Genomic DNA, 139,797 nt, shown 5'->3' on the forward strand with positions numbered 1-139,797 from the left:
ACTTAGAAGTAAAATGTGTTTTTTTTTTGTTTTTCTTTACACTAATTGCAAAAACAAGATACAACGAGGACTAAAACTTAAGCCTTGAGGAAATGGTATTTGGATTCAACGTAGCTCTCTGCATCCCATAAGAAAGACCCAAAAGTCACAGCTTCCAAAACCAACATCGCAAGTCCAGAGAAACTCAAAGACAGAACCTCATCGTTTGACGTGTCGAGCTTACCATCCTCGAGTATCCTTATGTCCGGTCTCCCAAAGAGCGCCTGAGTCTGTTTCTCGATCAGAGACATGGCTTCTTTAGACCGTATCGTGGCGTATCTCTGTAGCGTATCTGAGTCCAGGTACGTAACGTATGATCTCAATCCATAAGAAGACGACTCGTTTTCATCTCTTTCTATTGCGTAGCCATCTGGATCATATTCCTCTGGTTGGATACGGATCAGTGAATCCGGATCCCATAAAGGGTAAGGAGGCGAGGGTTCTTCGTATCGTTCTCTGGTTTTCTCAGGCCGTTTCGGGAGTGTGTTCATGGTTCTCTCAAGTTGGTATCTTTGGTCTATTCTTCTGAGGAAATAGCCATACATCACAGAAGCAGCGTAGAGTTTTCCGAGTTTGATTTTGCTTATCTGAACTATTGAGCTTAAAGGACCTACTGCTGTTCTGTCTCCAAGAACCGAAGACAAGTGGCTCTGTATCATCTCGAATGCTTCCGCAGAGTGAATGACTTCGAGCTTCTCTTCTTGGTTTGGCCATAAGTCTACACGTCCTGCTGGGTCTGAAGTTGGTTTAATCTGAGGGATCATAGAGATTCCCTTTTCCACAAATCTTTGTACCACTAAACAGTAAATAATTTCCGCTAACGTTTTGCGTCTTTCCTTTTCTCTAACTTCAGATATCCTCCTGCAAATCCAGCACGCAGCGATATCTTGTAAGCGAAAGAAACATTCTGAAACTGCTAATGTAGCCTATATATTACATAGACTCGACCAAGACAGGATTCTAAGCCTAGGTTCTCTGCTTAAGCATTGGAAGAGAGTTTAAGCACGCATATTAGAGAAAGAAGCGATCTGAAATTGCTAATGTAGCTTATACATAGACTCAGACCAACACAGTATTCTAAGCTTAGGTTCTCTGCTTAATCATTGGAAGAGAGTTATTGCCAAATTCCATCGCATATTTGAAAAAGAAACGATCTGAAACTGCTCATACTAGTGAATGAAATGGAATGTAGCCTACACGTAGACTCAACCAATACAGTATTCTAAGCCTAGGTTCTCTACTTAAGCATTGCAAGAGAGTTATTGCCAAATTTCAGTAAGTTTTATGCATCATAAGAGTAATTTGGTGACTTAGTCTAACTCAAAACCAGTGTATTTGTTAAAGCAAAAAAGAGAAGCTATAGAGAGAAGATAAAGAATTACTTAGAGAGAAGGTCTTGCGATGAAGACGATTCGGCTTTGAGAGACTCGTTTTCGGCTGCGAATTTCTCGAGCTGCTGATCGACTGTGATGGGTAAGAGATGAGGATGAGTTCTAAGGATCTGCTCCAAAAGCTGTCCCACAGGAGATTCCAACTCAACAGGAGCAAGAGGAGCAAAGCTTTCGTTAGAGTCTTCTTCTCCTCCTGAGGCTCTCACTGTCACACCTCTTCCTCTGCCATTCTCACTGCTGCTGCTACTTCCAAGCTTTGGGATACAGAACGAATGGAATCTCTGCAAATAAGAACGAAGCAATACCGAGAACTGGATTTCAGATCAAATACAAGAGATTCAAGAGATTTTTTTTCATCACCAGAAACATGTAGTTCCGATTTGATATAGTTATACATCAATTTCTAGACTCATCGTCTTTCAAAATCGACTCTATACTTAAGTGAACGAGTAGATTTGACCCAATGAAGAAGGTTGAAGTAGAAATTTCAAATCCAGGGAAGGAAGTTAGTAAAATTCCACCAAATTTCGCAGCGATTTTCTCGGGAAAACGAGGATTTTACCTGAGGGAGAAGCGAGGGAGAAGAAGAAGAAGAAGGAGAGAGGAACTTGGAGAGAGAGTGACAGTGCTTGAAGCAGAGGAAGCCATGACTGCCGATTGCTTGCATTTTTATCGATTGCTTTTGATTTTGAGTTTGATTTTTCCCAAAATTATCTCAGAGATGAGAGACTACGAAATTCGTGGCTCATGATGTTACAGACATTACATAAACATAATATAATAATGATAAAAGTATGTTTTTAATACACATAAGCAGGAAAATAGACCATTCAGAACAGGCCACATCATTTTAATTGTTGGGCCACAATAAAGCTCTACTACAATATGATTTTAAAGCCCAAATTGTTTCCTGAGAAGAAGGTTTGGATAGAAAAACGAAAACCGGACCTAAATATCCAAACCGAAATAGAGGTACTGAACAGGACACAACAAAACCTATAAAAATATCTTATGGATACTAAACTTTTTTTTGAATTTTAGATATACAAGTTTTAGATTTTCAGATATATTTTTGGGTTTTTGGGTTAAAATAAACTGAACCAATATCTTTTGAATTTTGGATACTTATCAGTTCTCAAAATTAAAAACCAAACCAATCTAAAACTGATTGGATCCAAACCAAAACTACCAATCAAAACCAAAACTGAACAAAAAAATTAACGGATCCTAAATAATGTAGGTCTAAATAAATCTGGAACCGAACCGATATCTTGTCCAAGCCTAATGAAAACAAAAAGTTTCCAAATTTTAAATTAAAATGGGAAGATTCACGTCAGAAAAATAAAATAGAAGATTCATCATTTAACCGTCTCAAAAACTAGAAAGAAAAAAAATTAAGTGACATATTTGGTATACATACTTGGCTCTCTCGATCAAGCCACGAAAATACTAACCCTAACCCTAATCTAGTTACTTTATATAAGGAAAATACTAGTCTCAATCTATCTATCTATTATATTAAAACAGAAGCATTTTTAGTGTTTGTTTCCAAACACTCCCAAAGTTTTTTTTAAAATATATTTATATATAGATAAATTTAATTTCGAAAATTAGATATTAATTTAGATAACTAAAATTTTCTTAAATATAGGTTATATCTATAGTCTATAGATATTAATTTAAATTGACTTCCTTAAATATAGGTTCGATTTAATTTAATATTTGAAATTTAAATAAGATTTTCAGAATAACACATATGATTAACAAATATCTTATTATATTTTTAAAATCATATTCTATCAGATTAAAATTTCACATATTGAAAATAGATAAATATTAATATTATATAATAATTTGATGGCACAAGTTAAGTTTTTTTTTTTTATAATTATGGTCTTATGCGGGTTAGGTTATCAAAACATGCAAGATATTAGAAGAAAATTATTTCAAAATTAGTAAATATTTATATTATAAAGTAATATAAATTGGCGGGTTAGAATTATGGTTTCATAATCATGGTCTTTTTTGGATTAATAAAATGAGCGAGTTAAAAATATATTTTTATAATAATGGTCACTTTTTGATTAATAAAATAACCGGGTTAAAATTATGTTTTTATGATCATGGTGGTCATAATAATACTGAAAAAAATTATATCTAAATACAATTTTTTTTATATCACTTATTAAAAAAATATATTTATTAAAAAAACATAAATTAGATTACAAATTTTGATTAAAAAAGAATTAATTTACTATTTAAAATTTAATAAAATTTCAAATTAAAATTAAATTTAGTATTTACAAAAAAACCCTAAAGATCTAAATCTAAATCTAAACCTATATCGTCGATGCCGTCATCGGCCTGCTCTCCATCGTCTTCGACGTGTTCTTTGTCGGGTCTTCGGTTAGAGGCTTCCGGCGCCTGATCTCCGGCTCTAGGAGGCTCAACCCCGAAAGATCGGAACATCTCCTCGTCCGTCTGCACCGGTGGTTGCCTCCTATTAGATGACCCGACAGACGATCCAACAACCCCATCAGCCCGCAGCCTGTCCAACTGCGCCATAAGCACCGGGTTGTGGGCTCCCATGATCTCGAAGAGACCATACAGCTGGTCGATCCTCGTCTCGTAACGGGTCCGCATCTGATCGATCTCCTGGCGGATAACCGGATCCGGGACCCGGACGTGACCAGTCGTCGTAGCTCTTGGGGTATCACAGATGGATCCCATCCCTAATACCCGCCCCTTTTTCTTTGGGGCAACCTAAAAATATTTAAAAACATTATGGTTAGAAATTCAATTTAAAATTAAAATTACATTAATTAAATATATTAATTGAATTTACCTCTTCGAATATTTGTTCCATCTCCGCCACCGTCAGCGCCGGGGTCGATTGGACCGAGCTACCTCAGGGAGACGTTGGACGCGCCTGCTGAGTCAGTTGCGTATGCCACTCCTCGATCGCTGCACAGGCGGCATTGTAGATCTCCTCCGCCCGAGGATCCGTGAATTCGCCGTTCCGCTTCTTATGCGTCTCGGCGAAAACCTTCGTCATCGGAGGAAGTTCTCCTCCGTTTTCATCGACCTACAAAAATGAAAAAATTTATAAGACAAATAAGGGTTAATTATTTAAAAACAAAAAAAATAGTTTTAATTTACTTACCATCATAAAGCGTCTTCCGGCAAAAGGAATCTGGCCAGAAGTGTGCGGAACGTTCTTCCGATTTCCCGCACCGCCTGTAGCGTTTCTGAAAAATATTTTCATTAGAATATATTATAAGAAGAAAAACAGATAGTGTAATTATTAAGGGAATTAACTTACCTAGATCTGGAACACTTGGCGGCAGTACTCTGGTTGTGCGGATCCAACCAGTACTGGACAAGACCCCGCCAGACGGAATTGGCCATAGGCGCCGGCTTGGCCTTGTCGCCGTCAACCTCCCACTTCCGTTTCCAGTCGGAAACGGTGTTGTTGAGGCAGAATTTGACCTTCTCCTTGAAGGCCGTCTCCACACGTCCGTGTGCGGATGTTTCTCAATGCCAGTTTTGCTAAGAAAAAATCAAAAAAGTTAGTAATTATTGTAAATAGTAAAAAATAATAATTAAAATTAAACAAAATTGTAAATTAGTTACCGCAAAACACTTGAACCAAGTGTCAAGTGTGGCCTGATCCAGCTTCTTCCAGTTGATATGGGGTTGTACGAAAAACCCCTTGATGATATCCGCAACGTTACGACCGACTGCATTGTCGGTCGTAAACCTAGTCAAATACAAAGAGAAAGTAAATTAATTTCAAAAAATGATAAATATTAATTCTTTTAAAAATATTTTAAAAAAAAATTCGTACCAATATGTTCCCGGGGCTCGATCCGGGTCGAGTTTGTTCATACTCTCACGACCCGGCTGTGCCAGAAGATCCTGTATCGTAAACTGGGCATACGGTACAGGCTGGATCGGATCAGCTGCAGGATCGGCCGGTGCGGGACCGCTGGTTTGGCTGGTGGTGGTGGAGGCGGTGCCGGCTGCGGTACAACGACCGATTGGGAAACCGTCCGTTGTGTTTCCGAGGACTCCGGGATGACTGATCCGGTCGCCGAGGTAGACAGGGCCGTACCGTCAGAATCTACCAGCTGTCGGTAGTGAAACCTCTTAGCCCGAGGAGCCATAGCAACGTTATCTACAAAATTAAAAAACATTTGTTACTAATTTATCAAATATTTAGTTATAAAATCCGAGCCTATCTAAATTCCAAAACCTAAATCTAAATCCCTAAACCTTAAATCTAAATTCCGAACCTAAATCTAAAAGAATCTGTAATGAAATTATTTTAAAAAAAAACTTACAAGTATTTGGCTGGGAGAGTAGGGAGTGAGGGAGAGGTTTAGGAGAGTAGGGAGTTAGAGAGAGAAAGCTTTTAGAGAGAGAGAGGAGTAGAGAGGAATGAGCGACGATGGGGGAAAACTCGCGTCCTTTATATAGATTTTGTGATCGTCGTAAAATCGTCGTAACGTTACGACGATTTTACGACGATTTGGTTGTAAAACAGTCGGTCCACTGCATGACATGACATGTGTCATGATGAGAGCGTTTGACCGTTACGACGGTTTTATACGACGATTTTACCCAAAATCGTCGTAAATCGGTCGTAACGTCTAAACATTTATAACCTCGTACCTCGGATCAAGAGCCTATCCGGTGCAAACGTTACGACGGTTCAACAACGGTTTTAGAGAACTTAGTCGTAAAACCGTCGTAAAGTTACGATTATATTACGATGGTTTTACGATGGTTTTTTAAAAAGTTATTAAACCCTAAATCTTAAGAAATGGATATTGCATAAAGAACAATGCAAAGGTTATTGTATCCTAACATATAACAAAAGGTTTACAACTTTGCATGTATGATGGATTTATGACATGAGATAGTAAATATTGAAATTCCGTAATCTAATATATAACCTTTCACTTAACATTTACGAAAAGATGCATGAACTTGTAAATATGTATGTTTTTTTAAAAAATTTTGATTTTGATCAGATTGATAGCATTTCATATAAAATAAGATAACCAATCAAAAACATTTGTGAAATACCTTACAACCAATAAGATATAAAAGATTCAAATTCTTAGATTTCAACATTACGACGATTTTACGACGAAATAGTGTACTCGTCGTAAAATCGTCGTAATATTACGACGATATTACGACTGATCGTCGTAAAGACGTCGTAATGCTTAAACCCTATTCATTCAGGGCTTAAAACCTAGACTTAGGGTTTAGAGTTTATAAAAATCGTCGTAAAATCAAATTTTTTTCTATTTAAAAAATTCAAACAAACAAAGTTACAAATTACATAATAACAAACATTCACTAAATACAATGCATGAAACTCAATCAGATTCATCTTCCTCTATTACTTCATCACCATCACCGTCGTCTTCCACGAAATCGTCATCATCGGTTTCAGCAAACTCATCATCACCTTCTTCTTCTGTATCATCTGGAAGATCTTCAACTTGCCTGTTCCGAGGGTCTATTAAGAAAATCTCCTCATCAACATCTGGTTCAGACAGATCTACGAAAGTGTCCTGTTGAAGTGGAACATCCTCAACCCCTACAATCTTGCCCCTCGGAGCCACTTTAACTACAGCTAAGCATGAAATTCCTGTTGATCAAACTCGAGGGTATGGCAGAAACGTTACCTGTTCTGCTTGAGAAGCTAATATAAATGGCTCAAACCTGTTGTACCGTCGTGATTTGTTCACGTCAACAACTCCAAACTTGATTAGACAATAAAGGAGCTGGTCTCTTGTGTCACGTCTAGCCACGTGAATGGATTAAATTAACCTTATAATATTATTACTTTTTTTTTCAAAGTAAATAACTCATAATTCGGGTTTCCAGCAATGGACAACCCAATATATAAGGATTTACAACACTATACTAAAATTTAAGAGACCCACATCTCCAAGATGATGATGCTCTTATGTTTGAATGATGATGTGTTGTGATTGAAAGAAGGAATGAAGATCTATTTATAGGAAAATTTTGGGCTTTACAACGCTTTTACGACGACATTTTACGACGAATTTACATTCAACAATAATATTACGACGATTTTACGACGATTATACGATAAAATCTTTCATCTACAATTGTTAGGTAAACATGTTTTAAATGTTCTTCGCCTAACTTCTTCGTCGACGTAAAATCGTCGTAATATGTACATCGAAATGCAGTCGTCGTATATTCGTCGTAATTTTGCATCTAATTTACGACGATTTTATATTTACTAGCAAATCTCTCGTTATCGATGTATATTCGTCGTAAATTGTACGTCGAGTTTACGACGATTTTTTTATACGACGGTTTTACGACGGTTTTTAAATTTGACGTAACATCGTCGTAAAATCGTTGTAAGTTTGCGACGATTTTAAAACCATCGTAATGGACCGTTGGAAAACAATTGTTTTCTTGTAGTGATATCTCATATTCATAGTTTCTTTTTTAGTTTTTGATTTCTAATTCTGGTGTTCTTTATTCCTCTTTGTAGTTCTTTGGATGTTTTATATTCAACAACTGTAGCAAATAAAAAAAAACAAAACAGGTTTATGACTATTCTTTTCTTCTATCAGTTTAATATTTGTTTATTTTTCTTCATGTTGCAGGTTGAACAAGCAATGGAAATATACTCATTTTTCTCAACTTAATTCTTCAGAAAAAAGAATGGAAAATAAGAACTCCATTAATTTCAGAAGACATAATAAGGACATATAACTCCTCGGCCAACAACAAAGGTGGATCTTTCGTTTTTTAGATTTGATTGTCAAAACTTTCATCAAATTGGAAGTTTGCACTTGGCTCAAAGGACTTTAATTTTTCCAGGTAACTTTTGAAACTATTAACTTCTTACATCTATACTATTATTTGCGAAGTCAAAAATCTTATCTGTCGTCTCCGGAGCAATTCGCTTATGTGTCATTATTAAAATCTATATATGTGTCGTTTTAATTTATTTTGATAGGATGCTCATTAATCCTACGTGTCAATATGTGTAACATGACTTTTTTATCGAGTTTGTTAATGGGCCAACAGATTTATTCTCGGTCATAGCCACTAATTAGTTAAATAGACCACCAACAAAGAAACCCTAAACACTAAAACATCCGTCCTACACTATATATACCCGTATCGTCTACATATGTTTTCACTTACAACAATCGTCACTGTTTTTTGAGGTCATGTTCTTCTTCTTTATTGTTCCTAAACGTCTTTTATATTTTTTTGTTCGTAAGGAGATGTTAATTTTGTATAGATAGCTTATTTTCTTAAATTAACTTGCATTTCTTTGTATAGATAGCCTATTTTCTTATATTCGATTTTTCTATAGATAGCTTAGTTTATTAAATTAACCTTAGCGTCTTTGTATAGATAACTTATTTTATTATATTTGTGTTCGTAAGTATAAATTAACCTGAGCTTCTTTATTATTTTTTCTTAAACCTAGAGTTCATCCCGTAAACTATAACTGATTGGCTCAAATTTTTGGAATCTTATCTTCCCATGGATCTAACAGGTGACTATATATAATAATTGTTGTTATTTATTTTTTTACAAATTTAAAGTGTTCAAAAATATTTTACTTGTTATCCTATCCTACTCATAAATTCTCTCTAATTTATTATTTTGATCTTTTGGACAGGGAAACACGTTTTACCTTACCATTTTGGTAACAAAAAATAAGAAAGACAATACGTATACATAAGATCTATTTTAAATTTGTAAAAAACTAATTAACAATAATTATTATTTATAATTACCTGTTAGATCCACTGGAAGATATGATTTCAAAAAAGTTTGAGCCAATCAGCTATAGTTGCGGGATGAACTCTAGATTTAAGGAATAACAATAAAGAAGCTCAGATCAATTTATATTTACGAACAATAACTGATTACTCCTAACATTGATGAACACAAATATATAAAAAGACGTTTACAAACAATAAAGAAGAGGAACACAATACAGGAATAAGAATGATATGAAGAAGGAGAATGAAGAGATGGCCAAGATGGTTGAAAGTAAACTAAGAGAACAAAATAGGAAATAAGAATGACGACTAATTTATTTCTGAACTTCTACAGCTTTGTTGCAACTTTTGATCATTTTATTATTATTTTACATGTGAAAACGGACGTAATGATCTAATTTCCAATGAGACATCGTTTTTGAAAAGTTGTGTATTGTAAAAGTGTTTCATCTGAATTTGATTTTGATTGAATGAAAAAAGCTTTATGAAACCTCCGTTTGAGGTAGCATAAACAGAGGAAAACAACGATGAAAAAAACATGTTAGCCCACAAATCTTACGTTCTCTTTTTTTTATTATTGCACAAAAATTATTATACTACCTTTAAGGAAATTGATTCTGTACAAACAATGCAACTATCAGTTATAATTCATATTGAAAATAAGAGAAAAAAAAAACTACAGAAGAAATTGAAAGATACAAAAGAAGAAGAAACAGAAAAAGAAAACGAACAGACGACGAAGAAGTAAAAAAAGACAAAGATAAAGTCATATCAATTAAATCCGATAAGAAAAATAAAAAGGCGGATAACCCAAACTAATGAATAAGCACAAGGATAACAAGATGGGGAAGTTGAAGAAGAAGAAGAAGAAAAAGAATCAGACAATGGAGAAGTTAGCGAAAAATAAAAAATGAGAAAACAAAGTAGTAGAAGAATAAGAGGAAGAAGAGGGAGAGTACGAAAATGGAAAAAAGAAGAAGTTGAGATTATGATTATTATGAAAAATAAGTCAAAGAAAATAAGAAAAAGAAGAACAATAATACAATGAGGAAAATCAGAAGAGGAAGCAAAGGAAGTCAAATCAGAAGAGGAAGAAGAAAAAGACGAGATAAGTAAGAATATAGATTAAAGAAAAATCAAAAGAAATAAGACGAAGAAAAAACAAGAGTAAAAGAAGAAGCAGATGTTGGAGAAGACAAAGAGGATAAAGAAGTAGAAGTCAAAGTTGAAGAGGATGAAGATGAAAAAGGAAACGAGGAAGATGAGATCAAAAAAAGAGGAGGAGAAGAAGAGAGAGCCGACTAACAAAAACTTCGAAAATCAGAGGACATATATGTTCTAGATAAGGAAGAAAACCGGAAGTTGAAGATGACAAAGTATGAGAAGGTGAAGATGGGGAAGGAAGCTAAGAAAATATAGAACAAAAAATCAAGTAATACAAAGAAGAAAAATGTGATGAATTATAAGAAGGAAGAAGAACAAGAACAAGATGGATAAAAATAAAAGAAAACAAGAAGAAGAAGTCAACAGATTATAAAAAAGAAGAAGCTCAAGATAATTAAGAAATTAAGGAAAATACTATGAAAAAGAGAAAATTAATAATATAGAGAAGAGGAAGAAAAAGAAGAAGATAGAGATAAAGAAGTAGAAGATGAAGAAAAACCTAAAGAATAATAAGTTAGAGAAGACGAAAACAATAAAAAAGAATAATCTGAGGAGAAAGACTAACAAACCAAAAGAGAATGGAGAAGAACAACTGTTGAAAAACAAAATATGATAAAGAATAAGCCACAGTAAAAAAGGATTAAGAAGAAGAAGAAACATAAATCAAATAAGTTAAGAAAGAAGAAAAGAAACATGTGGAAGAACCGATTAGAATGACAAACACTTGCAAGAAAATAGAGATAATTTTCTGGCGAGGGAGAGAAAAAAGGAATTACAGAAAAAGAAACTTCTGCAATTAATGTTTTAGTAAATGGAACAATATAGTCATTATGGTTATTAGATTTTTTTTGTTGATCGAATGTGTAACATTGTTATTATATTTGTGTTTGGTTTTTTATTTGTAATAAAGTTAATAGTTTAAAGATGTGATCACCCAGTTATATCTTGTGTTAAATCTTCTAACATTATATATTTTACCGAATTCAAAACACATCAACTATTCTATCTTGGAGTTTTGGAATATTGGATCGGTGCTCTCTTTGCCTTTGTTGTTGTTTTTTTTTAAGTGTGATGAGTTACAAGTTTTTTGTGTTTCACGTTCGATAGTATTATGTAAATTATTCACAGTATTATTATTTTCATCTGTTTAAGTTAAACATCTAAATGTGATCTCTTTACGCATTATTAACTGTTCAAAATTATAAAAATTATAGTATGTGATCATCACTCATTCATTCTCGAGACAAATAATAAAACTTTCATTTTTAACACATTTCCGCCCGCACATGGTGCGGACTACCACCTAGTTTACATTGTTTATGGATTACTACATTAAATATCCCATTGTTAATTTCAGTTATATATAATTGTGAATATTTCATGTTTAATTTTTCACCCATTTATTCTTCAATATTTTTTTCCCGTACGGGTCCTAATACTAGTAATCATATAAATTATAGAGTAGGTAATTAAGGCTCTGAAGTTTTTGATTCCTGCTCGAGCGTTTTACATGTCGCCGTCTCCAGTTAACCATTCAACCGCCACAAGCTTCACCAAGGAGCCGTCGTCGTCACCACTGGATCTGCCATATCTCCCTGATGAGTTACTATTGAATTGCTTTGCTCGGGTCTCCAGATTTCTCTACCCAACTCTTTCCTTAGTCTCCAAGAGATTCCGCTCTCTCCTCGCTTCACTTGAGCTTTACAACACCCGAAAGCTTTTAAGCCGCACAGAGAGTTGTCTCTATGTGTGCTTATGGTTTGGTGAACCATATTGGTTCACTCTTTACCGGAGATCAACTCACCTAAACCCTAACTCTAACCCTAAATCACAATGGTCTACTCCATGTTTTAAACAATTTAGAAACATCATGTCAAGTGACAATCTTTTAGTCTCAGTGCCAACTCGCAATCTTCCTCCTCACTTTTTTGGGGCTCTTACCACAATTGGTTCTAATATCTACATGATTTGCGGAGACACTAATGGTGAACCCTCGCCTAAGGTATTCTTCATGGACTGTCTCTCTCACACCTGGCACGAAGCTCCAAACATGCTGACAGCTGGGAAGTGGCCTCAGGTAAGTGTTCTTGATGGTAAAATATACGTAGTAAAAGGCGGCAAAATATGCAGTTCCTCGAGTTTGATCGAGGTTTTCGATCCTAAAACCGAAACATGGGAGCATGTGCCAAGCCCTGGACCAGAGATACACGGGACATACATAAAAGATAGTTTGGTCATCAACGGAAATCTCTATCTGCTTGGGGACAAGAATGTGGTTTACAAGCCCAAAGAAAATAGATGGTATGCATTAGGATATCAGAGGTGTGATGCACTTGCAGGGTCGGATATGTGTTGGGCTGCGATTAACGGTTCTTCTTGCGAGATAGATGAAGTAACGTACTGTCATAGATCTATTAGAAAAGTGCTTGAGTGGTACGACAATGAGGAAAGATCCTGGAAAGTTTTGAAGGGTTTAGAAGGACTGCCTAAATTATGGATCGGTTTTAGATTTAGATTGGTGAATTATGGTGGGAAGATTGCGGTTTTGTGGGAGGAGAATGAGGGTGGTATTAGTTTTAAGAAGATGATTTGGTTAGCTGTGATTGCGCTTGAAAGACGTGGCAAACATGAGATTTATGGGAAGATTGAGTGGTGCGATGTTGTGCTTACAGTCCCCAAGACATGTTCTTTCAAAAAAATGATTGCTGTTACTGTTTGATGAGTGAACACACATGAGAAATTACTTGAACATGGTAATAGCATTATGTTTTCAACACGTTTAAGGATTGTTTTTGTTTAATTAATTAGCATTGTAACATATTGCTTCACTTGTAATTTTTAGGCTTTTTCTAGATTATTTTCTCAATTATGCTTCAATTAATTGCCTTTACAATATATCAAAATATTCAACTAAGAGCGATTAAATTACATTATACTGTACCATCACAAACACAATATAATGCAATCGTTCATAGCGATCGTTTTTTTTATATAAAGCAGGAAGCTCTTCATATTTTTAATGACTACCAAACATAAAACAGGAAGCTCTCATATCGTTCTTGATGTATAAAGCAGGAAGCTCTTCATATCGTTCTTGATGTATCAAAGATTTAGTCTGAATAATTTTAGAAAATACTCGTCCAATTAATACAAGGTAGTTTGATTATTATATTGGTTTTTACTCCCGAGGGTTTTCTTCTAACATGTCACCCTCTTCAACTAACCTGAATTCAACCGCCACAAACTGCAAATAGTCTTCTTCGTCACCACTTAATCTGCCATATCTACTACCAAAAAGTTCTGGTTATTTTAGGTTGGTGAATTATGGTGGTAAGAATTGTGGTTTATGGCATAAGAATATGCCTAGTATTGATTTTAAGAAGACGATTTGGTGTGCTGCAATTGCACTTGAAAGACGCAACAAACATGCGATTTATGGCAAAGTTGGAATGGTGTGATGCTGTATTTACAGTCCCCTACTCATTTTTTCTCTACAAGAAAATAATTGCTGCTACTGTTTAGAGAAAGTGGTAATATCATTTGTTTTCAATATGCTTAAGGATTATTTATTTTTGAGTGAAATTATGATGAAGGGTTTTCCCATTGCTTAAAGTAAAATGCTATGTTTTGCCCTCTCTTCTCTTCTCGGTGATACTCTCTTTTTTCTTTGTTCTTCGTTGCTGATTTCATCTTTTCTACTAAAACTCACTTTTCTTTCCAAGCTTTATTCAATCGATAACTACTTTTACTAGAAATCAATTTAATTTAATTTTCAAATTTAAATTTGGTCATTGTTTCACTTGTAATGTTTTTTTTTTTAATTTAGACTTTTCCTAGGGTGTATTATTTTATGTAGTCTTTTGATTCTAGATTATTTTCTAAAATTCACAAGAAAAATATAATATATTCTAGAAAGAATTGCTTTTATAATGTCAATTGAATTAACATTTATCCCCTTAAATATTTTCTATTTTTTGTCATTTTTTGACATAATTGCTCTTTAAATATCAGTTAAGACAGTTATAATTAAAACAAATTTGAAACTATATTTTCAAAATTTCGAAAATACCTAAAAGGAATTAAAAAAAATTTAGGATATCATTTATGGAAAATTTTTTTTTTTAAATATTTTTAAAATTCGTTCTACACTTGGTAGAATGCATGTTTTATGTTCTATGTCCATGTAGAATCTCATTTCTATAGTTCTTCACATATTCTACCAGCCTGTAGAAGTCGTTTTCTATAGGTCTTTATATATTTTACCAATTGGTAAATTACAAGTTCTACTTGATAGACTATATTCTACATGTTGGTAGAATACATCGTCTACCTGTTAGACTAGGTTTTACGTTATTGTAGAATGGTTATTCTACCTATTGACTTCATTCTACATTAACATAAACTACATCTTCAACCAAAATCTGAGAAAATCTAGGAAAATTAGTTAACTCCCAGATATAGAATATATATATTTTATTTTTTTCATGTTTTTTATCAGTTTTTGACGTTTTTTTTTTCTTTTGTTGGCTGTCATCGTTCTCTTATTCTTCTTTCACATTGATCAAGCAGATTTTTTCTATGTTTACATATTTTTTGCTTCAAACATGCTACATATCTATGTGACTTGTGGTTCATGGAGAATTTGTAAACCCTAGAATCGAAATTGAATGAAAATACTGAAAGAAAAAGTGAAGAATACGACCAGACAGAGAAGGAGGAAAAACAAAGAATTTTTTACTTACCGGAAATTGCTTTTCCGATAACTGTAATTGGAGAAGAAGATGGAGATACAGTGAAAAAAAAAGTATCGGGTTTAGGATGTTTAGTAGAAAATCTTTTCTACTTGTTTTTTATTAATAAAACATTATTAAAAAATTAATTAATTTATTAATTTATAGTTAAAGGGTATAATTGAATTAAATTTAAATGAAACATTAAAAAGACAAATTTTATTTAAAAAACATTAAGGGGACAAATGCTAATTCAATTAACATTATAAAAGTAATTCTCTCTATATTCTACTGAGAAGGATTACATAAGACAGTAGCATCACAAACACACAACAATAACATGACCCGTAACATTTCTATTTTGGGTTTAGAAAGATGAACATTGGTGTTTGCGTTTTTGTAACCGACCCAAACGCAGTTGCTAAATTCAATGCATTTAGGACCGACTGGTTTAAATGCAGCGGTTACCGTTGCAAGTGCGAGAGTTTGCGGAAGCGGACATTATTAAGCGGTTTGCACAACTAGTTAAATTAACTTTTTAAAACGAATCCGTTTGCGAGACATTTTTGACTGGCAAACCAGCAGATGTTTTAGCGGTCAAACATAAAATTACTAAAATAAATATCATTTATAATTATAAAAAACATAAAAACTATATTATTATGTTAAATATCAAAATTGCTAATTCAAAATAATTAATAATAAAAAATTATAAATAAATACTAAATAATTATTTAAAAAATAATAAATTTTATAATAACATGTTTTATTTCAATTGTTGGAAACATCACCCAAAATTGTGTGTAGTAATGTAATAAACTATAAAAAAATTGCTCCTATTCATAGATCTTCTGGATTAGTCTTTTGCATGGTGTAAAATTTCTTCAATTGATCTAATCAATTTTTTTGCATGACTCCAACTTAAATCAACTTAAAATTGCTTAGTAATATTTTTCAAAATACGTTCTTTCTGGAGTACACTAAAAAATCTAGGTTCTTTATCTTCAGTTTAGTTTTCCACAATGATCTGTTGAAGTAATGCACATGTCATCTCGTTTGACTATGTAACATTCTGAAGAACAAAAAAAAGAATTATAAGAAACTATTTTTGTAATTAATTGAATTTAATGTGATTTTCATTTTTAAAACGTATATATTTTTTACCTAACCGCTCAGCCTGCAACCGCAAACGCTGGCGAAAAGCATTTTTTTGGATTTCAGTGGTATAAAACGATACATAGTAGTTTGCAGCGATTTTTATGATTGTTATGAAACGCCACTAATCGCTAACAACCGCAAACGCAGTGTTTGCGGGTGATAGCGGATAAATTAGTCAACACCTTAGAGACCGTTTCTATCGACAAAAAAAAAATCCATATTCTAAAACAAAAAAAAATGTTTTCTCCAACTTGAACGCACACTTAAGCTTAAAGTTAAACACTAAGGCATTGATTGGTAAATCTTTTAGAAAAACATTATGTTTAAGCAGTATAAGCAGTGTGATGTTAAAGATATATGCTCTTATTAATGTACACATTTTAAGTGATTGGTAGAGCTGTGAGTAATTCGATATAATTTTTTAAAAAAAAATATTTAATATATTTATTCATATGCGGTATATTATATTTATAATAAATTTTTTAGAATTTTTTATATTTTATCATATTTTTTAAATTATCACTTAATTATAGTAATATTTATAAATTATTAAAATATAAATATATATTTTAATATAAATTTAATTTTTGATGTTATTTCAATAAAATAAATTAATTATATAAAATTATTTTAAATTATTTAAAACATAATGCTTTGGAAAAACTCTATGTGAAAGCATAGAAGAAAAAGCATTTAGAAGAGCATTTGCATCTTCTAAATACTCTCCTAAATGCTCTATTAACAAAAATTGATTGTATGATTTTAAAGCATAATGCTTTTCTAAAAGCTCTACCAATCAAGACCTAAAACAAACTTTAGTTCCTAAAATTACATATGTTCCTAAATAACAATAATTTTAACCTAACCCAAAATAATCTTGTCTAAAACCAGAAAAAAAAAAAAATTTACTGTTAAAAAAGTCAAGTCCGATCCAAATATAGATTCAACATTAGGTGTTTCAATTGAAATTTGTTTTTATTTTATTTTATAAAAACTACACATTTAGTATATATCTGGCTCGATGCTATCACTAAAAGATTTAGTCTAATCCTGATGCTAATCTACTTTAATCAGGAAAACTATTCGTCAAAAAGTAGATTTAGGAAATACTCGTCCGTTGAACAAAAAAAAAAAGAAATACTCGTCCAATATAAATAAAGTAATAATATTTCAATGTCTTTGGAGTTTGATCAGCATCGGTTATTTTCTTTTAACATGTCGCCCTCTTCAACTAACCTTTCAACCGCCACAAACTGCAAAGAATCTTCTTTGTCACCACTTAATCTGCCATATCTCCCTGATGATTTACTGTTGAACTGCTTTGCCCGCATCTCAAGATTGTACTACCCGGCTCTCTCCTTAGTCTCCAAGAGATTCCGCTCTCTACTTACTTCACTTGAGCTTCACAAGACCCGAACGCTTTTAAGCCGCTCTGAGAGTTGTCTCTATGTGTGCTTACCGTTAGGTCTCTGACTATGACTTTTATTGGTTGACTCTTTGCAAGAGGCCAACTCGAGTCTCTAACCCTAACCCTAACACTAACCCTAAAACAAATTGGTTCACTTCATGTTTTAGACCATTTAGGAATAAAGAGAGGAAGCCAAGTGAGTATCTTTTGGTATCAGTCGCAACTTCCAAAAGTTCTCTTTATTCTCCGTCTCTTACCACAGTTGGTCATTATATCTACATGATTGGCATTGACATCAATGGTAACCCCTCGCGCAAGGTATTCTTCCTGGACTGTCGATGTCACACGTGGTATGAAGCTCCAATCATGCGGATAGCCAAGGAGCAGCCTCACACGAGTGTTCTTGATGGAAAATATATGTAGTGGACAAAGACTGCTTTTCGGTCGAGGTTTTCGATCCTAAAACTCAGATATGGGAGTATTTTCCAAGCCCTAGCGTGACAATAGTAAATAAGATCTTAGCCATCAAGGGAAACCTCTATGTGCTTGGAGACAAGCATGTGGTTTATATGCCCAAGGAAAACAGATGGTACTATACGATAGAGGGGGATACGCGTTTCATATATGAAATGTCTCTGGTTGGGTTTTTGGAATCTTATTGCGAGATAGATAACGTAATCCACAGTTACAGGTTTGGAAAAGTGCTGGAATGGTACGACTACGAGGAACAATCCTGGAAAGTTTTGAAGGGTTTGAAAAAACTTTATAAATTATCAAGGATTTACGGTTCTGTTAGGTTGGTGAATTATGGTGGGAAGATAATGGTTTCATGGATTAAGAATGTGCATGGTATTAGTGATGAGAAGATGATTCGGTGTGCTGAGATTGCGCTTGAAAGACGCAGCAAACATAAGATTTATGGGAAGGTTGAGTGGTGTGATGTTTTGCTTTCAGTCCCCGACTCATTTCTTTATCATGGGAAGGTGTTTGCTGCTACTGTTTGATTAGCGAACATGGTCATATCATTTTGTTTTCAATATGTTTTAATGACTGTTTTATTATGATGAAGGAAGGATTTTTCCATTGCTTAAAAGTAGAATGCATCTAACGTTAATCTCTTTTAAAGATGCTATGTTTTTGCAATAACATTATTCGTTGCTTTATTTCATCTTTGTTACTAACTAAAAACACTTTTCATTTCAAGCTTTATTCAACCGATGGTTACTGTTCTTGTCCTGTATTTTTCAGCTTTAGTAGATTAGTAAATGGCTATGATGATGATTTCAAGCTTGTCCTGTACTAACTAAAAACACTTTTCATTTCAAGCTTTATTCAACCGATGGTTACTGTTCTTGTCCTGTATTTTTCAGCTTTAGTAGATTAGTAAATGGCTATGATGATGATTTTGTCTTGCAAATTTCTATTCGGTATTGTTGTAATGTATTCTTTTTATGTAGACTTTATTTCTAGATTATAAGACAGTAGCAACACAAATACACCACAATAACATGATCAACCGTAACATTTCTAAAAAGGGTATATAAAAGATGAACATTAGTGTTTGCGTGTTTGTAATCGACCCAAACGCAAACGCTAAACTCAATGCAATTTAGAGTCCATTTCTATCGACAAAGCCCAAATTATGAACAAACAGAAAAAACAAAATATACACAATTTGTTAAAGAAGAGAGCATTCTCTCCAACTTAAACGCACCATTAAGCTTAAACACTAAAAACAAACTCTGGTTCCTAAAATTACATGAAACTGTTAGCTGTTGTCAGGCTGAGTTTGTTCAAGGAACCACCATTGGTCTATGCAACATCCTGACGTTTGCTTGTCTCTGTTTCTTGCTCGTTCTTGTCCAAGTTTACTCCTTCGAGTAGTGACGGGGCTGACGAAAATCGATTCTGCAACAAGAACGAGAAAGAGAGAAAAACAGGAGCTCTCAATCTACTTTCAAGCAAATCATGGATCTTGCAGAAGAAAAGATTTTCTTGTGTGATTTACCTTGAGAGAGCTGTTTTCAGCAAGAAGCTCTTCATATTGGCTTTTAAGCTTGTTTATTTCTGCTCTAAGACTTGTGTTTTCTCCATTCAACACATCTGCTCTTTGTGCCAGCTCATCACATTCCGCCTGAAACACACACACACACACAAAGCTTTTGATCATTTATATCTCTTGGCTTTGATGGGTTTAAAAATTTGTTTATGCATATACCTGTTTACGCAACCTGGATCTACGAGCAGACTCTCTATTGGATTGCTTTCGTCTCTGTCGCTTAAGCTCTCTCTCGTCCTAATATCCACAACAATCAAACACGCATCTTAAAAAAACAATGGACAAAGTAAAGCAGAGGACACAGTCACACAAACCTGTAACCATGGTTGTGATTGGGAACCATCTACTACAACTCCAGGAACGGCTGAAGAAACATTCCCATGGCTGCTCCAATAATCCATTCCGATGTTTAGATTTGTCGGTGGGCCAGGAACACCTGTAGCTGACACTGGCATGATGGGGACGATCTGGTTCACCGGTAGATTACTTCCATTACGAGGTGGTCCATGAGCAGAATCTGAAGCTGTTTCACCTGAAAGTAAGAGCACCTCCCTGAATAAGTACATTTCAACATTGTAGGTCTATACACACATCATAAGAGATGAGTTATAAGAAAGCTAGATCAACAAACCATCCTTCCCGTTGTGTCTAGATCCCGAGTCCTACAAAATTTTGCAAAAGCAATTCAGTAACATGATCATATCCATAGATGCTCTTTTGTTCTCCTTAAACTGTAATGGTTCAGTGAATTGCTAAAAACTTACATTTTGAGAATTTGCATCACTTCCTTCACTTGAACCATCAGAGGCGCTCTCAGCACTGTAAAACCAGAAAAGAAAAAAAAATCTGCCAGTTTCAGCTAGTCTATAATATAATGACATTATCATAAGGCGAGAAGGTTTTAGTAATGCCAACAAGATTTCGATTTTTCATACAATCATGAAGTCACATGCCTTTTAGAGCAAGCTCCATTAGCAGATGCTCCTGAGCTTTTTCCAGTCTCGCTGTTCTTTCCTATAATCATATTCAAACTTCCCAAGCTTCCTTTTGATCTTTTGATTGGCAATTTTTCCTTCACTTCAGATTGTTTAGCCTCACCGTCAATACCGCTTCCAGTATTTCCCTGAATCCAAAACATTTCTCAAATCAAGATCCCAAAAAAACTAATGAAATAAAAAAGAGGAGAAAATGAAACACTTACAGTAGCTTCAGCCATTCCATTAGGAGAAGGCATTGCATAGGGACTGTATGGATAAGATCCCTGATTTTGCAGCATGGAACAAGTTAACAGAAATGACCTAAACATTCACTATTTTTGAATACATAACCAAAGATCCAACATGTAGCATTACCGGAGCTATTGAAGGATGAGCGTACATGCCACCTGGTGGATACATTGCAACATAAGGATGAGGCGGTGTTCCATAAGGAGGCATCATATGCTATACAAAAAGAGAAAAAAATCAAACAAATTTTTCTTCAGTTGATGTTACATTCAATAACCAGCAGCACAATGGTTCTGGGGAGCCTAACGAACTATTCCCAAGGGCCCAAGATAATATTTCCCAAGTAAACCCATGAAGCTCCAAGCCTCCAAATATAAGAATATTCTAATATCAATCGAAAGAAAAGGGATTAGTTACCTGAACACCCCACATATAAGGGTGAGGCTGAGGACTTGACGCCACGTAACCATGAGGCGGCATAGGAGAATAAGCCTGTTTAAGCCAGAAACAAAAAAAAAAAAAAAACTATGAGCCACTTAATACCTAAAAACGCAAACAAAGAAACAACGACAAAGGAACTCCTTTTACACCTGAAAACCAGACCAATCTGGAGTAGCCATTCCAGCACTCACAGCAGCAGAAGAAGAAGGTTCCTGCAAACACAAGAAACAAAAAAACATCAATCATCAAAGCATGACACTAAAAAAAGACTTTTCTGGATCAATTTCACAACAATGCAGACCTGTGAAGTAACAGGAGCAGGAGCAGGAGCAGGAGCAGAAGAAGACGAATGTGGTGGAGTCTTGGGTTCGTTCTCTTTACCCGATTTCTCCATCTCGCTGCTACCCATTACCACATTCACCAGCTTCTAAACAACCAAGTAGAAGAAGAAGCTTCACACTAGAGCAGAACGAGTTCTGCTTATAAGTTAAAACAAATCCAAAAATCAGGTGTGACAGAGTTGGGTAAGGATTTTCTCCAAATGAACATTGACCCAATACAGTTCGTAAGCATTTTCAACTGTTAAACCCAGAAGCTTAAAAGGTCACATTTTTTGTTTATCTCGAGATGCAAACAAAATTAAAAAACCTAGCTTTTAGCTACCAATGCTGGAGGAGCCAATAAAAGACGATAACACAAATTCCAACAAATCTACTAAATAGGAGTGTTTTAAAGAGACCCTAGAGGAATTACACCGAATTCAAGGGTTGAAATTCAGAATCTAATCGGGGAAGCAATGTGTGAAAAAAAAAAAAAACTAAATATGTCTTGAATTTTTGTTCAAACTGGGATCGGCAGAACAAATACCTCAAGATCGTTAATGTTTGAGCAAACCCAGAGATGCGAAGGAATTAAAAAGCTTTAGTTTTGCAGAAATTGGAGTGAGATTGGGAGAATGAATGAAGTTTTTTTAAGCTTTGGTGATTGGTCGTGTCGTGTTTCTGACGGGGAAGAGGAGGAGGAAGATGCGTGGGCATGACAGAGAGAATATTTACTTAAGTCCAAATCTTTATCATATTTGTGAAATTAACCCCATAAAATCTTTATCATAGTTTTTTACTACAGATAATCTTATATATAAATATCATCATTTTTAATTGATATGGAAAATAACATGTGTCACTTTTTATAATTTAAACATATTTAAAAAAAAAATAACAAAATAATAAATTTTAATATCAAATTTTAAACCACTCAAAAGAATAAACAATTTTCATTAATTAATTGATATTAATTAATATTTATTATATTTTTATATAATTCTCAATTTTTTATGATATTATATTTTAAATAAATTTTTAAGATTTTTTTAAATAAATATTTTAATTTTATTTATAATAACATACTAACATACATAAAAAATAATTATTATTTTTGTTTTTTATATAAGATTTGAAATAGTTAAAAAGACAAACATGTATATTACGTGCAGATATTCACCTAGTTTATGTAAAATTTCTGTGAATAAAAATAAAAAGGCATGATTTTGGACTTTCAGTGAATGAAATTAAAAATTTGATATATTGAACACAGATGTTTATGGGATTTTCAGTCTTATGTTGGGGTCAAGTCTCCTGCAAAACAGAAAAGACGTCAAAAGCCCAAAAAATATGATGTGGGTGTATTTTTCGAGAGCATTCCGACGTTCAAGTCAGAAAACAGCTCAAAAACACCACAAAATAACTATTCGGAGACTGGAAAGAAGTCGGAAAACTCTAAGAAAGAAAATGGACCGAGAATCCATAAGAAAGGTAGGATCTATTCAGGCCTAGGAGTGAGAATGGACTTTTTGCAGTGAAAATAGAGAAAAAGAAGAGTTTGAAGGTAACAAAGCTCCACGGTTTACGGTTTAGGAACCGCCGTGGAGGAGAATGAGATGAGATAACCAGAAAGTTAGTCGAAATTGTGTGAAATGACTGAGCCCAAGAACCATAAGTATTTAGAGAGATATTGTGAGACTTGAGATGGATAAAAGAGTGAACATCTTCCTGTAGGGAAGTATAATGTATTTATACGAAATTACATGAGTCATTTGTGTTACAGTGAGGATAAAAGAAGATGAATCTAATGAAAGAGTTTAAAGAAAACAATATTTGTTACCATGTATCCGAAATAGTATTATACAATATATGACCTATGAAACTGAATCAACTGAATCTAAAATTAGCCTCGTAAAAAAACTCATGTTATAAGAACTAAAAAATTTACATTATCCTCAATTTTTATTCGAACTAAGAAAAAGAAAACTGATCGGGGAAAAAACAAGGCCCAAGATTACAGTTTTAAAATTTTATTCATAGTTTATTAAAATATCAACTAATACTATTAGTCTATTCTTGGTGTGATTCAAGTTTATTCACCCAAAAAGAAATGCCAATGAGAGAGCCTGAGGACAAAAATTTCGAAACCATCAAGATCATAACTGCACAATACAAACAATTCCCACAAAAAAAAAATCTTTGATTTTAGAGGTTTTATTAACTAATCCTGAAAAGGATTGACCCAAAAAAATGTGATCCTTGTACTCAATCAAAGATCATTTCTCTTGTAGAAAACAGCAAAAACACAAAGGAGCTAAAGATACAGAGCAAACCTAGAACGAAGAACACATCATTCAGCTCTTTTGATGTGACAAATCCAATTAAACCAATTTAAAAGCTTCAATAAGCTTTCCAGTCAAATCAACTCCAATGATTCCAGCTAATGTCCCAATAATATTCGAAATACCCATAATTAGGGCCGAATTAAACATAAAATTGATCATGTGTCATATAATAAATTTGGACTCTTATTTTAAAAGATTTTTTTCTTTTTGAAAAAATTGGGTTATAAAATTAAAGAAAAATTTTGAAAAAAAAGTTTGCCATAAGGTTTTGCTCCTCCTTGCACACCAACATATCATATACGAATTTCAAAAATATAAAACACTAAAATTATGTAAATTATATTTCAAATTAAATATGTTGGACCTATGTAGTAGGCGAAATGGACTAGATGAACAATTTGTGCCAATGTCAGCAATGTTTCTTTGCCGCAATATGTATCCAGACAAGTATGAAGAAATATAATCTAAAGTTACGGGCACTAGTGGTCACTGTTGCTTTGCTGACAGTCTACTCAATGGACTGAAGTATGCCAAAAGACATGTTGTAGTTGGAGAAAAACCTAGAGATGAGGTGTTTAATTACAAAGTGTCAAAGAAATTTGTTGAGCAATTATACAAAATCGAGAAAATCTTAACTACAAAACCCTAGAGCCAGCTTCGGTGCATGATTACTTTGCTTTGAGAATTGGAATTTTCTTTGGCAAGGTACTGATGAGATGTCCATTTACAATGACCCGAAAGAGAGGGAAAAATACAAATCTGAACACGGTGTAATAATCTTTGATTTAGAGTGATTAAAGACACAAAATGTGCAATTTGTAAAAATAGCAATGGAGAGTGTGGCCAATCGCAGAATCATAGCTGTGAATGTAGAAGTCATGCTAATAATGGTTGGTGATACAAGAAGAAAATCTAATAAGTTTCTATGGTGTGAGAAGAATCTGACACATCTTCTATAGAATTTCTATTGAATTGACGTTAGACTGGATAAAAACAACTAGTCATGGTCCAATATAATTAGTAATCAGAGGCTTGAAAAATGCAAAATGCAGAGTTTGTGCATTTTTGAAAAATACATCATATCCAAAAAGTAACATTTTTTGAAAAATAACATCATTTTCGTTTTTTTCATAAATTGTTAAAAAATAATTCTCTTTGCAGAATGGAACAAATGGAGCTGTTAACCGAGCCTCGAAAAGCAGGAGACATTTCCAAAGCCGTTAATTTTCTAGATGCTACCCTTGTCTCTCTGGTACCTCCTTTTTTACATTTAACATATTTGAATCACTGATTAATGCGAAATCTATAGTATTAGTATGTTTGTTCTTATGTAGTATATTTTTTTTTGTTTATAAAGAAAAGTCTAACTCCTTGGCTAACTTTGAGAGCAAATCTGGAAAAGATAATAATGCTGCATCAGTGGGAATTATGACAGAGGATTCATACACCAAAAGTGAGTAGTTATGATCTTCGTAGTGGGAAGAAACTTCTATTTTTGTAGCAGTTTCTTTTGGTTTCTCTAGAATGGTTTATTAAGGAGTTACATATATTTGGTGTATGAATTTCCAAGATATAGTCTACAGTTAGTAAAATATTGCTCCTCTAGGTTAAATAATATAGATACTCGAACTTCTAATTTTTACATTTTCTGTCTTGCTCTTGGAACGATCGATGCTTTTCTCTTTCTAGATTCGTGCAGCTAATTCTCTGCAGAAATATGTACCCGTTCTTGTGGATATTGCAGATGTTGCTTTTGACCTTCCTTGCGAATCTCAGCAAGAAATTCACAGACTGTTGCTATATCTTCAAATCAAGAGGAATCATCATCAAATTTTGCAAAGAGTCCCCGACTAAATTGTATAATTTCTGAACTTTGATTCTGACCCAAGCATCCTGTATCCTCCTCCTTCTCCAACAATATTATCAGCTAGACTAACAATTTTAAGCTTTTTTGGTATAACTTGTGAACTCAGAATCTGACCCTCAAGACTAAAGGATCCGGTATCCTCATCAAACCTTCTTCTAATTATAGCTACGCGATCAACATTATCATTTTGACCAAGGCAAGCCCTGAGCAAGTCCTTGAACTTGATGTAGAAAGTGACATTCTTGGCATAGAGTCCCTCCCATCTACGGCTACCACGTTGTCCACAATCTGCAGATCCTCATAGTCCTTAGGTTCTTTCCTACCGTACCCATCAGCTGTAGCAACAGCAAGTTCCAAATATAGATGAATCCAGTCCTTCTCTATCTCTTGCAGCTCTAATTCACTCACCTGACCAGTGACCATATATATTCATCACTACTTTGTTGTTAATGATAAACCTCAAAGCAAAGCAGCAAACTTTGGTTACCTAGTATGTTACCAAGTCGGAAAGAGAAAAAAATTATACACTAAGATCATCCATCCAAAGAACTCATTGGCTTAATAAAAATCGACAAGTTTATTGTAGCCACAAGTGTTAACAGTAATCAACATGGGATCATAATCTGTAAATAAAAACCTGAACGTTTTATTTAATAAAATGATTAAACAATCAAGTGGATCTTGGTCTATTGATTTTTTTTTGAAAAAATAGTTTTTAGTGAATTATGTTTATTGTTGGTTTGCCTTCGGATTTCCAAAGGGTTTAAGCCGGTTTAGTGAAATCAGTTATACCGCGGTTAAAGAGGATTGGTTAGTTTTTCGCAAGAGGTGAAACCAAAAGCAAACACTCTAGACGACGCAGAAGGTTTCTTTAAAAGCAGAGACATGCTTTTGAACAACCAAGATCAAGTCGTTAGCGACAGAGTATAGCAAAAGAAGAAAGGCGGGAAGACTTGGCGACAAAGGAGAGATTAATCAGATGACTTGCAGGTTTGCAGGCGGCTAAGGCGTTTCCTCATTCACGTGATTGTCTCAGACTCTTTGGACCGACTCGGAAAAGCATCGAGTAAGAGTCTTATCCTCAAGAGTGTATAAACATCTCTTTATCAGTCTGAGACAAATTGGAGAGAGAACTAAGAACGTGAGAGAGAGCCAAAGTCTAGGTCTTTGTAAGCTAAACACATTGATTCTAGTGGATTTCCGGAAACCTTTTCCGGCGAGACGTAGCGTCCCTAGTTTAAGGGCGTGAACTCGTAAATCGGTTGTGTGCTCCTCTTATTCTGTTTTCTGTTGTCTGCTCTCTTTTGTCTCAAGAAAAAACCATCGCAAACAAGCTTCTAAGTATCATCAACTTACCCAAATCCTAACAGACTGGTATCAGAGCCAGGTTCTACGGTCGTCAGCCCTGTAGAAGATGACTACAGGACGAGTGGAGTTGGAGAAGTTCGATGGAAGAGGAGACTATACTCTCTGGAAAGAAAAGATCTTGGCTCACCTTGAGATCCTCGGTATTCTTGAGGGTATAAAGGACGAAGATGAACTGGTGGAGAAGACTAGAAGAGCAGGAATTGTAGTGGAACAAGGAGACCAAACACCAACTCCAGGCCCGGATCCATCAAAGGAGGAAGCTTTGAAGGACCTGCAGTTGGAAGAGAAGAAAAGAAAGTCCAGATCTACCATCATTCTCAGTGTTGGGGATCATGTCCTTAAGGAAAATCATCAAAGAGAAGACAGCGGCTGGTATGTTGAAACTCTTGGACCAGAAACTCTAAAGCTCTCCCGAACAGAATCTATATGAAGCAGAAACTCTACAACTTCAAAATCTCAGAGTCTACTTCAGTTGAAGAAGGAACCGACGAGTTACTCAAGCTCATAGCTGATTTAGAGCATGTAAAGGTCACAATACCAGATGAAGACCAAGCCATCATCTTGCTCATGTCCTTACCGAGCGCATTTGATCATCTCAAAAGATACCTTAAAGTACAGCAAAGACACGCTTTCGCTTGATGATGTCATAGGCGCCATACACTAAAAACAACTGGATTTTGGACAGAGTGTTAAGAAGAACAAGAATGTTGCAGAAGCCTTGTACGTGAAGGAGACACGAGGAAGAACTGAGAAAAGGTCCAAACCTGAAGAAGGAAACAAGCAGAAAAGCAGGTCCAAGTCAAGGGGGAAAGGGAAAAAAGAGTGTTGGATCTGTGGTAAAGAGGGACACTTCAAGAAACAGTGTTCGATCTGGAAAGAGAGAAACAGAAAAGACTCCTCATTTCATGGTGGAGAATCATCAAATGTCATGGACCAGCCAAACGATGTGGCGGCTCTCATGGTTTCAGAGGCTCTTTTCTCTTTCTCCGGGAATTTCTCAGAAGTTTGGGTTATGGACACCGGTTGCGCCTTTCACATGACGCCAAGAAGAGATTGGTTCACTAAACTTGATGAGTCAAACTGTGGAAACGTACGAATGGCAAATGACACCTACTCAGAGGTTAAAGGTGTTGGCAACATAAGGATCAAGAATGAAGACGGCTCAATGGTTCTTCTCACGAATGTAGGATACGTTCCATCTATGTCAAAGAACTTGATCTCTCTGGGAACTTTAGAGGATCAAGGATGTTGGTTCCAGTCAAAAGATGGTACCCTGAGAGTAACTAAGGGATGTCTAACTCTTCTCAAAGGCAAAAACACCAATACTTTGTATGTCTTATGCGGAACAGTTATAGCAGGGGAAGTAAACATCTCTGAAGAGCAGAAAGATGAAACCAAGCTATGGCACAGACGTCTCTGACACATGAGTTAGAAGGGTCTGCAGGCATTACTCAGAAAGGGTTACCTCGACAAAAATAAGGTCTCTGACATGGAGTTCTGTGAAGACTGTGTCTACGGGAAGGCACAGAGTGAGCTTCGGAGCTTCAAAGCTCAACACCAGAAACAAGTTAGACTACATACATTCAGACCTTTGGGGATCACCAAACATTCGCTTATCACTCGGTAAATGTAAGTACTATATCTCTTTCATAGATGATTTCTCAAGAAAAACATGGATATATTTTCTAAAGAAAAAGGATGAGGCCTTTGGAAAATTTGTTGAGTGGAAAAGAATGGTTGAGAATCAGGAAGGGAAGAAGATAAACACTCTAAGAACCGACAATTGTCTTGAATACTGCACCAAGGAGTTCGAAGACTTTTGCAAGGAAGAAGGGGTTGTGAGACACAAGACTTGCGCTTACACTCCTCAGTAGAATGGAGTTGCAGAGAGGATGAATCAGACCATAAATGGAGAAAGTCATAAGTATCTTAAGCGAGTCCGGTCTTCCTAAGAGCTTTTGGGCTGAAGCTGCAAGCACTGCAGTTTATCAGACAAACCATTCACCATCTTCGGCGTTAGGATTTGAGATTCCAGAAGAGATGTGGATGGGATCAAGACCCAAGTATGAAGACATGAGAGTGCTTGGACCAGTCTCATACATTCACTGTGACCAAGGCAAGTTAAACCCGAGAGCAAATAAGGCTATCTTCATTGGATATCCTCCAGGGGTGAAGGGTTACAAGTTTTGGGTCCTTGAAGACAAAAAATGCATGATAAGCCGAGATGTTGTATTTCATGAAGAACAGATGTATAAACATCTAAAAGAAAGTCCAGAAGAGAGTTCAGGAGAAGAAGACATGGCAATATTCGACTTATCAGGCAACGATGATAGGCTAGATCACTATGATCTAGGTGGAAGCAAAACAGGCGAGCAACACCAACCACAAAGGAGTCCAGGGATTCAAAGCAAAGATCATGAAGCCGAAAATGACAGCTCTGAATCAGAAGAAGAAGAAACTTATTTTAATCCTTTGGAGAACTATCTACTTGCAAGAGATAGACCTCGGAGAACCATCAGACCTCCTCCAAAGTATGATGACTCGAACATTGTTGGTTTTGCTCTAATGGTTACAAAAGATGGTGGACACCTGGAACCAAGCTGCTATCAAGAGGCTAAAAAGGATCGAGATTGGGCAAAGTGGGATTCTGCAATGAATGAGGAAATGCTGTCCCAGATCAAGAACAAAACCTTTTAGCTGGTAAAGAGGCCAAAAGAAAAGAGAGTGATCGGCTGTAAATGGGTCTACAAAAGAAAACCAGGGATTGAAGGCATTGAAGAGCCAAGGTTTAAAGCTAGATTGGTCGCAAAATGGTATTCACAGAGGGAAGGCATTGACTATCAGGAAATATTTTCTCCTGTAGTCAAACATGTGTCAATCAGGTTGATTCTATCATATGTGGTTGAACACGACATGGAACTGGAGCAGATGGACGTCAAGACAGCCTTCCTTCACGGAGACTTAGAAGAACACATCCTCATGGAACAACCGGAGGGATTCGAGACAGAGAATGGGTCTGATGTGGTGTGTCTCTTAAAGAAGTCTTTATATGGTTTGAAGCAATCTCCCAGGCAGTGGAATCAAAAGTTTGATTCATTCATGCTCAACGCAGGGTACTTGAGAAGCAAATACGACTACTGCATCTACTATCAGAAGCTTGAAGACGGATAATACATCTATTTATTGCTGTATGTAGATGATGTCCTTATTGCTTGCAAGAAGAAAGGAGAAGATAAACTCTTTATAGGAGCTTCTGAAGTCTGAATTTGAGATGAAGGACATGGGAGAAGCAAAAAGAATTTTGGGTATGGAAATCAGAAGAGATAGACAGAAAGGGGTTCTCGAGTTGTCTCAAGAACAATATCTTGACAAGGTTCTGAAATCGTTCAACATGGATCAAGCAAAAGGGGTTACCACACCATTAGGAGTACATTTCAAGCTCAAGGCTGCAACGAATGAGGAACTAGAGGATCAAGCTGAACAGATGAGAAATGTTCCGTATGCAAGTGATGTGGGCCCTATTATGTACTCAATGATTGGTACGCGAGCAGACTTGGCATATCCTGTTGGTGTAATTAGCAGATACATGGGAAAGCCGACTAGAGATCATTGGTTGGCCGTCAAGTGGGTTCTCAGGTATATCAAGAAGTCAAAAGGCAAGAGGCTGTGTTTCAGAAAGCAAAACAAATTTGAAATCAAGGGATTTTGTGACTCAGATTACGCTGCAGACATGGATAAACGAAGATCAATCACCGGGTATGCATTTACTGCAGGTGGAACTGTCATTAGCTGGAAATCCGGTTTGCAGAAAGTTGTTACATTGTCCACCATCGAAGCTGAATACATGGCGCTTACAGAGGCTGTGAAAGAGGGTATATGTCTGAGCGGTTTGAGTGCAGGGTTGGGAATGAGACAGGAAACAATGGAGGTTCATTGTGACTCTCAAAGCGCCATCTCTCTGGCCAAGAACTCAGTACATCATGAGAGGACCAAGCATATAGACGTAAGACTGCATTTCATAAGAGATATGATTGCAGAAGGGAAGATCAAATTGGTGAAGATTGGTACAGCCCACAATCCAGCTGACATTCTTACCAAGACGGTTCCAGTGAGCAAATTTGAAGAAGCATCAAGTTTGCTCGGCTTTGTCTCAAGGTGAGAGGCATCAAGATCCGGAAAAGGGAAGTCCAAAAACTAGAATCAGGAGGTTGAAGATTACTAAGGCAAGGTGGAGTTTGTTGGTTTGCCTTCGAATCTCCAAAGGGTTTAAGCCGGTTTAGTGAAATCAGTTATACCGCAGTTAAAGAGGATTGGTTAGTTTTTTGCAAGAGGTGAAACCAAAAGCAAAGACTCTAGACGACGCAGAAGGTTTCTTTAAAAGCAGAGACATGCTTTTGAACAACCAAGATCAAGTCGTTAGAGACAGAGTATAGCAAAAGAAGAAAGGCAGGAAGATTTGGCGACAAAGGGGAGCTTAATCAGCTGACTTGCAGGTTTGCAGGCGGCTAAGGCGTTTCCTCATTCACGTAATTGTCTCAGACTCTTTGGACCGACTCGGAAAAGCATCGATCAAGAGTCTTATCCTCAAGAGTGTATAAAACATCTTTTTATCAGTCTGAGACAAATTGGAGAAAGAACTAAGAACGTGAGAGAGAGCCAAAGTCTAGGTCTTTGTAAGCTAAACACATTGATTCTAGTGGATTTCCGGAAATTTTTTCCGGCGAGACGTAGCGTCCCTGTCCCTAGTTTAAGGGCGTGAACTCGTAAATCGGTTGTGTGCTCCTCTTATTCTGTTTTCTGTTGTCTGCTCTCTTTTCTCTCAAGCAAAAACCATCGCAAACAAGCTTCTAAGTATCATCAACTTACCCAAATCCTAACATTTTTTTTTAGAAATCAGGATAGAAGTTTACAGGGAAGGGACATAAACAGATAATCTGGGTATTAAGAACATTATCCAAAATGTTCTTGACAAAATAACAAGACAAAAAATTGGATAACAAGATGGCTTTAGAAAACTTAGTAACTAAAATCATTTCCCAAACTTTCAAAGATTTGGGTATGGTTCAACTTAATGTGTAATTCAAACAATTTCAAGAAATTTTCGCTATATCTATACAAAAGCTCACATACATGGTCATTGGTCAATCATGTCATATGATGAGGAATGTGATGAACCAAGTTAAGGAAAAAAAAAACATTTTGATCCCTCATATTCCTTTTGATCTCCCACAATCATTTTTTTTTAATTTTTTTGTTGGCTACAGATACCATTACAGCCCAATAGGCTACATACAAGATGCACAATTATTTTAAACCCAATAGCAAATAAGGTTCAAATAACAAAAACAAAATAAAATACACGTGTATACACACATGTAATTTTATCAAAACTGAGTAAACATGTGGCACATGTTGAACCCATCTGCGTATCAATGCTGTTCCCGTCACCGATCTTCACCGCCGGCAACTACGAACACCATTGCTTGCAAACTGAAAATCACCTCCGGCGGCTTCAATCTCCACAACCATAACTAATCTTGCACCTCAAGGTTTTTCTTTTGTCGATCTCCAAATCCGGTTGATAATTGTCGAAATAACCAGGACGAAATCACAAGAGAAACACTTCTAAGCTTTTTCCAGATCTCTCTCCTCAAAGAAGCTCCGCTGCTGTTCATATACTCAATTGATCTGAGCGGTATTCATTGCTCCAATATCAAGTGAGAAAAATGAAAAAACAGCAAAGAAATTACTCCAAGAATGAAGAAAACCCTGAAATTAAACTTAGAAGAAACATCAGTAATTCCGACGATAGAAAACACGTGCCACAGGCTGAACCCATCTCGTTGAGAGATCACGGCTGGTTGAGAGATCAAAAAAGATGAGAACAACGGAAAAAGCCGGATTAAATACGAACAAATGTCGAAAATTATTATCCGAAAACCAGAAAAGAAATCCGAACAAAGTCGGAAGTATATACAAACAAAACTAGAACAATTCGGTAATATTTTCGGCTTCATAATGAAACCGAAATCATATATCAATCTCTGAATGCTAGGTGTGCGAGAAGAGAGAGAGTTTTGTTGGAATATAGATTCCCAAAACAGAATAAGAAAGAAGAAACAGAGTAAGAGATAAAAATTATCTCTTCTCTTCTAAAGAAGAACATACATGAAATATAAATTTTTATTGAATCTGATACTTGTTGATTACAACAAGACAAAATTGGTTTATATACAAAACGAACAGATGTTAACACAAAGAGTTGTGTCTCTTCATACTCGTGACTCTTAAAATATAACTGTCTAGATATAAGTCATGTTTTCACACACACCATTTGACTTAACATACTAAACTAAATTATCAAATAATATTTAGACCAAACTCAATTATAAATCAACACTCCTCCTTAATTGAGTTTTGGTCTTATTCCAAGCGTTCTCCCTAGTTCTCCAATGGATCAACATTTAAGTCAATCGCATCAACCATTTGCTCCATCTTTCCTTGTGAAACTGCGGCTGCTTCTTCACTCGCTAGTAAGGCACTTGCGTCTAAGTTACTCTATCTGAGTGGAGAACTCTTATGCTTCATCTTAGGGGGTGTTATTCAATCACGGTTTTTAATAGAATTTAAATCCAACCACAATCCACTATTATTCAACTAATGATTCTAAATAATGTTTTAAAATCAAGTGTTATTGGTTCTTTTGATTGTAAATCATATTTAAGAGGTTTTAAAGTTTGGTGTTATTCAATAAAGATTTCAAATCTTTCATTAAAATCCAGTGTTATTCAAAACTAAATAATTTTTAAAATCTTTGTACATTAAGTCATTTCAAATCAATTTTAATAGAGTTTTATGAGTAAATTATTAGAATCAAAATCCAGTGTATATTGCAGAGATTTTAGAATCTAAACAAATGAATCCATCAAACTGATATCAATTTTTAAATCTAGAAGATTATAAAACATAGAAAATTCATTTAAAATTCATGATTGAATAACACCCCCTTAATGTTCAGAATGCTTCTCCTTTGAGGATCATTGATGAAACATCTTTGGTCTCCATTTTTTTTATGAGGTAAGCATCCTCCTTTCTTGGTGTCTTCCTTTGATCACCATCATAACATCTTCATGACGTCTTATGAGTGAATACTCTCCACGTCTTTTATGTTTTGTGCTTCTTCGGACAAAGTTTCAGAATTCTCCTTCCAAACTCCATGTTCACATCCATTGTCTCCATTTCCTTATGAGAAGATTTCATATCTCCTTTATCCTTTTGGAGCCTTCTTCTTGAAGTTATGGCATGTGAATGTGCTTGTGCAGATGGATGGTGCTTTCTCTTATCACCATCTCCTCTTTTTTTTTTTGGTTTCTCATCTCCATCTTTCTCTTCTTCTCGCAGCGGATTTCTTCTTATTCTTATTGTGCTTGAACAGGCTCCAAGACCGATATATGCTCTGATACCTTGTTGGAATATATATTCCCAAAACAGAAAGAAAGAAGAAACAGAGTAAGAGATAAAAATTATCTCTTCTCTTCTAAAGATGAACATACATGAAATAGAAACTTTTATTGAATCTGATACTTGTTGATTACAAAAAGACAAAATTGGTTTATATACAAAACGAACAGATGTTAACACAAAGAGTTGTGTCTCTTCATACTCGTGACTCTTAAAATATAACTGCCTAGATATAAGTCATGTTTTCACACACACCATTTGACTTAACATACTAAACTCAATTATCAAATAATATTTAGACCAAACTCAATTATAAATCAACAATTTTTTCCTATTATCCCACAATCAATCTAACTGATTCAATTGTGATGAAAGAAGAAGTAAATGAACTTCTCCATTGATTATGCGAAATCAAAAGAGTTTTTTTTTTTTTTACTAATCATCAGTCTACTAAAAGGCTTTAACAGATATTAATTTTATTGCAAAAATAAAAAACCGGAGCTCCGAAATTGACAAACCCAATTCTAGACTTCTCCAAATTTTGGTTTTGAAGGAAGATACACTACCAAATACATTTACTTAATCAATCAAAAGTCTTGTGTTTTTGGTTCAACCTATTGCATTTTCACATGATTTGGGGGAAACTAACGTTTTAAAATTTAACATTTTACCACCAAAAAAAAAAAACACTAACGTTTTGAGGCTTTTGACTATAGAGTTTGACTTTCTTAATACACACCCCCACGAAGTCAAGAGTTCAATGCTTTTGCGGAGTTTCGATGACGTGGCAAGATCTTAACTGTTAATCTTTCTTTCAATCGAGACCGTTAACTTTTCCCATTAGGAGCGATCCCAATTTCTACCTTTCTTTCTTCCTTCCTCCTCTCGCACCTCCTCTCGACAAGTCGAAGGATCAGTATTCGAGATTATCTCTGTTGATTCGTTTTCTGGAAACGGAGGAGAAATGGGTTTCGAGGATGATCCGTAAGTTGTTCTCCTTCTTCTTCATTTATCTTAGCTGTTCTGTAAATTCTCAGCCCCTTCCTCCTATGATTAAAATCTAGGGTTCGAGCTTTTTGATTTTCCAAAATTTCGATTCTCCGATACAAAAAAGTGTATTTCGTTTCATGGGCAGACGAAAGACCTTAATTTTGCTCTTCTGTTGATTTTAAATCCATCTGGGTTTCAGATTCATAGTTTACTTTTTTCGTGTTCGATTTATCTGATCGTTTTTATCCTTTTTTTTTTCAGGTACCGTGATGTAGATGGGGAGCCATTGATGGACTTTGATGACTTCGGAAACGATCGTGAGCCATCTTCAGAGCCAGTCCAGGACTTTGAAGATAACTTGGCCGATGATATCGGTGAATGGGATGGTGAAGGGTCACAAACGCCTGTTTATGATAACGACAAAGTCAAACCTAGGAAGAGGTTGGTGAAGAAAGGGTCTAGTGGAAAGGAGAGTATCGATGTTCCTGAATTGATTGATGAGGACATAGAGGATGCGGAGTTTGATGAGTTCATGGGAGGAGGAGGAGGTGGTCGTACAGATTATGATGATGATAAGGTTGGTAGGAAGAGGAAGAAGGAGAAAGATCGAAGTGGTAGTGGCAGTGGGAAGGAGAAGAGGAATAAGTTCCCAAGCCGCGGTGAGAGGAAGTCGGAGGAGATTGATGAGATGTGGAAATCTATTGCACATAACCCAGAGGTGCATCACATTGGTTTTTTCCCTTTGAGATGAGAAAGATTTCGTTTTTTTTTTTCACCTCATGAAAGTTATCTCTGTTATAGAACGATGAAGAAGGTATTAGGACTATGGATGACGATAATTTCATTGACGATACTGGTTTGGATCCCTCTGAGAGGTATGGAGGTGACGCTGGAGACCGCTCTCCAACTCATTTTCCTCAGGTATGAGTAGTGTATCTTCTGTTTCCCATCTCTGAGTATAGCTTTTCTTTGATGGTACATGATGATTTTGTTACGAACAAACAGGCAGAGGAGGATGATGATGATGAGGTAAATAACCTTTTCAAAATGGGGAAGAAGAAGAAAAAGACTGAAAGAAACCCTGCCGAAATCGCGCTTTTGGTTGAGAATGTGATGGCTGAGCTTGAGATCACTGCTGAGGAAGACGCAGAACTTAATAGACAGGGGAAGCCTGCTATTAACAAGCTTAAGAAACTTTCCCTTCTTACCGATGTACTGGGAAAGTAAGTAGCTGACTTACAATTGTCCTATACTGTTTCTTTATAGTTATCTGTTTTGTAATATCGCATGTTCGACTTTGTCCAGGAAGCAGCTTCAGACAGAATTCCTGGACCATGGAGTTCTAACTCTGTTGAAGAATTGGCTTGAGCCTCTTCCAGATGGAAGCTTGCCAAATATAAACATCCGTGCAGCTATTCTACGGGTTCTCACTGATGTATGCTCCTGTTTCCGTAAAGAGAAATTTTGCCTCATTGACCAATTATAGCTCCTTTATCAATTCTCTGAGTTTGTCTTGCAGTTTCCAATTGATTTGGACCAGTATGATCGTAGGGAGCAATTGAAAAAAAGTGGACTTGGAAAGGTTAGGATACACCACCTAATGCAAATTGACAAGTCGTTATGTAGGAATTAAACCCATGAACACTTAAATTTGTTCTGGCTTTTGGCAGGTCATTATGTTCTTATCAAAGTCCGATGAGGAAACTACTTCAAACAGACGACTAGCTAAGGATTTGGTTGATAAATGGGTAAACAGCTTTTTTTCGACAGCTCTAGTCTGTTGAATCAAATTCCACCCATTTGCTTACTAGTGTATGCTTGATGTTGCAGTCTCGTCCAATTTTCAACAAGAGTACTAGGTTCGAGGACATGAGAAATCTTGATGAAGATAGGGTTCCTTATAGAAGACCAGCAGTAAAGAAGTACATCCCAAACCTTTTCACTTTTTAACTTTGTATTCACATTCATAAACTGATGCATAGCTTTTCTTCACATAGACCTACCAACAAAGCTTCGACGATGGAGTCCAGAGATAGTGACTTTGACTTAGATATTCGGTAAGGAAGAACCCTTCTGGATTTGGATATTTAAACTTCGTATAAAGTTATTTTTTCTTATAATACTCAGTGTATGTTGATAAATATACAGGCAACGTAAATCTGGCCTGACTTCGGGTCAGAGTTCAAGGGGAGATTCGTCCAGGAATATGACCATGAGACCAGAAGCAACCCCATTGGACTTTGTGATTCGTCCTCAATCCAAGATTGACCCAGATGAGGTCAGAGCCCGTGCTAAACAGGTTTCTCAGGACCAGCGTAGACTGAAGGTAAAACACTCTTACCATTTACTTATACCCGGAAAAACACCATCTAGTTACCAATTTGGTCTGAAAAACATATAGACTCAAGCACCTTGCTCATGTACAAGATGGAAATTAAAATCTGAGAGCTTTGTGCTGGCTCACAATCTCAGAGCTTAAAGTCACAGTTTATCAAGAAAAACTTTTTGTTGCTCTTTCTTTCCTCTGAATCCTTCCTTAAGCTGGCTCCTTTGTGTTGAAATTGCAGATGAACAAGAAACTGCAGCAGCTAAAAGGAACAAAGAAGAAGCGGTTGCAAGCCACAAAGGTCAGCGTGGAAGGTCGGGGTATGATCAAGTACCTGTAGAGAGGTTGCAACCAGGCCATCGAGCCACGTTGGAACTGGGCTCTTCTATCTACTTGTAATCTTCACCTTTGCTTGGATCAGTGTTTAAAGGTCTTCGAGATGAAGTCAGAGACTTGAGGCATGGGGTTTTATACTTACATGTACTCTACTAGATAATGATTTGCTTTGAGTCTCTAATGTAATGGGAAGTGAAAGAAACACTGTTCGTCACCTTCCTCTTGAGATCAGAAAATATTCTTAAATTTATTTATGGTAATCATTGTCCGTTACACAATAAAGATCCGACTTATATTGAATTTTTCCCTAAGTCAGCTGAGCCATCTTTTTCTGTTTCATATCTTGTTAAAAAATTTATTTCTTTTTCAAAAAAAAAAATCATGAGTCATGAGAATAAGAAACAACAAAATCCCTAAATTTACTTCCTAATTCTCTCATCTACTTACTCCGGATCTTGAAGCTGCAAAAACATATGAACCGACAACGCATACAAGAACAGCAAGAACCAGAGAGAAGAGCTGAAAATTAGCCAGAAACTCTCCAGAGACTTCGGAATCGACTGATCTGCAAACGACAGAGTTTTCTTTAAGACTGCAGCCTTGAGGCATCATAGGACCATAGAGAGTGAAAGCTGTCTGATAAAACCAGAGGCCTTGAAGAGTCATTGCAATGCCATTGCATAGGTCTATTGGGAAGCTTGTAGGGCATATTGCTCCTGCGATTGAGGAGATGACGCAAAGACCGATGAGAAAAACGAGGAGGAGATGGTAATAACCTTCAAGACCTTTGTGGCTTGTGGAGTGGAAGAAGAAGAGAAGACATTCTGCTGTAAAAGCTGTTGCAGCAATTAGACACAGAGCTTCATGCGGCAGAGGAAGTAACCTATGACAAGTAAGAAAGCATCATGGTGAATCTGTCGATTCATATAGATCCATTTCTCTACGGTTGTTTTCCATCAAAAATGAAGTCAAGAATCACTAGTTAACCATTTTTGAGTTCTCAAAATTACCAAAGATCCAACCCAACTTCGAAAGCTAAATATGATTATACGAATCTTGATGAATTTATAAATAACCGAATCATATTGCCAATGAATCAAGATCCATTTCTAAAGTTGTTTTCATCGAAAACCAAGTATAGAATCACTAATAAACCACTTCTGAGTTCCCAAAATTACCTAAGATCCAAACTAACTTCAAAGAAACGCATTATCAACAACCTAGAACCATTACTAGGAATGCTTTCATCGAAACTCAAGTCAAATAATCATTGAGAAAAACCACTTTTGACTTCTCAAATCACCAATGATCCAACCTGCAACTAGCATTCCCCGTAAATGGGTATCAAGAAACAACACACTTATAAAACACCTGGTTTTCTCGGAGAGCAAAGCGGTGAATCCGAGGATGAAGAACATGAGAAGCATCCCGGAGTGCTCGAAATCGTTCATGTGGGAAGGGTTCAAGACACCATTGACAAAGAATTTGAGGTGAGTTGAGTACAGAAACTCAATGCACAAGTCAATGAATGAGCCAATGGTGACAACGTAAAGCTCCAAGTACTTGATCCTATCGTTGAAACCAGGAACAGGGTGCCAAACTCGAACCCGGAATGATTTAGGGTTCGATATGAATCCAACCACTGAGCTCCAAATGTGCCATACTCCAACCACAAAGAACAATGTACCTGGCAAAGCATGACCCTTGAAAGAGCCCATCTTTCTTTTGTTTCTTTGTTTTTTTTTTTTTTTTGTTTATCTTTCAATTCCTGATGAAGAGAAATGCAATTATATCAGTTCCTCACTGTAATCTGGAAAAAGCTTCAGATTCTATACCCACAATCGAAAATCTTAAAATTCATTGATTATCCAAGAGCTAGGGTTTTTTTTTAATTTTGATTTATCAATACAGATTCAAAGAGAGTATACCCTGTAAGAAATCGGAGATCTTCTTCTTCTTCTGTGGATTTCGATCAAAGATAATCCCAACTTGTGAAGTCAGATTCTTCGATGAAAACGAGAGAGAGAGAAGAGGAAGAAAACAAATTCGGTCAACGTTTGAAACTATTGAGAGTAGCTAGAAACTTCACACGGTAGAAGAAGAAAAAAAATGTGAATTTTAATTTCCGTGGAAGAGTGAAATTGGCTTTTATGGGGAAAGCGTGAAGAAGCTGAGAAACAGAACAAAATCCAAAAAACAAATATACAAACTTTGGATAAGAAGAACCTGGAAAAATATGAACTTTACCACAGAATAATAAAGTTTGGATCAAAGTGGAAGAAAACAAAAATCAAGGGTGAAATAAATAAAGGACCTTTACATTATTCGGAGATGAAGAAGTGGAAAAGGTGAGTAATAATATGACAATCATAGAAGAAAATATCACATGGGAGGACCGGAGGAGCATATGAAAATCGGATCTTCTCTTCAAAATTTAATGATTTCATTTTTCATTTCATTATTACTCCAACAAATTCAATGAGGAAGATTATATATAATTTTTTTTTCTTCATTTGGATAAATTGACATTTACTTTTATTTTTTCTTCTTTTTCTGTCGTACTTTTAATTTTAATCAAAACAAATGAGCAAATAAGATTTGAAAACGACAGTAAATATGGGTATATATATCTGAACTAAATTGCCACGTGTATAATATAATATAGCTACTCGGACCTATCTGAGAGACGGTGAAAATTATTTTTCCGATAATTCATTTAGCGTGTATGGCAGCAGAATTGTGTTTTGTAAATCGTGATGTAAATATGTAATAGTTCGTTCACTGAGGATTCAGCCCATCAATTTGGCCCAATATCTTAGGCAAAACCAATTTAAAATGAATGAAAGAAGAGAAAAAATCAGCGGAGCTCTCTTTAGCCAAGGGCTTGACGAACCCGTCTTGTAAGAATACGTGTTAAGTGCTGGTTGGTTAAAATTTTTGCCCTGATTTTTCGAAACCCTCTGCTCTAATTAGTGTCTCTCACACTTAATGAGTTTTCGGATTTGGTCGCGACCAAAACAAAATTTGCCCGATATAAACTAGGGTTTGCGAGAGAATTGGCAATTTTGTTGGAGAGAAATTTCGGAGTGGGTATTTGCGATTGGAGTGAGGATTTGCAACAGAAGGTTAACCAATCTTGTCGCCCTTCTTATCCGGTTAGTGAATCCTTCCTCATTTAAGAATTCGTTGTCCTGAGTTTACCCAAATTTTGTCAATTTCGAGTTTGAAAAATTAAGGGGTTAATCGAAGTTGTTTATGTCTTCTTCTTCTATCTCTTTTGATGTGTTTCAGTCTTTATTGAATCGTGATTTGCATGGTGGATCGTTGGCAAGTTAGAAACCCTAAAAATATGCGAATTGAAATTTGGGGCTTTTTTGTTTTTGTTTAATATTTGGATTAGGTTCCTTGTTCATTGAGTTGTGGTCTGTCTTATCTGGTTTATGAGACCATGTGGTGCAGTGTTGATGTTGTAGTATCGTTTGCCAAGTTTGAATTTGGGGAATTTGGGGATTATTGATGCAGTTGTTGTTGTTCATGATTGAGTTGGCATCTGTGTGTTCTGGTTGATGAATCGTCATATTGTTGCATTACCGGTGCTAATTAGTTCCCATTTTAACCGGCGTTTTGAAGGTTTTTTTTTTCAGAACAATGTTGTTTTCATTATCTATGTTTATGTCATCCGTGTTCTTTGTTTCTTCTGTTTATCTCTTCCTGTCGCTCTTGTAGTTTATGTCGAATTGTTGTAGTTTTCTTCTTTAAGCATTGAGTATTTTTTTTTTGAAGATAATGCCGATAAGCTATTCCGAGTCATTATCAGAAGCACTAGAGGAAGACTTGGTTTGGGCGTACGGTGATGCAAACTGGGGGGTACCTGAGAAATGTTTCTGTGGACGCCAGTAGAGACTTGAAGATACAAGGAGTCCTGGCCGCAAGTACTTTGTATGTCCTGACTGGGTTGACGAGGTGAGATGATATCGTTATTTCCATTGTTGCTTTGTTTTCGCTTTTGCTTACTTAATGCTTTCTACGCAGTCAACCTACCAGCATATCTTCAAATGGTGGGACGAGGCAGTGACAGAACAACTCGGAATTGTGGGGAGAAAGGTGGACGCGCAAAGACAGGACGTGATGAGGGGTCAGGCGTATGATCCGACCATTGAAGAAGTCAAGGCAGAAGTGAGGGTGCTTGTAGGAGAAGTAGCAAGATTGAAGGACCAAATTGCATCACAAGGTGAAAGCTATTTGTTGCTTTGTTCTCTTTGTGTCTTTGCTGCCATTTCTTACATGTTTAAGTAGAAGAAATGTGTTGCATCTGTTCTTATCGTTTTCGGCTGAAGATCTTGTAGTCAGACTTTAATGTTAAATCTTTGTAATGGTCGTTTATGTTATGTCTACCATTTGAACTTATTATGTATTCTATGTTTTCTATTAAGGGTTTAGCTAACAATTAAATTTATTTGGCCAATATTATTTGTATACTACACGTCTACTTTGGGATACTTTTGCAGGATATGCATTGATAGTGGCTGGTATACTCAGGCTGATATGAGGTGAGTCTTTAAAATTTATTTCCTTGCTGTATTTTATTGATGAGTGATCGGCTTGAATGATGTTTTGTTTTGAACTTGCAGGCTAATATCGGGTGGAGCATTAAATAAGCGTAAACATTAGCTGTTCGCTTATTTAATGCTTCGCCTAGTTGCTACGTGACCAGATCAGAACTACGAAGGGGTGGCGACATCACAGCTTTTCTCGTCTAAGGTTAGTCTACACTACTTGTTCTGGTTTAGTAATCGTTCTGGTTTAATACTAAGTTGATTTAGGGTTGATTGTAATGGTTGGTTAGGGTTGTGATAAATGCTGTCTAGTTTATGGTTAGGATTTGACTTGTTATGAATACTTGGTAGATAAGACTTGACTCGTACTCACTGCTGCAACATTAACTTAAACTCTTTAACAGCTACATAGTAAAACAATTTATACACGTAAACACCTACGAACTACAAACTGTATATACTTAAAACACTTAAAAGCCTTTTCACTATACCAAATAACTAAAACACTTAAAAAATCAATACAAACTGCAAAATGGAACCTCCTAACCCTTTTTTTCCACTTCCCAAGGGTTTGTGAACCTCTTTACAACGAGGGTTATTCACAAACCATAGACCTTAGATCCTCTGAACTTCCTGTGTGTAGCAGCCAATGTAACGAGGATCCAAGTGTTGGGGTTGAGGATCGGAAAGAAAGGCGTAAATGGTCTCCGAAGGAGGATATTAGCTTGATCTCTGCTTGGTTGAATACCAGCAAAGATCCAGTTGTGGGTAACAAGCAAAAGGCGGCTGCTTTCTGGAAGAGAATTCAGATCTACTACAACGCAAGTCATCAGCTAGTTGGCATGCATCCGAGAGAGGCGGATCAGTGCAAGCAGCGGTGGGGAAGGATCAACGATCAAGTCTGCAAATTTATAGGCTGCTACGAGGCTGCTCTGCAGGAACAAAGAAGCAGCCAAAACGAGGACGATGTGATGAAAGCTGCACACGACATATTCTTCAGTGATCACGGCATAAAGTTCTCTTTGGACCACGCATGGAGAGAGTTTCGGTATGACAAGAAGTGGTCAACCACGGTGAATGCTAAAGACGGTGGCAAAGAGAAACGAAGGAAAGTAGACGATGGTGCAGGGCAAGCGGCAAACTCCCTAGAAGAGGAAGTTGCACAAAGAAGACCGCCTGGTGTTAAGGCCGCTAAGGCTGGAAAATGTAAAAGGAGTGGGCTGAAGACAACCGGAGGAAAAGAATCTGCCGACCACTTGGCTAAGTTGGAAACCATGTGTGATATTAAGAAGATGGATTTGGAACTGAAAAAAGAGATTTTGAACAAGAGATTGTTTGAGTTTTTCCTTGCTAAACCCGAGCCACTTTCTGAAAATGAAATGGCTCTTAAAAATAAACTAATTAATGAGTTGTTGTAATGTGTTTTAAGTATTTATTGTGTAATAGTATTAGTTATGTGTTTTAAATGTGTTTTATGTTTCTTCCTTAGTCATGAGTTGTATGAGATGTTGAACTGGATTATGGATTTATGTTTCTTCTTTGATCATGGTTTTATGTTAAATTCGTTAGCATGGGTACATATTTGTTCTTATCGTTTTGGTATATTATATGATGTCTACCAACATGTCATATCAACGAGTAGCTGAAATCATACAAAAGAGGTCAAGGACAAAAGAGGTCAAGGCCAAACGAAGGTCACGAATTGTATGCTTGTCCTTATGTTCCACTTGTGTCACAGATAATGTTGTTTGTCCTTATGTTCCACTTGTGTCACGAGTATAGATGTTCATGATTGTAAACCACATGTTCTTGTATTTTTCATGTGTAACTCTTTAAGCCACATGATATTTTCATTTTTAAACACCACATGTTATTGTAAAGATATCATTCATAGTTGTCTATTTATATCTAAGAATATCGTTCTAATTTTTCACAAGCAACAAGCTTCTCTTCTTCTTCTCTTGTATTTTACAAACATCAGTTCTTCTCCTCTTCTTCTCTTTCTCCAATATTCTAAACAAACGTCTCTTCTTCTTTTTCTTCTTCCTCTTCTCTTGACATCTCACTTTCTCCAACTGTTCAATATTCTCGTTTCCAAACTCGTTTGCAATATTCTAAACCAAACTCGTTTGCAATATGGCATCATCATCATACAATGCTTTAGATGATGAATTTGATGATACTTTTGATGAAGTCTTCAATCAACAATTCGATGAGACGCTCAACGCTGTTTTTAATGAGCAAGCAGCAAGAAGGCAAAAGAAAAAACGTGCATACATTGAAAGAGAATGCGAGCAAGGCCACAATCGCTTGTGGAATGATTATTTTTCTGAAGATGCAACATATCCGTCAAATCTATTTAGACTTCGGTTCAGAATGAACAAGGACTTGTTCTTGCGGATTGTTCATCGCCTCTCCAATGAAGTTCCGTACTTTAAACAAAGAAGAAATGGTCACGGGAGGTTTGGTCTATCTGGATTACAAAAATGTACGTCAGCATTCGTATGATGGCTTACGGTTGTGCAGCAGACGCGGTGGACGAATACCTCCGTCTAGGTGCAAGTACTGCACTTTTATGCTTGGATAAATTCACAGAAGGAATAATCCAATTGTTTGGAGATGAGTACCTGAGAAGACCCACACCAGAAGATCTTCAACGCTTGCTAGATGTTGGAGAGATAAGAGGGTTTCCTGGGATGATAGGAAGCATCGATTGTATGCACTGGAAGTGAAAGAATTGTCCAACCGCTTGGAGAGGGCAATATACACGTGGTTCTGAGAAACCGATTATTGTCTTAGAAGTAGTAGCTTCACATGATCTCTGGATTTGGCACGCATTTTTTGGACCTCCAGGTACTTTAAATGATATTAATGTTCTTGAACGTTCACCGGTTTTTGACGACGTATTACAAGGTCGGGCACCGAAAGTGCACTACTGGGTTAATGGGTATGAGTATGATTTGACATATTATCTAACAGACGGTATTTATCCAAAATGGACAACTTTTGTACAATCTATTCGGCTTCCGCAAGAAGAAAAACAATCATTATTTGCTATAACTCAAGAATCAGTCCGAAAAGATGTGGAGCGGGCTTTTGGATTTCTACAAGCTCGATTTGCAATTATCAAGAATCCAGCTCTTTTCTGGGATAAGGTTAAAATTGGCAAGATAATGCGAGCGGCTATCATATTGCACAATATGATAGTAGAAGACGAACGATATTCCCGCACTCTCTATGATACATCAGAATTCGGAGAAGGAGATTCAAGCATATCTTCACACGTGGATATGACATACTCTAGTGATATGTCTACAAATATCAGCAACCTGATGGGCATTCGTACCAAAGTCGGTAATCAAAAAATACATGATCGTTTGAAAAAGGATTTAGTTGAGCACATATAGAACAAATTTGGTACTTCACATGATTAAATCAAAAAAATGTATCAATTTCAGTTTTTATAGTTTGTATGTTTTCAATTTCTTGTAATATATGTTGAATATTTCTTCTATAATCTTGAATGTTTAATTTAAATAACACATTTTCAAAATTAAAAAAAAAATTTTAAAACTAATATTTTATTCTTATGAACTTCTAATAGGATTCACTAACTAATGGAAGTCATTAACTAGAAGAGGTTTGTTACTGTTCATAAATCAATAAAATATTATTATTAAAAATTTAAAAACCCCTTAGAGGGGATCAACAATAGATCCAGTATTTTTTTCAAAATAAATCACTTTGATCAATTTTGATTCTACAGCATTACTTGGATGTTGGGCTCAGGGTTTAATGATGGGCTTAATATACAGTAAAAACCCCAACAGTAACCTATTAAATATTAAAAGTCCAACTATATTATATTAGTCCCACTTCAGGTCAGTGATTATTGTCTTGGCTAATTGGTAGTGGCAAGTGACAAACATCTAAGAGATGCAGATCATAAAGTTCTATTACTTAATTAACTTCCAAGCTCCAACTACTTTTGTTGAATTTTGTTCTTTTACTTTCTTTCAACACCTTTTTGGTATAAGTTAAAAAGTCCTAAGATTTGACGTTTAACAACTGAATTTACATTGTTAAGTTCGAACATACTTTCGAGAAGATTAAAAAGTTAAAAAGTCCTAAGATTATATACTTTTCTTTTATTTATGTATCTAAAATTAACTTAATAAATTGTCTAACCCTTTTTAACAAAAATAAATTTTTATACGTAAACTTAAACTTATTCGTTTTAAACAAATCAATTACCAACATCCATGGTCTTTGTCTTTATATCCAGATCAAGAAGTAAATTTGCAGAATCAAAATATCCGGATCAAGGAGGAGTTACTACCTATACAAATACTTTTTTTTAGTTAAAGACCTATACAAATACACAGAGCGTGCCCAGAGTTTGGGAGTCCGTAAGCTGTATTTTAAAAAAACACCCCTATTAATCTATATATTATCGTCCTTAATCTATAACAAATAAATTTAATTCATATAAAACAAACAATAATCATTAATTTTCCAAGTTCAAATAAAACTAATAATACATATAAATAATATAACATTATTATTTTTAAATTTCATAAAACTATAATACATATCTACAATTTTAAACATATTCCAATCTAAAATCTAAAATCTAAATCATATATTTTTGAAGTTGATAAATTAACCAATTATTTGAATTTTTCTTTAAATTTAGTATAAATCATAAATCAAACTAAATTTAAATTAGATAAAACAAAATTGTAATAAAAATATATTTAGCAATTAGAACATATTAATTGATTATTTTGTTATTGTGAAAAGAATAAGTGAGTTGCATAAGATTTCAATTAAGAAGAAAACAATAAATTTTTAATTTTCTAATTGTTTAAATTACTATATGTGTTGACTTAATATTTTTATTGTGTTGTTAAAATATTTTTTAAAAAGTTATCTATTTTTTACATAATCATTAATTTTCTACAAAGAAATTTTTTCTACTATTAACAATATTAATATATTTAATTAGAAAATTGGACACTTTATTTTTGAAAAAACAAATAGATCCGTAGGCAAGTGTTTCTTTTTCTACTTCATAGGCACGCCCTTGCAAATACATGTTTGTGAAATAATTGTTCACTACAGTTAATTTACTGAAAATCTTAGGAAATTATCAAAAGATAACATTACGAAAAATATCAAAATTCTGGAATAAAATATTTGGTTAAACACCAAGACGCAGTAAAAATTCTTATAACAATAAAGAAAAAAATATTACGAATGTTGGAATAATCAGCTAAAAAGTCAGTTCACCAAAATCAACTGACTAATCTGGCGGAGACATGCAGAATAGAGTTAACTTTCAAACTTCTTTCATTACTTAAAGTCAAGGTCAAAAGATATATACAATTGTTTTTTTTAATCAAACAAAAACAAAAAAAAAGTCACCGATTAATCGGCGTGTAGGTCTATATCAAACATCCAACTAATCTATAGCGGTATCTTGAATATTGGGCGAAACACTGAAACTGTAAGCAATATTTTGTTATTTCCATATCACCATATTACACAAATTTCAACTATGATTACAAAAACTAATTTAAAATGTTCAGAACACAAAATCTTCACACGTGGCACCTAACTCAACCAATCATGGTGCTTTCACCAACCCCATTCTTTTGACAACCAAACCCGATCCTCTTTTTTTTTCCATATCATTCTTATCTTACTTTAATTATTTTTTTTGTGATTTACTTTTAATTTTAAAACGGCTGCATAAAATAATTTGTAGTCCATATATCACGCCGCTTAGAAAAAGTTTTTCTCATTCACATTTTCATTTGGTTTTGAACTATCTGACACTTTATTACATATCTGACCGGAAATTTGTAAATGGTGTTATATCGAACTGACCGAAACTTGTAGTATAGTAGTCTACATTGATCGATGATTATTCTGATTTTTATATGAATTTTGATATGGTGATATGGAAATAAGAATATTCTTAAAATATTTTGGTGAAGTATCATGATAAATAAGAATATTCTTAAAATATGAACGTTAAATTTATTGAAACGGGTTAACATGATAAGAACTCCACTTGTTCTCACTCGCGATTGTTATAGATATTGTTTTTTTTTTTTTTTTTTGCGAAAACCTATAAATCGCAAACACAATGGAAGAAAAGAAATCCGTTTGCATCTGCCGTTTGAGTTTACATTTACAAACAAAAACAAAAATACAAAAAGATGCATATGTTCGATTTACTAATAACCTAGGCCTAAATAATTTATTATCAGAGGATCAGCCAAATCTTAACTAAGATCAATATGAATAAGTAAACTACGTACTTAATTAAGAAAAAAAATTTCCTTTTCAATGTGATGAATGTTGAGAATAGGTGAGCTATCAAGTATCAACTATATGTTCTTGCCATAGATAATACAAGACCAGTAGTTAGAAGGTTAAATCTGAAGAAATTGTGTAAAACAAGAATGAAACTGAAAAAACTTCGATGACATATGTTAGTCTTAATCATGCAATATAGTTGAATATGGGACTCATAACTCATAAGAGTGCGCCGTGTGGGTCATAAGACTCATACCATCGACACTACAACGCTTTTTTTTTTCTTTTTGATAAAAAAAAAGACACAGAATTTCAGTGCATGCTACAAAGAATTTTAAACATAAAAAGTTTTTATTTATTTATTTAAGAGCATTTAATTTGGAGGTTTACAAAACTTATACACCCTTGGATGGGTTTCTTTCTGACCATTGAAATTAACTTTAGAAATCATGACATGTAATGAGTTGGATACATATACAGATTCGAAACAAATGATGCAAATGAATGTTTGTAAAAATGTATGCATGCATTGATATTTAAACTAATGTTGTAATTAGTTCTGTGCAAAAGAGGAAAGAGTAAGAGGGGTTCTGTTTTTCCTTATAAGCAATTCAATGTCGGATTGCTTACTTTAGAGGCGTATCTTCTCCTACTGAATGATTTATCTATCATCTATGTATTCTTTGCCAAAAAAAAAAAAAAAAACACGAAGGCATACATAGGTTCTGAGCCTCTGAATATAAATATTATTGATTACGTCAAATTATTAGAGACTTAGCCACTTAGGCCTCCAATGGATTAGATATTGTTTACTAATTGTGGATTAAATAAGTCATTAATACATCAGCAAAAGGGTATATTTTGTTTACCTAATAATTCATTTCCAAAAATCAGCTGAAAAATAGAAAGTGTATTAATTAGTTATATATACACGTATTTTCTTCTATAGGCATCATATCAAATCTCGATAGCTTTACTTACAATGCATACAATAATCCATTAGGTGTACACACACATGTACATATACATAGATATGTACATGTTTCGACTCATATATATATACACAAGCAAATGAGACACTACTACCAAACACATAAGATCAAGAGAGAGAAAAGGAATGGGAGAGATCAAAAGCGGCGAGAAAACGCGCGTTTTGGTGGTGGGAGCGACGGGTTACATAGGCAAGAGGATCGTAACGGCATGTTTGGCTGAAGGTCATGAGACTTACGTTTTGCAACGACCGGAGATTGGTCTCGATATCGAGAAAGTCCAACTCCTTCTCTCCTTCAAGAAACTCGGTGCACGTGTCGTCGAAGCTTCTTTCTCCGACCACCGGAGCCTCGTTTCCGCCGTGAAACTCGTCGACGTCGTTGTCTCCGCCATGTCCGGCGTTCACTTCCGTAGCCATAACATCCTTGTCCAGCTCAAGCTTGTTGAAGCCATCAAAGAAGCTGGTAACGTCAAGGTAATAAAGTAAAGGTTAAGATTTGTGCGTTTAGAAACTTGTGGGCTCAATCTGTAAACCTTTAAAAGAAAAGTAACACACGATGGGGAGAAAACTAAAATTACTTTTTACATTTCCCTTTTTGTATATGGAAAAAAAGTTCAAGGTACTAATATAACATGCATGTATATTAAAATTAACCTAATATTTAAAACAAAACAAAGGGGTTTTAATGAAATATTATTTTTAGTACTTTGGGATGGTTATCTATCATTTATTTTTTGGTCATAGGTTATCTATATATTATTTAAAGTGATGATAATATTCTATAAAATTAATTGTATTAGCGATTCTTACCATCTGAATTTGGTATGGATCCACCACGTATGAGACATGCATTACCACCGGGAAGAGAAACATTCGACCAAAAAATGGAAGTACGTCAAGCTATTGAAGCTGCCGGAATACCTTACACTTATGTTGTTGGCGCTTGCTTTGCCGCCTATTTCGCCGGAAACTTATCTCAGATGGAAACTTTACTCCCTCCCAAAAAAAGAGTTAATATTTATGGAGATGGAAACATAAAAGGTAAATAATTCTCTCACACACTAAATATTTATGTTGTTGACAAAACTCTTGGACAAACTTTTTATTCTTTCCTTCTCATTGTGGTTCTTTACTTGAGAAGATTTTAGAGTTTCATCTAATAATTTTAAAACAGTCAATTTTAACGGTTTTATCTTTGTAGTGGTGTTTGCGGATGAAGATGATATTGCAAAATACACAGCAAAGACTCTACACGATCCGCGAACATTGAACAAAACTGTGTATGTCAGACCTGCCGACAATGTTCTCACGCATATTGAATTGGTTCATATATGGGAAAAGCTAACCGGAAATGAATTGGAGAAAACCAATATTACTGCAAAAGACTTCCTTACCAACATTGAACGTAAGTCCAATAAAAGTGTAACATACATAGTTCTAATTCTATCTGCAATAGATACCTAATGGGCCAGACTTTAGGCATATTGAATACATGAAGCCCAAAAACGTTATTTGATTTTTCCATGTATAATAAATGTAGAAATGGAGATTCCACACCAAGCGGGGATAGGACATTTTTATCATATATTCTACGAAGGATGTCTCACTGATCACGAAGTCGGAGAAGACGAAGAAGCTTCTTGTCTCTATCCAGACGTCAAGTACAAGCGAATGGACGATTACTTAAAAATGTTCCTCTAATTACTTTTGTCAAATCGTGTCCATCATAAATATGCATATCATAAGTTTGAAGTTTTATATTCGTGTTTTGTCTTGTTATATAAAATTAAAAACATATTCATTTTGCAAAAAAAATATGATATATTTGCTTTTATTATTAACAATCATACAAGAACAACAATAAAAATAATGGTGTCTACTTTCACTTCCCTAAAGAGAGATGGTTCAATAGAGCCTTAGCCTTTATAAATTTTAAAAGTTCTAAACAATCACAAATGCACGGTTAGGCCAATGTAGTACTCTTTCATCAATGTCATTACAAAATTAGAGCATAAATACAAGCACGCTTTCTTATTCTGAAATCGAAAGAGCTCTAGAAGTTCATGTTGGTTCCCAAAAAGAACTCTCCTTGCTGGCTCCATGTATGCTATAGTTCCTGAGAGTGTGAGTTTGGCTCGCCTTGATAACGAGAAAGGTAAAAGAGAGAGGAGGTTACCAAATTCCAAATATAGGAACAATCTCCTCTTCTATTTTGGGTTTTCTTCGGCCTTTAAACGTACACCCGAGCATTTGCCTAAGACTCACCGAATGCATGATGGTTCATTTGGGATGCAAGAGATGAGAGTGACAGAGGGATTTTGGGTACGGAGGAAGTTGTTAAAAATGAGAGACCAGAACAACATGCAAATCTTAGTTAAGATCAATATGATGAATAAGTAAACATAATTTAGATGAATTATGATAAATGTTGAGAGTAGGTGAACTATCAAAACCATCCATCAGAGTTCATGGCCTAATTTTTAAGACAAAATGTATTAAAAAAAATAATAAAAAGGCAGGTGTTCATCGTTCAGGTTCTTCTCGATGAGTTTGAAGAGACAATCTCTTCCACACATGTTACATCCTGATTGGTCGAAAAGAATAATTTTAAATTAGAAAAAAAAAAACAAAAAAAATAAAAAAAATATTATTATATTTTGGTGAACTGATGATAAAAGAGGGATTCACTGATGTATGCTCTCACCTGTTATTTTATTGCCAAAGATAAATACAAAACCAGTAATTAAAAAGTTGAATCCGAAGAAATTATGTAAAAATGATAAAACTGAAAAATAAAAAATTTGGATGACAATTGTGAGGCTGAATAGGACTCGAAAGAATGCACCGTGTGGGTCATATCTACGGACAAAAATACCTGATTAAATTAATCTTAACTATATATTAATATATATATATATATATATATATTTATGTACGACTCAACTCTATACTATTATAGTCGAAATCGAGATGTTGTGTTACTTATTGTTGATTACGTAACATTAGTTCCTTTTTTTTCAGTGACTAAGAGGTTAGAATCAAATGGTGTCTATTATTCATTTAAAAGATAATTAATTATCTGAAAAGTTTAACAATAAATGATAAATGTATAATTAAAAAAAACTAGGAATTAATTTGCCGAGTAATGTTTTTTTCAAATTATCTTTAAATTTAATTTTACTTCTTTTGTTAAATTAAAAATAGTGATAAAAATTTCTTTAACAAAAATATAAATAAATAAAATTGGTGATAATTAGATAACAATATATATATATATATATATATATATATATAAATATCATACAACCAATATTTACTTGTATATATATATCCATTGAATATGACTTTGACATAGTTTTGTTATGCGGTTTAATTATTAATAGTTTTCAAATGTGAAAATGATATGATGTATATATATATATATATATTTTCTCATTATCCAACTAATACATCACATTTAGCTAGTCGGAGGAGTGATCCGTATGCCATCCTCGACCGGCTCGTTATGATTGATTTGGAAGAACATACTTCTTTTAGCTCGAGCTATTTTTACAAGACTATCCGCACAGACATTTAAAGTTCTCGGGATATATGATAAGGTTTACTCGGCAAAGCTCTCTCTAAGGATCTGGAAGGCTTCCAACTCTGTCAGACGGCCAATCTGCTCGAGATTCAGTCATTCGCACCAAGTCTGAGCAATCAGTCTGGAAATGCACCGAAATTATCTGCCTGTCTCTCAAGCACGACATAGTCCAAAGGAGGCAATCCATCTCTGCATGAAGAGCCGAGAGGTTTCTGCGACATCCTTGTAGGCCAGAAATCTCCATTCCCCTACCATCCTCTAACCACCACTCGAGGCCGCTGACCGGTCTGTAATCGATCCAAAAAGCATCAATCCGGCATATCGAGAATAGCGGGTCCTCGGTTGGGGTTATCGGAGGAGGAGAGGAGATTATCGTCCCTGCGATACGGTCGACGGAAAGATATTCGCAATTCTCCAACTTTCTGCTTCCACCTTGGCGTGAACCCAAGTATCCTCAGGGGAAGTATCTTTCCCCTTGAAGATTTTGTCGTTCCTTAGTTTTCAGATAAACCATAGGATCCAAGGATATACATCCTTCTGGGGATTTGTCATGCCAAACTCCTTTGTATTCCAAAAGAGAAAGCTCATATTTTGATAAATAGAGGTACTCGGAAAGAAGCGCAGAAGAGACGAAAAGTTCGATAACGCCCAAACTTGTAAGGCCGGGGGACATAAAGATTCCTCAGGATCTCCACATTGGGGGCAGCGCTTATCAGACCCCATATGCCAGTAGGTGAGGTTCTGGCAGGTAGCGACACACCGTGATAAAGATTACCACATAAAGTGTTTCATCTTTTCTGGTGTGTGGACTTTCCATACATAGCTTTGGAGGACTGTGATACTCGGTCTGCTCCTTGCACCAGCGTCTTGGTCTAACTTAGTCCTTCTAATAGGGTCTATCCGACTTAACCGTGTAAAGTCCTGATTTGGAGTGGTTCCAAGCATATCCATCCAAGATCCAGGTACGGCTAGGTCTCAACCCAAGGATGAAGGAGACATCCTCGGGTTGGAAAAATTCTCTCAAAAGGGGGAAATCCCATTGTTTCGTATCTTGTCGAATAAAAGAATATACCAATAATCCCGGATCTTGATATCCTATCTGCGGGGCGGCACTTTTTGGTCGAGCCCTAAGATCTAGAATCTACAGTTCACTTCAAACTATCATGTTTAGATCCGAGCCAAGTGTCTACCTCAGGCCCATCTTAAGGAACGGTTTTGTGGCCATGATACTCCGTTCCTCTAAGGGGTCAGATTGTCTATAATTCCTGTCTCTCAGAACCCGAGCTAAGAGAGCTGAAGGGTACTGAATAAGTCACCATAGCTGTTTAGCTAGAAGGGCTAAATTAAAAATTTTTAAATCTCTAAATCCAAGTCCGCCCATATCCTGGGGAATGAAAATCTTATTCCAGACAATCCAGTGTATTCCGATGCTATTCTGCTTGGAACTCCACCAAAAATTAGCAATGGCGCTTCGCAGTTTATCAGTCACTCCTTGTGGTAAGAGAAAGCATGACATGACATACGTAGGAATGGCCTGAGCGACCGATTTGGTTTGAATTTCTTTTCCATCCTTGAAAAAAAGTCTTGCAGACCAATTATTGACATGGTTACTCAGCCGATCCTGGACATATTAGAAAAATTTCCTTTTTAATCCACAGATCTGTTTTGGGAGGCCCAGGTACATGCCCATGCCGCCCTGTGAAGTTATTCCAACGGCATCTTTGATATCAATCTTTAGGTTCTGGTCCACTTTATTCCCAAACATGATGGATGATTTGCCTAAGTTTAGTTGTTGTCCTGAGGCTGATCCATATGTATTAATAATCCCGAAGATCTCAGAACCTTGTTGGACTTCCGCTTTATAGAAGAACAGGCTATCATAGGCGAAAAGCAAATGTGAGACTGAAGGACTTGCTTGGGCTACTTTTAACGTATTTCCTCCTCTGCCCTATTAAGGATGGAGATAAGAACCTCATTACACAAGATAAATAGGAATGGGGATATAAGGTCGCATTGCTGTAGTCCTCGCGTCGGGATGTTTTTTTTTTTTGGTTCTCCATTAATCAGGATTTGGTACAAGACTGAGGAAATGCAGAACATTAATAATCTCACTCATCTCTCGGAAAAACCTAGTTTAATCATAAGGGCTTCCAGGAAGTCCCATTCAACCCGATCGTATGCCTTGCTCATGTATGTCTTGATGGCCATAAAGTTTTCTCTACAGATGGAATTTGTGCGAAGGGCGTGAAAATTTTTTTGTGCCAGGAGAATATTGTCTCTAATCAGACGTCTAGCCACAAAGGCCGATTGGGTTTTCGAGATCAGGTTTGGTAAAGTCCTTTTTAGTATTTTGCAGAGCAGCTTAGAGATAATCTTGTAGCATACAGTGTAGAGACTAGTCGGGGGAAATTCCATCATTGCTCTTGGTTTTTTCTTCTTTGGGATAAGGCATATGTTTGTCTGGTTAAGTCTAGGATCAAAAGATCCCGAAGTAAAAAAGTCTTTCACCAATTTAACTATGTCATGGCGGAACTCTGCAAGATTTTTTGAAAAAATTTACTCGTCATCCCATCCGGGCCAGAGGCTTTATCTGGATTAATATCAAAGAGGGCTTCTTTAATTTATGCTTCTGATGGATCCTTCACAATACTCGGTAATATACCGGAGTGCGTTTTCAGGATCTGTGGGCAGTGACGAAGTAAACAGGTCCTAAAAATATTGTGAAGCCACCTTTTCAATGCCTTTTACGTTCTCCACCCAGTTTCCATTATTATCTTTTAAGGCGATGATACGGTTCCAGCTTCTCCTTTGTTTAGTAATGGCATGGAAAAATTTTGTGTTTTAATCACCTTCCTTGTGCCATTTTTCACGGCTCTTTTGTTGCCAGTAGATTTCTTTTTCCCGCAGCGCTGCATATAATTTCCTTCTGATCTCTTCTATTTCTTCTGTTGTTGTGTTCTCATCATCCTGAGCTTCATCTAGTTGGGTTTTTAGATCCTCGATCATCTTCTCCGAATTAATTGGGAGAGATTTCTTCCACCAGGAGATACTTTTCCGACAGTCAGCTATTTTTGATGGAAAACTCGACGTGAGCTTCCATCAAAAGAGTCCCATACGGAAATAACTGCTTTCTTTCCTAGCCATCTTTTATCGAACCTAAAAGATTTTTTTAGCCGTTGATTATCCACTCTTATCATAGCTAGAACCGGTCGGTGATCCGAACCCCATAATTTTAGGTACTCCATAGTCATGTGGGAAAATCTAGACTGCCATTCTTGATTCCCAAGGACTTTATAGAGTCGGCATTTGACTTTACCCGACCGTCTCTTTCCAACCCATGAGAATGAATTTCTTTTGAATGGGAATTCTAGCATGCCACAATTATCCAACATAATTCGAAAAGGGATGAATGAATATTTAGGTCTTTTTCATCCTCCTCGTTTTTCATGGTTCCTTGTAATTTCATTAAAATCCCCAATCATAAATCAAGTCTCTTAACGAGAAAGGCTCATCCGGGTGAGGCGTTTCCAAACAATTTTGCGATTTTTACAATCAGATCTCCGTTGACGAAAGTCGTAAAATTTTTCTGCCCGTCTAGAGTTGTTTTTATATCAATCAAATGTTCATCCGAATAAGAAATAGAAACCGTAAGTTCATCCATATATAGAAGGGCTAGACCGCCGCTTTGACCTCACGGTTCAACGGTACAAACATGGTCATAGCCAAAATACACTTGCATATCTTGCTGAAAAACCGATTGTTCTTAGTTTCCGATTGTTCTTCTAGACGTTCCTTCGTCAGGTCGGCATCCGCACCCTGACAGCTCCATCTGATCACTTTCATTTTGAACGGTAGAGTTGGACATAAAATCCGAAACCAAAGTATTAAACCGAACCCGACCAAAACATTTGGTTCGGTTCGGGTTTGGTTCTGGTGAAATATCCGAATGGTTATTGTAGCTGGGCAATTTTCGGTTATCGGTTCGGATCGGTTATTAACCAATAACCAAAATAAACCAAACTAATTAAAACCTACCCATTTTTTCCTTTTCTCCTTTGGGCTTCTCTCCATTGAGCTTCTCTCCATTTGGACTTTTCCTTTTTTTCCCTTCTTATCTTCTGATCCTGGGCCTGAGCTTGCCTTTTTCGCTTCCCCTTTGCTTTTGGCGAGATTCAGCCCAAAGCAAAATTCCTGCATTTTAGAGACACGCCAAGGGTCGCCGGCGATCTAGGTACTTTTTTTCCGATGAGCCGACCTTGTTTCCCGGGAGGTTGGACCGGCTGAGAGATCTCATCCATCTTCTCCGGTGATCTCCACCAAGAGGCTCTAGGTTTGAGGTGGCCTTCAACTTCGGGAGCATTTGGATTTTTCGCGTCGAGAACCATGTCTTCTGATACCAAGTCTTCTCCTAGCAGGTCGTCGCCTTTAAGCAGCTCCTCTAATTGCTTCTCGTCATACAAGTCGGAATCGTCTAGCCATTCATCATCATCTTCAATTCCTTCAATTTTCTTAGATGTCACCATGAAATCAGGATCAGTTTAAGCATCCTCATCCTCCATCAGAGCTGCTTCCACAATTTTCAGATTTTTTCCCAACTCGGAGTCCGTTTCCGCATTACCCAGAATCACAGAGGGAGCTTCTTCAGGTACAAATTGAAAATGATCTTCTTCCATGGGGACAGCAGATTCTTCTTCTTCTTTCTCCAAAGTTTGATCAAACCAGATTTTGTTACTGAAAACTTGATGGGGAAATGATCTTGATGTAGGCCCTTGGTTCTGAGAGGAGTGCGAAGCATTATCTTTTGTAGCCACATGATCAGCAAAAAGCAGCTTCTTTGCTGAGCTACCAACTTTATTGGATTCACCAGGCTCCATATCATTCCCTCCTGTCAAATCGCTGGATCTGCTGAGGAGATTCAGGCGAAAAGGTCGGCTTCTCTGGTGTTCCGGTGAAACTGGTACCTGTTTGGCTTTGAGAGCGTCGCGACGAGAGGGAATGTCAGACAGAGTTCTTTGAGAATCAGATGACTGCTTCGGGAGAGAAGGGATCTTCGACAAAGGTGGTTTTCTAGCGTGAGGATTCTGCTTAGGTAAATGCTCCTTCTCCTTACTATTTTTTTCTATTTTCTTTTTGCTAGCTACAAAAGAATCTTCATACCTTCTTTTGCGATAGAGATTTCCGGACTGGTTAGGGTCTTCTCTGAGTCTGGGAATAGAGTCTTCCATCGGTTAATAGCATCGCTCATAGCGACGAGCCTCTGAACGGTAGTCTCTGTGATGTTTGATTATGTTCCAAACACTGCCATTTCTCCTCTCCTCAGTTCTTCTTTCATTAGAATCTCTCGGTCCTCTTCTGTCTCTCTCTGCATCATCTCTGTCTTCATTGTTTGCTTGCAGGAAACTGGAGATTTCCACCGGAGGGTTTAGGGCAGGAGCTCTCTCACGCACTGGAGCAGAAAACATTCCTGCTTGGCGTCGCAGGTACATGATGTCCCTCTCACGGTGCTGCTCATCTCTTGCAGCTTGAGACATTTTTCTTTCTGCTTCTCTTTCCAGCATTTTTTCCCTTCTCTGATCTTCTAACAAGAGAGTACAAGTTCTTTCATCATGGAAGATGTGTCTACTGGTAAGGCATCATCTCCTAGTTTCTCATACTTCAGGCCTATTTTGACAATCTCACTAGATTCAAGTTTAACTTTTGCAGAGAACTTGAGACGTTTATCGGCATTCACCGATACCTGAACTCTTGCAACTCTGGCATCTACAGCCTTTACATCACCCAGACATTTCCCAGTAGTGCTGAAGTTCTCTTCAACCCAGAAGTGAGTAGGTATGCATGATATCCTGACCCAGATTATCTTGTTGTTTGGGAAGGTTTCACCAACATGGGGAGTCCATCGCTAAAGAGAGAATGACCATCTGTTAAAATGGCATGGTCTGTTGCTGAGCACTTTCAAAAGATCTGCTTCAGAGTCAAAGTCAAACTGAAACCTTGAGTTGCCCAGATCTATTCCATGGACCCTTCCTTCAACATCCCAAATGTTTTGTCTTGGCATAAAGGTAATAAGAGCATCAGTACTCCTTATCTCGCTATTGAACATTATTCCGACGAGGCTTCTGCTGAATCTGGCAATAAGATGGGAGTTGTCAACATGAGGAAGCTCTATGATTTCCTCATCCTCGTCCTCCAGGTGCGTGATGTTTAGATCTTCTTTTGACCGGTCCATGCTTGGTGGTTAGAGAGAGAGGAGGTGATAAGTAAACGGTACTCTTTTATCAGCAGAGTTTTGAGTGTCTTAGTCCCAGACTAAAGTGGAGAAAATCAGGTACACACAGAAAAAAACTTCCCAGGAGGGAGAGGTCTTCAAGATCGAGCTGTTGCCTTCCTCTGTATCATTGAAGAAGCAGAGGGAGACAGTATGGAATGGTGAGAGGCAGGGGTTCTTAGCACTGAGCTAGACATGAAAGGAGTCGTGGTTAAAGCCAGATGTGAAAAGTAAATATGTTTGAGACAGGTTACAGGTTAGAAAGCATCTTATTTTCGGTAGAAAAATAGAGTCTCCGGCGAGAATAGAGGAAGGAGGGCGGCGGTTTCCGAAAAGGGAGCAAGGTTTGCAAGGAGGAGATGGTTATTTTGGGTAAAAGAATAGGATTGAGGATAGAAAAAAGCAAGTCTCAGACATATTTGTATATATATATATATATATATATATTCAGTCATTCTTACGTGGGCGAATCACGTGCTTGCATGTGACATCCATGACTTTTTTTTAAATACGCCCTCTTGGGCTAAATTAGGTTTCGTATTGGATTTACGGTCCACTACGACCTAAGCATATAACATCAGGCTTCTAATCCTTTGAATTCGGAAGATCCGGCATGAAAGACCACCTGTTGCTGGGTTCCTCGTATCTGACAGCGCATGTCACGCTGTCAAGGATAAGGAGGTCGAGAACCGAGTAGTCAGGAAGAAGAGATGTTACTTTATCTATATCCTAGACCTAAGCTCAGTAATCTGGAAGGGTCGGGATATAAGGAAATGTAACCCGCACAGAAACCCAAAGAAAGAAGTCAGCCAGCCAGCAAGACAATCCCGACAACTCAGTCATAGTATCATGGGATCCGAATCAGGTATAAATGCTCCATTAAGCGGGAAATACCGTTCAAATTTTCTTTCATTCGACAATTGGTATATGAGTTTTGCTGATTTGATTGCTCATACCATTTGTAAGCCCACGGGATTGGCATTTAATGCTAAATGCTTACACATGTCAGGTGATAGTGACAACTCACAGAAAGCAGAAGAAAAGCAGAAGTTCAGCAAATGCCATACCGCATCTGAACCGCCGAACTTAACCCGTACACTGAAGGTGAAAAGGACGCACCAAGGAATGGTCTCGCAGCAGGAGGAATACGCCAAGAAAAGATGATGAGGCCATCAGAAACATGACGCAAGTACAAGATTCGGATCCAGTCAAGCTAGATCCTATACCAACCCGCAAAATTAAAGGCCCAATGTCTGATCCAGTATACTAATCAGAGTCAGGTAAAATTCTATAAATATTTAACCCTTTTTCAACAGAAAAAGGGTTCAATTCTTTCGCTACCTTGAAGTTCATATTATCTCTCTAAATATTTGTGAATCATAGTGCTTAGCACTCTCATTTTCCAGTCATCACTCCAACCACTTTCTTACTTCCACTCTATTCCACGGTGGTCCCTAAACCTGCATGTCCACTCCTAAACTCTTACATTTATTATATTTTTGATTCTAACTGGATGTATCTCCTATTTTCCACTGCAATAGAACAGTGATGAGATTGTAATATAAAGGATTCGAAATCCAGAGGACCAATGTTACTCTAAGAATCTAAAAAGACTGAATTAAAGCTAAGACGAAAGATGCTTGGTTTGTAACTTTAACGACAAGTAAAAGCAAGCTAACGACGATTTCAATTCCAAATTAAAACAAGCACTAGATCAAGGTAATTCACAGGAGTTTCAGAGATGAGAATCAGATGACTATTCAGGGCACAACTTAAATGCAGGTCTCGAACTCAAACATAAAAGCTTATCGATCTAATGTCGTGATCTCGATAACTTTATCTAACAACCTAAATTCTAAATTGTCGTTTGAACCTAGAAAATTGCAGACAAGCATTGACGAGCAGGTTTGATTTGTTCACGATTCTCCTTAACTTCAACTGTCATTGGCTAAGGACAAATCGCTCACCAAAGTTTATTCTAGCAACCTATTACACTTTTGATGAATAGATTAACCTAAGATCGAAAATTGAGTGGCCAGTTCAACATAAGCGTTAAGTCTAACAGTGGTGAAGACAATCGAATTTAAGCCCTATTGCATCTAATTCTCTATCTCATGAAATACTTTTAAAACCTTAATCTAGTTAAGAGATCTACTCAGACATGGAGAAAAGAAACACAGCAACAGATGAAAAGGAATTCATGAAATAAATTGCAGAAGTGATAATAGGGTTCAGAATTCTTCTCAAAGTGTAGCAGATTTCTTCTCCCAAAACCTTACAAGCAAAAACTCTCTAGTCCAGAAAACTGTAAAAAGAAAACATAGAAGAAAGTCTGTAAAACGTGGTTCTGTTTTTGAGGCGCCTCTGGACTTTTTATTCTCTTTCTGGTCCCAGAATTAGGTAAAAGTCGTTTTGCTTATTTTTCTCCAAGTGGCTGGAGCAGGTGCTCCACAGAAGGCTTCTCCAATTACGTATGAAAATTGCTCTTTTTTGCTCAGCTTCATCTCTTTTTGCTCCAAAGCCTTTCAGACCATCTAATCCTCAGCTAAAGCCCCTTAGTCACCTGAAAAAACCTTTAAAAGACTTCAAAAACTCCTAAAAAGATTAGTAAACACAGGTTAGAATGAGTCAAAATCTCCACTTATCAACTCCCTCAGACTTAGATCTTTGTTTGTCCTCAAACAAACTAGAATCTAGTTCCAGAAAAATGATTGGACTATGGTGGGAACTCGCAAAAACTCAGAAGACCTTAAATTTGACCATAGCATGCGGACGATATGTTGCAACATCAATCCAAATCGAACCTCCATGTACTTCTCTGCAGATATTGCAGCTTCCCAGATTAGATCCATAATTTCATAACATTATCCATATCCCATCATCGCTGGGTTTCACTGATGAAACCAATGCCAAGGGCCTTCTAGACTCATTCCCATACTATACCATGAAAAACTGACCAAAACACACAAAGGTACTCTTCCTCTCCCCCAGAACTTATTCACTTGGAGGCAGTTTTTTTTTTTTAGGTGAATAATGGGGTCACAGGAAACTTTCTTACCCCTCACTTCCAATCTTTGTGTGATCATTTCTCTCTAAAGTAAAATAGTGAAGTCACAGGAAATTTCCCTACTCCTTTACTTTGAAAGAAAATCATCTCATATTTTCAACTTTAGTTAACGCTTAGAATAAGGGAGAGGAGTACCAATCTTTTCATCACACAGGTCCTTGTTTTTCAGGTATGAATAAGGAGTCAAGCCTTGTGAACACTTGTCATATCGATGAGGTAAAAAGAAGAGCTCAGAAATTAGCTCAGGTCAATGGATTTTGTCAGAAACATGGACGCCTCTAGTTCGCTGGTCAGCCCTTTGATTTTCCATAAGTCTGGTCTGGACTGATTTTGCAGCAATGGTCACTAAAAAGAACATGGTCAAAATTCACAAATGGTCTAAACTCATCATAGATTTGGTCCTAGTTCCCACAAGTTTTGACTCATATAACCGACTGGCTCAAAAAAAAACAAAATGACCCAAAGAAACAAACTAAAAACTGACTCAAAGAAAGTACTGAAAGAAAGTAAAAGAAAGAAGTACAAGAAACATTACCCTCCCTCGGACTTACTTCACACCGTCCCTGGTGTGAAAATAAGCTAGAGAAATGCCCAAAAAACTTACCTGGTTCGCACATGTAGAGCACCCTGGCGGAGCAGGTGCTCCAGAACAGAGTTGGGTGCTCCCTCGTCTTTTCTTCGTCTGGAGCAGGTGCCAAAGCAGGTCCTCCGGTTTTCCTGGGGTTGCTCTTTCGTCAATTTTTCGTCTGGAGCACCCCGTGGAGCAGGTACTCCAACAGAGGGGGAGGTGCTCCTCCGTCAATTTTTTATCTGGAGCCCCCCGTGGAGCAGGTGCTCCAACAGAGGGGGAGGTGCTCCTTCGACAATTTCACGCCTTTAGCAGCCAACCCAGCAGATGGAGCGGGTGCTCCAGTTGATTGCTCCTTCTTCTTCTTCCTCACATCCTTTCTCACGCTAAAAACCTTCTTACATGTTTTTTTTTTCTTTTTTTTTTGAAAACAAAAACCTAAAAACAAATTTAGTAACTAAGAAATAAAAACACAAAGTTAGAGAATTTTACCGATGGGTTGCTTCCCACCAAGTGCTTGTTTTAAGTCATTAGCTTGACTTGAAAAGCTATTTAGGCTCGAGGAGGATCGCTTAAGGTGAGTGATTCACCTTCTGCGACATTAGGACCAGCAAGATACGGCTTCAACCTCTGTTCATTGACAACAAACTCGCCTCTTTTAGTGTCCAGCAACACTACAGCTCCATATGGTCGAACCTCTTTGATGATGAAAGGTCTAAACCACCTTTGTAACAAGGTCATTGAGTAAGCACGGACAAGCGACCGCGGTTAAGTGCTGAGTCGAGAACGGACCGAGACAGTTAGATTCTGCCGAGAGAAGCAACTTTGGTCGAGCAAGAAAGGATTTAGCCGAGGGAAATAAAAATTCTGCCGAGAGAATTAGATTTTCGCCAAGGAATCAGGTTCTGGCCGAGGAAGCATGAGCGAGTCAGATTATTGTACAAATGTGGAAATCTGATGGAGGTTATGTGCGGATAAGAACAGATGTGGCTGGTTTCTGTCCACACATTTGGCGCATGATTAAGGGTGATTAGTGTTAGGTCTGATGACTAAGGTTTAAGAATTTTTGACAAGTGTTTAGCATGTGGCAAACATGCAAAACGTCCCTGAACCTATAAATACCCCTCCCTTAAGCTCAGGAAATTCATCTCAAAATCTGAGAATTCTTGAGAGAGAAAGTAGTGAGAGAAAGGAGAGAGTTTGGCTATTTGGCGATAGGATTCTGCTTACAGGAAGTGGACGCGCGGTGCTAGCTTAGCGAACGGTCGGTAAGCCGTAGAGTAAACCCTTTCTGTTTTAATCTTGTCCTAGGCTATATATTCATTAGATCTATATCGTTTTAGATCTAGAGGAATACCGAAGTTAGGAACAAGATGGGTTAAGATCGGTGTTGGACCTGCGTTAAGGGTGAGTTCCGGTTTTGTGTATGTTATTAGGCTAACATGCAGGTTTGGTCGGAAGAATAACCAGGGCGGTGTTATTCTGGTCTGGTGTTGTGCTCGGTGAAAGGTTTGACGTATTATTTTCTATGGTTTTAGGGAAAACCGGATAGAAATAATACTTGGTAAATTAAATGATGAATGCAAGTAAAGGACCTCTTGCATGTCGTATTTAATTGTTTGTGTGTTATTTGATGATGCATCTAGGAAGTATAAATCAAGGTAGGATTTATACGTTCTTAGAGTAGATGCAGTCGGCACGTCCACGTACCTTATCTTTGTGGAGAAGGCCACGGAGGTAGGAAGACTCAGAGGGTCGAAGGGTAGCTCCCTTGGCCGAGTGCTGCCAGTAAGGCATTCCGATGCTATGTGACGGTATGTTAATAGATCGGTGAGAGGTCACCAAGATGATCCTGTGTGGTGATTTGCTTGATCGTTGCAACTAGGGGAGTGGCCGATGCATTTAGAGGCCTCACATTAGGAAACGAGATTGATTGACATATAAAAATCTATGTCTTAGATTGCTTCCGCTTGTGCATACAATGATGCATTATGATTAATTGTGTGATTGTTTGTGTGGGGATTGAGAACTAATGTGTGTTTAGTACACCCGGAGCTCACTGAGTATTGCTAGAATACTCATGACTCATTTGTTTTGCAGGTGACCAGTAGTCGGGAATAGCTCGAGAAAGGCGGAACGGCCGGAGTAGTTTTGGCTTGGCTTTTGCAAAACAAGGTTTCAAGTATGTACATAGTATCTTTTGGGCACTAGGCCATGGCCGTTTCGCTATAATCGTTTTGTAAGACAATATTTTCAAGTTTAATAATATAAGTATGTTTGAAATAAAACTCGGCTTGTGTTAGTGGTATAAGCTAGTCCAAGCTGAAACAACTCAAGACTAAGATACGGGTTGAAAAGCATTAGGTCTTGGTCGAGAGGCGTGATTTTAGAAGCGGTTTAACCTAATTAGTATGGGCTGCTTTTTTCGAACTGTCTCTATTATCATCTTGTGGCGCTCTGGGTTCGTCCTAATCTTAGTACGAATCGGGGGTGTTACAACCTTGATCTCAGCTTTCCAGGAAAAAGCTTCAATCGAGAATTAAACAGCAGCACCTGATCGTTTGGTGCAAAATTATTGTTGAGGATCTTCTTGTCATGGAAAGCTTTGGTTTTCTCCTTGTAGATTTTCGAGTTTTCATAGGCCAGATGCCTAATTTCCTCCAACTCGTGCAGCTGCATCACTCGCCTCTCATGAGCACTTCTAGCATCAAAATTCAGCAACTTCACTGTCCAAACAGCTTTGTACTCGAGTTCCACTGGGAGATGACAAGCTTTTCCATACACCAAGTGAAATGGTTTATTCCACAAAGGTGTCTTGTAAGCTGTCCTATATGTCCAAAGAGCATCATCAAGCTTCACTGACCAATCCTTCTTTGTGGTGCTTACAGTCTTTTGGAGAATGTTTTTGATCTCCCTGTTGGAAATCTCAACTTGCCCACTCGTCTGCGGATGGTACGGAGTTGTCACCTTGTGTCTTACACCATTCGTCTTCAACAGGTTCTCAAAAACCTTGTTGATGAAGTGTGAACCTCCATCGCTAATCACCACTCGAGGCACACCAAACCTTGGGAATATGACAGATTTGAACATCTTCAGAACCACATTTGTGTCATTTGTAGGGCTAGCCAGAGCTTCGACCCACTTTGAAACATAGTCAACTGCCACCAGAATATACTCATTGCCATAAGATGATGGAAATGGTCCCATGAAGTCGATACCCCACACATCAAAAATCTCTACTTACAAAATGAAGTTCTGAGGCATCTCGTTCCTCTTGCTTATGTTCCCTTGTCTCTGACATGTGTCACACCTGGATATGAATCTCTACGCATCTCGGAACATACTAGGCCACCAATACCCAGCCTGGAGGATCTTTGACTCTGTTTTAAAAGTGGCAAAGTGACCAGCATAAGGTGAACCATGGCAATGAAACAAGATCCCTGGTATCTCCTCATCAACTACACATCTCCTGAAGATTCCATTAGAGCAATGCCTGTATAAGTAAGGCTCATCTTAAAAAAATGCCTCACATCCTTTAGAAACTTTTTCTTCTTGTTTCCCATGAAATCTGCCGGTTCCTACTCTGCAGCAAGGTAGTCAATCTCTCCAAACTATGGAAAACCAGAATGTCGAATTACTCCAACTGAATAGCAGAAGTTCGTCGGAGCAGGTGCTCCAGGTTGGAGCAGGTACTCGTCAAACCTAGAAACATCTATGGCGTAAACTTGTTCATCAGGAAGGCTGTCATCAAGTGGAATATCATCATCAATCTTCAGCCTTGACAAGTGGTCTGCAACACCATTATCAATCCCTTTTTTGTCTTTGATCTCCAAATCAAACTCCTGCAGCAAAATGATCCATCTAAGGAGCTTTAGCTTGGCATTCTTCTTCGTCAACAGGTATTTTAGCGCTGCATGGTTTGTGTGAACAACAACTTTCGACCCAACAAGGAAATACCTGAACTTCTCAAAGGCATAAACCACTACAAGAAGCTCTTTTTCAGTTGTGGCATATCTGCATTGAGCTTCGTTGAATGTTCGGCTGGCATAATAGATGACATGGAGCTGTTTTTCTTTCCTCTGTCCCAGCACTGCTCCCACTGCATAATCACTAGCATCGGTCATGACCTCAAAAGGCAGTTCCCAATCTGGTGGCTGGACAATAGGAGCGCTGACCAAAGCTCCTTTTATCGTGTGAAATGCCTCCAAACATGCATCATCGAACTCAAATTTCACATCATTGCACAGCAGCTGCGTTAGAGGTCTAGCAATCTTTGAGAAATCTTTGATGAAGCGTCTGTAAAAACTAGCTTGACCCAGAAAACTGTGAACCCCTTTAACTGATGTTGGTGGCTGCAGACTCATCATCACCTTGATCTTTGCCCTGTCCACTTCGATCCCTTTCTCTGAGATCTTTTGTCCAAGCACGATCCCATCTTTCACCATGAAATGACATTTCTCCCAGTTCAACACCAGATGCTTCTCCTCACACCGCTGCAAGACTATGCACAAATTAGACAAACAGACAGAAAATGAGCTTCCATAGACAGAAAAATCGTCCATGAAAACTTCCACTATGTCTTCAATCAGATCAGTAAAAATCGACATCATGCAGCGTTGGAAAGTCGCTGGGGCATTGCACAAGTCAAATGGCATTCTGCGATATACAAATGTGCCAAAAGGACATGTGAATGTCGTCTTTTCCTAGTCATCCAGGTGGATTGGAATCTGAAAGAAACCTGAATAACCATCTAACAAACAGTAGTAAGGATGGTTAGCCAAACGTTCAAGCATATGATCGATAAATGGTAAAGGAAAATGATATTTACGAGTTGTAGCATTCAATTTCCTGTAATCTATGCACATTCGATGCCCAGTAACAGTTATAGTTGGTATCAATTCATTCCTATCATTTTTTATTACAGTGATGTCACCTTTCTTAGGAACTACATGAACCAGACCAACCCAATTACTGTCTGAAATCGCATAGATCACACCAGCTTCTAGAAGTTTCATTATCTCTTTCTTAACAACATCTTGTAGATTCGGGTTTAACATCTTCTGATGTTCTACAGAAGTCATTGATTCATCTTCTAGATGTATTCTATGCATGAAAAGATCTGGAGAAATCCCTGGAATGTCATCTAGTGAATATCCTAGAGTTTTCCTATACTTTCTAAGTTCGCAAAGAAGCAAAGCAATCTCTACATTGTTCAATTCAGATTTCACTATCACAGGGTATGTCGAATTGGGTCCTAAAAACGCGTACCTGAGCCCCGTAGGAAGGGATTTGAGTTCAAGCTTCGGAGCTCTCAATTCGTTCCAAGGTCCATCAACCAAGCCGTCGCGAGCAGGTGCTCCGTCGGTGTTTTCTGCAGTTGTGCTCTCTTTGCCTTCCAAGCTCATGTATGCCACCAGCCTATGCATCTTCATGCTTGCATCTAGCATCCTTGCACACCCATCAGCTTCCTCACTCAGATATGTTTTCCTTCGGCTTTTGTGAGTGCAACTTCCAAAGGATCAATGGCCAAAACCTCTTCAGCAACCTCTTCAGCAATGCCTGAACCATCATCAACGACAAATGTATGTCCATCCATCATTGGTTTCTTAAGGAGTTTGTTCATCTCGAATCGCACCACCATATCTCCCAGCTGGAGATCTATCACTCCTCTTTTCACATCTATGATTGCACCAGCTGTGCATAAGAAGGATTGACCCAATATCAAAGGATCCTTGGGTTCTTCATCAACCTCCAGAACCACAAAATCTGCTGGGATGAGTGTATTGCCTATCTAAACATGCAAATCCTCAAGTATACCAACCGGAAATTTGGTTGATCTATCATCGAACACCAGCGAGATTTTTGTCGGCTTGAATCTGGTGTAACCCAATCGCTTGGCTACAGAATAATGCATCATATTCACACTTGAACTCAGATCGCAGAGAGACCGTGCAAACAGCGCATTACCAATCCTGACTGAGAGAACAAATCTTCCTGGATCACTTCTCTTCTTCAGCACTTTGTTCTGAAGCACATCACTGCACTCCTTCGAGACCATCATGACACTCTCTTCCTCAACACATTTCCCAGATATTAACCCCTTCATGTATCTTTTAAGAGCTGGTATCATCTGAACAACATTAGCTAGAGAGAGTTTCACAGTCAAATCCTTCAACATCTTCCTGCACTTTGCCTCTTCTAAGTCCTTCCGGGACTTCTTAGGTGGAACTGGGTAAGGTACCTTAGGCGTATAAACTCGCGCAGGAATGTTTGCTGGAGCAGTTGGCTGGAGCAGGTGCTTCGTCGTTGGCTCAGGGTGCTACATCGTCAAATCTACGTCTGGAGCAGGTGCTCCCGATTTTGGAGCATGTGCTCCGGTTGGAGAAGAATGCTCCATCGTCTTTTTTACGTTATGAGTTGGTGCTCCTTCTTGGAGCAGGTGCTCCACGTCTTTTTTCTTCTTCTTTTCTGAGACAACACTTGTTGGTGCAGTATGTAGAGTCTTCCCACTTCTCAACTCAATAGTATTGACAAACTCATTCCTAGGATTTTCACTTTTTACAGGGAGAGTTCCAGGTGATCTCTTCACAGCTTCAGCAGTCTGACCTACCTGAACATCCAGCTTCTTCACATGAGTCCACACTGCTTCATACTTACCATTCAAATCATTGTACATGGTGTCCACTTTGGCATTAATCTCCATGGAAGACTTTTGCTGATTAACCAGCAGTTGTTGCATCAAGTTTTTCAGCTCCTCCTGCGAGTTATTTGGGGAATTCGAAGAAGGCTGCAGACTTGTGAAGGGCAACTTCTGCTGATTTCCACCTTGATATCGAATCTGATTGGTGATGAACTGCTTCCCTTGAAAATTTCTGGAGAATTTCTTCTGAAATCCTGACTGATTCTGCACACTTTGCTGTGGATAGACCTGACCCTGAAGGTTCTCAACATTGTTGCTCCTGTAGGACAGATTTGGATGGTTTCTGAAATTGTTGAATCTGCGGTTCTGCATATACCCTAATCCATTCACAAAGTTCATCTCCATCTGATCATCATCCTCTGCTTCTACAAACTCTTGGGCAAAAGGTGTATCACCAACCTCATCAGCAAACTGCACAGATCTCTGGTTCTCTCTCAACAGCAGATTCACCTTTGCTGTAAGCTCATCGATCTTGTGTAACTCCACACTATGAACTGCTTTGCTGGACCTGTCATACTCTTGGGATTTGTTGATGGAGCTTGCAGCTAAGTTCTCAATCAACTCATAAGCACCTGCTTTGGACTTAGTCATGAAATCGCCATTGCTAGCTGCATTCAAAGCATTCCTGTAATCTCAGTTGACACCATCATAAAAAGTTGACAGAATCTGCTCATCAGAGAATCCATGGTGAGGGCACTCTCTTCGGTACTCCTTGTACCTTTCCCAAGCTTTGCAGAAAGCTTCACCAGGTTGCTGTTTGAACGACGAGATCTTGTTCTTCAGAGCTGCAGTTTTGGCCTTAGTGTAGAAATGGTCCAAAAATGCTGATCTGCACTCTTCCCATGTAGTCAATGACCCAGGTGGTAATGACTTCAACCAGCGCAAATCTTTGTCCGCAAGTGAGAACGGAAAAAGCTTGCACTTCAGAAAATCGGCTGGTATCCCATTGGATCCAGTCGTGCTGCAAATCTCCTCAAAATTCTCGATGTGGTCTATCGTCATCTCAGCAGAAAGCCCATGAAAGAGATGTTGCTTCAACAATGAGATCAGCTGAGGTTTGATCTCAAAGTCTTGCCTCTGAATTGTTGGAGGAGCAATCGCAGCTCTGTTTTGGTAGTAAGCATGCGGATTGTCCTTGTCTCTAATAGCAGGTTGTGGCTGCTCCCTGTCTTGCTGTGCCTTTTGCAGCTGCTCCAATTGCTGTCGAAGCTGTTGCAGCTCGAAAGCCATGTTGTCATTTTTGCCTTGATCGCCCATGTTGGCTGTATTAGGGCTTCGACGTCTGTTTTCTCGCTCGACACTTGCTAGCTCGGCGTTTGACAAAGAAACAAGATCCTTGGTGCAGTTGCTCTTTGTGGATATGTTTGTCATACACCTGAAACACACGCAGACAAGAGAAAAAGAGAAAAATTTAGTAAGGTCTTAGTCTGAATTTCAAACCAAGAATCAGAGGTAACGAATTGGTCCCCGTCGCAACGGCGCCAAAAATTAATTCCAACTGGATGTATCTCCTAGTTTCTACTGCAGTAGAACAGTGATGAAATTGTAATATAAAGGATTCGAAATCCAGAGGACCAATGTTATTCTAAGACTCTAAAAAGACTGAATTAAAGCTAAGACGAAAGATGCTTGGTTTGTAACTTTAAAGACAAGTAAAAGCAAGCTAAAGACGATTTAAATTCCAAATTAAAACAAGCACTAGATCAAGGTAATTCTCAGGAGTTTCAGATATGATAATCAGATGACTATTCGGGGCACAACTTAAATGCAGGTCTCGAACTCAAACATAAAAGCTTATCGATCCACTGTCGTGATCTCGATAACTTTATCTAACAACCTAAATTCTAAACTGTCATTTGAACCTAGAAAATTGCAGACAATCATTAACAAGCAGGTTTGATTTGTTCACGATTCCCCTTAACTTCAACTGTCGTTGGCTAAGGACAAATCGCTCACCAAAGTTTATTCTAGCAACCTATTACACTTTTGACGAATAGATTAGTCTAAGATCGAAAATTGAGTGGCCAGTTCAACCTAAGCGTTAAGTCTAACAGTGGTGAAGACAATCGATTTTAAGCCCTATTTGCATCTAATTCTCTATCTCATGAAATCTTTTGAAAACTTTAATCTACCTAAGAGATCTACTCAGACATGGAGAAAAGAAACACAGCAACACATGAAAATGAATTCATGAAATAAATTGCAGAAGTGATAATAGGGTTCAGAATTCTTTTCAAAGTGTAGCAGATTTCTTCTCCCAAAAGCTTACAAGCAAAAACTCTCTAGTACAGAAAACTGTAAAAAGAAAACGTAGAAGAAAGTCTATAAAACGTGGTTCTGTTTTTGAGGCAGCTCTGGACTTTTTATTCTCTTTCTGGTCTCAGTTTAGGTAAAAGTCGTTTTCCTTATTTTTCTCCAAATGGTTGGAGCAGGTGCTCCACAGAAGGCTTCTCCAATTACGTATGAAAATTGCTCCTTTTTGCTCAGTTTCATCTCTTTTTGCTCCAAAGCTTTTCAGACCATCCAATCCTCAGCTAAAGCCTCTTAGTCACCTGAAACAACCTGAAAAAGACTCCTAAGACTCCTAAAAAGATTAGTAAACACAGGTTAGAATGAGTCGAAATCTCCACTTATCAATTTTCTACCTAAAAACCCCACTAAACTTAGGGTCGAGCAGACTCTCCCTTTCTCAAGAGCTCTTGGTCTACTATGTTTTCTGATCTCTTTCTACTCTCCGATTTGTCATTTTATGGATTTTTGATAAAAAAAATTTTGACTTGAGCGTTGGAGAGCCATCGAAAAACATCCCATTATCGTATTTTTTTTGCCTTCACATGTCTCTTTGTTTTGCAGGAGATTTGCCTCGAAAAAGACCAAAAATCCTCTAAACAATAGATATAAACTATTACAAATTTAAATTTATCTCATTTTAAAAATACACAATTTAATGAAAAGTTTTAATATCATCAAAGGTTTTTTTTCTTATTATATTAGTTAACAAAATATAAAATTCGGCACATAGGGCAGGATCAGTAATAATAAGTTTTAAATAAGAAAACAAATACTAATCTCATGACATGATTATTATTCTCTAGACTTTAGCGTGGGAACACCGATGGTCCGAGCAACCTCCAACTCCAAGCACTCATTTAGATCCAAGACAACATTCTTCATGCTAGGGCGGTTACCACTTGTCTGATTCGCACATGCCAAAGCAATGTCAACGGCTTTATTTAGTGAGCTTTCGTCGAATTCTCCTCCTAGGTTTGGGTCGGCAATATCAGCTGTTTCGCCATTTTGGACCTTTGAAGTTGCCCATTCAAAGATCATACGTATGTCTCTGTCCTGGTCGATAACACGCTGGTTTGTTATTAACTCCAGAAGAACGATCCCGTAACTGTATATGTCACTCCTGTCAGTTAACCAGTTAGGCAGTTACTCATCATGTACCTGCGTTATGACACACGCTAAATCATTATCAAGATCCACCATATCATTTATTTTCTTTTTCTGAGAGATAAACCCTAAAATAAAGCATCGTCTTCCTTACTCAGGATCGAGGTACCCTGGTGTACCAGCCACAACGGTTGATATGTGTGTAGCGTCAAAAGGGAATGACTTGGACAGTCCAAAGTCACCCAACTTTGCGTCAAAGTTATCTTCTAACAGTAGGTTACTAGTCTTGACGTCTCTGTGAACTACTGCTGTTGGTGGTACGCTCCGCTCCCCGGTTCGGACCGGTTAAAGACCAAGACCGGCCCAATTGATCCCGGTTTACGAAGGTCTTAGCCAAAATGGGTCTGACCTGGCGACGCGGCCCATGAGAAAGAAGCCCAGCAACGAGAGGCGGTGAGAGCCGAACGAGAAGCCCTAGGACGTCTCTTCGTTCTTGTACTATAAATAGTAGAATTGTTGCTGTAGAAGGGATCTTTTTCGGACCCGGAGAGTAGAGACCTGAATATTGTATTGAGTTCGTCGAGAGACCTCCGAACTGAACGAACTGTAATTGAGAACTTAATAAAATCTAATCAACTTAATCTCTTTCGAACTCAAATTACCGGACCGACCTCGAATAGTTGAATACAGTAATCAACAATTGGCGCCCACCGTGGGGCCGGTTCGGTAATTGGCCAGGACGACATGATAAATGATGATAGACAACCGACCTCAGTCCAGGTCGGGAGTAGGATGACCTGTGCAGATGAGACCACCCAGGTCGGAGGACCTGCAGGCTAGGTCGGAGGGCCTATGGAGGAACGCGAGCGCAGCCCCGCACAATCCCAACCGGAAGCGTAACAAATCAGGGCTGAGCCGAGCTCAAGCGCCGGGGTTACCAAACCTCACCAAACCGAACTCAAGCTGCCTTCGATCCAACTGCGCTTATGAACGCCTTCGCCGCGCAGATGCAAGAGTTGGTCAGAAGCAACGACGCGAAGTTCGCAACCCTCACCGCACAGATCTCCAACCTACAGCAAGAGAGTCCGATTAGAAGACAGAACCTCATTAGTGATTTCCAAGAAGAGCGAGATCCGCAATGCACAGTGGCGCGGTCAGTAGTTCAGCAGCACCAGCGGACAGAGAGCCCATCTCAGCACGTGCGAGCTCAACCGACAGCGCGCGACCTGGAGATCGAGCGGATGCAGGCTCAACTGCGAGAGATCAGTTCAAAGTTTCACCAAGCCACCAGCTCGGCACCCGAAATCGACCGCGTAATCCAAGAGGCACAGAAAACACCGTTCACTTCCCGGATCACCAACGTCCCCGTCCCAAACTTAGAAAAGTTTAAGCTACGATCGTACGAGGGGAACTCCGATCCGAGGCATTTCCTTACCTCATTCGGAATCGTAATTAACCGACTAAATTTCACCTCGGCCGAACAGAAGGACGCGGTTCAATGCCAGTTGTTCGTCGAACACCTCGAAGGCATAGCTCTAGATTGGTTTTCAAGATTGGAAGCCGACTCCATCGACAACTACAAGGAACTCTCGACTAAGTTCACAAAACATTTCTCGATGTTTATCGGGCAGAAAACTCGTAACTCTGAGCTGTGGGAGATATCACAGGGTGAGAATGAGTCGCTCCGAGATTTCATGGCACGTTTCAAACAGATCGTAGCACACTGTACGGTAGACGATGAAGCCACTCTCGAAGCTCTGTATCAGAAAACATGGTACAAATCCCCCTTTCACAAAGAGCTTTGCAGGAACAGACCGCTCACCCTCGAGGACGCGCTTCATAAGTCTAACATCTTCATCGCGGAAGAAGAAGAAGCCGCCAAGGATCGGCAGTATTCAACGACTAAGCCAGGACAAACACCAACCCCCAAAGAGAGCTCGGAAACGAAGGTCCAGCCCGGGAAATCACGCGGAGTAATGAACCAGGCAGGACCGTCGAACTAAAGAACAAGACGACCTCCAAAATCTTGGAACATGTGGCACAAGGACGACGACACGCCGCTGAGTGAACGTTTTTGTGAGTATCACGAGCGATATGGGCATAGCACAGAGGAATGCCGACATTTGAGGGACTTCTTACTTCAACAGTTCCGCAAGGGCGAGATCGACACCGCAGATTTGCCCAAACCAGGACCTCGGCGGCCGAACATTCGACCAAACAAACCTGGCAATCAAGAAGCCCCTAAGGCAGCCGACTCCGATGAAGAGCCGGTTGCTCCCCCTAAACGAGAAAGCGCGAGCAGTAAACGATGAGGTCGAAAAATTGCTCAAATCCGGTTCGATCACGGAGGTTCGATACCCGGACTGGCTAGCAAACCCGGTAGTCGTGAAGAAAAAGAATGGAAAGTGGAGGATCTGCGTCGACTTTACCGACCTAAAGCTTGTCCCAAAGATAGCTTCCCACTACCACACATTGATCGGTTGGTAGAGGCAACTGCTGGCAACGAACTGTTATCCTTCATGGATGCCTTCTCGGGGTATAACCAAATCCTGATGCATCCGGATGATCGGGAAAAGACTTCGTTCATTACCGATCGAGGAATCTACATCGTCATTGAGCGCGGCATCGAAGCTAACCCTAAGCAAATATCTGCAGTTCTCGACCTACCTTCTCCGACTTCTAAACGGGAAGTGCAAAAACTCACAGGCCGAATCGCCGCACTGAATAGGTTTATCTCCAGGTCGACGGATAAGTGCCTGCCCTTCTATCAGTTGTTGCGAGGTAATAAGCATCATACTTGGAACGCCGAGTGCGAAGACGCCTTCAAGCAGCTGAAAACGTATCTCTCGACTCCACCATCCTAGCTAAACCCGAGAACGGCGAGATGCTATTCTTATACATCGCAATTTCCGCATCGGCAGTCAGCAGTGTCCTGGTCCGCGAAGACAGGGGGAACAACGTCCCATATTCTATGTCAGCAAATCGCTAACTAACGCCGAGGCCAGATACCCGACCTTGGAAAAACTGGCGCTTGCGGTGGTGACTTCTGCTCGGAAGCTTCGACCATATTTCCAGTCTCATTCGATCACAGTCTTGACCGACCAGCCGCTCCGAACCATTTTGCACAGTCCAAGCCAGACGGGTCGACTCACAAAATGGGCCGTCGAACTAAGCGAGTACGATATAGAATACAAGAATCGAACCAGCGCAAAGTCCCAAGTACTAGCTGATTTTCTGATCGAACTCCCTAAAGAAATCGTCGTCGAATAGCCGCCCCGCGAGCTATGGATTTTGCATGTCGACGGATCGTCATCCCACCGGGGATCAGGAGTCGGAATCCGCCTGAAGTCCCCTAACGGCGAGATCCTCAAACAGTCGTTCCGCCTCGAGTTCCCAGTGTCCAACAATGAGGCCGAGTACGAAGCTCTACTTGCCGGACTGTGATTGGCCACAGAGCTCGGCGTGCGACATCTTCACGCCTTCTGTGATTCGCAGCTTGTCGCAAGTCAACTAAGTGGAGAATACACGACCAAGAACGAACAAATGGATGCGTACGTAACAACGACTAAGGCTCTCATCTCTAAATTGAGACATTCGAGCTCACGAAAATCCCTCGCGGCGAGAACTCATCTGCTGACGCGTTAACCGCCCTGGCATCCAGTTCCGACCCACATATGAAGAGAAGGATCCCGGTCGAAAGTATCTCAGAGCCAAGTATCAAAACCGCGCTGGAATGCAATGTTGCTACTCGCCGACGGAACTACGACGAAAATTCGACCTCGGTAAGTACACAAAACAGGAACTCAACCCGGACGAACGAGAATGCCGAGCAGGAACTTAAGGAAAATGCCGAGCAGGCTCTAGAAGACCTAGCCGCCGATCATGACTTCGAGAACATAACCGAAGGAATCCACAGTCCGTCAACTAGCGAAAACCAGGAAAACGAATCCGCCGAAGATTGGACAGCCGAACTGCGAGAATACCTCCTCTACGGCAAAGTCCCTGACGACAAATGGGCTGCTCGCCGTCTTAAAGTCCGGGCTGCCCATTACACAATGCACAAAGATAATCTATTCCGTTGGAGTGCATCTGGAGTACTCCTGGCCTGCGTTTCCGGGAATGATACAGTCGAAATCATGCGCAAATCCACGAAGTGTCCGGCGGCAATCACTCCGTAGGTCGATCTCTTGCTCTGAAAATAAAAAAAGCCAGCTATTTCTGGCCGACGATGAGCGCGGACTGCGAAAAGTTTGTCATGAAATGCGATAAGTGCCAACACCACGGTCCAATGATTAACGTACCAACCGAGCTGCTGCAAACCAGTACGGCCCCTTACCCGTTTATGCGGTGGGCTATGGACATCGTTGGCCCTTTATGCCGATCAACAAGTCAAAAGCAGTATATCTTGATTATGACCGACTACTTCACAAAATGGGTCGAGGCCGAAGCATACTCGGAGATTACCGCACTGAACGTACAAAAATTCGTCTGGAAGTACATCCTTTGCCGACACGGGGTCCCGCACGAGATCGTCACGGACAACGGACCATAATTTATTGCGGGGACATTCAATGAGTGGTGCGCAAAGTTCAAATTTCGCCTTAGTTTCTCTACCCCGCGATATCCGCAAGGCAATGGCCAGGCCGAGGCAACCAACAAGTCAATCCTGGACGGCATAAAGAAACGTCTCGAGGCTAAGAAAGGTACCTGGGCAGACGAGCTCGACGGAGTCTTATGGTCGCACCGAACTACTCCCAGACGATCGACCGGACAGTCACCTTTTTCCTTAGCGTACGGACTCGAAGCCCTCTAGGGTCCAGTGGTACTCAGTGGTCCCCGAAGTGAGTATTCCAACCTTAAGGTACTCAGTGGTCCCCGAAGATCCCGATCTCAACGACCAGATGATGCTCAACAACCTTGATAACTTGGAAGAGCAACGCTGTTTAGCGCTCCTCCGAATTCAGAACTATCAAAACCTCGCTGCTCGGTACTACAACAAGAAAGTTCGAGGTCGGCACTTCGATGAAGGCGACCTCGTCTTACGCAAAGTGTTCCAGAACACTGAGGAGCTGAATGCAGGCAAACTGGAAACGAACTGGGAAGGTCCATATCAGATAATGAGAATCGTCAAGCCTGGGGTTTACGAACTCATACAACTCGACGGAACGCCGATCCCGCGATCCTGGAACTCAGCCAATCTCAAACGATATTATTATTAAAGTCCCAGCCAACAAGCGCGTGGACCCAAAAAAAAAAAAAAAAAAAAAAAAAAAAAACCAGTCCGGCTCTATAAACTGAACTACGAGTGGCTTGATCTCTTGCAAAAGGGTACGTAGGCAGCTCGATTTCGAGTCCAGCTACAAATCCAATAAAAATCCATCTTTTTCATTTCTATCACTAACTCCACATATCGACTCCCCGGCCAGGAGATCGAACTAAGTATTCCCCACGAATACAATCTTAAAAGCCGAGATCCGTCTCGCCCGCACCCCCATGGTGCCCACTATTCAAAGCCGGAGCCCAACCCGCACTCACTCTTTCGAACAACAATCCGTCAACCGCGATTCAAGTTCGAAGAGTTTCCCGAGTTCGTCCGCATCGTCACAATAACATCACGAACTCCAAACTTAATCAAAACAAGCCGAACTCCCAACAGTTCGCAATAAAATAAGAGAAAAAGGTTCTAAGTAAAAATCGCAATAAAATAAACCATGTTCATTTCATTAATACCCGAAATTGCCGAACTAGACGGCAATAAATACAACGCCTAAAATCGGCAACTAAAGCAAAATTAATAAGTTAAAACCCGAGCTACGCGGGCAAGACAGTCTTTACAACAAACACCAAAATAAAAAATAAGGAAAACTAAGAGAATCATTGGCGAGCGACGGACGCCGGACTCTTGAGACTCGCTGCCCGATCAGCCGAGATGGATTTGGAGTTCGAGCCAAACTAGTCCAAACCATCCGGAACGTGCGTTCCCGGCGGAAGCACGATTCTTGGGATGAGGTCGCCATCACTCGGAAGCAGGAAGTCCTCATTTGCGAGCCGCGGGAGAGGGACATCATCGACCTCCTTCGTGCAGTTCTTAACGCTCCGCCCGTACATCTCCACGATGTGAGGCGGGACGATCATATTGTGCTCCCTCCTGAGGAAGTTGCAGAAACCGACCAGAGCAATCGCCTGGTTAAGCTTGAGGAACGGCGCCTTTCTGAGCTCGGACTTGTCCATGAAGTCCTTCATCTTGGCAAGCTTCCCCTCGCACTTGCCCCTAAGGGCGGCCAGCATCTTCCTGCCCTTGGACTCGGCATCTCGGTACTTCCACTTCTCGAGCTCGCTTGTCTTGAACGACTTGGACAAGGCCTCCACATCCCCCTCCAGCTCGACAGTCCGCTTCATCAGGGCCTCGACTTGCTCCTTCAAAGCCGCGTTCTCCTTCTCCTTTTCGGTAAAGGCCAGCACAGCAGCCTCGTACCTTTCCTTTTCGTCCCGATACGACGTTTCCAGAGATGCCCTCTCGGCAGCAACCTCAGCGTTGATCCTCCTCAGCCTCTCGACCTCGGAGTCGTACTCGCGAACGAGCTCGTTGGTATCACAGACGAGCTGAAAATAGAGTCCAAGTCAAAACATTTCAAAACTAAAAAAGCTTAAGTATTCAAAACAGAGGGAAACTTACAGCGGAGGCATATTTCGCGACCCGAGCGTAAGACTTGGGGCGGAAGAGTTCTTTGGTCTCTGGCATTGGAGACGAGGCCGGCACGATCTGCCTGAAGAGCTCGGCACAGGCGGACGAGTCGTCGAAGAAGGACCGGTCCTTGTTGTACTTGAGCCGGACTGAGAATGAGGACGAGTCAGAGGTCCGACGCCTCTTGAAGATTCGTGAAGGACCAAAGTCCCTTCACTCGCGGCCGTATCGGGCTCACCACCCTTCTTCCGAGACGATTTCTTCAGAGCCTTGCCCTTCTTCCTACGGGCGCGGTCGGCAATGGTGAGCTCGTCCTCATCCTGCTCACCAATTTCCCCCTCCTCTATTTGAGCCTGAGGAGTCGCCTCGGGAACACTAGTTCCTGCCACATCGCCCTCCGGCTCCGTAACCGGGATCAGAGGGTCAACTGGGCCAACCGGGATGTTATCGACCCCGTCCCCGACAGCAGCTTCAACGCCGTCACCAGCCTCGTTCCCATCGAGACCGACGATGTCGATTGGGGCATTGCCATCTTCCTCGTCAGCCCCAAAGTTCATGATTGGGATATCCGACCTGTCGAACGCCATCCTCCGACTCCTCTTGTTGCTTTTCCTCGATTTCTTCTTCTTCGGGACCGGTCTCGACGAACTGGGTTCCTTCTTATTTTTAGCTACAAAAAAGGACAAGTGTCAGCCATAGTCTAAATGATAGTAAATTCAAGACGATCCGAGAACTCATACCTCTGTCTTGAGCCCTCTTTATCCGGCGGTCAATCTTCTCCCGATACGCTAGTAGCCAACGGCGCTGACCGGCGAGACTAAGCTGCTTCGTTAGGTCGGACGTAAGAGAGCGTTGGATAAACCCCGGAACGTGACGATCTGCACATAGGAAGAGAAATCAGTTAGAATCAGTCAGGAAACAAAGAGATGAACCATGAGATATGTACCAAAGTCAACACTCCAGCCAGTCCGGAACGTGCTCTCCGGATTCTCAGCAGAAATTGAGTCGACGCGAAGAAAAAAGTAGTTCTTGTCCCAGTCCGTAAACTTGCTGGCCTTGTTCCCGGTGACCAAATCGAATTTCGGTTTGCAATTCACCGACATGAACCAGCTTTTGGCCGACGAGACTTTCATGATGAAGAGCTCCTCGAACTGTGCCACATTGATTCGAGTGCGGATATCGCGCCCGAGTTGGAGAATCCCAACGAAGTTTACAATCGACGCCGGCTGAAGTTGGGCTATCGCGCAGCCACGCCGGTTGCAGTACGCGAACAGAAGGCGAGGCAAGGGGAAAGTTAACCCGGCCTCGCGGAAATAAGCCTCGTAGACGCAAATAAAATCTTCAAGAGCGTGCCAGGGACGCTCCTCCGGTTCGGGGACCTGGATTATGATTCCAGGAGGGGCTCCACCAACCAGCATAGTAGCCTGGACTGTTTCGGGGGTTGATAGAGTAGACTTCACCGGAGCACAGATACACGGCCGATCCACGATCGGCATCATGTCGTCATCGTTGGGATCCTGCACTCCTCCATCCCCGACCTCGCGCAGTGGAGCGTCTTCATCTGTCTTCACATCAGGCTCCCGTCCCAGGACCAAATCAGCAGGAACTTGGCCCTCAGGCTCGCGGAGATTTTGGTCCATCCGTTCCGGAGCCCGAATGGGAACTCGGCTACCAGAGCCGACCTCGACGACCCGGGAGTTCTTACGAGCTAAAGAAGCATTTGAGGAATGCTCCGTAGATCCCGAGCTCGAGATCTCGGTAGAAGTTTCCTCCCTGCGGTGTTCGAGAAGAATCGCGGCCTCGGAATTGGAAGAAGAGTCGGAAGACATCGTCGGAGAACTCGAGAAAGCGATCGTCGACGAGAGAGCACGACGGACGGCAACCGGAATCCTAGAGAGAGAAAGAAGAAAACTTAGAGAGAAGGGAGAGCAAAATACCTTGGCAAAGAAGCGAAAATGAGAAATGGGGAGAGCTGTGCTCTATTTATAGGGAAAAAGTGAATCATTGCGACTTCTCGAGTTCCGCGCTTCGTAACGTCTCTATTTCCCGCCTGAACCAACGCGTCTTTTCGGTTCCCCGCAAGCAAAAATACTAAAATACCCTCGCGAAGACATCAAGGGGATAAAAAAGGCGTAAACCCTAAACCCTAAACCAACGTCGCGACCTCGATCATTAACCGATCCTGCTCCAATTCGACAAAAGTCAGTCAGGTCCGTTTACCGAACTGGGGGGGGACATACTGTTGGTGGTACGCTCCGCTCCCCGGTTCGGACTAGTTAAAGACCGAGACCGGCCCAATTGATCCCGATTTACGAAGGTCTTAGCCAAAATGGGCCTGGCCTGGCGACGCGGCCCATGAGAAAGAAGCCCAGCAACGAGAGGCGGTGAGAGCCGAACGAGAAGCCCTAGGACGTCTCTTCGTTCTTGTACTATAAATAGTAGAATTGTTACTGTAGAAGGGATCTTTTTCGGACCTAGAGAGTAAAGACCTGAATATTGTATTGAGTTCGTCGAGAGACCTCCGAACTGAACGAACTGTAAGAACTTAATAAAATCTAATCAACTTAATCTATTTCGAACTCAAATTACCGGACCGACCTCGAATAGTTGAATACAGTAATCAACAACTGCCGGATTGCAGCCGTTATGAAGATAATCCAAACCTGTGATCATGCAATTTCCTTAAAAATTAATTTAAGCAACGAGAATAGAGAAATATATGGAAGCTTAGATTGAGTTACGTACCCTGAGCAACTTGGGTTGCTATTTTAATCCTAGTTTCCCAACTAATGGAATGGCCATATTTCCCTGTTACACATGCAAATGAAACGCCAATGCAAAGTTTTAGTCACTTACAATCAGAGATCAGACACAAACAAGAAATTTTATGTTTATACGTACCTGATAGATGGTCCTTCAAGTCACCCTTTCCCATGAACTCGTAAATAAGGGCCAAACAGTCATCTTCACAACAATACCCATTGAGGCTCACCAAATTTCTGTGGTGGATTCTCATGAGGATGCCAACCTGAAGAATAGAGAAATATTGAAACAACAATTCATGAACTACTAATATTTTTTGAAACAACAACAAAAAGATACCTCTGCTGTAAACTGGTTATAGGCATGGGTTGATCCTATGTCTAACAGTTTTACTGCTACTTCTTGGCTTTGTACAACTCCATGGTAGACTACTCCAAATCCTCCTTTCCCGATAACTCGGCTGAACTTGTTTGTGATTCTCTCAACCTCTGAATAGTTAAATTCTCTTTTTACAACCAAGCGGGGGTTGTGTGGCGGATTCGTGTTACTCGAAGCTGCGTGCGTATAAGTAAACAGTACGGTTACCAAAATTTGGGCAGTAAGGGTAACGTGGAAGTGTAATTTATAAACGATCTTGCTACCTTCATCATTCTTTCTTCTCATGAAAAAGATTCGTAGAGCAGCCATTACAGAGACTAGAACAACAAAAGAAGCTACACTGGATACTATGACGATGACAAGATTCGATTTCTTCTTTGGATCATGGTTACAGTGACCGGATACACATAGATCCGGTCCGGGTTGTCTTCGACGCTGTAAAAATCTCGTTTTAAATTATTGAAACTAGCGTCGATTAATATATAAGCGATGCTAATGTTTAGAAACAATGTATATATATATATATATATATATATATATATATGCAGGTTTGTATTTTAATATCTATAGACTATAAGAAAAAACTAAAAAAGAAAAGCTACAAAACAAAATTAGATTAGCCGTGAAAATCTACTATCTATATATATATAGAATGTTTCAAAATTAGTAACTCGTCAATATATATATATATATATATAAATATATAAGTAATACTAATAAATGGATAAAAGAAGAAAGCAGAATCAATCTTAACTTTATAATACATAACTAGCGTGGATTATGTAAAAGTGATGCTTACGGATAGAGAAATGTATAGTTAGATGCTTACGGATAGCGAAAGTATCTTATAGTAGTAACCTAACCATATAAATATAATCGTTAGGGGGTGTCAATGTGTCATCAACCAAATATTTGGAAAGATTTGAGCTTAATAAGTTTTAACATGATTTTAGGTGAATTATAGAACTTTTTATGATTTGTATTTGTACGTTATTAATAATCTCACCTAAATACTTGATATGTATTAAAGAAAAGGAAATAAGTGAAAACCATAACCGAAAAAACCATAACAACAAACCAAACTAAACCAAAATAGTTATTCGGTTTGGTTATGGTATAACCTAAAAACTCATATAGTGTTTTTTATTTTTATTAAGTTTTTTCGGTTTTGGTTTGCTTTGGTTTAAAACCGTAAGACCAAATGGATTTTTTAATTTTTAATCAAAGTATAAATATATATATATATGTTTGGTTTAATTTGGATTTATTCTATCTTTATTAGATTTATCATTATAGTTTACTTCATAAACTTAAAAATGTATAATTTAAAAACAAAATTGAAAAAATAATAAAAACTTTAAACAAAACAAACAAAACAATTTTTTCCGTAAAACAGTTGTGGTTTTGTGTTTCTAATCAAACAATATTTTTTACATGATTTTCTGTGTTTTTCATGTGATATTAAATGGAATTAGAAATTAATAACACCTATTCAAGTTTTTTTTAATCAAAATTGTTCTTAGGAGGTTGTGTTGTTTACTATATTTTCTTCTCTCATTATTTAAAATTACAGAATAAAAAAAAAATCTATAACCGAAATGAACTGAAATGCAAATAGTTTTTACATGGTTTTAATTTTATAAAATAAAAAAATCAATTAAACCATACCAAACCAAATTATATGCAATTCTTATATGGTTTGAGTTTTTATAAAACCGAAAAAAAAAAAATCAAACTGAAACCAAACCAAAAACCGAAGTATTCACTCCAGAACTCAGTCTAATTTATTATTCCATAATATCAACCTATATATTATTATGAATCAAAACTGGTTTGATTAAGTTTTATTCCTTCACTTCCTTCGTAAAGCTTTATAAGTCTCGTGTTTATATAAACCTTTGGTCAAAAAAAAAATCTCGTGTTCATATCCATAATCCAATCCTAGTGGAATATTCGATTAATACTTGACTACTTGAGGAAGGCACCTAATATTCAAAATCTTTCACTTGTTTGCTCTCTTTCTTTTCGTGTACTATATATTTTCTTGCTGCTTCTAATCATAATTGCTGAATCGATCAATCATTTTTTAATGTATATACTTGTGTTCTTTGAAAACAGAGGGCTCGGAGTTTGGACTAGTAATCATTTTTAATGTTTTTTTGTACTGAGACGGGCATATATTTATCTACGAACGATGTAATTGTAATTGTATATAGGTTCCACAAAACCTAGTTTATAAATAACTTATTCAGATTACTATGGCAGATATTATGTAGATATTATGTAATCCAAATTAATAAAGATAAAATAAGAGATGTTAAAATTATTATAGTATATATTTTTGTAAGTTAATATTATATATATCTAATGCATGACAACTTTAACAACAACAAAAATATTAATGCATGAGAAACAAGAATATCACATGGCCCGGTCCAATAATATTGGTTATCTAACCCAACAGAGCAATCTAGTTGGAGAATTAAGAAAAAATTATATGAATTTTTTGATGTTTTAACTCTCAATTTTTATATAATTAATAACGATCTCTATTCGTAGGGTTGTATGTGGGATATCATTCTTTATTTCTTTTATCATAATTTTCGAGCAAAGGATATCCATACCCCTGATGATCTGATCTGAACACACTAAAAACCATTGCGACCAAATAACAAATGCATAGTTGTTTTTACCTTAACGTTATCATTCCCTTTTCTGATTTTTCTTGGAGTACAACAGGAATTGTACCATTGAACTTATTGCCACGTAAGTTTCTGGATGTAGATCCAAGAAAAAAATGAAAATACCTATTTAGGAAATCGGTTGTAAATGACACAAAGATACTTGAATTGATTAACAAAACTTACAGGACTTTCAAATGTGTCATCCGAGACAAGAATCCTGGGATTGTTCCAGTCAAGTTGTTATTTGATAAATCCCTGATATCATTGTTTTGGCACAATAAAAAAAAAAAGCATTAAAAGAGCATCCCAGGTGGAATATAAATAATAATAGTTATAGGTAAATGCCACTTTAAACCCAAAAAAAAAAAAAATAATTAATACATAAACTCACAAAACAACTAATTGATTGATGTGGACTATATCAGGTGTTATCACTCCTTCCAGCTGACTTGACGATAGGTTTCTAGTTGTGATCATATTAACAAGAGAAATAACAGCAAAAACAAAACATTATTTTATGAGCGCAATTAAATAATTAATGCTCGTCTTAATTCTATGGAAACAGAGAAAGGAAACTTACAGAGACGTGATTCTTGGGATAGAGTTAGAATCGTTGTTGCACTTGACACCATCCCACATATAAGTGGGAGGGCTACACGGATCTCCTTGCCAGCTGGTTTTGTTCAAGCTATACGTGTAGCTCTTTTTCACATTTCTGATCGCGGTCACTGGAATATCATACATGTAGGTAAATTAATTATGTACTGACCAAGATATATATATATATATATAAAGTATATATATATATATATAAAGTAGATTTCCATGCATATACGTACCATCTTCTTCATTTGTATCTTTCCCTGAAAAATCCCTGCGCATGTAGACCTCTATAGCATTGATAAGAGGAGGAAGAGTGGAAGACTTTGTTCTCTATAACACGAAATGGTAAAAACCGTCTATTGACATAGCCGCCGGATAGTTTTGAATATCGGTGTTGTCTTCAAGTAAAGAGGACTAAAAGTGGGCACCCAAACATTTCCATCGTTATAGATTGTGAACTCTCGTCTTTCACCATCTTTTAACGCCTCTGAGTTCCGCCAAGTACATGTAGACGTAAGCGTCAGCCTCTAGATACGGTAAATCGAAGGCCAATTCAATGGGCTCGCTTGCATTTTTGGGATCCAACCACAGCGGTCTGCATGGAGAGTTGTGGTTCTTGTTCTTGGTATGTGCTTATCTCGACGGGAAGCTTGGTCTTTAATATCGTGGTGAAGTTTTCGAATGATTCCTAATGAGGATCCCAACGACGATCAAAAGAATTCCCGGACCTGATATATGAATTTAGAGGTCACGAATAGGTAAAAAGACGCATATACACTTTTTGGAGATTAAATTTATATTTTTGTTTTCTTAAAAAAAAAAAATTAAAATACCTCAAGTTCTTGGAAGTTGAGCCAAAGGCGTATCTATATTTGACTTGAAGTAATCCTGTAGTGTTATAGGTTTTTTTTATCCACACGTCGCAGTTTCCGACGTATTTGTGAATACAGTCACATGGAAGACAGACCCTACATACAAATCAAACTGGGGCGGTTGACCCAGGCCATCATAATTTCCATAAAAGAAAATCTGCCCGGATGAGGTATTTGTCCCTCTTGGGCTAATCAAAGTAGTAGCAATTTCGTTTTCCATCAGGAAAACTTCTGAGATACCATAGATTCCTAGGATGTGCATGCAACCTGGTACGCACGCTTGATCGTCCCGTTAACTCCACTTGTAATGTATCCCGCATCAGAAACATAGTCTATCTTCGTGGAGTCATCGCTGTAGCCAGGACCTCCACAGTTTAAGCTTAGAAATCCTGTCCAACACAAGAGGACAAATGTACATGAATCGGCAAGACAAACGAGATCGAATATATTTATACCAAAGGAAAATCATCGTGTTCGAGCAGTAATACCTTCGCCCTGACCATGAACCAATGCAATTGCATAACCTCCTAACAACATAATAACAACTAAACAACAGTCACCAAAAACCATTGTTTTTTCTTTATATAGGAAGATACTTGACCCCAATAATGCTATAAGATCGATCAACTTTCAGTGTATTATAGTGTTTTATTGGGTTTGGGTTTAGAAAATATATTATTATACAATAAGGGACACTGATATTATTATGTAAATATTATATTATGTAGTAATTCCAAAGAACGCATGTGCTTCTTATTAATTGTGTTTCTACACTTAAAGTTTACCGAATTCCTAGGCTTCTCGTTTGTCTTCTCCTAATCTACCTCTCCATTGTGGGTTTTTTCTTCAGCCTTTAAACGCTTACCCTAATCGAACAAGACTTTCTCGTCTAAAACTCCTCGTCTTTTTCTCTAACTCATTAATGATCATTTCATCAGTTTTTTTTTTGTCTTCTTCTTCTTTTTTTTTGAAGTGTTCTTCTTTTTTTTTAACACTGAATGAGATTTCTTACTAAAGAGTCAAATGATCAGTACAAAAGCGAGACTACCAGTAGACATCTTAATCAAGATAATAGTAATACGACTCAAACAAAAAAGCTTACATGAAACGGGGAACCCTCCGAATTGATAGAAGAGATTGAACCGAATACAAAACCCTGTAATTTTTTTTTAAAAAAACTTTGCTTAGGTACGCATTTTACGCGGAAATAACTAATTAAATTCTTACGTACGTATACTAATTATTTTTGATACACAATTTCTAAAGAAAAATCAAAGATTTATAATACTGAGTCTCTGAATTAGGTATGACCGTATGAGTATTCGACCAAATTAAAACCAAAATAAATTTCAGTTTGGTTTTATGGTAACTAGATGAATAATACCCACGCACATGCGTATGAATGATTACTTAAGAATGTTCTAATTAGTTTGGTCGAATCATATAGATATGCATATCATAAGTTTGAAGTTTTATATTCATGTTATTTTTTCTTGGTAAAAAAAATTAAAGATATTCCATACGCAATAATAATATATCTAGTATATAGTTGCTTTTATTATAAGAATCATTACAAGAACAAGAAGAAAATTTCATTACGTTCAAACGACAAAAATATGAAAATAGAATACAAACAAATGAGATACGTACATTAGTAAAAGGATAAATATAAGTATCAAAACCATAAGTCTTTAATTTGTAATGTGATGAAAAATATACATATATCAAAACCATAAGTCTTTGTAATGAAAAAAAGTCTTCGTAATACAAAATCCAACAAATTAGATATACGTTCATTTGGAAAAAGGAAAATATAAAGATCAAATTTTTTTTTTATTTAACCAATCAATGAAGTCTGTACCGTATGTGAAGGACACTAAGAGCATGTGCATTAGAGGAACTATTAGAAAGTTGCTTAGCATTAATATAATATTTTTTTTGGGTTTAAGGATAATTAAGCAACTTTTATCATCAAATGTTGCATTAGAGGAATTGTAAGAAAGTTGCTTAGCAATAAAAAATTAATATTTTTTTTACAAAAATTAACTTAATCTTTAATTTTACATTCATTACATATTAAACAAGATTATAGAACAGTACATGAAATTATTAAAATTCAAAATACAGATATTTGAAATGTAAAACTTGTAGTTCTACTCTTGAGAATTGCCAAATTTGTTCCATATATTTTCAACTAGGTCTTTCTTCAAGCGTTCATGTATTTGTGGATCACGGATTTGATTTCGTATCCCGATAAGGTTTCCGATGTTTGACGATGTCTCTGTAGAGTACTCATTGTCTACTTGTGAAGTTCTGCTTGACTCCCCTTGTTGGAATTCTTCTATGTTATATTGAGTGTATCCATTCCGTTCATTTTCTACTATCATATTATGCAATATGATAGATGCACGCATAATATTGCCAATCTTTTCCTTATCCCAGAAAAGAGCTGGATTTCTTACAATTGCAAAACGAGCTTGTAGAACTCCAAAAGCACGCTCGACATCTTTTCGGGTAGATTCTTGGGTAGTGGCAAATAATGATGCTTTATCATCTTGAGGCAGTGGAATAGTTGGTATAAAAGCTGCCCGTTTGGGATAAATACCGTCGGTGAGGTAGTATCCCATCTTATACTTGTGTCCGTTAACCCAGTATTGAACTTTAGGAGCTCGACCTTGTAAAATGTCATCAAATACAGGTGAACGTTCTAGTACGTTAATATCGTTTAGGGTACCTGGAGGTCCAAAAAATGCGTGCCATATCCAAAGATCTTGTGATGCTACCGCCTCTAAGACAATTGTCGGTTTTCCAGAACCTCGTGTATATTGCCCTTTCCAAGCGGTAGGGCAATTTTTCCACTCCCAATGCATGCAATCTATGCTTCCCATCATCCCGGGAAATCCCCGTCTCTCTCCATCGTTGAGTAATCGTTGAAGATCTGCGGGCGTGGGTCTTCTTAGGTACTCATCTCCGAACAATTGAATTATTCCTTCAGTGAAATTTTTCAAGCATAACAGTGCAGTACTTGCACCTAGACGGAGATATTCATCAACTGCATCAGCCGGACAACCATATGCCATCATACGAATTGCTGCCGTACATTTTTGTAGTCCGGATAGACCAAACCTTCCATGAGCGTTTCTTCTTTGTTGAAAGTACAGAATTTCATTTGATAGGCGATCGACAATGTGCATGAACAATTCCTTGTTCATTCGGAAACGACGTCGAAAAACATGTGGCGGATATGTTGAACCTTCAGAGAAATAGTCATTCCATAGGCGGTGGTGGCCTTGCTCGCGTTCTCGTTCTATATATGCACGTTTTTTCCTCTTCTGCGTCGTTGCGGTTTGATGATCTAACATTGCGTAAAACATATTATCAAATGCTTGTTCACAAACTTCATCAACCGCTTCATCAAATGAATCATCAGAATCATTGTTGGAAGATGAAGCCATATTTTTTAGAGAAGAAAGGATATTTTTTAGAGAAGATGGGTATTTTTAGAGAAGATGGACAAAATATTCAGAGAAAATGGGTATTTTTATTGGTTGATGAGTAAACTATGTTGACGTTTACAGCTATAAATAGAGAAGAGTAAATGACAACCACCACATATAACTTGTGGATTACAAAAAAGATAAGAGTTTACAACCATCACATATAACTTGTTGTGTACAAAAAAATGACAAAACATTACATTCCAAAACTTATAACTTGTGGTTTACAATAACTATACGAAAAGGAACGGTCTTCAAGCTCCCTTTGATCGTCCTTGTAGGTCCATTTCTCAGAGCAAAAGCTACGGTCTTCAAGCTCCCACCATTCATACCTGCTTTATTAATAAGAAGAATGTACCAAAAACTTGCATAATTGTATACATTGACAAAAAAAGACTAAAGGGTCATACACCAACTACATTTTAAGATAAGCAACATAAAAACTACATTTTAAGTTAAGCAACATAAAAACTACATAGCCGATTCATTTTAAGTTAAGCAACATACTACATTGACATCAAATACAAACACAAAAACTACACAGCCGATTCATGGGTCATACACCAACTACATCAATAATTCATTAATAAACTTAGTCTTCAATGCTTCTTCTCTCTCTGTTAATGGTCCGGTTTTAAGGAGAAGAGTGTTAAGCAGTTTTTTGTTAGTGATCTTATCCTTCATGGCAAGGTCTCTATCCTTGAGATCCCACATTGTTTGTAGCTTCTTCATATCAACTTCTCCTTCTTTGTTGGAAGATGATCCCACTCCCTTCTTCTTTGCAGCCTTGGCCGCCTTAACCCCTTGTGGCCGTTTCTCCATATTGCTTCCTTCGAAGCCTTCTTCTACATCAAGGCTTTGGGTTTGTGAGCTTTCAGAATGAGCTGTAGTTGCATCGACCTTCCTTCTTTTTGGCTTTCCACCTTCTTTAGCAGCAGAAACAGAGCACCACTTTTGGTCATGTCTGAGTTCTCGCCATGCATGTTCAAGGTTGAACTTGAACATGTGATCATTGTAGAAGATGTGGTGAGCTGCCTTCATCACATCGTTCTCATTTTGTCCACTACTTTGCTGCTTCAAAGCTGTTTCATAACAAGCTACAAACTTACAAACGTGGTCATTAATACGCTGCCACCTATGTTTGAGCTGACCAGCCTCTCTATCTGGTTCATTCGCCATCTTCTTAGAGTTGTTGAAACTTTCTGTTATCCTTTTCCAAAAAGCACCAGCTTTTTGTTCATTGCTGATGATTGGGTCTTTGGAGGTGTTGAGCCATGCACTTATCAGTACAACATCTTCTACAGGTGACCACTTCCTCCTCTCTTTTCGTTCTTCAGCTGCAGGACTCGGGTCAGGGAAGAGTTGGGTTGAAAAAATTGGGACTTGAGATGAACCAGGGTCTACACTCTGCGAAAAACAGAGTGTGTGTTCCTCTTGCCTTGTTAAGAGGTTCACAAAACCCTGTGAGCTACCGTTTGGGTTCATAGAATCCATGTGTTTTTGTAAGACAAGTGTTTAGAATAGAAGAGTTAGATTTAGGAAGTTTGTGAAAGAGGAAAGACAAACGTTTGAGTTTGAACAAAAGTTTGTGAAGAGAAGATTTATTTTAGAAGATAAGTGTTTAAGAAGTTTTAGAGTTTGTGCTGTTTTTTAGAACAAGCGAGTTCTATATTTGAAAGAGAGTTGAAAGACTTAGTGTTTGTGATGTTTTTTAAGAGTTTGGTACATTTAATAAGCAGCTTTAATGAAAGCTACTACGTGTTAGCTTAATAGTTAATTTTTGAGATGTTTGATGTGATTTTGAGACAGCTTTTAAATCACTAAATGTTTCTTAAAATTAAGCAACACCTTACTAAACCATTACTCCTCACCTAACAGACAACTACCACCATTTACACTCAATGCTAACTATGCGATCATATACAAAGAAAGCAACTATCAACCCTAAACAAGATGCTAACTACAAGTTTGTTGGTTTGAAGAAGACTTACCTTGGGCTGTGTTTAGAAGGAAGTAACATCAGCATCAAGAATCCCTAGTGCTCTCTCTCCATGTACACTCGCAAAAAAATTTCACAACAACAATAACCGATCATAAAAAAAATTCACAACAACAACATCATTAACAATAACATGATATAAATGCAAACACCTATCATATACAGCATTAACCGATCATAAACATCAGTAACCAAAGAATTACAACTCCAAATTATCTTCACCGATTACAAAAAACCGATAATATACTTGAATCCAATTGAATCATCAAACTCACATGATATATATGGATACACTAAACAAAACCTATCATATACATCACCAACCGATCATAAACATCAGTAACAAAAGAATTTAAACTCAAAAATACTTCACCGAAATACAAAGAACCGATCATATACTTCAGTTCACAACATACAGTCTTATGTTCATGTAAACGCTTTCAAACAACAATATTCAGGAGTATTATTAACTGAGATTAGTCAAATTTCATTCAACACAAAAACCCCCAATTTTTTCCCCAATTCAAAACCCTAATTTCGAAAACAACCTAACAAACACGCATAAAACACAACGAATCCTACAAAAACGACTAACCTTCGCCCTTCGATGATCCAATCCGCCGGAAAACAGTCGAAACCGCCGTCGATTTGCTCCGAGAAGAATTCGCAATCAATCGCCATCGAAATCGCCTACAGAGAGCTCTCGGGTGTTTTTTTTCTCGCAAAATGTCAAACCCTCGGATTTTTTTTGCCCCACACGCGAGAACTCGTTTTTTTTTCTTTCATCCTATTAAAAATTGACACGTCGCACAAGGGCTTTATTATGGCTCGGCCCTTAAATTGCTTAGCTATGGGTCGATCCATGATTTTTTTGGGCTCCCTTTCTAATTTTTTAACACAAAATAATGTTATGCAACCCACTAAAATTTGGGTTAGGGCCGCCAATGCTCATGCTCTAAGAGCAACCTCAATGGGAGAGACATTTATGAGTCTCTAGACCTATATTATAATAGTTTTTGAGCTAAAAGTAAGATTAGAAACAGGTTTTAGAGACTTTTTATTTTGGGCTATGCAATGGGAGAGATTCATATGAGTCTCTTTAAAAAACAAAATTTGTAACAAAATAAAAAAAAACATTTTGTTATAAATTAAAATTTATTGATTAAAACTTTCCCAAATATGCATTTAAATTAAACAAACTAAACATACAATTTAATATAAATACTTAATTGATTAAAGCTTATGTAATACATTTAAATTAAAACAAGCAAAACATACAATTTAACAAGAAGAGAGTGTGTGTCGTTTCTTTCCTTCCTTTGTCTTCTTTGAGATGTTTCTAATCCGTGATAAAGCGAGTGTTCTTGTGATTTAGCAGGTAAAATATACACAGAGAAATGCATTTCATTAATTTTATTTACAGGTTTTCAACTTGTTTATTAAAAAAGACAAAGAGGCGATGAAGTTGGAAATGAGAGGCAATTTTATTACCAGCTAGAGGACCGTTTTGGACAAGATTTGCAGCGATCTGATCTTCGTTGATAGAGACAAGAGTGAAGTTGGAAACAGAAGCAACAATCTTAGACTTGTCTAACTTGCAGGTCCTGCCATCAGTGCTAGTGTATGGATAGTCTTCCTCTCGCATGAGCCCTCCAGTTTTGAGCGTGTACTCAAAGGCGGTGTTCATTAGCCCACCGTTGCAACCAGAGTCACATGAACCTGCTTGTTCTGGATCACACTACAAAACAAACAGACGTGAATCTTCCAAACAAGGATTGGTGAGCAAAACAACAACATAAATGGCCCTGTTGCGAGGAAGTGAGCGCCTTCAAGCGCACCTGTAGTGCTGAAACTCCAGCAGGATCCACAAGATCCCTAAATCAATAATTAATGACACACAATCTATTACATTTTGATCAAATTTTTCATCGAATTCTTCAGGGTAAGAGCATGTGGCATGATCTCCTCATACACCATGTTTTTCTCATCAGTTGTTGCTGTCTCGAGCTTCTGCTGAATAAACCCATGTGCCAAGAATCCATTACACCTCCTGCATAGTTTCTTGTTGCAGAAGGATATTGCATATTAACTTCACCTCGTCTCAGAGGGCTACAACAGTAGTGAGATCAAATGAGCTCATTATTTAACTCTACCATCTCTCAGCGAGAGATCAAATGAGCTCGTCTCAGAGGGCTACACAATCCAAAATTCCTTCTCTATAATCCAAAATCAGGGCTTTAAACAAAGTAAAATATTCACAAATGATTCACAGATTCTATTACCAATCGATATTGTCTTCCAATACCACCGGTAAATTGTACTAAAACCCAACCCAAATCAAACAAATCATACAGGCGTTCATCTCTAAACCAAATAGAACCAGAAGATCGAGGAGAGAGATTGGGTTAGGGTTTACAAGGATTACCTGCGACCGCCGTCACGAGGATCCACAAGCTCCGATGCAGATTACTCAGAAGCCGCCGAAAAAAACACAAATCATGTTCTCGTCGATTTCGTGGGAGAAGAGAGCAATTGAGCAAAGTCGCAAATTGAAAACTATCGAAAAAAATGAAAGAAGATGAAGGAAAAAAACAATTTTTTCCCAATTTCTTCAACGAATGAGATGTTGCCACATTTGAGAAGAAACGTTTCCAAAAATTTCAAAAGTCGCCAAAATAGAGACGTTTCTCTCAAATTAGAAACGCAACCTCAATTTTTAATTATTAGGTTTCTATTAAAAACTAGCTAAAGACGGCGTTAAAGATGGTTAGAGATTCATTAAGGTCTCTCATACAATATTTTAATAATATAGTTGGGCTTGAGACCCATATAAGAGATTTATGTATTTTAGTTGAATATTGTATAGACCCTTTTACGGAGAAGACGAGGAAAATAGAATGAGGAAGGAAAAAACAAATTTCTCCCAATTTTCAATAGCGAATCATATATGTCCATATGTCTTTCAATACCGTCTCTTGCAGTTTTAATTTAGGCGACGTCTTCAGCATTTTGAGAGACCTATTTCTATTAAAAAATTGTTTTTTAATTACGAAAGACGTGGTTGAAACCTGCGATAATAAGTAATAACAGTTCATATCACTGTTCAACTCTGTAATTGTAGTTGTTGTGTAACTTTGCGCGCGGGTGACAGTCTTGAAGTTTACACCTTTTGAAATTATCGCAATAACCTATAAATTGTGGCAATTATTTGAGCTTGTAATAAATTATTTTAGTAGCCGTCAAAAGAAAAGTAATGAACTCTTGAAATCTTTTGTGGACAAACGCAGATAAGCTAAAAGTGAGCCAATAAAGACAGCGCATAAAACAATTAAAAAAAGTTTGATGATCGTATAATGTTTGCATTTGGTGTGTCATCATTGAATCACGAGGATTTGATCATCTCTCTATTAAAACTATTTATCTTTGTAGAATAGTAAACATAATTTAGATAAGACATTTTTTTCCTGTTTCAAAAGATGAATGTTCAGAAGGTGAACTATCACAGTATTATTTTCTTGCTAAGGATAATACAAATCCAGTAGTTAAGAAGTTGAACCCGAAGAAATTGTGTAAGAAGGATGAAACTGACAAAAAAAATTTGGATAACAATTATAAGTCACAAATTTGAATAAAACTCGATCGAAAGAGTGCGCCGTAGGTCATAACATCAACACTTCAACGCATTTCAAATTTACTTCAGAGCATTTAGACATTTAAAAATCTTATATATAAAAAACAATTAATTCTCTCCAGCTGAGTGACACATCAGTAATGGAGAAAATGACATCTCTTAATTTAAAATATTAATAAATAATTAATTCATTAAATTTAAAGCAAATATATTAAAGAACATATAAATAAACATTAATATATATTTATATTACAATGAATTCAAATTGATTTTCAATATATAAAATTTATAAATATTATATAATATAAAAATTTTTAAATGCACCATTCTATTTTTTTTAAGTGATTTAAACTTTATTTTCAAATTAAAAATATAATTGAAATTTTAATGCAAGTAAAAATAAATTAATAAGTTTAAAGTTTAAAATAATCTTATATAAAACTCCAACTAATAAAATTATAAAACACAAAGAATATTAAATAAATGATTAAAAAATTATTAAAAATAATAGTAAAAAGAAGGATTTCCACATAAAAATATCATACATGCTTTTTAAATTAAAAAAAGTTGGAATCAATAATATATATAACCAAAAAATTTCAAAATGTAAAATTAATAAAGTTAACAAATATTATATTAGTAAGATTTACAAGAATAAAAAATATGAGAATTGAATAACAAATAAATATTTATCTCTCATATTCAACTTATATTTTTAAGTGAACGATTACGTTTTTATACAAAAATTAAAATAGTAGTTTTTTAATTCCTTATTATCTTGTAATAAAAAATTATACTATTTCACAATTAGGTGTAAAAGATATTACAAATAATATATCATCAAGAAAAAAATGAAGAAAATATAATATTTTAAATACAAAATATTGATTATAAACATAAAATTCAATACAAATTATAAAAAGATATTATTTAAAATATAAATTAAAACAAGATCCGCGCTTATATGTGCGGGTTCTCTCCTAGTCTTATATATAAAAGTCAATCAATTTTCTCGAGCTGAATGACACCTCAGCAATGGAGAAAATGACACCTCTCCCATTTTTAATAAAATAAATAACTAATGAAATTTAAAACAAACACATTAAAAAACATAAATAAATATTAATATATATATATATGTATATATATTACAATAAATTTTAAATCTACTTTTAATATATAAAAATTTATAAATACTATATAATACAAAACTTTTAAATACATCATTCTATTTTCAAGTGATTTAAACTTTATTTTTAAACTAAAAATATAAATAAATTTTATTCAAGTGAAAAAAAATATTGTGACTGAAATAAGTTAAGAAGTTTAAAATAGTATTATATAAAGTTTCAACATAAAATTATAAAACACAAAGAATATTTAATAAACGAATAAAAATTATTTAAAAATAATAGTAAAAAGAAGAGTGTCAACACAAAAATATCATACATGTTTTTTTAAAAATAAAAAAGATGGAATCAATCAAATATATTTAACCAAATAAAATTAAAATGTATATTCTTCTCTGATATTCAACGTATATTTTTAAGTGAACTATTACGTTTTCATATAAAAAATTAAATAATAAATTTTAGTTTCTGATTATCTTAGGAAAAAATTAGACTATTTGACATAACTGATGTAGAAAAGATTACAAATAATATATTATCAATAATAAATCAAAGAAAATATAAATATTTTAAACACAAAAAATTGATAGTAAACATAAAATTCAATACAAATTCTTAAAATGTATTATTTAAAATATAAATTAAAACAAGATCCGCGCATATGCGCGGGTTCTCTTCTAGTTACAACTAATACACCCTTTGGATCTATTATATAATCTATATCATTTAGAGAGATGAATATTAAAGATTCGATAATGAATCAAATTTATCGTGTGTACAATTAATATAGACGATCAGGGGCTTAATTGTCACTGTTGAAATCAAATTTAAAAACATGATGTAATATGGGTTGAATACATATACATAAGATTTCAATTACAAATGATGTAATGTTTGTAAATGAATTCATGCATATACTCTAACTTGAGATATTGGCTTTCATCGGTAGCAGTCTGATTAATAGTATGAATTATCATTGAATTTGTTTGAGTAAAGGTTTAACTCATGGATGATTCAGTAATCTTATTAATCATGAATTAAACCCAAAACTTTAAATTGAGTTGGACTTACAATGAGTTATGAGTTATGACTGATTTACCATTTTGAATTATGATCTTTGTAAAATTGTACTCCAAAGTTAACTCAATATCAAAGAAAATGTAATGAACTAAAATTGAGTAAGAATTTTTATTTTCCTTTTTTAATAATTGCATCTATCAAAGATTATCTTTCCTATTAATTCCATTTCAATAATTCTAATACTTTCAGCCATTATTTTTTTTACTTTTACGAATTTAATCATATTCGTATAAAAAGAAATTGAACTTACAGTACTTGTTTCTTGTAATAATCATATACCCAAATAAAAACTTGACACAAAAGATAGGTTAATTGATCAAGGTACCTAATGTAAACACCGGAGTTAAAGGGAGTGAATTGCAAGTTTAAAGAGTAGCAGCAGAAAGGAATCAAGAGCAAGACTTGAAGATATTCATTTTAGGAAAGAGATATTCTCCGAACGGCCTGAAGGGAAATATAAAAACAAAAAAGAAATGAGGTTTTCTAGGTTAAGTTTTTTGGAAAAAAAAAAATAACTATATATCCAATTTTGGGCGATTGTGGTGAGTGATTTCTGTAAAAGTTCAAGAGTAAAACTTGAGAGATTGTGAGCTTTGGGTAGTTAGAAATCGGTCAGTGACAAGTCCTTGAGTGATTGTGTGTAAATCTGATCAAACAAGTCTGTAAGAGATTGTTTGAGTGGTTCTTAATACAAAAGCATTTGAAGAATATGTCTATCTAGTTCAACTTCATTAAAAGTTCATATTCTAAGGTTTTTCAATTGGTATCAGACACAACAGTTGCAGGTGCACAGAAATCATTATGCATATGATGTTATTGGAGACATTGATGCAGGGATGAAAACCGGGGTAAGCAAATCAACTTCAGAGAGATGGTAATGCACGCGTGTTTTGTGTCAGTTATTGAGCCCAAAGGAATCTCTCAAGCTCTTGAAGATGAGTTTTGGGTAATTGCAATGCATGAAGAACTTGAGCAATTTGAGAGAAATGAAGTGTGGGACTTGGTGCCAAAGCCTGCATCAATGAATGTTGTAGAGACAAAATAGATATTCAAGAACAAGATAGATGAGGAAGGCAACATAGTGAGTAATAAAGTAAGGTTGGTAGCTCAAGGATACTCGCAAATTGAAGGTGTAGATTTTGATGAAATATTTGCACCTGTTGCACAGTTAAAGTCAATCAGACTCTTATTGGGGATTGCCTGCATTCTAAAAATCAAACTTCATCAAATGGATGTGAAAAGTGCCTCTCTAAATGGCTTCTTACAAGAAGAAGTGTTTGTGTCCCAACCAAAAGGTTTCAAAGATTCAGAGCATCCTGAGTATGTGTATAAGCTCAAGAAGGCACTCTATGGTTTAAAGCGGGCACCTAGAGCCTGGTATGAAAGACTGATTCAGTTTTTTATGAAGAAGGGATTTAAGTGAGGAAATGTCAGATCATACTTTGTTAATCTATCAAGGAAATGCAAACTTAATTTTGATACAAGTGTGTGGATGATATACTGTTTGTAGGAACTTAACAAACCATGGTTGATCGGTTTGTCAAAGTAATGTCAAGTGAGTTTGAAATGAGTATGGCCGGAGAACTCAATTACTTTCTTGGCCTTCAGATTAAATAAACCGAGCAAGGGATAAATATGTCACAGAGTACTTATGCGAAAATATGATCAAAAGATTTGATATGCAGACAAGCAAACCAGCCATGACTCCTATGAGTACTACGATGAAACTGGAAAGAGATTAGGGTGGTGTCAAAGTAAGCGAGAAACTGTACAAATCGATGATAGGAAGTCTACTCTATCTCACAGCCAGCATACCATACATATGTTTAAGTGTAGGGATGTGTGCTCGGTATCAAGCTAGTCTGAAACAATCCTATCTAAATGCTGTTAAACGAATCATTAAATATGTCAAAGGAACTTTGGATTTTGGTTTAGTTTACACAAGGATACTAATGAGAATTTAGCTAGTTTCTGTGATGCAGATTGGACAGGATCAATTGATGATAGGAAGAGTACTTCGGGAGGCTGTTTTTTCCTTGGGAATAATATGATTGCTTGGCACAGCAAAAAACAAAACTGTGTAACCCTTTCCACTGCAAAAGCTGAATACATAGCCCTTGGAAGTTGTTGTACTCAATTACTTTGGATGAAGCAAATGTTACATGATTATGGTATGTTTTCTGGCCCTTTACTTGTTCAATGTGATAACATGAGTGCAATTAACATATCTAAAAACCCTGTGCAACATTCTAGAACCAAACACATAGATATTAGACACCATTTTGTGCGAAAACTAGTAGAGGAGAAACAGGTTGAGATAAATCATCTTGCATCTGAAAATCAATTGGCTGACAATTTTACCAAACCGTTATATTTAAACTCCTTCATGCGATTGAGAAAATCACTTGGAATTTTTGAATGCTGAAAAACTATCTCGTTTGAGATAGATTGCAATGATTTCAGAAGTGGGGTCTGCTGCAATTAGTGTTCTGTGTTAAGTTATGTTATCTCTTTTCATGGGTTATTCAGGTTAAGACGGTTCCTCCTCTCATAGTATCTAGTTTGTTGATCCGATGAGAAAGACACTCATCTTGGAGGCAGCGTAAACGCGTTGCACTCTGAGCATTGATCACTGTCTGGATTGGATAGTAGGATCAACTAAAAAATTATCTGTATAGAGAAAATGCTACCAAAGCGAAAGACACTCATCTTGGAGGTAGCGTAAACCCATTGCACTTTGAGCTTAATCACTGTCTGGATTGGTTCATCTGACTCTTCATCCTTTGAAAAATAAAGAAAATAAAAACAGAAAACAAATTGAAAGACATCCAAGTTGGACGTGGCTTAAACCCGTCATATTTGGTCTTGTCAATGTCTATGGTAAAAAAAAAATAATCAAAAATAATAAAGGAGAGTCAGTCTTGATGAGCTCCTCATGCAGATAGTTCTCGTTGATCCTGCAGTCAGTTTTTGTGCAATTAAATGATTCTTTATGGAGGTGTTTCTTAATTCTGTTAACTGTGTCGGGCTGGTAATGTGGTCTTAACCATGAACCGTAAGTGTTGATGTGGACTCCCTCTCTTTAGTTATTGTAGTGTGTCTTATTTCGAATAGTAAGTTTTGTTTTTATGAATTTCTAAGTATACCTATATATTAAAAAAATAACAAAAAGATTTTGTCAGCTCAAGTGGTTTTGGATGCAATTTACTTGTCGGTTTCCTGCTGTTTTCCTCTACTAGCCTTCAACAGTCGTACTCTGTTTTTGAATTCTTTTTTTTCAGTGTGGTCTCTACTTAGAATCGAACTATCTCTGTTTTTGATCTGTGTTTTCATGTTCATTGGCAGTGTTATCATCTTTGGGCTTTTTGTCCGTTTCTTGTGGGCTAGTTGCGTTTCACCGCCTTATTTTAGAGTTTTTTCAGAGTATATATAGTCAGCTCCATTTAGGGTTCTTCATTCAAACAGATTTGTCTCCACCTTTTCACGTTTGAGCAGTCGTTTCCTCTTCTGCAATTCATGTCGTCAACTCGTCCTCACGCTTAGAAGTTTCTTGCGGAACTAGCTCAGATGCGCGCTCAGACTACTGTTCTCGGTGATGCGAGTTCGTCCTGGTCAACTCCACCTTCTGGCCCTTGATTCCTACTTCCTGCTGATGTGGAGAAGACATCTTCTGATGCCGTCGATGATGTAAAGGTGAACCGGTATACCCATATGTGGACCTCTCTTCACGTTATGAGATTCATTGCAAAGTGCAGATGCATAATGATCATGTCTTTCCTCATCTAATGATGCCCTGAGTCTTCATGAGTTGTTGGAGCTCCGAGGGTTCCTGGATCAAGTGTTTTTGCCCCTGGTGCTCAACAATTCAGAGAACTTGAAGATCTCATTCAGCAGGCAGGACTAATCTACACAATAATTGATGCCCAGCCCTACATCATTCAGGTAGTCCGAGATTTCTATGCCAATCTTGCTGATATGGTGTGTCGGGAAGGTGTGAACTATGTCTATATGCGGGGACTGATGTTCGAGTTCTCCCTACATGTGATCAACAACATGTTGGAGATTAACTCCCGTGATCCTCGCTACACGGAGCTGCTGGACGTCATTCCTTGGATGATGATGCCGTCACACTCTCTGGTGGGAACTACCTGCATTTACGTCAACCAAGGCAATGCTCTACAAAGTGTACTGTGCAAACTGGATCCTTACTAATGATAGTGTCAAATTAGCTCCCTACAGGGTCAAGTTCGTTGCTGGTTTGGTCAGCGGACGTCATTTCAATCGTTGCTGAGTTGCTCGATCTCCCGGTTCTGTGCAGAAACGGTTGATTTTTCCGAATTTGATTTGTCAAGTCCTGAACTTTCAGCGGCCTGTTTTCGGTTTTGACAATGATGTTGAATCTGGATTTCCACCGATACTGTCCAAACCCCTGTGCATTAAATGAGTCTGCTGTGCACAGAAGTTGATGGCCGATTTGGATCAACTCAGCCAGTTCATCAATGTCATTAAGTTGAGGGTGGCAGGTATGTGAATATATATATATATATATATATATATATGTGCTTATACTGGATTTAATTATTTTTATGTGAATGTCTCTCAAGCAGGGGAGAGTATGAACCTGATGAGGATGTGCATTAACATTGCCGACTGACGTTGAGGGGGAGCATTACGAGTTACTAGTCATTTTATCTGCAGTTTTTATTTTTGGCATAACTTTATTTCATTTGAGTGTTTGAGTTATATCTATTTAAGTTTTGTGAACTCTGTTTTTCTCTCAAAGGTTAATGTTATTTTTATTTGGTGATACAAGCTTTGTGATCATTATATGGTATAGAGTACAGTGTGTCCGTGTTTCTTGGTGCTTTGTTCGTTTTATGTCAGGAAATCATGGAGGTGTTTGAGAGGACACATTCAAATAAAAAGGGGGAGATTGTAAACACTTGAATTAAAGGGAGTGAATTGAAAGTTTAAAGAGTAGCAGCAGAAAGGAATCAAGAGCAAGATTTGAAGATATTCATTTTAGGAAAGAGATATTCTCCGAGCGACGTGAAGGAAATATAAAAGTAAACAAAAAAAGAATGAGGTTTTTCTAGGTTAAGTTTTTTGGGTAAAAAAAAAATGTATATCCAATTTTGGGCGATTGTGGTGAGTGATTTCTGTAAAAGTTCAAAAGTAGAATTTGAGAGATTGTAAGCTTTAGGTAGTTAGAAATCGGTCAGTGACAAATCCTTGAGTGGTTGTGTGTAAATCTGATCAAACAAGTCTGTAAGAGATTATTTGAGTGATTCTTAATACCAAAACATTTGAAGAATCCGTCTATTTAGTTCTATTTTATTAAAAGTTCATATTCCAAGGGTTTTCAACTAAACCAACAGCAAAACCCAAACCCGATTTTGAGTCCATCCCGGCTCGTCTGGGTGCGCTCGGATATGGTTTAGCATGGTAATACTTTTCGCTTTTATTATGGTCTTAAGGTTTTGAATCAACGACTTCTCCACTACATATATAAAAACATTTTACCTCCCAAATAACATTTGTTTACTCATATGCTTATCAATTAACTCACTTTGGATATTCATTTCTCATTCAAATAAACTCTGTTTTTGATATATAAATATAATATGTTATAGTACTCACAATGAAGAATCCAACGTTTCCAAATTTTTGTTATCCAACATTTGAGCTGTTCGGAAAACACCAGAAATACTGGTCAAAGCTAATTGTCAAACAAGTTCTAACAAAAAGAAATCCACCAGGATATACATGTCATGGAAGTTCAATTAGGTATGGTGGAAAGTATATAAGTCCATAGCTGCATCATGGACTGATACATCGATGTTTGTTCGGTGACTTGGACTAGTATATGTATAATTTTCTAATCTTCAATAAAAAAATTCAAAAATATTCTAAACTATGGCTAAAGATTATAAAACTTAGTTTTAAACAAGTTTTACCGAAAATATTATCATAAAACACTAAAACCAGGAGAAACGTAATGTAAAATATATTTTGAGCGTCAAGCAAATATTAGTACTCTTATGTAATCACTAATATCTAGAATCACAACCCAATCATAGGCTCTCTTCACATTACATTATTATATATATGGATGAAGAAACATAACTAAACTATTCTTAGATATTTTTATATACACCCTAACTCTATACTATATTCGAAATCGAGATATTGTGCTACTCATTTTTGATTACATAACATTATTTCCTTTTCTAATGACTAAAAGGTTAGAAGCAAATGGTATTTTTTGTATACCTATCATTCATTTAAAAAAAAAAAATCAGCTGAAAAACGTATCATTAAATGATATACTTGTTTTCTTGTATAGGCATATTATCAACAGCTTTACTTACAATGCATACAATACTCCATTAGGTGTACATACACACATACATACAAATGTACATGTTTCGACTCATATATATACACCAGCAAACGAGACACTTCTACCAAAATATAGATCAAGAGAGAACAAAAAATGGGAGAGAACAAAAGCGGCGAGAAAACGAGCGTTTTGGTGGTTGGCGCGACGGGTTACTTAGGAAAGAGGATCGTAAGAGCGTGTTTGGATGAAGGTCACAAGACTTACGTTTTGCAGCGGCCGGAGATTGGTCTTGACATCGAGAAAGTCCAACTCCTTCTCTCTTACAAGAAACTAGGCGTACGTGTCGTCGAAGCTTCTTTCTCCGACCACCAGAGCCTCGTCTCCGCCGTGAAACTCGTTGACGTTGTTGTATCCGCCATTTCCGAAGTTCACTTCCGTAGCCATAACATCCTTGTCCAGATCAAGCTCGTCGAAGCCATTAAAGAAGCTGGTAACGTCAAGGTATAAAAGTAAGAAAGATTGGTGGGTTTAGAAACTTATGTGGTCCTTCCTTCTATCAAAATTAGAAAGTAAAAGAACCACACGACGGGAAGAAATCAAAAAGACTGCTGAAAAGTTGTTACTTTTCACATTTTCATTATAGGAACAAATAAAATATCAAGGTAACGGACCCGTATAAGGTGCCTATATATAGAAACTTAGCCTAATATTTAAAACAAAATTAAAGGAGTTTTAGTCTTAAAAACAAATTATTTTAGCACTTTGGATGGACTTATCTATTATTTAAAAGGATAATATTTGTAAAGTTCATTGTTTCAGCGATTTTTACCATCTGAATTTGGTATGGATCCACCACGTATGAGACATGCATTACCACCGGGAAGAGAAACGTTCGACCAAAAAATGGAAGTGCGTCAAGCTATTGAAGCTGCCGGAATACCTCACACTTACGTCGTTGGTGCTTGCTTTGCCGCTTATTTTGCCGGAAATTTATCCCAGATGAAAACTTTACTCCCTCCCAAAAGAAAAGTTAATATTTATGGAGATGAAAATGTAAAAGGTAAAAAAAAAAACTATAGAAACTCTCATGGGCTCTTTCTAATGTTTCTTATCTCATTGGTATTATATATTTTAAGAGATTTTAACGAAGTTTTGAATTCTAACGACTTTATTTTGTAGTGGTGTTTGCGGACGAAGACGATATTGCAAAATACACAGCAAAGACGTTAAACGATCCGCGAACATTGAACAAAACTGTGTATATCAGACCTCCCGATAACATTCTCACGCATCTTAAATTGGTTCAAATCTGGGAAAAGTTAACCGGAAATGAATTGGAGAACACCAGTATAACTGCAAAAAATTTCCTTGCCAACATTGAACGTAAGTCCAATCAAAATTTTTACGTACGTAGTATAAAAAATCAGTTTTCAAGATATAGGTGCTTGATAGGCTAGGCTTTATGCCCATTTGAAAAACAACGCCTATCAGTTTTATGTGATTTTCTTGCATATATATGCAGAAATGGAGCCTTCACACCAAGCAGCGATAGGAAATTTTTATCACATTTTCTACGAAGGATCTCTCACTGATCATGATGTCGGAGAAGACGAAGAAGCTTCTACTCTCTATCCGGACGTCAAGTACAAGCGCATGGATGAATACTTAAGAATGTTCCTCTAATTAGTTTGGTTAAACCATATCTACAATAAATATGCATATCATAAGTTTGAAGTTTAAAACAATAAGTTTGAAGTTTCATATTCATGCCATGTGTTTTTACTGTCGTGGTACTGAAGTTAAATTATAAATTTGCGACTGCATATACAACATCTTCTTATTCGAATTCGAGTTCGATCGAAGTCAAACTGAAAGAGGTAATTTTATTATCCTTTGATTTAGGATATAATTATCCACTAATACGTCACATCTTTCTTCTAATCGCCATTTCGCCAAACTAATCGGTAAATGATCAAGTCGTGGCTATGTAAAGTCAACTGTGTGTAGAAATTTCAAAGTAAACTAATTTGGTATTGTATTTGTTTAATGTTTTTTGTAGTCACATAGCAAAGCATTACTAAGCAAGCAATGAAGTGGATATGTATAGAATAGTGTTTATTGGCAACGTAAGGATAAACGTGGATGACCGCATCAAGACATGTTACTAATCCCAAAACCTTAAGCAAACTTCAGTATTTTATAAATAAAAATAATACTACAATAATACAACATAGAATGATAGAACTAGTAATTTATACTTTAAGAAATGAGTAACATCACTTTTTTATTTATAAGACGGCCGAATGACATAGTAATAATAATTGAATATAACCTACAATTTTTTTCAAACTTGTATGACAGGTAAAACGTATGGAAGTGTATACCATTTTACCATTCTATCATTTTGGGTTTCGCCAATCAGAGTTCTAAATTAATAATCTAGATCGTATAAAATTGATCATGTACGTATTAATACATAAAGTGCTAATTGTGTAAATGTATTATTATAAATGTAAATAGAATTTTAAATAATAACTTTGCGTTTAATCATGAATAGACATGGGAAGGACGACATGTGATGTTTAGAAATAAGGAAAACGAGAATGTCCTTTTCCTTGTATAACCCGCTTTATGCAACCACTCCATACTTACGTTCCGTGACCACCTAAAAGACAAAAACATAGATAGATACACATACAACAACATGTGGTGCTGATTTATTTAATTCAAGCGATGGCCTTTGAAAAATGCTCATAAATATGTCTTTATGCCATTTTATATGTCAAAAATCACGTAAACACAATATTTTTATTTGTCTTTATGCCATTTTACATTAAAATCTTAAACAATATTATTTGGATAAAAAAAATGTTGACGCTACTTTGAATTTAAAACGGATGGAGTATAAAGATCATATAACCACTTTCTTCATAATACTTTCTCCATAGTCGTATAAGATCTGCGCGTGCAAACTTTTAATTGTTCGTCTTCCTCCTTTTTTTTTTGTTTCAACTTGTTCGTCTCCCTCTCTATTTTGCCAACCTTTGAATTCTTCGTCTATATTGTCACTTTAGCTAAAAGGACACCAATATTAGACATGTATTCCATTTTGACGAATGTTCTTTTGCTCGACAAAATGTATAATCCCGCCGAAAAAGTACAAGTGAAAATGGGTCTAAGAAGTCTCATTGAATCATGTAATAACTAATCTGTACGTTACAAGAGGGTTTGATAAATATAAGCGGATGGAGCTAACTAATATGCTTACGATTACAAATAACATACTAGCTCGCCCTAATTGTGGAAGGCACAAAAGTTGACTACGGATCAGTATTAATTCAGAAACGGTCTGGAATTATATAATGCTTAAAGCACAATTACAAAATGATGCACTTTTAATGCAATTCTACATACTATCACCAAATAAATTTATCTCAAAGTGATGCCTCTGAAATATTAATAGATTTTAGCGTCAAAGCCATTGCTTTACGAGTTTTAGCTCAGGGCCAGCCCTGAGTCTTATTTCATAAACTTTATTTTTTTTTTTATCGACAAACCAATTTGTTAAAAGAAAAAAATAGAGTAATAAACCGAAAAACTTTGCCGTTATTCGAAAGGTTCATAAAGGCAACCTAATTTTAGAGTATACAAAAAAGTCAGAAAAGTTAATGTTAAAGAGAATTAAACCATGACTCGTATTCACGCGTGCTATGAACTTTGGTAGTTGGTATATGAGCATTTCTTATTCCTCGCAAAATTCGTTTTTAGGAACATCGTCAAAAGAAAGGCATAAAAATGCATTATTCAATATCCAATCTTTTTCAGAAATATAAGATATTCAAAAAGAGTTAAAAAATTCGAGACCACATTAACAAAACAACATGTATGATCACTGGCGACCTAATTTTGAGGGTTTCTCTCATCTCCTGGCTATGGACGTGCCCCACAAAAAAATAAGCTGAAAATATAGAATACTAGTCCAGTTATGTAAACTGTGAAGGGTCTTAAAATATTTAGGAAATTACTTTGATAGTAACATTCATTTCCCGAAAATTCCATTTTAATAATACATCAATTAAATTTCTCCTACCATTTTGATACCCAGACTTTTTGTATATCCAAAAATAATACACCAATTATTTTTTAAATCCCACTGTAATTCACTATCTTAATTAGTCTCTCCATTTATATAACAGAACACAAGTTGTTAAAAAAAAGTTATACAAATAGACACTACTTGTGATCCAAAAAAAAACCCATCATATTGAACAACTTGGATAAGAGCTTTGTGTCGGAAGGAGAAAAGTTTTGTATAGGAAGACTTTCTACATTCGTATTTTGTCGTAAAATAGATAAACGATTAATAATTTGTGAATTAAAATAAAAAAAATAGTTGGTGTATTGTTCTGTGTAAGCAAATTATTAGTGTATTACTATAAAATAGAAATTTAGTTAGTATATTATTATGGGACTGTCCATTCTTTTTCTGAAACTTTAATTTTAATAATATTCAACTATGATAAATATTATGTATAATTTATACTTAACATTAGAATCATTATTTTATTACAAATTATAAAAAACTATTGCATTAATGATTCTATAATGGATTATTCTCCTACTTATATATAGTCAAACAGATATTTCTATTGCACGTTTAAGATTAGCTTGTCTGTATTAATCTACATTTAATAATAAATTATATTTTTCAGGATTTAAAAACCAAATTTTCTGATGTAAAAGTGTTAACGAACTTTGAATAACCATTGAGCCAAAAGTTTTTACAATTTATATTAAAATTCGTCTTATGTTTTGGAATATTTTAAAAAAAAACACTAACTAATACACGTTCCCCTAATACAGTATATGTATGATATATATATTTTTTGGGTCAAATATATGTATGATATATGACAAGTTGCCAAAGAAAAAAAGAAGATATGATAATTTTTTTAACAGTTCTACAGTTACCTTAAAAAACAGAATAAAATAACTAGAAAATAGAAACTCCTAGACTTGGACGATATTCTCATCTCTCTTTTCACCTTCACGCCAGTCTCCTCCATCAAACGCCTCTCTCTCTCTCTCGTCTCTCTTCTTCTCTTCTCTCCTCCCTCTCTCTCTCTCTCCGGTCTTTTTTCAATGGCGACTCTGCAGGACATAGGAGTCTCAGCTCTGATCAACCTCTTCGGTGCCTTCATGTTTCTAATCGCATTCGCTGTCCTCAGAATCCAACCAATCAACGACAGAGTCTACTTCCCTAAATGGTATCTCTCTGGAGACAGAAACAGTCCCCGGCGCTCCGACGGAAACCTTGTCGGAAAATTCGTCAACCTCAATTACAAGACTTACTTCACTTTCCTCAATTGGATGCCTCAAGCCATGAAAATGAGTGAAGCCGAGATTATTCGTCACGCTGGTCTCGATTCTGCTATTTTCCTCAGGATTTACACTCTCGGGTAAAATTCTCTTCTTATCTTCTTCTTCTTCTCGCAATTGGGGTTTTTTTTAACTGAAAAATGTGCGGAATTTCGTTGAGACGTCTGTTTCTCGAGAAAATGAAAGGAAAAAAAATCGAAACTTTTCCGTTAAAAGGAAAAAAGTTGATTGCTTAACCAAATTTATCTGATAATTATGGGTGCCCTTTATTTGTTTATTTCCACAAAAATTATTTAATAGGGTAATTTTGTCTTCTTTATTTATGGTATGTATGAGTCTTTGAGATTCTGTTGAATTATCGGGGGAAAAAAATGTGAAATTTCCGAGAAAAATTAGGTATTTTTTTGTTGTTGTTCTTTCACTGGGATTCCCGCTTCTGTACCCGACTGTAATCTCCAAGAACGAATTTTTTCCGAGTGACAAATTCCCGAAATTCACGGTTTGAAGAATCTTTACTAGTAAGAAAATATTTGTACATTATTCTAAACAAAAATTAATAATCCTACAGCTAAGTTTCAGAGTTGTCTGCTCTGTATTCCACAAGGACAAAGCAAAAGCAATAATAGAAGTTTCGTTTGTTGTCACTGTTTCGTGTTTGTTTCCTGAGAAAGTCACTTTTTAGAAATTCGTTTTTCCCGGGAAAGTTACCGAGATTATTTATGAGAGAATCTGGATAAATCTATAGAAAAAAACCCACAAATGTTTTATGCTAAATCTGCTTTCTTTTTTCTTGTTGGCTTTTGTGGCAGCTTGAAGATATTTGTACCAGCCATGATATTAGCGCTCGTTGTTCTTGTTCCAGTGAATGTATCAAGCGGAACACTTTTCTTCTTGAAGAAAGAGCTCGTGGTCAGCGACATCGATAAGCTCTCTATATCAAATGTTCAGCCTAAATCATCAAAGTGAGCTTAGTTCTGAAAAAATGAAGCTTTGTTATTGAAGATCGATGATTTCACCGGCTGAGATTAACATTTGTGTGTGTGTGTTTAGGTTCTTCTTCCACATTGGAGTAGAGTACCTTTTCACGCTATGGGCATGTTTCATGCTCTACAGAGAATACAATAATGTCGCAATAATGCGTTTGCAGTATTTAGCTTCGCAGCGTAGGCGTCCAGAGCAGTTCACTGTGAGTGAAAGCTTCAAAATTTCAAACATTGATAAGTATTACATCGGTGTTTTTAAATACCACTTGTTTATTATTTGCAGGTTGTTGTCAGAAACGTCCCTGACATTCCCGGACATTCAGTTCCTGATACCGTGGATCAGTTCTTTAAGACGAACCACCCTGAGCATTACCTCTGTCATCAGGTAATTTGTTTCTCCTTAATCGCTTACTTTCATTATTCTCAGTTGAATTGATAAGACTGTTTAACCGATGGATCATAACGTCTTTGTTTTAGGCAGTTTATAACGCAAACAAGTATGCAAAGCTGGTGAAGCAAAGAGAGAGGCTGCAAAATTGGTTTGACTATTATGTGTTAAAGCATCAACGGAATCCGCATAAGAAGCCTACTTGCAGAGTTGGTCTCTCCACACCTTTTCTTTAGCTTTTTGAGATGATATATGACGTTGATTGTGATGAGCGGCTTGTGTTTTTTCCAGACAGGGTTTCTTGGTCTATGGGGTAATAAAGTTGATTCCATTGAATACTACCAACAACAAATCAGGGACTTTGACCACACTGTAAGCAGTTCCGTTGCTTTTAATTACTGCTTGACGCAAAAGCAAAGCTTCACAAACCTTTAACCTCATTTCAACACTATTGATACAGATGTCTTTGGAGCGCCAAAAAGTTCTCAAGGACTCAAAACTGATGCTTCCTGTTGCGTTTGTGTCGTTTGACTCGCGATGGGGCGCTTCTGTTTGTGCACAGACGCAGCAGAGCAAGAATCCGACATTATGGTTAACGAGTAGCGCTCCAGAGCCTCGTGACATCTATTGGCAAAACCTTGCTATACCTTTTATCTCTTTGACCATCAGGAAACTCGTAATCGGTGTCTCAGTCTTTGCCTTGGTCTTCTTCTACATGATTCCAATCGCTTTCGTGCAATCTCTTGCCAACTTAGAAGGTCTCGACAGAGTTGCACCTTTCCTCAGACCTATCACTAGATTGTAAGTCCAGCCAATCTAGTATCTCAGTTTTTTGCTTCTTGGTAAAGACCCTTGACTCCATCTTCTTGGTTTTTATTGCAGGGATTTCATTAAGTCCTTTTTACAAGGTTTTCTTCCTGGTCTTGCCCTGAAGATTTTCTTGTGGATTCTCCCGACGGTTTTGCTGATTATGTCCAAGATTGAGGGTTACATCGCTTTATCTACTCTTGAGCGTAGAGCAGCAGCAAAATACTATTATTTTATGTTAGTAAATGTGTTCTTGGGAAGTATCATTGCCGGAACTGCGTTTGAGCAGCTGGACTCTTTCCTTCACCAATCACCATCTCAGTATATACAACCCTAACCTCTTTTACTTCTCCAAAAAAATCTTACCTTTATATCAAACTCATACCGCTCTTGTTTATTGTGTTTTTAATACAGGATTCCTCGAACCATTGGGGTCTCCATACCGATGAAAGCTACCTTCTTTATCACATACATAATGGTTGACGGGTGGGCTGGTATTGCCGGTGAGATTCTCCGGTTAAAGCCCCTAGTGATTTTCCACTTGAAGAACACGTTTCTTGTCAAGACCGAACGAGATAGAGAGAGAGCAATGGACCCTGGTTTTGTCGATTTCAAGGAGACTATTCCATCTCTCCAGCTCTACTTCCTCTTGGGAATTGTCTATGCCGTTGTTACTCCCATTCTTCTTCCCTTCATTTGTATATTCTTCGCCTTTGCTTACTTGGTCTATCGCCATCAGGTTCGGTTTTTTTAAGAGTTTATATCATCATTATGAGTTTTTGTCGTCGTGAATCATGATGATGCTTTTCTTGGTTTAACAACGCAGATAATCAATGTTTACAACCAACAATACGAGAGTTGTGGAGCGTTTTGGCCGCACGTTCATGGCCGCATTATCGCCAGCTTGTTGATATCTCAGCTTCTGCTTATGGGACTTTTGACTTCTAAAAAGGCAGCTGACTCAACGCCATTGCTTATCATCTTACCAATTCTCACACTTGCTTTCCACAAATACTGCAAACACCGCTTCGAACCCGCCTTTCGACAATACCCTCTCGAGGTATTGGCACAACATAATCAGATAAAAAAAAAGTCTCTAGCTTTCTTTCAAAAAAAAACCTGCGAATAAAAAGTTTCAAGCTTTCTTATAAAAACCTGCATTATATCATTGTCTTTCTGAAAAAAGTTTTAAGCTTTCTTACAAGAACCTGTGTTTATCATCATTAACTGCAGGAAGCAATGGCGAAAGACAAGCTGGAGAAGGAGACAGAACCGGAGTTGAACATGAAAGCTGATCTTGCAGATGCTTACTTGCACCCGATCTTCCTCTCGTTCGATCAAGAATTAGACGAAGAAGAAGAGAAAGAGAGACACCGAGAAAAGGAGATACCGGAGGTAAGAGTAGACAAACACGAAACACGGTCGTCTAGTCCTGTGACCGAGCTCGGTACTCCTTCCTATCACAATCAAGTGTACAATTCCTCTTCCCCTTCTTCGCACTACGCCTCAGCTTACGAGCAGTCATCGTACCACTACGAAGCTCATCGGTATGAGGAGCATGAGTACCGTTACAACTAAATCTGTAGACAATGTTGACTCAAGGTCTCTAATGAAGTTAATTAAATGTCTTAGTCTCTTTGGACTAGATTTAGGTTATTTGTTGTTGACTCTGATTTTGGTCTTTTAAGGCTAAGAGATTGGTGTTTAGTGTTCTCCACTTCTATGGATATATCCAAATTTTCATTTTTTCTTGTAATTGTAACGTTTGGTTTACAGTGAGTATTGATTCAATGATTTTAGAATTAATTAAAGTAGAGATCTTTCTTAACCGAAAAAACTAACTAATCCGGGAAACAAAATTTTCAGTACAAAGAGAGAAAAGACATAAAGTCTAATCTTTTATTTGATAGAACTTTCTCTCTGGTTCAAAAATTTTAGTACAAAGAGAGAAAGACAAAAGTCTCATCTTTTATGTGATAAAACTTTCTCTCTGGTCCATACAAAATCTCGTAATCCAATTTCCATCATATACGAGAAAGATGAATAAGACTATGATGTGTCGTCTCGCAGAATTACAGCCACGTCGCCACCACCGCTTCCATGGCTACTCCTTTAGCCACTCCTCTCTTCTCTCCTTTAGCTCTTTCCCCATCAAGAAACCGCCATTTGTGTTTCAAGATCCGATCCGACTCGAAACATGGGAAGATTTACAAATCCAATGGAATTCAGAAGCTGAATCTATCGAAATCTCGTGAACCCAATGGTCAAAGTACGAACTTTCTACAAATGGGTCCTCGAGAGATGAGTTTTGGGAGGAAACTCTCAGTTCAATCCATGGATGGTGCTGGAACAGGGAACACATCAACGATCTCTCGCAGCGTAAGCTTTAACAATGAAGATTCCATGTTTTTTTGCTTACCCTTTTTTTGTATGTTAACTCTGTTTTTGCACACCAGGTGTTTGCGATAATGCACTTGTTGGTCTCACTTGGGATCATACTTGCTGCAGACAGTTTCTTGAAACAGGCTTTTGTAGCAGCGTCAATCAAGTTCCCGAGCGCCTTGTTTGGGATGTTCTGTATTTTCTCTGTTCTTATGATTTTGGATTCCTTTGTTCCTGCTGCTGCAACAAGTTTGATGAATTTCTTCGAGCCTGCGTTTCTGTTTATCCAGAGATGGCTTCCTTTGTTCTACGTTCCTTCTCTTGTTGTTCTCCCTCTTTCCGTCAGAGATATTCCCGCGGCTTCTGGCGTCAAAATCTGCTACATTGTAGGTATATAAGCTCTTGTTCTTTTGATGGTTTTTATACGGTGATGTATCTCTATTCTCTTTTTTGATTCGTTTTCTCTTTGATAATTGATACTGATTCGAATGTTTTGTACAGCCGGTGGATGGTTGGCGTCTCTTTGTGTAGCAGGTTTCACAGCTATTGCTGTGAGAAAAATGGTGAAAACCGAAATGACGGAAGCTGAGCCTATGGCAAAACCTTCTCCATTTTCAACACTTGAGCTATGGAGTTGGAGTGGAATCTTTGTTGTATCGTTTGTTGGTGCTCTGTTTTACCCTACTTCGTTGGGTACAAGCGCAAGAACGTGTCTCCCTTTCCTTCTTTCTTCTACTGTTCTTGGTTACATTGTCGGTTCTGGGTATATACTTCAAATCCTCACCTTTTCTCCTCAATTGTGTCTCTCTCTTTCTCTCTGAGGTTGTTCTCGTTGTCTTATCTTTCTTTTTTTCCAAGGTTGCCATCTTCTATTAAGAAAGTCTTCCACCCGATAATCTGTTGCGCGCTATCTGCAGTACTCGCTGCTCTAGCTTTTGGGTATGCTTCAGGATCTGGACTTGATCCTGTTTTAGGTAAAGTCAACTTTACAAAACAAACTATAAGATAGTTTCTTTAGTGAACCAAGTAAAAGCTTTTTTGTTCACTACTCTTTGATGGTCACTGGTGACAGGAAACTACCTTACCAAAGTAGCATCGGATCCTGGCGCTGGTGACATACTAATGGGTTTTCTTGGCTCTGTCATTCTCTCTTTCGCTTTCTCCATGTTCAAACAAAGAAAGGTAAAAAACCAAACAACAAACTTGTTCTGTTTTGAGAAAACTAGTAACAATCTGTTTGGTTTCTCTCTTTCTTCTTCAGCTCGTTAAGAGACACGCAGCTGAGATCTTCACATCTGTGATCGTTTCAACGGTTTTCTCGCTCTACTCAACTGCTCTTGTTGGACGTTTAGTTGGATTAGAACCATCTTTAACGGTATCAATCCTACCTCGCTGCATCACAGTTGCATTAGCCCTTAGTATTGTATCACTCTTTGAAGGTATATGTTTTTCTTCTTCTTCTTCTTCTTCTTCTTCTTCTTCTTCTTCTTCTTCTTCTTCTTATCCTCCACCGAACACATTAAAGAACATCCCTAACGACTTTCTTGGACATTTTCAGGGACCAATTCGTCTCTTACAGCAGCTGTAGTCGTTGTGACTGGTCTGATTGGAGCTAACTTCGTGCAAGTTGTTCTTGACAAACTGCGTTTACGTGATCCAATTGCTCGGGGAATCGCAACTGCGTCAAGGTGACTCGTTTACAGATTATCTTTCACAATTTGAATCAAAATGAGGCAAAATCTGTTAACAGTGTTTGATTAGCCATTGATGCCATTAGCATTAAAAGATATGAACTTTCTTATTTCTATGGACAGTGCTCATGGACTTGGAACAGCAGCTTTGTCGGCTAAGGAGCCAGAGGCTCTTCCCTTCTGTGCAATTGCTTATGCTCTCACCGGAATCTTTGGATCGTTACTGTGTTCAGTCCCTGCCGTCCGGCAGAGTTTGCTGGCGGTCGTCGGCTGAGGAGTGATGACGTGGCGATACACGATCGGTGGTCTCAGCAGCCAGCGAGTTACTTAAGTATGGGAGCTGTTTGGTTTGGATGTGAAAATAAGCTTGTATCAATGAAAAAGATGATGGTAAAATGCTTATATTTTTTATTTTTATTTTGTAAATGTTGTGAATTTGTAATGGAAACAAAATATGTAAATTTAATATTTCAATTGAGACAAAAGAAAAAACACAAAGATTTCAAATTCTCAATTATCAGTCATAGTAATAAAATACTGATAAAACACTAAGAGGTTTAAAGATATGAAATGTTCCAAAGGAAATAGTTTAAGATATGAAACAATTACCAACAAAGATTTGATTACTGGAGCAGAGCTGTCTCCATCCTTGTCCCGTTTCACTTCATAAGATCAGATACACATTTTTCTCAATTGTCCTACTACTGAACTCTAGACACAACATTTATGCCTTTTTATTTTATTTAACTAAACATTAATACGCATAAACATTACAATTTGCAAATGCATCTTATCTCTCCATTGATTCTGGTTGTCAACTAAATGATGCCCATATTAGAGCAGGTCCAATGCAGGGTTCAATGGGATTCATAAGTGGGTTTCATAACCCATTAATGATTAAAAAAAATAGGTGAAGCCCATAAATTTGATGAACCACCCCTTCAGGACGGACTTTTGAGACTGTTTTTTGAGGGGTTCATAGACACGTGGTTCCCTCTTATTCGTTGTCGGGAAAATTTTTCAGCAAACTTCTTCAACCATATCGACTTCTCTCATTTCTCAATACTTCGTTTTTTCTTCGACACCGACGATTTCCACTGCGTAAACCCAAAATCGTCGAGACCTGATCAGGTTTAGGCGAAGAAAAAAATTTCTTCAGGTTTAGTCTTTCCGTCGAAAACATTTGGTCGAAATCGACGACGCCGGTGAAAGAGACTGTTTTCGCCGACCGATTAAGCAAGGTAAGTTGATCTTTTGTTTTAGTTGAGGATTATAGTTTTGTCGAGTTCATCGGATGGAATTAGCACACTATCGAACGTTTTTTTTATGATTTAAACCAGTGGTTATTTATTGAGTTTGCAATTAAGGTTTCGTAAATTGGGGATAAAATCAGTTTTTCGGTTTGATAGAAAACTGGGTTTGTCTCTGATTACTCCAGCGAAACCAGCACGAGCACTCGTACCAAGTTCGGTGAGAGCTCTGAATTTGATTTTTTTTTTTTGTGAAATGCAGTTCCACTTATCTATTACGGTTTGCAACGTTACTTGTCACTTGCTGGTTCACTTGTGTTTATGCCTCTTGTCATTGTACCAGCCATGGATGGTTCAGATGTAAGCTTCTTCTTCTTCTTCCATTGATTCCTCTGTGACGACTCCTTTGTTTTATTCTTGATTCTTGACTTATGATGATTAGAAAGATATCACCGCAGTGATTTCAACGATTTATTTGACCAGGAACCAATGGTCACTTATTGGATATGATACTAGAACTACCATTTACCTGCAGTGTTTGATAGATCTCATGTTGTTAGCTTGATTCAATTTTCTTTTCTTGATTCGTGGTACATTTGTGTTTTTAAAGTTGATATGATTGTTAGTGTGTTGAACGACTTGTGCAATTGAGAAGAATAACCATATAAAGGCTGAGCTTCAGAGAAGTATTTTGGAACTTGCATCATAGCTCAGTTTGATCATCGCTAGAGTTCTATGGCTCTGTGACATGGAACATATGCTTATGCTTATGCTTATGTCTGCTTATGCTTAAGATGATCAAACCTGTTTTTGTACGAAAATCTGAGAGAGATACGGTTGCAGAGCGTGAGAGGCTTGAGGCTAAAAAAGAAGCTCTTGAGGAGTTAGCAAAGAGGAAAATGGAGATGAGAAAAGCAGAGACAAAGCAATTAGTGGTTGAGAAAGTTAGGAAAGACGAAGAGATAGAGAAGAACAAGCTATTGGAAGAAGCAAATATTGAAGACGTGGAAACCGATGACGAGATCAATGAAGTAGAGGAGTACGAAGCTTGGAAGTTTGCTCCTGGTTGCTACACTCTTGCTGTCTCAGAGCCACTCCCTGCGGCTATGTATATGCATTTGTCATAACCTTAACAACATTGAATCAGATTGAAGTTAAACCAAGATTTTTGATCAATGATAATGTTTTATTCTGATGAACCCCAAACAGAGGTTTAGGGTTGGAGGGTGAAAATTTGGTTGGGGTTCATCACTGTTCAAAAACAAAAAATAATTATTAAAAAAAGTCTATGAACTCCAATGAAAGTATCAGCATTGGAGATGCTCTTAATCAATGCGAAATGGCAGCAAAATCAGCTTTCAAATTATTGTTCTCGATCAAGTAAGAATCAATGATTGCTATGGTACTATCGTCGTGGTATAAAACTGAATACGAAGAAATGACTCCTCTCCCGGTTTGATATTGCAGAGAATGTGGTCGTTGATTTTATTCATACTTATTACTAAATTTTAATTAAAATTCTTTCAATACATTATTACTGTTTAATAAATTAAAATAAAATAAAAAAGAAATTTTTTTTACAAAATAACGATAACATATGTGAAACATGAGAAAATATGATAAAAGGACAAAATATATATTATTTTGCTAATATCTATATATTATCCCTGTTAAGTGTGTTTCTCTTTAAGTTAGGAGTCCCATACAATTGCCTCATAAAACTATGTTCAAGACGGGTTTTATTTGAAATATCAATTATGTAACAATTACATGCACTAAGAAGAACAATTTGATCCAAAGATCTTGTTTTTCTAAAGTCATTATTTCAAAGTCTTATGGAGTCTTGCAATTCTGGAGAGTTAAAAGCATTGTTCATATTTGTGCATTTTTTACTCCAAGAACTTCATAGTAGGGTCATTTTGCATGTTGGATAATACATATCCATCTTAGTTATATGACAAACAAAACAGATTAGTAAAATCTGATACTACAATAGCATCTCATGGCGAGGTCATCAGCACACAATACTATGCCGAGACATAACCATACAACAGCATATTTCTTGTTTTTTAATGATTTCGAATCCTTCCAAGTCGGCATTACCTGCCGATTTTCAGCTCCGGCCTAATAGTTGTAAAAGCTTTAGGGAAAAAAAAATATTAGGTCCTTTATAACAATCTAACATCAAATCTCTATATTTAAAAGCTCTTTTAAAATAATATTTTTCGAATATGGACCCTTAATGAATTTTTTTTTAAAATATGGACTTTTTTAGAGATTTTTTTTTTTTAAATATAGACCCTTCTTTGTGTCTTTTTTGTGTTTAATACAATTTTTTTCTCTTCTATCTTAGTTTTTTGTTTATCTATATTTCATCACAAGAGGATTGATAATTGAGATTTTTTTTGTCTTGTTTGAAATAGGTTTGAAATATTAAAATTTATATATTTTATGTTTACTCTTCCAACTTCACAATATTATATATATATATATATTAATATATATATCCCAGTTTGGTTATTATAACCAAAGTATGTCAAAAAGACTTTCATAAGAATAGATACATTCAAGATTATTTTGATTACACTAATATAAAAAAAAAGGATAATAGATTTTTGAAATGCTAGGCAAATGCTTCTATTTTCATTCATGCGATCAAATAAAATTATAACAATTTCATAGAAATTATGAGAAATTACAGTCTTTACAAACTAAATTGCTCAAATCCCAAATCCAACAAAACATTATTGAAAGGGGCAAAAGCGTAAATAAGAAAGGAGGATGACGAGGGCCAAAGCTGCAATGGAAGGCGTTAAGCTAAAGCATCTTCCAAGTCTGATTTCTACCCTCAAGTCTCAACCACAAAACCAAAACATGCTACGAATCCCAACTTCTTCTTCTTCTTCCACTTCGTCTCTGTAAGTGTTCCTCTTTCTCAACATTCAATCAAATACCCGTCTTTTAATGATATTACTAACATCGTTTTTACTCTTGTTGTAGCCTTCCTCAAGCTTCCTTCAATTCTAATTCCTTTTCATCGAATCAGTCTCTGTTCCTCTCCAATTATGCAATTCCCCATGGTACCTGTTGCTTCCTATTTTGTTGATTTCAATTTCACTCGAATCCGAATCTAAAGTCCAAGTCTAAGCTTCTCCCTGTGGCTACTTCAGGAAGCAGAAAGTTGAAGACTTTGCGTCTCAGAGCGAATTTCTGGGAGTCAATCCGATCTGGGTACTTCGAAAGACTCATACTTTTTCTTTCTCAGATAAATTAGGGGTTATACAACAAAGACACCACTGATTCATTGATTGATTCTTTCAGGTTTGTAAAGAATAACAATACGACCCAAATTGTGGAACCACCTTCTACAATTGATAATGAGGAAGATACTGAACCGTTATTGCCTGTGGAATTTACTCTGGTTGAGAAAACTCTGCAAGATGGGTTAATCGAAGAGATCATTTTCTCTTCTGGTGGTGAGATTGATGTTTATGATCTTCAAACTCTTTGTGACAAGGTAGTTTTTTTTTTAAAAAAAAAAACAACTCTTTGCTCTCTTTCTTCTTGATGTTACTACTACCAAAAGTCTCATTAATGGATATATAAAAAAAACAACAAAGGTGGGGTGGCCTCGAAGACCGTTATCGAAACTAGCTGCAGCTTTGAAGAATAGTTATATGGTGGCTACATTGCATTCTGTCTTGAAGTCGTCACCTTCAGATTCAGATTTATCAGGTGCTTCAATTACGTTAGCTCTTTTCTTGATTCCATTAACAAAGGAAATATACCACAAAGAGGATGTTTTGATGAACATCTTAGCGGATTTTGGAGAAGTTATTTGACACAGAAGGCGATAATGACCAGCAGAAGCAGCAGAAGAAGCTTATTGGAATGGCACGTGCGACGTCGGATCATGCCTTTAATGCTACAATCTGGGATGTTCTTGTTGATCCTGAATATCAGGTAACCAAAAGGTTTTGTTTTTTTTGTTTGAAGTCTCCAAAGCTGTGAATTGCTTTGTGTTTTAAGTTTAATTGTGTTTTTGTTTTGTTCTTCAGGGTCAAGGGCTTGGTAAAGCTCTTGTAGAAAAACTTGTAAGGGCTCTTCTTCAAAAGGATATTGGAAATATCTCTCTTTTTGCAGATAGCCAAGGTGATAAATATCAAACCAACCTAAGCTACAATTTTGTAATTAAAGGTTTGGATTTGTTCTTTCACAGTTGTTGAATTTGTCTCTTTTTTGGTGGGGAGTTTGCAGTTGTGGATTTCTATCAGAATTTGGGGTTTGAAGCTGATCCAGAAGGCATTAAAGGCATGTTTTGGTACCCAAAGTAGTGATTGGTGGAGTTCTAAAAGAATGGGATTAGTGTTTTGTTTTGTATAATTTCTATGCTTTCTTATATGGATCTTTAAGGAAGTTTTCAACTGTGCATTTTGTATAAAAAGAACCAATGTGTCTATTTAAGATTCAAAACATGATTACGATCAATAGGAAGAAGCTTTTCTCTTCTTTGGCTTCTGAATTCTCCTTGGATGCATTAAAGGAAGAAACTTTGATGGATCGACATAAGCATTGTATGAACTGAATTGTTATTGCTCTGCTATTACCTTCTCTACATTACAGGCTTTTTTTTTTTTAATCTCCACACAAATTACAAACAAGCAAGACCGTCCTTTATGAAAATCCGCGGGTAAACAAACACATAAAGCCAAAGAAAGAAAGAAAGAAACTGCGAATGGATATATCGACGGGTATCTATTTTGCATTGTTGTCTTTTAGGCTTTAGCAGCTTCTGCACGAGTAGTGGCTTTGCTTGCAATGAGCTGCTCATAGAGATCTCTGATCTTCAATCCAACAATGGTCTGGAAAAGACCAGTCCCGTTGTTGCTACCAGGGAAATCAGCATGCTTGAGCATTTGTTGAGTCACTTCACCGTAAAATTTGGTCGAGAGGTTGCTCAGATGACTCTCCACGTAAATCAGCTCGTCCAGTCTATCGAATTGCCCATCCATCTCCAAAACCGAAACCTAAGAAAAAGCAAGAAAGAAACAGAGAGAAACAAAAAACAGAGCTAAGAAACTGAAACCATAACATATGCAATGTAAGCAGTCTTGATTTGTAAATGGACATACCTCATGGTCGAAGTAGGAATCAGGTTCGTAGTTGAACTTAATGCCAGGGTACGAGCAGGTGAGTTTGCGACCGCAAGGGATCCACGAGATGGTCGAACCTTCATCGAACAAGTAAACAGGGCTAAAGTATTTAACACCTTCCTTCATTATCAATCTCACTCTCAACACTTTGCCTTCATTGTCGTCAGGAATCAGCTGTGTAGGAAGCACTTCTATGACTGCATCTGCATACTGCTTTTGCGGGTCTGTATATATAGCCATTGATACATTGTCAAAAACAAGATCAAAATCGATATGTTTTTTTTTTTCCGAGAAATGAAAAATTAAATTTGAGTTTATTTTTATACCAATGAATGCATCGAAGTCCGGCTTTCGGGCTTCGATACTTGCTTTGATGCTCTCTAAACTGTGACCTCTTTCAGCCATGTCCCTCTGTGATCATCAAAACGTTACAGATTCGGTTGATACAATTAAATCGTTAGCAAGAAAACGAAATGTGTATATATATACTAAAAGAAAAGGATATAATTCAAAGAAACGCACCTGTATTTTCCAAGCGAATTTGACCTCATTGCTAATGTCTAAGTAGATACTGAAGTCCAACAAGTCTCTTACTCTCTCATCAAACCTTCACAAAGTAGAGATATTGATAAAATATTATTACATGACCAAAAACTATAGACTAAATTATTCGAATATAATTTAATCATTATCAAACTATAAGACTTTCATGCAAAAGGTTCAAAGATGCATTAATTTGATTCTGATACTGATTCTTATATAAAATCTAAATATATCCAAATTCCGACAAGGATAAGAGACTTCGAAGCTGATAAAAGTTGTCGGAGAGACAAAAACAGAGTATGTGTGTGGCTTTTTCTTACATTGGGTGAAGACCTTCGATGACGAGAATCTTGGGAGGCTGAATAAGCTCAGGCGCATCAAGAAGTCCAGTGACGTGATTATAAATCGGTTTCTCGACGGCGACACCACTCTTGAGAGCTTTGACTTGCTCATACATAAGATCAAAGTCATTGGCGCGTGGGTCCAAAGCAGTGACTCCTTTCTCTTTGCGACCAGTCCTGTCCAAGGAATGGTAGTCGTCGAGACAGATCACAGTGGTCGTGTCACTGATGAGTGTGTTGGAATCGGGGTTCCCGCCTTTCGGTGGCTCGGCGGCGCCGCCGAAGACGCTTGTGAGCCTCCGCATGAAGGTGCTTTTGCCGCATCCGGAGTCGGCGGCGAGTCCGATCACGATGGTTTGTTGTGCGGCGCAAGTGATGATTGTGTTGAATCTACGGTTGGTTTGGGATTGACGACGGTAGAAGAAGACTTGTTTCGAGGAGGAAGAAGATGGAGAAGAGGTTAAGAAATGAGTTGAGTTGAGAGCTTGTGTTGAGTAGATTGTTGAGACAGCCATTGTTGTTGTTTGGTTCCTGCTTCCTCTTCTTCTCCGCCTAAGCTCTCTGTTTTTTTCTTTTTTGGTTTTGTGAGCTAAGGTTGAGTGATGAATATTAGGATAGAATGAAAGAAATGTGGGTAACGATTTTTGATTTATGGGTTTTTGTGTGGTGATGTAAAGATGTGGTTTTTCTTCAAATAAAAAAATAAATGGGGTTTTTTTTTTATGGGGGAAAGAGAGAAATGAGAGGATGAAAATGGGTTTGTAGGAAAACAAATGGCAATTTGCAAAGAAGAAAAAAAGAGTTTTGTTTTGTTTTGATTTTGATATGATTTAGTGTGGTTTTTTAATGAGTGGTTCATGTTTTGGTTTCTTGAAGTAAATTCATCTGGTAATGTTGTTAAAGATAAGTTTTAGTCTCTTTGTTAAAGATAATTGTTGATAAGTAAAAGATTTCTAGCCCCAAAAAACCCAAGAAACATGTAGATTTACTTCCTTTTAGATTTGCGTAATCCCTATTGTTTAATAATGATTGGATATTGAAGTTTCGGAGAGAGTGAAGTTGCCGATGATGAAGTGATAAAACTAAAACAGGGCATGGACAGACACTTGGTGGTTATTTGCTTATTTCTTTGGGTTTCGGATATTTGAATTGACACGTGGTAGAGTTTGATTGGATACATGGGGATTATGTGCTTAAGGTCGGAAGTTGAAGGAGAGTGTATTATATGGGCCCCATTGACACGTCTCGTATATCCCCTTTAGCTTCGTATCTTTATGGTCTTTGAACAACTTACCTTTTCTTCATTTATGTCTCTTCCGGGACACAAAATCATTAGACTAAAAAAACTTTTTTTTCTGAATATTGACCGTGTTGTTTTAACAGAGAACCTCACCAATTTTGACAACGAGAACACATCTTAATACACATGAGTTTTAGCCAGATCGAAATTTTATGGCTATGGTTGTCTTAATAGTCAACTTCGTCGTAAGGAAAAAAAAAACCCAGATTTTAAGAGACGATATTGGGTACTAAGTGTTATTACAAACGGAAGAAGAGCAGAAGAGAAAAAACCTACAGAAATGGCCGAACAACCACTGTATCTCTCTCTTGCAACTATAGTAACTAAAAGAAATTTACCTCGACACAACACATTTAATGGTAAAATGGTAATTACATTCTGACGAGATACACATATTTCAAACCTTTTTATCAAAGGGAAAATTACCATCATCCTCTCTCCCTTCTTTTTTTACTTGTTCCCCCTAAAGTAGAGGTAGATTTTCTGCAAACACCACAACAAGAAACACGATCAATTCATCTGTTCATTTTACCAAATCCCCTTTGCGGTTAACATTTTTTTTGCAGATGCTTACCTGAAGAACCCATAGACTCAAAAGTGACTCCAAGCAGAAGAGACCAAAGCCGATAAAGTAAAAGATCTGCATTCATTCATTAGTATCATATTTAGCTTTAGCTATCCCAAGATTTTAAAATTTTATGAGTGTGACGAATATAAAATGGATGTATGGCTCGTACCCCGGCTAATACACTGTCTGAGATGACATCAATTGCTGCAAGCACACCCCTGTTGATTACAAAGAGAACGGGAACAAAGTTAATCTCAAGGTAACAGAACACATAGAAACACAAACTTCTAAAGCATTACAAAATAAGGCATTAATTTGACAGTTTCTAGTTTCCTATGTCAGCAAAAGTTTTACAAAGTTGAAACTCAGCTAGAGCAACCAAGGGTCGAAATGAAAATTATAATTCTCATTCTTAAGTTACAACTCAATATTTTTAAGCCTACCAGAAAAATTTAGAACTCTCCAAATGAAACCCTCACCAGACTAACCAACTACACGTGAAGAAACAGAGAGCTCGAGCGCAAGAAGAATAGTAGGCTATGACTGGAAAACTTACGTCAATGATTTTCCATGGAAGAAAATCGGAGGGGCAATGGCGGCAACAATGCAGAAGCCAATGTGAATCTGTGGAGAGCTCAGGTCAATCATATAGAAAATGGAAAAGTATACCTACGTATAGGTAACATATAAACAATACGAAAAGTCTTTATGAACTCACCAAGTAGGAGAAGAAAAACCAACCAAACTTCAAAGCGCTGTCAGTCCTACAAGGTGGTACAATGTATTTCAATTATTTGACCTGTCTTATTAAACAAGTATTAAAAACATTGGAAGAGAGCTAATTAAAACGAGTATTACCTCATTGCTCGGTAGAGAGGCCTGTACCACAGTACATACGAAAGTGGACATCCGATCAACGCATATATTGTGGCAAGGAAAAAGATTTTAACACCTATCATTAACATTTTGAAAAACAACTTTAGTTCAACCAAATCCAATCAGAACTTCATAAAAATAGTTACCCACATAAGATCATTATAGAATAGAGCTCACCTCCGCCTTTAATCCAGCAGACCATTGTTGCAATGACATTGAACACCAGACACAAAACTATACCTGAAATTTAAACACGAACAGTACAAGCCCATCAGTAGACTGCATTAGATACATTTCATTGCACAAAGACAAGACAAACTAAATTGAACTTACCTAACCAACTAGCGAAAGCCAGATACTGCAGCTTCTGAGCATGAACTGGTATCTCATTAGCAATGTCATGGTGTATGATTGGGAAAAACGGTGGCCAGTTTTTATCATCTATCTGGACACCAGCTGCAACACAATTTGATGAGTATGGTTAGGAATCATCCATCTCGACATTCACTGATATATTGTGGTCAGAGCGAGTCAAACTAATGAACAAAATGGTCACCAAGTTGTCATTTGCTTACATTTAGCAATAGCATCCTCTCTTCGCTTAATATCCTGAGTGAACAGTAAATAAATAGTTATACATATAAGAGAAAACGGCAATCAGCAAAACTTTAAGAAGCACAGTGAAGATTTGTTTGATGAATTAATATCAATGGAACGAACCATTTCTTTCTTCCTAAGCTCTGCTTCCCAGTCTGCAAGCTTTCTCTGTTTCTGTGAAGAGTCCTGCACAAATTAAACAGATATGTAAGATAAGATTTTAAGAGAGAAAGGTCCATAAATTTTAGGGATACTAAATGCCATTACATTCATCGTATCGAGTGGAATATCAACAGTAGCATCGAGGCTCTGGCCAAATCCAACTGGCCTAGACGCAGCAGGAACCCTACCACCGCCTTTCTGCAGAATTTATCAAATATTACAACACCAGTAGGCGAATCGAAAAGTGACATTGAATTTGATACTCCAAACCTAAAAATGAGTCTCAAATCATTTCCAAGTTATAAAAGACTACTCTCACATTAAACCAAATCACTCGCTAACCATACTAGTTTCTAGAAAACTTCTGAAACCAATTCCCAGATCCAGAGATACAACTCAGTACAATAAAACCCTATATATCGGTAAATCCGGAAGAAAAAATCAGAGATCTATAACCTCAACACTGTTAAAACCATATCAAACGGAAACGAGCCTCGGAGATCAAGTCGAAATCACACAATCCTCAGTTTCTGCTATATTCCAGTAAATGAAAACTCGTAATAAGTGAGAGATCTACATTACTAAAGCTTAGTAAACGCAAAAAAAAAAACCCGAATAATCGTAAAAGAAAAAAGAAATAAGAGATAATGCGTAGAAATAGAAAGCGGAGATAAAGCGAGAAAGAAAAGGAGAGAGATAGAGAGAAAAGCGTTACCGAGAAGGGATTGACGATTTCTTCTTCCTCATCGAAAGGGTTTGGATCGTGGTGGCGATTCATTGCTGGTTTCCGATCCTAGATTTACGAATTCCGATAAGATCGCCGAGATCCGGCGAGTGTAAGGAAAAGAGAGAAAATTAGAAGAAACAAAAAAAAGATACCACCGACTGCGTAGCAAACTGAAATGGGTGGACTCCTTATTTGTTTTTTCTCTCGCGCTCTCTCCGAGTCTCTCTCGCATGCGAGAAACCTACGGTATTTACGAGACTACCCCTAAGAACTATATGAGCCGTTATGGTTATATTTGGTCCGGCCTTCAAAGTCTATTAACCATAACGTCCCATATAATTCTTAGGAATCTTTCCACAACATCATTTATTATTCCTTTGACATTACAAACACTAAATTTTTTTCTTTCTTGCCCATCGGTTCTTTCCACTACACATCACAAATAACAAATATACATCGCATTATATGGGAATCGATCTATGGACCTTGTGATGAAATAGCATACCATATGACTAAAATGACTTCCACTAATTACAAACAAAAAAGTTACAAAATGAGTGTGTTAAACAAAAAAATTCAAACTTAAACCGGGGGTAACTGAGGTGAACCGCCGGTCCTATTAGCCACCCAATGATCCATGAGTTCACTGAAAATGCCGTAAGCAATCACTGAGAGCCATAGGCACCAGAGAACTGTGTGTGTACTGAAAATGCCATAAGCAATCATTGCTTATAACGAGGACTGTGTGTACAGCTTGTGAGTATGTCATTGAGGCTTCTGTTTCATTGCTTGTGTTTGGGATGTTTTGGTTCATGACGTCCATTTCCTTTCTTTCTTTTTTTTTTTAAAACGAAGAACTTTTTTATTGATGATAATCGGTTACTTTCTCCTTTTCTTGTGATAATTTTGTTCGGTTCACGAGTTTATATAGAAGAGGGGGGGGGGTGCCGTGGTGGAAATGTCGCCAATACTTCGTCGTGTGAGTCGCGGGTGCTTAGTGGACCTAAGAATATACATCTCGTTTTTGTTGTCAATTCTAATTTCATTTGGCAATTGGCATTTTGAGTCTGATCGATGAGATTAAAAAAAAATAGCGATTAAAACCAAAAGAAATATGCGTATCGTATCATTTCAACGAACTCTGGCTCTCAAGTCTGAACACAATGTGGCATGGCTAATCTCCTTGGCACAAGTGTTTTCTTTTTGGGAGAATTGCTATTGTGACCTTAAAAATAGCTGTAATTAGTAGAACAACCTTACATTCTCGAAATTAGTAGAATAACCTTCCATTTTAAAAAAACCCGATTTTATCTTCGAGAAGCTTTGATGAGAAAAAACGTATTTACAAAAATGCCACTATTAAATTATTTCCACGTCAGCTGTTAAAATCGGGTACCCAGAAATAAGTCTACCAAGCTTAATGGTAGATATATAAGTTTTGATAGATTTAAAAATATATCGGTAGACATAATAATTTTTGGTAGACTTAATATTCAAAAAATAGATTTGTTTAGGTGTTGATAGACTTATAATGATAGATTTATTTTCATCGAAAGGTAGATTTAAAATTGTTGATAGATATTTGAATGTGTTGGTAGACTTGTTGGTTCTTAAAGTAGATTTATTTTCAAGATGGTAGACATAATGTTGTTGAGTTGACTTTGTGAGATGTGGTTGACCAAAATCGGTAGACTTATTATCTTTCACAGTAGATTTGTTAGACACGAAAATAGACTTATTTCTAATAAATATAAATCGACTACAATATAAAAAATTTATTCGTGATAGTTTTGTTGTACGCATGGTAGATGTAAATGTCGATAATAGATTTGTTTTGAAATAATAGACTTGTTTTCTGTGTGGTAGACTTAAAAGTTCCGTTAGAGAGTATAGATATGTGATAGACATATGAGAGTATGTAATAGATATATTTGGCGGTGGTAGACTTATTCTTAAAAAAGTAGATTTATTTGATAATATAGTAGACATATAACTCATTTGGGAGCTTCGATGTTGGTAGACTTATTTGAAAATTGGTAGACCTATTTGAAATTGGTAGACATATTGAAAGTTGATAGACATATTTACTTCACTGAACGGTAGACTTAATGATATGAAATGACGTTTTTATCAAGTAGTTATTATCGAATTTTTCTGTTCCAACCACTGCATCTAGTAGCTCTTATGATTTCTTCTCTTTACCTCTTTTGGAGTATTATTTGTACCTTGGAGGAAAAAGTTTTAGTTATTGATTGGGAAATCGACTATAGTGATTTCGTAGGTATGGTTTATGAAAATTTTGACATGGATCAATGCTATTATGAGGTTCGATTGAGTTATATGTTGTTGAAGACATACTTGCAAAAGCTACCGCGAGATACACTTCTGGGTTTTTAGCAAGTACTCGACAACTTGGTGGTTTTTTGCAATAATTTGAAAACAAAATGGTCCGTCCATTTATGCGTCTAGATTATAGACAAAGCGGAGTCCAAAGATATCGAAAAATATGTCAAAACTTCAATTGTATAAAGTGATGATTAAGCAAGTAAATCATACATGATTCAATAACTATACAATACCATATATGATTAAATAAGTCTATCATACATAAATCAACTATAACATACAAAGAACAATAACTTTATCGTATATGATTCAACAACTCTATCATACATATAGAGAACAATAACTCTATCATACCTGATTCAACAACTCTATCATACATACACCAAACAATAACTTTACAATACACAGTCTAACAAGTCTACTATACACGGATGTCTGATTCCTGCAACACACACAAATTAGGGTTAGCTTTACTTTCGAAAGCTCACTTTCAGCCGCCGTTGCAACTGTAACTCTATCTTTCGCACAATCGACGCCGAAAGTTCCTTTTCAGCCCCTGCCGCCATAGGTGACTGGTGTCTTTCGCCCAAAAAACACCGGAAGTTCCCTAATATGCTCGCCGGGTCCTCACATTGATTCTCTGAAGAAGATGAAACGACTTCAAGGACTCAAACACGAAATCACCAGAATCACAGATTCGCCGGAAACACAAAAAAAATTCAGTATAATAACTCTATCATACATGATTAAACAAGTCTACCATACATGGAACAATAAATTATATATGATGCATAAATCTATCATACACGGAAAACTAACGTGTTCGTCACCGAGAGAAGACGAGAGGTCTGAAATCAGCTTTTTTGTCTTTCGTCTTCTCCGGTGCTTGCTGTAGCCGACAAGCTGACAACGGTGAAGAACGCGAAAATGAAAAAGTGAATGAAACGAAATGATGAAGAAAAATGAAACGACAAATGGACAAAAACTTATCGGAGATGCAGAACAGGCCGATAAGAAGCTCAGAAGGTGACCAGAAACGATGCAGACGCCGGAAACTCGCAAAATCTGGAAAATCACCATCATCGTCGGTTTCTCCTCCACCTCTAGGTTTTTTTTTCTCGGAAATGAAATAGAAATTAGGTTGAAAACGAAATCTCAAAGATATTTAAAAAAAATTATTTTATTATTTTTTTAAAAAATTAATTAAATTACGAAATTATTAAAAAAAAAAAAAGATTTTCATGTGTGAGGGGTTACACCGTCTTTTCCACGCTGGTAAGGTTAATCTAGCAAAAATATAAGGGACCTAGGTTACTTTTGCAAACAGACCTATTTGTAAGGTCATTCTAGTAATTATTCCTTTCTTTTTAAACTCATCCAATACTCACTCACTCCTAAATCATTCAATCTCACTCCAGTTTTCTTCATTTTTTCAATTTCGTTTTCAAATTATTATTAATACATTTCTCTCTTTCATAAAACAAATTTATCCATTGGTGTGATCTAATCAATGTGGATTTATACATTTCTAAATACAATAGTATGAGGATTTGGTTCATTCACATTTTTGGTCAATATTTTACTCTTTTTTTTTGAGTTTGAAACGCCAATAGTAGTTATTAAAAAAATCTACAAAAATAATTTTAGAAATTTATGTAGATAATATTTCACAACTTTTAAATATTATTATTTTTAAATATTAACCTTTTTAGTTTTTTATTATTTTTAATTAATTTTGATTGTAAACACGTCTTTAAAGTCATTGATTCAATAGAAAGCGTGGAGTTAAAAATACTGAAAAAGGTTTGAAAATTAATTTAAAAGTCGTTTGAAACATGCATACAGCTGAATTAATTTAAAACGGTGAAAAGGTTTGAAAATGAAAATAAAGTTTTAAGACTTTATAAGATTTAAATTTTGGAGAAATGTAAAAGCTTTAAGAAATAGCAAAAACACCAACCAATGTCTATTCCAAAACATTTGTTTGAAGTTACACTGTTAATGAAGTGTAGAGAAATGGAAAATTTAGTTTGTTGAGAAATTGTTCATTTACAGTGTATTAACGAAAATCAAATACTTATTAAAATCAAATTGTTGGGAATACTTTCGGGAGTGTTAGCAGGAACTGGTATTTCTAATGATTGTTACAGAGTTTTGAGATTTTATTATCTATATACTTATTTGTGTAGTGATTTTCTGATGTGTCACGTTCATAGAGATTTTCGCAACCTTCCGCTTACGTGTCAGCTCTAGAATGAATTTTGGCTGTAAATAGATTGTTTAGCCTTATTTTAAAATTATGTGTCATTTTTTTATGGGTTCTTATCTGATGATGTATAGAAAAAAAAACTTATAAAAACCAGTCTAAATTATTATAATTTAATATTTAATTTCATAGTTAATCAAACCGATTTTAAAATTATATATAACCGAAATTTTTTTAAAAAAATTAACAAAAACGTTTTTTTATTAAAAAAATTAGAAAATTTATATCTTCTAGTGTTTACCATTTTTATGTTTCTGGAATTTAAAAAAAATCTAATAAAAATGTAAAAAAATATAAAAAATAAAAACTATTTAAAAAATAATGGATTATCGTTTCAAAACAAAAAAAAAATTGAAATCTAAAAAAAAATCTAACAAAAAGTAATATATATATATTTATATATAACTAATAGAATGACGGTATTTGTGATGTTTAAAACACATAAAACAGTGATCAAAATTGAATAAGTTTATACAATACTTCAAAAAATTACGTCTAAAATACATAGAACAATGATCAAAAGATCTCAAAACTATTTGATCTAAATTATTTAAACTATATAACTAATGAAATGACGGTATTTGTGATGTTTAAAACACATAAAACAGTTATCAAAATCGAATAAGTTCATACGGTACTTCAAAAAATTACGTCTAAAATACATAGAACAGTGATTAAAAGATTTCAAAACTATTTAAACTAAATTATTTGAATACTACTATGTTTTTATTTAATCTCTTCTATTATATATTATTTTCACGATCATGCATTCCAACATTAAAATGTAAAGAAATCTAACAAACAAATATATTCAAGAATAAATAAACAAATGAATCCAAACTACTATTAGATTTTCAAACAATCAAATATAAATTATATCAGTCCACGCAAAGCGCGGAAAAGTTAACTAGTTATTGGTTTATATTGTTTTAATGTTTTCAATAGATTTTACTCCTATTTATTTATAAAAACTAATATTCTTTATAAATCCACTTTTATTGGTTTGATAACTTCCAAGTGTTATTCTAAATCCACCTAACGATTCTCTTGAAATTTAGTGTTATTGGGTTATAGAGAATTCTTAACAATTAATTAACTCATAAAACATATCTTTCAGAATAAGGAATTCTTAAAGTTTGTTATGATATATTTTCGGCGGATTTGATTATTCAACACACAAAACGCTCGTCAAATTTGGTTTTTTGTTAAAAAAAATCAACAAATCTCTTGTTCTATGAATCCACCTGTATTTAATATAAATTCAACTTCCAATAAATACATATCGAAAATACTAATAAACAATTTGTGGGTTAGATACCGTGTATTCTTTTAAAAGTCAGTTTTAGAAATTTTTGAAATTATTTGCCGAGTGAACGCGTTTAGATTACGCGTCTTAGTATTATATTTTTTTTAAAGAAAATCAGTATTTTGAAAGAATTAAAACAACTGAAAAAAAACTTAGCGTCAAATTTTAAAATTAAAAACAATTGGAAACAAATTTTTTGTTTTTTTTTTGGGGGGGGGGGAGAAGCTTCCGAGCCTTTCATTTTTCAAAACTCTGAATAGTAAATTTTCTGTTTGAGAACTTCTTCGGTACAATGCATATCTTTTTCCTTATCGATTCAATACAAATTAATATACGATCAAGGTTCAATGTCTGTAATCATTCATTTTTTTTCCAGAAACCTTTAATTTATGAGTTTAAGAATACACAAGTAACAGAGAAATATGATTCAAGGCAGGGAAGAGTGATTGCAGATTTCTTGGCTGATTGCTTTCTCCAACAAAGTTCCCGCATCTTCCATCATCTAAGAGTGTAGCCGAACCATAAGAACGTATAAGTAGCCCTGTAACCAATTCTTCGGTGCACCTTCTTTACTCGCTCATTCCTTGAAACCCAACAGAATCTGCAATTACTCTTCCCTGCTTTGAACATGAGTTTACAATGATATTCATATATCATGTAAACCGTTCCCCCGTGTATCCTTGACTTGGAGCAGAAGTTTCATAAGAGAAACCTTAAACAACTACAATGAAAAAATGGGCGTGCAAAAAAAAATTAAAAAAGAAAGAAAAAATGGGCGTGCTGGTGCCACTTTCAAATTACTCCGATGGCAAAATGGGTTTATATAGGCTGCACTTTCGTTCACATTGACACATTTCAAACCTAATCGTGTGGTCTATACTCTCTCCTGAATTATGAGAGTTGAGCAATAAACGGCTGTGATTCATTTCGGAATATTAGGTAGTTTCATGGAAATTTAATACGCCTACTACTACGACTCCTATAACTTGTAATATTAATATTATTATTAGAACGGTGAAGTCGATGAGAAAAAGAGAAATTAAACTAAGTTATTTGACCCAAAAAAAAAAAGAGAAACTAAGTTTTTTTTTGGCCAAAAATCTTGAGGAGTAATTTACAAAAAGAAACTCAGTTTCGTCGAAAGTTTCGTTTTATTCCGTCGGTACCTTCGATTTTCCTCTTGCAAAGCTATGAAAAAGCATTTTACAAAATACAAAAAGCTATGAAATACAAACTATGAAAATGGCTATATGACTGTATTTTGGCTTATACGTTTAATAAGAAAGTATGCGTTTTTTTTGTTAACTTATATTTTCAAAGTAAGACCTGACAAATTAATTTATAACAAGATCCTCTATATCTTTTCACTTCTTTTTAGCCGAAATTATATATAAATTTTTGTTGGTTCTAAACACAAATACTGTAATTAATTTTACCTAAAGCATCTACAAATTTAACCAAAAAAATCAGAAACTTGTTTCCAAAATTCAAAATAGTTTTAACCACATATAGTTTGATTGGTGACACAAAGCTGTATAAAAAATTAGTGCTAACAAAGACTAGTGGTACTAAAAAAACTATAAATATGGCTTTGGATACTATTAATTTTTTATTCCTGTGATTTGTAAAATATTATTTCCCATAATTTTAATTTTCCTCTTTAGTTTACATTTTTTAATGAAAAATTAAAATTGTATTATACAGCTTCCATCGCCAATTATATGCTCAATTCCCTCACATGTTCTCGGTAACTTCCCTCGGGCATTCTAAGAAGTATATATATGCGTAGTTGCGTGTATACATATATAAGAAATCCCTAAGGAATATATAAGTTGGAAAAAGTCATTAATGTAAACATTTGAATTTGGATGGGTAACATGTAGTATTTGAGATCATTCCAGGAAATTTACGAAATAAACAAAATTAAAATACTCTTATTATTAAAATATGTCTCTGACGTAATCATTTTCTATATTTTATAATTATGGTATGCGTATATTTGCATATAGAAAAAGCAATGTAAAACAATGTATTATCATGCTTACTTTATGAAATATCATATATGATATATGTATGTAGATTGAAAAAAATGTCAAGTTCAAACAAATATAGCATCCATAAACTTCAATATCTCGATAACATTTGCATACGCTAGTGCAACTAGCTGATGAGCCCGAAGTTCACTTCATAATAAGATAAGTCTTAATCTAGTTCCTAAACTTTAAGAGAGAGAGAAGGATATACCAATCACTGCATGTGTCCGAGATGTTTGATTTTTTTTTTTTTTGTTGTCGGCCCAGAATTATACGTGAAGATTGGGCTAAATCAAATATTTTACATTGACCTAGAAATGGGTTTGTCATTTTTTTAATAGATGCCCAATAATGACAAAAAAATATAGATGCCCAATAATGGTTATTTTGTGTAAATAGATGCCCAATAATGCTAGTCATTATGCAAAAATAAGAAAAATAGAAGCAATTTATGCTTATAAAATTAACTTTCGTTCTATCCATCCCTTAGCGCGCAAATATCTTAGTTTTTACGAAAACTATCATATTTTGATTTCGTCATTGGAATAACACACCACTTTCAAATAAAAGTTATCTCAATTCCATATTGTGACCAAATTTGTGCTCGATTAAGCAATAGAAATTCGTTCAACGCCAGCCAAACTTTAAAACTTCTGATACGATCTTTCATTTCATATTCCTTACCCACAATAACTCATTTTCTTTCAAAGTGACCTAATTTTGAAAAAACTCAGTAAATAATAAAAAAAACTCCAAAAAATACTTTGACTCAATAAAATATTAAATAAATAATTAAACCGGTAAAATAATATTTATCAGTTGTAACTACAAACATCCTCATTTCGGTTAACTACAACAAGGATTCATGTTTCAGCTCTTATCATGATTCACATTCATCATGGTCAGATTCATCATGGTCAGATGATAAGAACATAGATCATATTTTGGAAAAGACACATGTCAAACCCAATATTGGCTTAAGTATTGTGCCATTGCTTCAAAGCTTTTCTAAGACTACTCGTTTATGATGATTATTTTACTCGGATGTTTTTGGCAGAAAAAATTGACAGCCAAACGTTTGTTAGACCGCAAAACTGACAGCCAAATGTCTGTTAGAGCGCAAAATCCGAATTGAAATCACGAAGTAAATCAATGAAATTATAAACGATATCTTAAGGAAAGTGTATGAAAACGAGACTTTGAAAGCCGTTTTGAAAAACTGACTAACACAGAGTCGAGATTTGATCTCTTTCCTAAACTCAATTAATCGCCCGTAATGTGTGACGGTTTGTTGCGATTTTTGAATCCCATGATAAACCGTGATGAGACTATTATGCAACACCCATAATAGAATCTGCGAACTGAAATAACTACGCTATAATTCTCGAGACACTTACTATATTAAGATGAGAGAGATTTGCTAGAAGCTATTGTTTTCCAGTGTGTTTTTCATTTATGTCTGGATACGACTGGATGAATTTATCTCAAAAGAGGCTATTGTATTTATAGTAGAAGATCATAGTGGAAAACTTTTCCAACTACCGATGTGGAATGTTTTACATGTCATTTTTTTTCCTTTTTACATTCACAAGGGTTTTCCTTTTTACAAGGGTTTTCCTTTTTACAAGGTTTTTCTTTTTACAAAGTTTTTCTTTTTACAAGGTTTTCCTTTTTTAGAAGGTTATTTCCTTTATTACAAAGCTTTTCTACTGGGCCATAAAATCTCATTGCAATTCACACATACACAATTTTATAAGCCCGCAAGCTTTATAAAAAATAGTTCCAACAATCCCCCACATGAATAGAAATGACTCTAAAGATATGCAGACTCAATAAACTATGCAGACTAGACTACAAACTAGACTACAAACTCGATAGACAGAATTTTCGAGAGTATAAACGAAAACTAACTGTATCTGAGGTAGTAACATATTTCAGCCTTGAACCACTCATTGTTACATCTGTCGGATTTACTCAGCCAGGAAGTGAACGCGATGTCTTGAACCACCCGGATTTTTGTGTAAACCAAGACAACATATATAACCCAGCTTCGTCTTCTCGTAGATTTCAGTTCTCTATTGTGTTCATTTTGGCCTTGAACATGCCTGGTTTATCATGAGTGAACTTAGAGAGTATAGTCTTGTCCTCATTCTCCTAGAAACAGCCTCATTTCACACGCACTAGGTGATTGCCATCTATCTATCATATACACAGAAAGTATCATGTTATACTCTATATACATGTATATGAAGGCTATGGTCTTATCTCATTAAAAGCCATAATACTTAACCTTACATAATTACAGGAAGCACTGTTTATCATCATGGAAATTGAGCATTTTTACAGTGCTTTTCTTAGATTCTGCTTGATTTAATTCTCCCTTAGAACCAACCTCTTGGGATCTCCAATTTCATAGGTGGGGTTTCCATCAAACAACCTCTTTCGTGATAAGCAATAAGCCCATTCTCTTAGATGATTTAATGATTTGATCTCGCGGCAAGCTTTTGGTAAACGGATCCGTTAAATTATCCGCTGACTTGATGTAATCGACCGTGAGTACACCACTTGAGATCAGATGTCTAATGGTTTTATATCGTCTTCGTATGTGATGAGACTTGCCATTATATAGACTTCGGAGGTGGCCCTGCGATTTTTGCTAGGCACCCCCACACTTTGAGGTATTTGTACGAAGGTACATTACTTTTCCAAAGCTCATACGGTGTTTTGCTAGTTACCTTATGAGGTGTTTTGTTGAGGATATTGTTTGTGGTGAGCAACGCTTCCCCCCCACAGATTCTGGGGTAGCCCAGATTATTGGAACATTGCATTCATCATTTCCTCTAGAGTTTGTTTTTTTTCTTTCCGAAACTCCTTTAGCAATTAAAATGTATAAGTCGCTATACACAGCGTTTTCCGAAAGTAATTTGCTTAGAGTTTCCATGAATTCACCAACATGTGTTCTTAAAACTCGACAAACGTTTCTCGGACTTGTCTGAGACTACCACGTAAATCGTTTCACAGATTCGTCTAAATTAAACGTTGAAAACTCGTTTTCAAAATCGTTTATAAGTATTTTTTGCAATTTCAATCCGATTCAAGCGATAAGCAGGAAGCGGATTTATTGAGTTAAGATTGTTAGACTGC

The 139,797-nt window shown here is 36.7% G+C and overlaps 17 protein-coding genes, 3 long non-coding RNA genes, 1 other non-coding gene and 1 pseudogene across 23 annotated transcripts in view; 13 read left to right on the forward strand and 9 right to left on the reverse strand.

The window, feature by feature from the left end:
* LOC18991852 (UV-B-induced protein At3g17800, chloroplastic) overlaps nt 1–2,204 on the reverse strand; it is a 2,288-nt gene extending 84 nt beyond the window's left edge. Inside the window, exons 1-3 of the mRNA XM_006415182.2 lie at nt 1,993–2,204; nt 1,422–1,711; nt 1–900 (exon numbers count right to left, since the gene is read on the reverse strand). The exon at nt 1–900 is cut by the window's left edge and continues 84 nt beyond it. Coding sequence (XP_006415245.1) covers nt 78–900; nt 1,422–1,711; nt 1,993–2,097 — 1,218 coding nt within the window. The 5' untranslated portion in view covers nt 2,098–2,204 and the 3' untranslated portion in view covers nt 1–77. The remainder of the gene's footprint in view (nt 901–1,421; nt 1,712–1,992) is intronic.
* A 9,708-nt stretch (nt 2,205–11,912) lies between these two features.
* LOC18991853 (putative F-box/kelch-repeat protein At4g11770) lies at nt 11,913–13,121 on the forward strand. Its single transcript, XM_006415183.1, has one exon. It carries the CDS (start codon nt 11,913–11,915, stop codon nt 13,119–13,121), a length of 1,209 nt encoding a protein of 402 aa, XP_006415246.1.
* Nucleotides 13,122–17,505: 4,384 nt separating this feature from the next.
* On the forward strand, nt 17,506–18,702 carry LOC18991854 (annotated as a pseudogene).
* A 601-nt stretch (nt 18,703–19,303) lies between these two features.
* Nucleotides 19,304–22,447, reverse strand: LOC18991855 (bZIP transcription factor 68). 2 transcript variants are annotated; one of them, XM_024152525.1, is made up of 13 exons: nt 22,292–22,447; nt 21,726–21,900; nt 21,574–21,636; nt 21,401–21,475; nt 21,110–21,199; nt 20,959–21,018; nt 20,711–20,880; nt 20,522–20,576; nt 20,389–20,419; nt 20,072–20,289; nt 19,917–19,994; nt 19,707–19,832; nt 19,304–19,606 (listed from the first exon to the last, which is right to left on the reverse strand). In XM_024152525.1, exons 2-13 carry the CDS (start codon nt 21,831–21,833, stop codon nt 19,511–19,513), a joined length of 1,170 nt encoding a protein of 389 aa, XP_024008293.1. In that variant the 5' UTR covers nt 21,834–21,900; nt 22,292–22,447; the 3' UTR covers nt 19,304–19,510. The 2 variants fall into 2 exon arrangements, with proteins under 2 accessions (XP_024008293.1, XP_006415248.1); XM_006415185.2 differs by having other exon boundaries at nt 21,726–21,851; nt 22,292–22,441.
* A 13,196-nt stretch (nt 22,448–35,643) lies between these two features.
* LOC18991856 (protein IWS1 homolog 1) lies at nt 35,644–38,748 on the forward strand. The gene is made up of 11 exons (XM_006415186.2): nt 35,644–35,769; nt 36,037–36,493; nt 36,577–36,696; nt 36,781–36,998; nt 37,081–37,210; nt 37,295–37,357; nt 37,446–37,523; nt 37,606–37,697; nt 37,773–37,832; nt 37,924–38,101; nt 38,343–38,748. Exons 1-11 carry the CDS (start codon nt 35,750–35,752, stop codon nt 38,439–38,441), a joined length of 1,515 nt encoding a protein of 504 aa, XP_006415249.1. The 5' UTR covers nt 35,644–35,749; the 3' UTR covers nt 38,442–38,748.
* A 47-nt stretch (nt 38,749–38,795) lies between these two features.
* On the reverse strand, nt 38,796–40,724 carry LOC18991857 (transmembrane protein 45A). The gene is made up of 3 exons (XM_006415187.2): nt 40,366–40,724; nt 39,809–40,205; nt 38,796–39,320 (listed from the first exon to the last, which is right to left on the reverse strand). The coding sequence occupies exons 2-3, from the start codon at nt 40,153–40,155 to the stop codon at nt 38,873–38,875; spliced, it is 795 nt and encodes a 264-aa protein (XP_006415250.1). The 5' UTR covers nt 40,156–40,205; nt 40,366–40,724; the 3' UTR covers nt 38,796–38,872.
* Nucleotides 40,725–41,436: 712 nt separating this feature from the next.
* Nucleotides 41,437–42,733, forward strand: LOC112084062. Its single transcript, XR_002898000.1, has 3 exons — nt 41,437–41,592; nt 42,221–42,400; nt 42,470–42,733. It is a non-coding gene; the product is annotated as an uncharacterized LOC112084062 (long non-coding RNA).
* Nucleotides 42,734–42,982: 249 nt separating this feature from the next.
* On the forward strand, nt 42,983–44,411 carry LOC112083940 (glutathione S-transferase T3-like). Its single transcript, XM_024152162.1, has 2 exons — nt 42,983–42,987; nt 43,562–44,411. The coding sequence occupies exons 1-2, from the start codon at nt 42,983–42,985 to the stop codon at nt 44,409–44,411; spliced, it is 855 nt and encodes a 284-aa protein (XP_024007930.1).
* A 718-nt stretch (nt 44,412–45,129) lies between these two features.
* On the forward strand, nt 45,130–45,725 carry LOC112083941. Its single transcript, XM_024152163.1, has 2 exons — nt 45,130–45,422; nt 45,491–45,725. Exons 1-2 carry the CDS (start codon nt 45,130–45,132, stop codon nt 45,723–45,725), a joined length of 528 nt encoding a protein of 175 aa, XP_024007931.1.
* A 4,663-nt stretch (nt 45,726–50,388) lies between these two features.
* On the forward strand, nt 50,389–52,100 carry LOC18991858 (pinoresinol reductase 1). The gene is made up of 4 exons (XM_006415188.2): nt 50,389–50,785; nt 51,112–51,352; nt 51,513–51,716; nt 51,852–52,100. Exons 1-4 carry the CDS (start codon nt 50,438–50,440, stop codon nt 52,010–52,012), a joined length of 954 nt encoding a protein of 317 aa, XP_006415251.1. The 5' UTR covers nt 50,389–50,437; the 3' UTR covers nt 52,013–52,100.
* A 7,372-nt stretch (nt 52,101–59,472) lies between these two features.
* LOC112083942 lies at nt 59,473–60,120 on the reverse strand. The gene is made up of 2 exons (XM_024152164.1): nt 59,845–60,120; nt 59,473–59,793 (listed from the first exon to the last, which is right to left on the reverse strand). Exons 1-2 carry the CDS (start codon nt 60,118–60,120, stop codon nt 59,473–59,475), a joined length of 597 nt encoding a protein of 198 aa, XP_024007932.1.
* Nucleotides 60,121–66,287: 6,167 nt separating this feature from the next.
* Nucleotides 66,288–67,001, reverse strand: LOC112083943 (uncharacterized protein K02A2.6-like). The gene has a single exon (XM_024152165.1). The coding sequence runs from the start codon at nt 66,999–67,001 to the stop codon at nt 66,288–66,290; it is 714 nt and encodes a 237-aa protein (XP_024007933.1).
* Nucleotides 67,002–71,173: 4,172 nt separating this feature from the next.
* Nucleotides 71,174–71,280, forward strand: LOC112084226. The gene has a single exon (XR_002898185.1). It is a non-coding gene; the product is annotated as a small nucleolar RNA R71 (small nucleolar RNA).
* An 18,748-nt stretch (nt 71,281–90,028) lies between these two features.
* Nucleotides 90,029–91,330, reverse strand: LOC112083944 (putative nuclease HARBI1). The gene has a single exon (XM_024152166.1). The coding sequence runs from the start codon at nt 91,328–91,330 to the stop codon at nt 90,029–90,031; it is 1,302 nt and encodes a 433-aa protein (XP_024007934.1).
* Nucleotides 91,331–91,591: 261 nt separating this feature from the next.
* Nucleotides 91,592–94,088, reverse strand: LOC112084128. Its single transcript, XR_002898114.1, has 3 exons — nt 93,967–94,088; nt 93,364–93,369; nt 91,592–91,704 (listed from the first exon to the last, which is right to left on the reverse strand). It is a non-coding gene; the product is annotated as an uncharacterized LOC112084128 (long non-coding RNA).
* Nucleotides 94,089–105,689: 11,601 nt separating this feature from the next.
* On the forward strand, nt 105,690–107,238 carry LOC18991860 (pinoresinol reductase 1). Its single transcript, XM_006415190.2, has 4 exons — nt 105,690–106,056; nt 106,375–106,615; nt 106,735–106,938; nt 107,078–107,238. Exons 1-4 carry the CDS (start codon nt 105,709–105,711, stop codon nt 107,236–107,238), a joined length of 954 nt encoding a protein of 317 aa, XP_006415253.1. The 5' UTR covers nt 105,690–105,708.
* Nucleotides 107,239–110,576: 3,338 nt separating this feature from the next.
* On the forward strand, nt 110,577–114,911 carry LOC18991861 (CSC1-like protein At1g32090). Its single transcript, XM_006415191.2, has 11 exons — nt 110,577–111,014; nt 111,744–111,896; nt 111,985–112,120; nt 112,201–112,302; nt 112,395–112,514; nt 112,597–112,677; nt 112,766–113,106; nt 113,188–113,433; nt 113,527–113,851; nt 113,939–114,172; nt 114,346–114,911. Exons 1-11 carry the CDS (start codon nt 110,698–110,700, stop codon nt 114,688–114,690), a joined length of 2,400 nt encoding a protein of 799 aa, XP_006415254.1. The 5' UTR covers nt 110,577–110,697; the 3' UTR covers nt 114,691–114,911.
* A 229-nt stretch (nt 114,912–115,140) lies between these two features.
* LOC18991862 (plastidal glycolate/glycerate translocator 1, chloroplastic) lies at nt 115,141–117,685 on the forward strand. Its single transcript, XM_006415192.2, has 8 exons — nt 115,141–115,491; nt 115,569–115,884; nt 115,996–116,257; nt 116,353–116,468; nt 116,567–116,676; nt 116,756–116,933; nt 117,053–117,182; nt 117,309–117,685. Exons 1-8 carry the CDS (start codon nt 115,213–115,215, stop codon nt 117,457–117,459), a joined length of 1,542 nt encoding a protein of 513 aa, XP_006415255.1. The 5' UTR covers nt 115,141–115,212; the 3' UTR covers nt 117,460–117,685.
* Nucleotides 117,686–118,162: 477 nt separating this feature from the next.
* LOC112084184 lies at nt 118,163–119,611 on the forward strand. The gene is made up of 3 exons (XR_002898148.1): nt 118,163–118,426; nt 118,698–118,795; nt 119,279–119,611. It is a non-coding gene; the product is annotated as an uncharacterized LOC112084184 (long non-coding RNA).
* Nucleotides 119,612–121,211: 1,600 nt separating this feature from the next.
* Nucleotides 121,212–122,923, forward strand: LOC18991864 (acetyltransferase NSI). 2 transcript variants are annotated; one of them, XM_006415195.2, is made up of 8 exons: nt 121,212–121,353; nt 121,436–121,515; nt 121,606–121,666; nt 121,757–121,952; nt 122,056–122,170; nt 122,283–122,398; nt 122,494–122,587; nt 122,693–122,923. In XM_006415195.2, the coding sequence occupies exons 1-8, from the start codon at nt 121,217–121,219 to the stop codon at nt 122,767–122,769; spliced, it is 876 nt and encodes a 291-aa protein (XP_006415258.2). In that variant the 5' UTR covers nt 121,212–121,216; the 3' UTR covers nt 122,770–122,923. The 2 variants fall into 2 exon arrangements, with proteins under 2 accessions (XP_006415258.2, XP_024008800.1); XM_024153032.1 differs by having other exon boundaries at nt 122,286–122,398.
* Nucleotides 122,924–123,007: 84 nt separating this feature from the next.
* LOC18991865 (phosphoribulokinase, chloroplastic) lies at nt 123,008–125,133 on the reverse strand. The gene is made up of 5 exons (XM_006415196.2): nt 124,452–125,133; nt 124,111–124,195; nt 123,915–123,999; nt 123,568–123,812; nt 123,008–123,462 (listed from the first exon to the last, which is right to left on the reverse strand). The coding sequence occupies exons 1-5, from the start codon at nt 124,985–124,987 to the stop codon at nt 123,211–123,213; spliced, it is 1,203 nt and encodes a 400-aa protein (XP_006415259.1). The 5' UTR covers nt 124,988–125,133; the 3' UTR covers nt 123,008–123,210.
* Nucleotides 125,134–125,963: 830 nt separating this feature from the next.
* LOC18991866 (secretory carrier-associated membrane protein 4) lies at nt 125,964–128,922 on the reverse strand. The gene is made up of 12 exons (XM_006415198.2): nt 128,691–128,922; nt 128,081–128,173; nt 127,937–127,999; nt 127,792–127,825; nt 127,550–127,672; nt 127,394–127,456; nt 127,199–127,292; nt 127,059–127,104; nt 126,897–126,964; nt 126,510–126,558; nt 126,347–126,412; nt 125,964–126,255 (listed from the first exon to the last, which is right to left on the reverse strand). Exons 1-12 carry the CDS (start codon nt 128,751–128,753, stop codon nt 126,223–126,225), a joined length of 795 nt encoding a protein of 264 aa, XP_006415261.1. The 5' UTR covers nt 128,754–128,922; the 3' UTR covers nt 125,964–126,222.
* Between the last annotated feature and the right edge of the window lie 10,875 nt (nt 128,923–139,797).

Source organism: Eutrema salsugineum, unplaced genomic scaffold (genome assembly GCF_000478725.1).
Source record: "Eutrema salsugineum unplaced genomic scaffold, Eutsalg1_0 scaffold_5, whole genome shotgun sequence".
Classification (NCBI taxonomy): Eukaryota; Viridiplantae; Streptophyta; class Magnoliopsida; order Brassicales; family Brassicaceae; genus Eutrema; species Eutrema salsugineum.

Bases quoted from the DNA above. Each gene is read 5' to 3' on its own strand.
- LOC18991853 (XM_006415183.1), top strand. From the start codon at position 11,913: ATGTCGCCGTCTCCAGTTAACCATTCAACCGCCACAAGCTTCACCAAG.
- LOC18991855 (XM_024152525.1), bottom strand. From the start codon at position 21,833: ATGGGTAGCAGCGAGATGGAGAAATCGGGTAAAGAGAACGAACCCAAG. The intron at 21,200-21,400 runs GTAACTAATCCC...CTTTTTGTATAG, and splicing joins CTTATATGTGGGGTGTTCAG to CATATGATGCCTCCTTATGG. The intron at 19,607-19,706 runs GTAAATCACACA...TTCTTGTTGCAG, and splicing joins CTGAAAACAGCTCTCTCAAG to AATCGATTTTCGTCAGCCCC.
- LOC18991856 (XM_006415186.2), top strand. From the start codon at position 35,750: ATGGGTTTCGAGGATGATCC. The intron at 37,358-37,445 runs GTTAGGATACAC...GGCTTTTGGCAG, and splicing joins AAAAAAGTGGACTTGGAAAG to GTCATTATGTTCTTATCAAA. The intron at 38,102-38,342 runs GTAAAACACTCT...TTGAAATTGCAG, and splicing joins AGGACCAGCGTAGACTGAAG to ATGAACAAGAAACTGCAGCA.
- LOC18991857 (XM_006415187.2), bottom strand. From the start codon at position 40,155: ATGGGCTCTTTCAAGGGTCATGCTTTGCCAGGTACATTGTTCTTTGTG. The intron at 39,321-39,808 runs GTGTTTTATAAG...TACTTGTCATAG, and splicing joins TTGCTCTCCGAGAAAACCAG to GTTACTTCCTCTGCCGCATG.
- LOC112083941 (XM_024152163.1), top strand. From the start codon at position 45,130: ATGGCATCATCATCATACAATGCTTTAGATGATGAATTTGATGATACT. The intron at 45,423-45,490 runs GTACTTTAAACA...AATGTACGTCAG, and splicing joins CGCCTCTCCAATGAAGTTCC to CATTCGTATGATGGCTTACG.
- LOC18991858 (XM_006415188.2), top strand. From the start codon at position 50,438: ATGGGAGAGATCAAAAGCGGCGAGAAAACGCGCGTTTTGGTGGTGGGA. The intron at 50,786-51,111 runs GTAATAAAGTAA...TAATTGTATTAG, and splicing joins AAGAAGCTGGTAACGTCAAG to CGATTCTTACCATCTGAATT. The intron at 51,353-51,512 runs GTAAATAATTCT...TTATCTTTGTAG, and splicing joins TGGAGATGGAAACATAAAAG to TGGTGTTTGCGGATGAAGAT.
- LOC112083942 (XM_024152164.1), bottom strand. From the start codon at position 60,120: ATGGACCGGTCAAAAGAAGATCTAAACATCACGCACCTGGAGGACGAG. The intron at 59,794-59,844 runs GTGCTCAGCAAC...TTCTCTCTTTAG, and splicing joins CTGAAGCAGATCTTTTGAAA to CGATGGACTCCCCATGTTGG.
- LOC112083943 (XM_024152165.1), bottom strand. From the start codon at position 67,001: ATGGGACCATTTCCATCATCTTATGGCAATGAGTATATTCTGGTGGCA.
- LOC112083944 (XM_024152166.1), bottom strand. From the start codon at position 91,330: ATGGCTTCATCTTCCAACAATGATTCTGATGATTCATTTGATGAAGCG.
- LOC18991860 (XM_006415190.2), top strand. From the start codon at position 105,709: ATGGGAGAGAACAAAAGCGGCGAGAAAACGAGCGTTTTGGTGGTTGGC. The intron at 106,057-106,374 runs GTATAAAAGTAA...TCATTGTTTCAG, and splicing joins AAGAAGCTGGTAACGTCAAG to CGATTTTTACCATCTGAATT. The intron at 106,616-106,734 runs GTAAAAAAAAAA...TTTATTTTGTAG, and splicing joins TGGAGATGAAAATGTAAAAG to TGGTGTTTGCGGACGAAGAC.
- LOC18991861 (XM_006415191.2), top strand. From the start codon at position 110,698: ATGGCGACTCTGCAGGACATAGGAGTCTCAGCTCTGATCAACCTCTTC. The intron at 112,303-112,394 runs GTAATTTGTTTC...TCTTTGTTTTAG, and splicing joins AGCATTACCTCTGTCATCAG to GCAGTTTATAACGCAAACAA. The intron at 113,852-113,938 runs GTTCGGTTTTTT...TTAACAACGCAG, and splicing joins ACTTGGTCTATCGCCATCAG to ATAATCAATGTTTACAACCA.
- LOC18991862 (XM_006415192.2), top strand. From the start codon at position 115,213: ATGGCTACTCCTTTAGCCACTCCTCTCTTCTCTCCTTTAGCTCTTTCC. The intron at 116,934-117,052 runs GTATATGTTTTT...GGACATTTTCAG, and splicing joins TATTGTATCACTCTTTGAAG to GGACCAATTCGTCTCTTACA. The intron at 117,183-117,308 runs GTGACTCGTTTA...TTCTATGGACAG, and splicing joins GGAATCGCAACTGCGTCAAG to TGCTCATGGACTTGGAACAG.
- LOC18991864 (XM_006415195.2), top strand. From the start codon at position 121,217: ATGACGAGGGCCAAAGCTGCAATGGAAGGCGTTAAGCTAAAGCATCTT. The intron at 121,667-121,756 runs GTACTTCGAAAG...TGATTCTTTCAG, and splicing joins TGGGAGTCAATCCGATCTGG to GTTTGTAAAGAATAACAATA. The intron at 122,399-122,493 runs GTAACCAAAAGG...TTTGTTCTTCAG, and splicing joins TTGTTGATCCTGAATATCAG to GGTCAAGGGCTTGGTAAAGC.
- LOC18991865 (XM_006415196.2), bottom strand. From the start codon at position 124,987: ATGGCTGTCTCAACAATCTACTCAACACAAGCTCTCAACTCAACTCAT. The intron at 124,196-124,451 runs GTAAGAAAAAGC...TACTTTGTGAAG, and splicing joins ATCGAAGGTCTTCACCCAAT to GTTTGATGAGAGAGTAAGAG. The intron at 123,813-123,914 runs GTATAAAAATAA...CTATATATACAG, and splicing joins GGACTTCGATGCATTCATTG to ACCCGCAAAAGCAGTATGCA.
- LOC18991866 (XM_006415198.2), bottom strand. From the start codon at position 128,753: ATGAATCGCCACCACGATCCAAACCCTTTCGATGAGGAAGAAGAAATC. The intron at 127,673-127,791 runs GTAAGCAAATGA...ATTGTGTTGCAG, and splicing joins AGAGGATGCTATTGCTAAAT to CTGGTGTCCAGATAGATGAT. The intron at 126,559-126,896 runs GTAAGTTTTCCA...TGTAATCAACAG, and splicing joins TTCCATGGAAAATCATTGAC to GGGTGTGCTTGCAGCAATTG.